The 144,179-nt window shown below is 39.7% G+C and overlaps 1 protein-coding gene, 1 long non-coding RNA gene and 1 pseudogene across 19 annotated transcripts; 1 reads left to right on the plus strand and 2 right to left on the minus strand.

The window, feature by feature from the left end:
* Window positions 1–9,856: 9,856 nt before the first annotated feature.
* Window positions 9,857–95,458, minus strand: Picalm (phosphatidylinositol binding clathrin assembly protein). 18 transcript variants are annotated; one of them, XM_048360856.1, is made up of 22 exons: window positions 94,916–95,147; window positions 69,151–69,293; window positions 64,446–64,521; window positions 62,769–62,871; window positions 57,093–57,186; window positions 54,349–54,460; window positions 52,800–52,906; window positions 50,508–50,549; window positions 47,641–47,726; window positions 45,332–45,455; window positions 44,939–45,075; window positions 44,111–44,214; window positions 37,917–38,066; window positions 31,298–31,405; window positions 29,024–29,140; window positions 28,899–28,932; window positions 28,634–28,733; window positions 25,666–25,689; window positions 24,194–24,253; window positions 22,543–22,647; window positions 12,480–12,582; window positions 9,857–11,223 (listed from the first exon to the last, which is right to left on the minus strand). In XM_048360856.1, the coding sequence occupies exons 1-21, from the start codon at window positions 95,043–95,045 to the stop codon at window positions 12,490–12,492; spliced, it is 2,049 nt and encodes a 682-aa protein (XP_048216813.1). In that variant the 5' UTR covers window positions 95,046–95,147; the 3' UTR covers window positions 9,857–11,223; window positions 12,480–12,489. The 18 variants fall into 18 exon arrangements, with proteins under 18 accessions (XP_048216813.1, XP_048216812.1, XP_048216814.1 ...); XM_048360855.1 differs by having other exon boundaries at window positions 29,024–29,155; XM_048360857.1 differs by having other exon boundaries at window positions 29,024–29,155; window positions 37,917–38,045; window positions 94,916–95,146.
* LOC125362171 lies at window positions 59,614–88,377 on the plus strand. The gene is made up of 3 exons (XR_007213031.1): window positions 59,614–60,075; window positions 71,406–71,413; window positions 88,363–88,377. It is a non-coding gene; the product is annotated as an uncharacterized LOC125362171 (long non-coding RNA).
* Window positions 95,459–110,191: 14,733 nt separating the features above from the next.
* On the minus strand, window positions 110,192–111,835 carry LOC125361985 (annotated as a pseudogene).
* Between the last annotated feature and the right edge of the window lie 32,344 nt (window positions 111,836–144,179).

The following is a 144,179-nucleotide window of genomic DNA, read 5'->3' on the forward strand; positions in this document are numbered from 1 at the left end:
AACATCACACGCTCCTTTGAAGGGTGCGTACACGTCACCCTCTACAAAAATCATGATGGTGACCCTCATCACTGATCTCTCAGCTTTCTTTTGGCACCCAGTTCATGAGATTCCTTTTCCCCCTAGCCTGACCATACACACCCAGTGATGTGCTGGCCGTCCACAGGCAGAACATTATTGGATGCATGAACTCTTTTATTATATTCTACCCTTCCAGAACAACTCTAATCCTTTTATGTCACAAGGGTCACCTTGATGAACTGCATCTATTGCTCTCTCTTGCTTGGAGTCCTAATAGGGCTTTGTCTTTTTCCCAGAGGCAAGGGTTCTGGCAGGAAACCAAAGGAAGAGAGATTTCGTTCTCCAACTCCTTTCTTCCCTGGCCATGTGGGTTAGCTTGGGTCTTGCAACCACAGGCTACACAGTTGTTGTGAGGCCCACCTAGAGCTGCTTAGTAGGTCTGGTAACTACTTTCCTGTTGTCCCTGGGAGTTGCTATTCCATGAGAGTTTCCACCACATTTAGTTTCCCTTAATCCTACCAATAACTTCCCATATATTTCCTTTGTTAAACCTCAAGTACCTGGTTTGAGTATACCTTTTGTCTCCTACTGGGAGACAAAGACTGGAGATAAAGATCTGGGAATTAACCCACTGGATTTAAAGCCAGGAAAGTTTAGACACTACCTAGAGGCTGAGTGTCACTAGAGGAAAAAAGCCAAGGATACACCTGGGATATGCTTTCTGTGAAAGTTGGGACCTGAAACCAAAAGGCATCATCACCAGAGACTTGAAAGAGAGATAGAGTAAGGAAAGTCTAAGGAAAATGCACATTACCCCTGGCTCAGCTCAATTCCTGACTGGTTTGAAATGTTTTGCTTCTAACACAATATAAAGATTGTAAATCTATCTTAGACACTATCTTCCTTTTGTATACCATTGCCAGCACATAAAACACATGAATATGTAAAAGATACAGGAAAATAAAACTAAGAAACTGAAGAAAAGCCAAATATAGGAGACCTACAGATGATCTATTTAGGTAGAAAATAGACTAGAACTTCAAAAAATACTATCAAAGGAAATCAAGGAGAAAATAAAAATATAGAGAGTTCCAACAGAATTAGACTTAATATGTTATATATAGTATGTATATTACATAATACACATATATATTATATATACACACATACATATATAATCTCAGCCAGAAGTGATGGAACATGCAGGCAGAAGAGACATAAAGTCAAGGCTAATCGTATTTCAGGAAACAACAAAACCAAAACTACCTTCAAATATCTTACATGTGAAAATATACAAAATGTGAAAAGAAGTCTTAAAAATTGGATGGGTTTACTGCTAGACTGGATACAGAAGCAACAAGGTGTAGTGAAATGAAGATAAGTTGTTACCCCCAAATAGTCAAACACAGTCCCAGAGTGAATATAGAAAGAACAGTGTGGTAACAACCACAATGGACTAAGCAGTGCAAAATAGACAGCACTAGCATACCAACAGAGGGGCTAGCAGAAAGAACCCAAATATTTTAAGACACACTGGATGAATTTTCCAAAACTCAACAAATCTCAACCACAACATCAAAGACAAAGCTAGGTGCTGGTGGCTCCCACCTGTATTCCTAGCTACTCAGGAGACTGAGAGCTGAGGATCAAGGCTAAAGCCAGCCCAGGCAGACAAATCAGAGACTCTACGGACAATGAACCAGCAGAATGCTGGACTAAAGGTGTGGCTCAAGTAGTAGAGTGCCAACCATGAGAAAGCGTAATAAAACCACAGGCCCCAAGTTCAAGCTTCAGTACCAGCACAAACATGCACACGTGCGCACACACACACCTCACATCGATACATTAATGTCAAGGAAAATATGGCAGTTCAAGAGGAGAAATAGTAACTTTCAAGGGAGCAACACTAAGGCTTCAAGGCAGATCTTTCAGCTGAAATTATGGAAGAAAGAAGGCAATGGAAAACTACCTGTGCAGTACTGAAAGGGTGGAAAAGAAGCCAAACTAGAATGTACACAGAAAAAAAATTATTTTATAAACAATAGGCAAACCTGAACTACAAAGTATTGAAAGGGGCTCCTGATTGAAACACGAGGAAGAAATGAAAGGCAGAAGGATCTGTAAACGATTTGAATGTTTAAACAACAATTAACATCGTGGAACTTAATACAAGGAGGCAAACCAACAAAAACAGCACAAAGGGGAGCTGAAAGGGGTTAGAATGTTTGAAAAACAGTAAAAATTCCAGTGTGTGATAATTTGAGAGCGTATAATTATAGGGTAGCCAATACAATAAAAAGCACGGGTCAAGTTACGAGATGACGAAGTTAAGTGGAATAGTAAAAGATGTGGTTTTCCCCCTGATCACCCTTTCTCAGCCTCTTGATTGCCGGGCTCGCGGGCGGGCACCGCCACGCCCGTCCATCACCAGTTCCGGTTTCAAAAGCGCCTGCTTTACATGTTCAGAACAGAAGGTAGAGGAGTTGAAGGAAGGAGTTGTACTCAATATGCCGGGCACGGTGACCCATGCTTGTAATGCCAGGACGTGGGAGGCTGAGGGGGGGGGTGGGCGTGGGAGCTCAGCCGGAGCTGCAAAGTGACACCCCGCACACGATCACAGAACAAGATGGCGCATTCCTAGCAGCAAGTACATTATGTGTACGTGGGGTATACACGCTCCAGTTAAAAGACAAAGTCCAGTGCTCACACACACACACACACACGCACACACACACGCACACACACACACAAAGACAAGAGCTATTTATAAAGCCCCCAACTGCAAAATAAGCCAGGGAGTCCTGGTACCAGCAGACCATCTGGTAGTCCAAGCAACAGTGGAAAGCCACCGTCCCCATCACCTTAAGTCCCCCATGGGGATTCGATCTGACAATGACCCCGCTCACAAGGCAGGCCAGCAGTGGAGCTGCACAGTTCCCCAGCTCTCAGTGCCATAACCCAGTGCCGTCGTGGCGTGGGCCCTGTTGTTGGAGACAGCGCAGGTGCAGAAGCCCGCAGCCGCCGTCGGAAGTGACTGGGCGAGGGGCGCTGAGGAGAGGGGGGCTGCGGAGCGGTGGGTAAAGCTTCCAATGCTACGCTTCATGGAAACAGAAAAAGCAATCTAAGAACTCGCTGGAGGGGAGCACAAGGTACCAAGTCACCCAAGAGAGCCAGGAAAAAGAACAATGCTGGAGGAATCACAACACTCGGTTTCAAATTATACTCCCAGCCACGGTAACAAAAACAGCGCATATGGCATTGGCATTAAAAAAATACGTAGACCAGTGAACTAAAATAGAGGATCCAGAAATAATCTCACGCAATCTCAGCCATGTGATTCTTGGCAGAGATGCCAGAAACATATGCTGCAGATAAGACAGTCTCTTCAGTAAAGGGTGCTGAGAAAACTGGATCACGCGGAGAACTACTGTAGAAAAATCAAAGTCTATAGCAACTCCAGATACTCAAAGACACAACTTTGAAATGACAACAGGGAAACAGGGAGAAAACGCAACACACTGGCATAGGCAAGGATTCCAAGTCCCAGAAATAATAATGAGAACAGACAAATGGATTGTGTCACATTCAAAAAAGTGTCTGCACAGCAAAGGAGACAAGTGTCTAGAATGGGAAGAAAGCTTTGTATCCATCGGACAGGGGGTTAATAACAAGAAAATATATGCCAAAATATTAAGCACCAAATGAGCAAAAACTTAAAAGAGAAAATACATTAACCAATAAATAAATGAACTGCCCAGACATTTCCCAAAAGATAAAAGTACAAATGGCCAATGAATACATGAAAAAATGTTCACCGTCTGTAGTTTTTTGGCCTCCCATGAAGTACACACAGAAGAGGAGACCGTCATACTAAGTGGAAATAAATCAGTCAGAAAGACAAAAGGTCACGTTTTCTCTTATATGTAGAATTTAAGCAAAAGAGAGGGTGGGAGGGAGAATTGGAGGGGGGATAGAGGGAGGGGAATATGAAAGTAAAGGGGACTATTGGAGAAGAGGAGGACAAGCGAGCGAGAGGGAGGGTAAGGAGGACAAGGGAGAAGAATGAGAGGAATGAGGGATGAGAATATGGTACACACACACACACACACACACACACACGAGGAAACCCATTTTGCATAGTTGATAAATACTAATGTGTTCGTGTGTGTGAATGAGCACTGGGGTTTAAGCTCAGGAACGAAAGCGCTGGTACTCGAGGCTAGCCTCTATGGTTTGAGCCACACCTCCACTTCAAGCTTCTTAGTGGTTAACTGGAAATAGAGGCTCACAGCCTTGCTCGCCTGGGCTGGCTTCCAATCTCGATCCTCAGATCTCTGCCGCCTAAGTAACTAGAACTGCAGACACGAGCTACCAGCTTCTAGCAAAGAAATTTTGTATGCCAGCATGGTGGGTGAATTCAGGGCCTGATGCTTTTGCACTCTACCATGCGAGCCAAAGCCTCAGGTGTTCATAGAAGCTCTGTACACTGGGGGGAACCATTCAGCCACCGCTTGCGGTGAGGTTGGCAGCTCTAGGATCCTGACCTCCTACTCGGGATCTGCTGGATGATGGTAAAGTGCAGACCCGTGTGTGTGTGTGTGTGTGTGTGTGTGTGTGTGTGTGTGTGTGTGTGTAGAAACAGGATTCACAGGCATATTTGCTTCTAAGCCCTAGAGTGAGGACACTGGAGCGATTCAGGGAATGGCAGGCTAGGGCATTTTTGTGGCAAGAAAGGGCTGTTTGTTAAGTCTTCTTGCTCCTTGCTAATCTCACTGGGCCCCAACAACAGTTCTCTGTATTTTTCTTGGAATAAACAGGCTTTTGCACTAAAGGCAAGGAAATATGCCCTCAAGCAACAGAGGCTTTCTAAATATTAGTGACTTTAACTTGAGTAAGTATTTCCACTTCCCACTCCTATTGCTTGGGGGGGGGGGGGGTCTGATTCCCAGAAGAAAGGCTACTTTTTTCACCATGATTTTTACACAGCTACGTGTTTGACCATGCTGTTCTTAATGGGGTAAGTGCGAAAAACCTTTCTGATTCTTAATGGAAAGCTTTTCAGATTTTTAGCCTAGCAAACGAGTTTTACAATGACTGCGAACTCAGATATTGTCACTGATTCTTACAAGGCTTTTTCAGCATCTCCTTCCTCCTAATCCTGTAGTGAACTTGCTGACCTCTAGCCTTCTTGAGTCAGCGCCATCTTTTTTGTAGTCTCAGCTATAAAAATATGCTAGCTCTGGCAACATTCTCCTAAGAGGAATGGAAATTTAACTGTTAGAATCCCCTCTACACAACTGGCCCAAGTACAGCGGGGCACTTCTACCTGAATGTTCTCAGACACCGAATCAAGGATTGCTCTAGTTCAAGTGCACTAATAACTTTGGACCTATGATACTCCTTGACTGTTACACTTGGTTTTCACATAGTTTTCTCCTAGGCACTTGAAAAAGGGTCTTATATATAAATGTCAATGAAGGATACAACTTTCAGCTGGATCTTAAAACCTAACTTACCCAGTCCTAATAGTTTGAATCTGCTTTTCATTCTAGAATGTTTCACCTTTCTTGTTCACTGAAATATTTCAACTGTTCATTCTAAGATTTCTCAGACCTTACATCATAGGGTCTTGAATCACTGATTAGGGAGGAAAATCCTCAAAATTTGCAATTCTAAACCAGAAACCAGTGGCTCATACATGTAATCCTAGCTCCTCAGGAGGCTGAGATCTAAAGATCACAACTTGAAGCGAGCTCAAAGAAAAGACCAAGACTAGCTCCAATTAATTGGCAAAAAGCTGTAGTGGAGGCATGGCTCAAGTGGTAGTGGGCCAACAATGGAAGCACCAGACTCAGTTAAAAGCCCTGGTACCAGAACCTAAAAAAACAAAACCAAACAATAAAAGGCCCCAAACCCCAAACCTGGCAAGTCTTTTAACAAAAATTGTATGAGTATAAAACTTACCTTCAAAACCCCCGTTTTCTGTCCCAATACATTCAGTTCATCCAAATAAAAGGTTTCTGGCTTCCTTTGTAGCCATACAACCAAGTTGTGCCCTATGGAATGCGGACAGTGGCGAGCTCTTCTCTTCCTTTCTCCATCTTGCTGCTTCCTGGGTGAGCAAGCAGCTCAGCCACGCAGGACCCAATGGGAAGCTGAGTGACACCTTCATACCGCGCACAGGGAAGGAACAAGTGATGGCAGCTGGTGAGAGGTGTTAAGTGCGGAACCAGATACCTAACACCCACTCAAAGTAGACACCCCAAACTTTGTGGAGCCAAGTGCCCATGAACTTCCACATACTCATGGAGGAAAATAAGCATCCATTTTATTTAGATAATTGTTAGTGTGTTTTGTTAAATACAACCAAAATGAATCCTAATAGAGGCTCAAAGTTCCACAAAGATGTTAACGTTTTTAATGATAAAATGTAGCCTTGTTGGACACTGGGTGGCTCAGGCCTGTAACTGTAGCTACGCAGGAGGCTGAGGTCTGAGGATTGTGGCTCAAAGCCAGCCTGGGCAAGAAAGTCCGTGAGAGACTCTCTGGAACTTAGCCACCTGAACACTGGACATGGGGCTAGTCCAGCTAGTTAGCAGAGCTAGCCAAGCGGCAGAGCACTAACCTTAAGCGAAAAGGCTCCAGGGCAGTGCTAGGCTGTGCGTTCAAGCCCCACAACAGGCAAACTGAAATGAGCAAACGTTGGGCATGGTGGCACAGGGCCTGCCCGCCCACGAGGGAAGCAGGGGAGCAACGCTGAGACAGCGAGCAAGGCCCAAGGCTGCTCCCCCACCCAAGGCCTGAGCTGGACGCCAAGCCTCTCTGGGCGCGTGGAAACCGTGTGCGGTCCCGGTGGGCGTGTGGGCCTGGTGGTCGCCTTTTCTCGGTACGCCGTGAAAGCCCACGGACATCCGGCCAGCTGTCTCCTCAGGCGGGGGCTGAAGGGGCGGGCGGCGCTGCCCGGGGACGCGGGGCTTCGGGTGGCACCGGCATGTGCCACCTGGGGTTGGGTTCTCTGCTCGGGAAGGCGGCGGGTGTGGACGGCGTGGGAGGAAGAAGGGCTTCCCGATGCCAAGGGGGCCCCGGCGGGCCCTCGCTCCAGCCGTCGCGGTCGTCCCAGGCGATGTCTAACGCTAGCCGCGCCTGGATGCTCGCTCCCAACACCGCGCAGTCGGGAGAGCCCGGATCGGAACACGGGCTGCGAAGCACACTCTTCCGTGGAACCGAAGCCTTCCGGGGACAGGCTGTCGTAAATCCCTCCTTCATTCGCCTTCCTCACACCCCCGAGGCAGGCTCCCCACGCACGCCCTTCGCCATGGCTGCTCCTCTCCCGGTGACAGAGGAACCTCAGTCTCCCCTCCTCCCCCAGCCGGAAGCGCTTCCTTGTCCCCGCGGACTGTCGGATCCACTCCTACCCCACCAGTCCTGCCCAGACAGGGGCATTCCCAAGCCTTCCGGACAGAGTGTTGCTGTTCATACAAAATGGGCCGCCCTTACACTCGCTTCAACCTGAGACAACTTCCACATACACACCCACAAAAGCACGTGTGACAAGTGCCATTCCACGTACTAGTATGCTGTAGGGTGGCTATGAGTTAGATCACAGGGGTTCCATCTCAAAGGCCAATCCCAGCACATGGAGCTCGAGGCGGTCAGAGGCTAGGCTGGGCTACACACGGTCTCAAGAGTAACAACCACCCCCCCCCCCCAACAAAAACAATTAGAAAGCAACTCAGCTGGGTGTTGGTTATGCACATCTGCAATCCCCACTACTTGAGAGATTGGGAAGATGCTGTTTTGAGCCCACCATAGCTAGCAGTGGAATGCAGTCTCAAGAAGGGGGAGGGGGGGGAGGGAAGGAGGGAGGGAGAAAACCCACCCTGAAGTCAGTTCAAGGTCAATGACCTAATCTGAGTCTGTTTTCTCAACCATCATACAAAAGGCATCAGCAAAGTGTCTTTTGCTTTATGAAAAGGTTGAAGTGGAAATAAGAACAGGTTGGCAACTCCTGCCTAAAACAATGAACGTAGGGAATCAGAAATGATGCCTTCAGCTGGCTGCTGGCGGCTCACCCCTGTAATCCTAGCTACTCAGGAGGCTGGGATCTGAGGACTGCTGTTCAAAGCCAGCCCGGGCAGGAAAGATGGTGAGACTCATCTCCAATAAACTACTCAAAAATGCCAGAAGAGGCACTGTGATTCAAGTGGTAGAGTGCTAGCAAAAAAAAGAAGAAAAAAAAGAAAAAGCGCTTGGCACCCAGGCCCAGAGTTCAAGCGGCAGGACTGGCAAAAATAAAGATAGATTGTGACATTACAGATTAAATGGACAGCAACCTGTAATCTCCATTTGACCTTTTAGGTTATTACCACAGATGGACTCTTTCTGCTGGCTACTAGCATTTTTTTGGCCAGCTGTTTCCTATTTGATCCCACTTAGTTTCCTGTATTTTCTGACCTCTTACAATTGCTTACATTTATATACCATTTAACCTCTTTGAAGCTGTATTTTATTATAGGGCTCCTCCCACTCCTTTTTCCTTCCCCAAACATGTCTTTTGGTGTTAGGAATGAAACACAGGGCCTCAGGCACTACTACTGAGCTCTGTGCTCAGCCCGCCCCTTTGCAAGTGCTCCCTAGCAAATATTTTAACACCTGTTAACTGGGCTTACGGTCCTATTCTGTTCCCGTTTTAGGTCCAATACCACAAGTTGTAACTGACTGTGCTTTCATAAGACAAAGGACTCTTGTCCCTTCACTTCTACTTTTGACACACTTGCGAAGCAAATCTTGCCCGAAATGGATTTTAAGTTCTGAATATCAGAAGTTGCCATAAAAGATTAGCTCCCGATGACAACTGATAGAAAAACCCAGCAATACTGGGCAGGTAGGTCATGCCTGGAATTCTAACAGGAGGTTGAGATCTGATGATCAGGGCTCACAGCCAGCCTGGGCAAGCAAAGTCTGTGAGATGTATCTCCAATAAACTACTAAAAAAGGCAGATGCGGGGATGTGGCTTGTGGAAGAGTGTCAGCCCTGAGCAGGACACCTGCCTGCTTGCTTCCTGATTTGGGCAGAATCCTCTTTTGATTTCTATCTGTAAAGCAGAATGTAGGTAACTGCTACCCAACCTTGTCCAAAAGATGTTTGGATTATAAAAGGGAGTAATTATGAAGCATTCAGAGGTATACTACCAAAAGAAGTAAAAAACCAAATCATAAACCTTAAAACAGTCCAAACACTGGAAGATACAAATTAAAATTTACATCAAGGAAGCTAACATAGAAAGTACAATGTTCAAGGTTATATGAAAATGGTTTAATGGTACTTTAACTTAAACCAGCAAAATTATTTTTTATAAAAAGTAAAAAAGACAGAGTGGTAAAATGAAACAAAGCACACTGGCTAAAGATTATATTTTTCTAATCATGGCAAATATTATTCAGCTATTTATCAATGCCAAACTTTAACTTTATCATGTACTCCAAATCCTCGTTTTGTGGGGCTGTTTGCTTTGGGACAGGATTTCTCATGGAACTCACGTCTCACTGCCTCCCAAGTAGAAATTTCATATGTACCAAAAGCTTTACACTTACCTTTATGAAGGCATCTGAACAGAAGGCAAAAAAAAAAAAACCCCATAACAATTATATAGTTCAGTTTGTCAGCAAGAGTCTAGAAAGTAACAAAACTCGCAAAGATAAATCTTTTTGGAAATTTAAATAAAGCAAATTTTACATTTTATTAAATCAGCAAATATAATCAGCTGGGTATAATTTTATTAGAAAAAATGATTAAAAAATGAAAAGAAAAAACAAAATGCACCTCAGACTAGAATACCATAACAAAAGTTTTGTGGAAGCTGCATTTTATTTGAAAATCCACCCATTTTGCTAACATACATTTTAATATTGTAAACAAAAATATAATCTGCAGAGACAATGCAACAAGTATGCTTAAACTCATGTACAGAATTGCTTTCCTACAATGAACTGTCCTCCTCGAGGTCCCTCTTAACCCAAGCGTATGATGTATTTACACAAAGCACCGATCAACAGTGCGGTTTAATTCTTCGGTAACTAAACTCTTGGCTAGACATTAACTTTAAAGATACTATTTCCCCTTATTTAAAAGGTACATGATCATAACATGGCACAAGCCAAATAAAAAGTTCAAGAATTTTGTTTCCCTCCCCTCCCCAATAATATCTCCTAGAGTTTTACTGAAAAGAAGGAAAGTCTTGAAGTGAAAGCAATTCCTCACATTCATTTTGGAAAGGCCCTAATGTCAAATGGAAAATAATGACATGCCAAGCACAAAGCAGTAAAGATCCTTCCCAATGCACTAATGCTGAATTTTCTATGTAGTGCTTTTCCTAGTCAGTGAACTGTTCCCTTGCAAAATCCCAGGCACAGAATTGACTATAAGGATTAATGCATTTATAATGCTTCCCTAAATCCCATAGAGACTGAGATTCTTAAAATATCCAGACCTATGGATTTGCCTTAAAATATTTAGTGCTCTGTATGTCAGCTGAAAAGCATTCTGAATCAGATTCATTCTTGTGGATAAAAATCAAACATACTGTGTACATCCATACTCATCTTCATAAGGAGGTTTGATACAATATTAATGTTACGTAAAACTGATAATCATAAATAAATACAAATACTTAAGGAATGTCTACTGCAAACTGAATATAAATTTTTAAAAGGAAATGTTAATTTCAGTTATGGTTTCGGTGTCGGTGAGGACTTGAGAAAACAAAGATAATGCATAATTAAGAATTATGATTTTGATCCCCCAATAAGTCCTGTTGAATACAGTAAAGGACATAGCTCTTCTCTCCAGGCAGCATTTCCAAGTACAAATTTCACACTTTCCAAATAAGGGCTTTTCTTGGTAGGTTACTGGTTATGGGTATTAATAGGAGTTGAAAGAACTGAAAGGTTAGTCACCAAAAAAGACGGATCTTAGTCTTAAATCATGGCAATTCTTGGCTTTATAAACTGTATTGATAACCTTCTCCTATAAACTAGTCCCAATTTCCTTCACGGGCTTTCACGGGGTTACTGTAGCATTCTAATGGAAGAAGAATTTAAGAGACAGCAGTTTAAATTTTGCTGGAAGTAAGGATTCGCCACTTGAGCACTTGTCTTTTTGGAATAACTCCATTCTCTTCCATCTAGTTACATAAATTGTATCTGGAAAAAAAAAAGTATGTGTTTAAGTTAATTCATTGTACTGCAGGGTGACTTCTCACAAATAAAAATGCCTTGTGGCCATGTAACTGGGCCAGAAGTGTTTAAATCATGCTTATCACAAACCCTGATTACAAAACCCGGTCAGTATTACCAGAATCTCACATGCCAAAACTTGGTATTTTGAAGCATTTAAGAAACTTTTGTAAAATAATTTTTTTATTATTGTCTTTAAGTAGTTGTCCTAGAGAGTTGCCATTTAACAAAGGAGTTTATGAACATACTTGTCTTGATCAATGCCAGAACTTTCAATACTTTGTGAAAGACTAAAAACCAACAGGTAACATGGGGATAAGTGAAGAAAGAACAATTCATTTATTCCACAAGAAGTTCAAAATATCTATTCGAAAACAGGAACATTCCATGTGAAATTTCATTTGGAAAAGCAAAATGCAAACTATTTCCATAGGATATAAAATTAGAGATAACGAAAGAAGAGTAATCTTAACGTGGACTAATTAATTCCTTTATTAACATAAATTAAAAATATGAAAGATCTATGAAGAAAAACTGTTCAGTTGGGAGTCACTCTACTATTCGCTCATGACTTCTCTTCAACTGCCTATCTAAAGATTAATTACTGAGCCAGATGTGTTAAAAAGCTTGCCAAATAAGAACAGTGCATACTCCCAAAGATCTAGAAGGCAAATTTGGGAGCTAGAGCATCAAGAAGAACAAATTATAGTGATTCTAGCAAACAAAGGCAGCACGGAGTATACACGGAAGCCTTCTAGCCAAAGGTCTTAAGTATCCATCTCCCTTAATGGAAAAGAAAAAAGCTTTCTTAAAATGTTAACTATTTTTAAACGAAAAGAAACACCTTTCTTTCCCAATCATGCTCTAATGCGGTGAGTAAAATTGGGGAGTGCTCTCCACATCTTTGAAGAATGACTCGCACATGGTTTTCAAGGGTGGTTATTTTCCCCATCCATCTGTTGTAAGCAGTGGATGCCATGCTTCTATGTGTAAGACGCTCCTGTAATTTCGCACTTCCATTTCTACCATACAAAAGCTATTTCTCCCTATGTCCTGGCTTAACCTGTTTTTAATTCTTCACCCAAAGAACAAAGGAGGAGGAGGAGAAGCAGAGGGCAAGCAGACTCCTTTAAGGACACAGAGAAGAATGAATGAATTTTGCTTAATAATGCCCAGTAATTTTCAAGTATTTAAGTCCCATATTCCCCAACAAGCAGCAATACCTAAAGTGATTTATAAGAAATCCTCCAAAGAGATCTCTGCAAAAGGATCCTTTCCTGAAGCTCTGTGAGGACTGTGACTGGAGGGGCTGGAGGCTGCCGACAGCTGGGGGAGAAGAGACAGAGAGAGGGAAAGAAAAAAGATCTCAGAATGACAGAACATGAAAGCAGAAAATGTAATGAAGGAGGAAGTGGTTTTAGTTTTGTCACCTTTAATAAATATAAAGGCGGCCTTTGCATAAATGGAATCATTAAAACGAACGTGTTATTACATGTCAAGTTTCTTCAAAGGCTTGTGTTTTTCAGAAAACAAATCTGTGTTTCTGAAACTCCAAAGGAAGTCTTTTATCCATAAAGGTCGCTATACGCTGACCCACGGTTAGACTTTCGGTATGAGGGTGGGGAAAGGGGTGGGAGAGTACAGGAGACAGAATGCATAATTTTTTTGGGGAAAAAAAAAAGGGTGAAAATGGCTTTCTGTGTCCAAGCTACTGGCTGACAGTTGTGCAAATTGACCTTAGTCCAGACCCCAAATAATCTAGGTTTAATTTTCTGTTCTTCCCTCTTCCTAAGGGTGTGGAGTCCTGTCTTTACTTCTCACGTCTCCTGTGGAGTCGCCTAACTGTCCGTGTGGACATGCAGAAGCGGCCGCACACACCGTGGGAGGAAAGGAACCCGGGCTCACTCGGTCTAAGCATCCACAGAGGGCTCCGGGCGCTTTCCTTCTGTTGCCTTTGAATGTCTGCTTAGGTTTCACAATCTTTGAGAGTATTCTCCCAAGGAAAAAGAGTTCCAAGGAACCAAGATATGTTGTGTGTGCGTGTGTGTGTGTATGTGGGTTTAAAATTCTGTGGCACTATGCTAACATGGATTTTTAAAACCTCACAAAAGCTATTTTATAGTTTGGAACAAACTTTTAACTTTTTCTCCCTCAGCACAGAATTATACATCATGCCAATATGAGATACGCTGTTTAGGGAGGTTCAATTGAACAGCATAGCAAAGTTTGACGAAGCAGGAACAGTTTCAAGTCATGCTCCCAACATACTAAGTCCCCTCCCCTCCCGAATCCTCTGCTGATGTAATCTCATTTTGCTATTATTTTTATTGACTTATTAGCTCCATGAGTTTCAGCAAATATCTTGCCACCCGTATAAGAAATATGTTATCCAGGATACTCAGATTAATACACAAGCTTAGAAATCACCACCAGTCACACTGGTGGTCAAGTCATATTCCTAACCCACATACTGTTTAACTACGTGCTCAAAGACAACAGGAAGAGACAATGAGAGACAACGGAACGCCATGGGCAGCTGAAGCTGAGGGCAGGGGAGCATGTGTCAGGGCTTCGAACGACATCCACGGAACAGAAGAAGCTGTAGCTCCCCTGGGGAAGACACTCTACACCCCATGTCCGCGCAAACACTGGCATTCAGAGGTAGGATGACTTGAATCACTCATTAGTCACCGCACTACAGAGAAGCCAACATTCACATTTATCTCCACCATGAACTCGGCTTCTCCGATGCAGTTTTTCTTTTTTACTCCAAGTTAAAACAATAATTTGGATGACAGATAGACTGCATCCAAAATGACAAGTTTGTATGAAGCCCGAGCTTTCCACAAGGACAGCAGCCTGTCAACCTGACAGCCTCCCAAAAGAGGCTTATGAAGAATATAGACAAAGAAAGCACTATTATTTTCCTAAGACATGAGCATGCTGCTACACAGTCCTGAGCAAAAAGTACTATTTTTAACTAAAACTACCAGCCTCTTAAACTTGTAAAAACAAATGTACTTGTCACATCTGTAAGTATTTAGCAAAACAAGAACATATTTGATGCCACGAATGAGAAAATGATACCTGCAGTAAGTTTCTTACCACATGGACAGAAAGTCCATGAAGCCACAGCTCAGGTGGCTGCTACACATACAGCCCCAGGACTGAGCTGTCAGGACTCAGCCCCCAGCCCCATCCACTCCACTCATGTTTGGCCAGTACCAAACATGAGCAGACACACTGATGAAAGCCAGCCAGCCGAGAGGAAGAAGGGAAGATGAGGAAATCACTGCTTGAGGAAAGCAAGATCAGATGGGATCCTGATGAATGAAGCGCTAGAAATTTTTTGGGGAGGTGGGAGAGGGGAGGGACTGGCATTAGGCCTTGAACTCAGGGGCCTCACACTTTTACTCAGCTTTTTTTGGCCAGTCCTGGGACTTGGAATCAGGGCCTGAGCACTGACCCTGGCTTCCTTTTACTCTACCATTTGAGTCACAGCACCACTTGTGGCCCTTTCTGGTTTTGTGGTGCTGAGGAATCGAACCCAGGGCTTCATGCATACAAGGCAAGCACTTTACTGCTAAGCCACGTTCCCAGCCCTTACTCAGCTTTTTTGTTCAGTGCTCTACACTAGAACTCTATTTCCACTTGTGGGTTTTTGCTGGGTAACTGAAAACAATCCAAAGGAATGAATTATCTTTAATTTATTGTTTATTCTCCTTTTTTTGAAATGAGGATACCAAATTCTCTGAGGGCAGACTCACTTTTGTATATAGTACAGTAAGTAGTTTAAGTGAAAAGTGAAATCTTTATTATAATATCATAGCTGTTACCTAAAAGCCTTGCTTGTTTCTTTAAATATTTCTTTGGGGAGTCATTAACCACCCCAAGAATACCTCAGAGCTTCTGGTCTTTTTTGTGATTGTTATCAAATCAAGTTAATCCCTTGAGCCACCTTATTTCTTACAGATATATTTTCTTATTTGGCAATTTGGTAAGACATTCCAAATAATGTGTTTTACATTACATCTCAGTTACTCTTTTAAGTTTTACATTGGTGCTTGACAGTGAAAAAGCAAATAATAATTCCATTTGACTATAAGCTCAGACTTTGTAATAGCTTAAATATAGGTAGGCTGTACTATAGCTTTGAGATTACAGCTCCCAATACATATTCCTTCTGCCACAATGAGCACTTGATTCCCACTAGAATATATCCCCAGCCCCAGTGTTCCATTTCTCTCCCACCAACTTTGCTTTCACGCTGGCTGTTTTTCTAAGGATATTTTAGCTAGGCACCGGTGGCTCACTCCTGTAATCCTAGCTACTCAGGAGGCTGAAATCTGAGAATCACAGTTTGAAGCCATCCCAGACAAGAAAATCTGTAAGACTCTTATTTCCACTAAAGTACGAACAAGTCAGGAAAGTAGTCTGGAGTTCCTCAAAAACCTCAACATAGATCTTCCCTACAACCCAGACATCCCACACCTGGGTATGTACCCAGAACAGCCCACACCAGGACCCTATGAAGACACCGGCACATCCATGTTCACTGCTGCACTGTGCACAATAGCACGTTATGGAAACAGCCTAGATGAGTGGATCCAAAAAATGTGATACCTATCTACACTAGAATTTTACACAGCTATCAGAAAGAATATTACATCATTTGCAGAGAAATGGATGGACTTAGAACAAATCATGTTTTCTTCTGAAAGCAACTATAATATGAAGTAACTCTTCCAATGAATGTTTGTGTCTTTTTTAGATATTATTTGAAGATCTTTGGGGATGGGGAAAGTTGTTATGCTTATCATGATCATGTTCTTTTCACTTCCTTGATGAAAAACTCACATTAACTGCCCGGTCTGCTTTTGCAAAAACAGTACGAAAACTGTAGTGTTGTGTTTGGATATTTAGTTTTAAAAATAAGCATAGAAAAAGTTTGTGGTATGGTGCATTCTTTATGGAGGACTAGCAGTTTTGCTTTCAGAGGATATGGCTAAAGATGCAAAGTGGTTGCTGGTATTTGTTTGCAGTAGCCAGTTCTAAGTAAGTCTGACATCAGTTAAGTGTCTGAAAGGGAACACTGGCTTGTGTTGTGGGTGCTTTTTACTCTTCTAAATAGGGACCTTGTTAGCTTAAGATATTAGAATAATTCAAGTCTTAGCAAAAAATGGCCTTTTTAATGATTTTTTTGTGTGTAAGAACGAATGGCCCATTCCTTTTAGGCTTAGTGATTTTTTTTTTAATTGGTGTGTTAATTGGGGGTGTTGGTAGTGCAGTTTCTGTCAGCTGATCTGTCCAGCTGGGTTTTTGTGAAGAATGCTTTTTGCTTTGCCAGCAAACAGTGTGTTGCGCTCATGAGAAAATTTACCCTGACAATTAGGGCTTAGTAGATGAGAAACTGGCTCTCTGGCTCTCTGTGTATCTATCTGAGTCAGTCAGTGGTGACAAAAATGTTGGCCATCCCTTCTTCTGACCGCTGCTGTTACTAAGATAGCAGGTAGAGAAAGCATGTGTTTCCAATCATTTTAGAAAGGTGACCATCTAGTCCTGTCCTAATACACAAAACCAGAAAGTGCCCTTAAAACCTTAGATGACTGAAATTTTACACTGTCTTCATAATGAAGATCAGTGTATGTCAAGAACACACAAATTGACTTTTCTGCCAGGCACCAGTGGCTCATGCCTGTAATCCTAGCTACTCAAAAGGGTATGATCTGAGGATCTACGTTCAAAGCCAGCCCAGGCAGGGAAAGTCCATGGGATTTACATCTCAAATTAATCACAAAAGGCTAGTAAGTAGAGCGGTGGCTTAAGTGGTAGAGTACTAGCCTTGAGCAAAAGAGCTCAGGGACAGTGCCCAGGCCCTAAGTTCAAGCCGTGGGACCAGCATCAAAAGAGGGGTGGGGGAGACTTTTCTAGTATCTCTTTAACTTCTTCCTATAAGTTAAATATAACGACAAATTCCTCCTGAGTTGAAAATAATAGGAAGAGCACTTTTTTTTTTTTTTTTGCCAGTCCTGGGGCTTGAACTCAGAGCCTGAGCGCTGTCCCTGGCTTCATTTTCCTCAAGGCTAGCACTCTGCCACTTGAGCCACAGCGCCACTTCCAGCCTTTTCTATATATGTGGTGCTGGGGAATCGAACCCAGGGCTTCATATATTTGAGGCGAGTACTCTTGCCACTAAGCCATATTCCCAGCTCTGGGAAGAGCATCTTTTTTTTTTTTTTTTTTGGCCAGTCCTGGGCCTTGGATTCAGGGCCTGAGCACTGTCCCTGGCTTCTTCCCGCTCAAGGCTAGCACTCTGCCACTTGAGCCACAGCGCCGCTTCTGGCCGTTTTCTGTATATGTGGTGCTGGGGAATCGAACCTAGGACCTCGTGTATCCGAGGCAGGCACTCTTGCCACTAGGCTATATCCCCAGCCCCCGGGAAGAGCATCTTTTAAACAAGGGAAAAATATATAGTACAGCCTTCAAGTCAGCAAGCACACATTAGAATCTGTACTAGTTTCCTAAGGCTGTCACAGAACAGAGAACAGTATCCCAAGCTGATTGTAATTGGCTATCACAGAATAATACCTAGAGCTGATGTTAATTGGCTGTCACAGAACAGTATCCCAAACTGATGTTAATTGGCTGTCCCTTCCAAAGGGAAGGTTGAGAACCATTAAATATTAAAGCAGGAGAAAAATCTAGCCTACTTCAAAGGTAAGTACTTTAACTTTTGTTTCTATTTTGTTTTCTGCCAGTCCTGGGGGCTTGAACTCTGAGCTGAACCATAGTGCCACTTCTGGCTTTTTCTATATATGTGGTGCTAAGGAATCAAACCCAGGGTTTCATGTATCCTAGGCATGCGCTCTACCACTAGGCCAATATTCCCAGCCCCCCTAATTTTTATAATATTAAAATATTCAATCATGAAATTAAAGCTGTATTTCTCAGGCGAGTCAGCTAAAATATAGTCTTACATTAACTAGCCAAAAAATCAAATCAGTTTTGAACATTACCATGAGTTTCTACAATTGTAACTATCACATAAAATGAGAGATAATAAGAGTATACAGATACATAATGAGAAAGGCTTCATGAAGATTCATTTGATAAATAATAGCTCTGAATGATTATGTGTCAAGCACTCTCCTAGATATGGGAGACATTGAGCTAAACGTGACACAAAAAAAATCTGCCTTCAGGATACTACCCAGTAAGTGGAGTCTTGTGAGACTGGGTGGACGAATGGCTAGAGAGATGTCAGGTAGTCATAAAGGCCCACAGTGAAAAAATAATAATAGAATTTCAGAACTCATAATGACTCAAAAGGAACAGAGGTGACCAAAAATTGGGACATAAATCCATGCTGTAAAAGACTAAAGATTTTTTTGGAAAGGACAAGTAGTAACAGAACTCTGCACTGGATACTTACTGAAAGTGATGGGAATTAAGTTAAATATTATGTTCACTCATTAGTACTTGAAGAAAAAGGGAGTATTCAAGAAGTAGATTTAAGAGGAAAGAAAGCCAAGTGGATGGCTTAAATGCTCAAAAATATTTAGATTCATCAGTTTAGATTTCTGAGTATGAAAGTAAGATACTAAAACACTACCTATAGAAGACAATTAGTGTCAACATAATGGATTACTTCAGACAAAAACCAGAAGACAAGGTAAGCTCTAAGTTGGCAAAGGCTACAGAATACAAGAAGAGATGATAATAGAAGAGGAACAATGAGTGGGACTTTTGAGATTAGTCAAATGAAAACAAGTTGGGGGAAGAAAGTAAGAGTCACATTTAAAAAGTTCGGCTGGGGCCCAGTGTGGTGGCTCCGGTCTGAACCTGCCTTCAGGGAGTCTGAGGTCAAGTGGATTGTGAACCATGAAAAACGGAGACCCTATTCAAAAAATAACAAAATACAAAGGGGGGTGGGGGGTTATGATTCAAGGGGTAGAGTGCTTGCCTGGGAAATCAAGAGGCCCACAGTTCAAAACCCTGGTACTACTAAAATAACAGCAGTGACAATGGTAACTGGGCATGGTGGTGCAGGTATGTAGTTCCGGCACTTAGGAGGCTGAGGCTGAGAATCTGTCTCAGGGAAAAAAGATTCTGACCTTTCAAGTGACCTTGCTTCCTTGAGCAACTTCACTACTGTTTAGTTTTTTCTTTCTTGAATTTCTGATTTGCTTCCTTCAGGTAGTTTATCAGTCAAGCACTTATGTTTTCACCTAGAAACCCATTACTCCAATAATCTCACATTCAATTCTCTTCTGGCATAAAGTAATTACAAACATAAGAACACTTATTAGGTGTTCAGTGAAAAGGTGATGGAGTTTTAGAAAGTAATAACATATAAAATCTAGGTTAAGAGGAGATGGATACTTGGGAGAACCCATATAAATTGGAATATTTACCAAAAAAAAAAAAAGAGGAGATGGATAAGGACTACAATTTTTTTAAACACTGATTTTTTTACCCTTTCACCCACCCCCACCCCCAACTGAAAGAAAAGCATATCCAATGTTTAAGCATGAAGGTATTATCCAAAATTGCAGGGGATGTTCTTGACAAATATGTAGCCCAAATGTAAAAGTGGGATTTGTAATCTAGACAAGACAACCCAAGGGATGTCAAGGGTGAGTCACTGCTGACAGAGACGTTAGGGCCACTACTGGGGTGGGCATGGCTTTGTTCCACACGAGTAAAGTATGGTAAAAATGAACAGCAGATTAGGGTCACCTGGGGATAAGCATTATTTTAAGTTGTAAAAGGCACTATCCAACCCTGATTTGTTATAACATTAGCCCACAAAACAAGATGTACACTGTGATGTACACATTAAGGAAAAATTTCTGCAGTCTAAGTACCTAATAAAGCTATAGCTTTCCAAACACACACATACACACTCACTCTTAAAATATACTTTGGTTCTTTTCACTTAGTTCTTTACATGCCTAAGAAAACAAAATTATTTATTTAAAATAAATGCTAATATATTAAAAGTAAAAGCTATAACAAAGGGAGGAAAAAACCTTTTAGGATATGATAAAACTAGTAATAGTATAACCTAAGCAAATGTCTCCATTAAAGGTAAGATAATTACTAAAATATATAAAAAGTCATCAAAATCTAGAATTTTCCTTTAACAAGTCAAGCCAACAGTTAGAACTACCTGGTAAAATACATGAAAGAAAATATCCATAATACATCACATAAAACAAATGCATAAAATGACATAAAAAGTTATAACTGCATACATCAATCACCCTGGCCCAAAGCTTTAAGAAATAGGACAGAAAAACAAATCCTAGTAATATGGACAAGAGGGGAAAAAAAGGCAGGAACTGGAGATACAGAGTACATGTTTAGGATGCATTAAGTCTAGTTTAATCCCAGCATTGAAAACCACTCCTCACTCTCCATACCACAAACAGGAAACAACTCTACCACCACAGGCAGTATGTGAGCAAATATATAAATAAATAATAGCAAACAGAATTTTTATTGGAACTCAATATACTGCAATTCCCAATTAACAGATAACAATTTGTCAAATATTTTCAATACTCAAAATGGCTAAATATAAAATATCTCGGGGCTGGGAATATGGCCTAGTGGTAAGAGTGCTTGCCTCGCATACATGAAGCCCTGGGTTCAATTCCTCAGTACCACATATACAGAAAAGGCCAGACATGGCACTGTGGCTCAAAAGGTAGAGTGTCGGCCTTGAGCAAAAAGAAGCCAGGGACAGTGCTCAGACCCTGAGGTTCAAGCCCTAGGACTGGCAAAAAATAAAAAATGAAATACAAAGAAAAAACTCAAACTGGATCAATGTAAGCTAATTTTAGCACCACAAGATGTATGTTATGGCAAACCTAATAGGTATATGCATCCAAGCCTACTACCAATATCTTCAAATAAGCAAGAAGAACATATGCCATTCCATTGGCAATGGAAACCATTTAAAGAAATGAGAGAGCATGGCCAACTGTTGGTAGCTCACACCTATAATGCTACTCAGAAGGCTGAGATCTAAGATCAAGTTCAAAGCTGGCCCAGGCAGAACGTCTGGAAGATTCTTAGCTACAATTTTATTACCCTCCGATAAGCTGGAAATAGAGCTGTGGCTCAAGTGGTAAATAAAGCCTTGAGCATAAAAGCTCAGCAACAGCAACCAGGCCCTGAGTTGAAGCCTCAGGACCAGCACAAAAACAAATCAACAAACAAACAGCATACTTTAACAAATATTGTATATAATGAATTATATCTACTGTTAAAACACCAAGAGCAGACCAAACATAGGATAAGCCACCCTTACCACTTCATAAAGGACTTATCCAATTTATGCCACCAAAGAAAGCAAAAAGCAAGAAAACTTTCTTCCCTTTTCAGAATAATAGGAACAATTTTTAGGAGGAAAAGATATCCAGGTTTCTCTAATATATACCAACTACAATGGGATAAATAAAAATAAATAAATAAAAAGGGTGAATAAATTCTCAGGAAGGAGAAGGAGCACAATAAATATCTTATGAGAAAAGGAAAGTCTCTCATAAAAAAAAAAAAAATTAATGACCTGCATGGGAATTCAAAGGTTTCTTCCCCAATCTGGGTTTGTTTTTTACTACAATCTTCAGTGCCAAAGGGTTACTGATAAAATCCAGAACATTTCAGACATTGGTCAAGAGTTTTTTTTACCAGCCTCTCAAGGGCATCACTATTGAAACACCAATTACATCAAAAGTTCATAATGGACAGAAAGAATGCCAAAATCACCAAGATAAAGTAGGTCCTAATAAGCCTTAGAAAAACGAGCCTATGGATCTCAGAAAAACGAGCCTATGGATCTACCAACTTTAAGTTATGAAAATTTTTCATCTTTGATATTTGTAATCTACTTGTCCTTTCCTTCTAAATAATCAACATTCTTTTTTTGCCAGTCCTGGGGCTTGAACTCAGGGCCTGAGCACTGTCCCTGGCTTCTTTTCGCTCAAGGCTAGCACTCTACCTCTTGAGCCACAGCTCCACTGCTGGCCTTTTCTATATATGTGGTGCTGAGGGATTAAACCTAGGGCTTCATGTATGCAAGGCAAGTACCCCTACCACTAGGCTGTATTCCAAGCCTTAAATAATCAACATTCTTAAAAACCTTTTATACGACAAATATAAAGAAAATTATATCCAGCACGAAGGGTAAAAATACAAATAGCGCAAGCAGGATTTTTAAGTGTTATGAAGTTCTTCCCACTCAAAAATATTACAAGATACATATATAGAATATAATACCTGTGCTCCTGATACAGGGCCAAAGGGGTTTGGTGGTCTCATGACAGGCTGGCTGTATATTAAGGTTGGTTGTGTCATTACAGGTACACTTCCCATTTGAGGAGGCTAGATAACAGAAGAATATCAAGTTAAGGTCTTCCTTAGTAAACAAGAAAGATATCTCTACCATTTTTTTTTAACTTGAAGGGCAAGTTATTTTGCACATAACTCATTCTAACTACACAATTTTAGAAAGTTTTACTATGTTCATTTAAAAAGGTAGTAAAGAAAGACAGGATTTTTCTATTTAGTGAATTTGGATCATTTAAACGTTAAGTAAATGCCCTTGTATGTCAGGCCACATTTCTATGTATTATGAAAGTAATCACAAATGAAGACAGGTTATTTGCTTGCCTTTTTATGAAGTTTATTTTTTACAGTTCTTAAATTTTATTTTAGAAAGAACCAAGATGGGCGTAAATTACATTCAAAAAATTAATTCACTTTTAAGTAAATGAAAAGTAGAATCTTCATAGGGGTTTAGGAGGCTAAGGTGGGAAGAATTAGAGTTTGATGTCAGCCTATGCTATGTAGCAAAACCCATCTCAAAGACTTGATTCCTTTTATTTTTTTAATAATGTATACACACACTACTATCTTATTTTGGTTATAATATAATGCTCTCCAATCTTCAGTTTCAAAACATTCTACTTAACCTTTCAAACAGACTACTACTTATATACAGAGCTTCATTTCAAGTTGATGGGCCATAACCACACTTCTTCTAATGTATAAAAGGAGCTAATTTCATACCATACACATGCATAGCACAGCCTCAACAATAAGGGACACAATGCTGCCTTCTACCAACATCCGTTTCTCAAAAATATACAAGTGAATTGAAGCTACAACTGACAATCTTTGTCTAAGTCTATACAGAATGGGTTATAGGGGTGACACAGACTATGTATTACAGTGAGTTTAAAGACTCTTTGTGCTTTAGCAATCTTTTCTATAGGAAAATCTCTCTGGACTGCACCAAACAAAATTTACCCTATACAATTAAAAAATGTTAATTACAGGTGGGCACTGGAGACTCACAGCTAATTCTAGCTATTCAGGAGGCTATGATCTGAGGATTGTAGTTCAAAAACACACTGGACAAGAAAGTCCACGAGATTATCTCCAATTAATCATCCAAAAGCTGTGGCTTAAGCGGTAGAGCCTTAGTAAGCAAAAAGGCTCAGGGACGGTGCCCAAACCCTGAGTTCAAGCCCCAAGACCAGCACTAAACAAATATTGGTTTCCTTCCTTTCTCATTGATATTTAATATAAAATCTGGAAAACAAAAACTTGGGGTTAACAAGCATTTAAATAAGATTTTAAGGTGGTGTGGGTCAGGTGGTAGAGTACTTGCCTAGCAAGCACAAAGCCGTGTTAAAATAAAATAATTTTTTTAAAATGTAGTCTGGAATAAAAAACAATATGCCTAGAAGAGTGAAGAGGGGAAAATACTCTAACAGTACTAAGTAATATCTACTATACAACAATTATTCCAGAAATACTTATAAAAGCTATGCCAGGGTTTCTATCACTTGTGTTAGGCACTAGACCTAGGAATGAACAGGGCACTGAATCCTTCTAGTTGAGCAGCGTCTGGAAATATACTTACGATTCCATATCCTATCATGCCTGTGGGTGTAGTAGCAGGATAGGCCATTACTGGGGGTGCCTAATATGGTGAAAGGAGAAACAAGGAAATGTAATTGGTGTTTATCCATTTGTTTCAAAGAACAGCTATAGTTCCACTAAAAGAAAAAGAATTGTTAAGACAGCTGTGATTGAGATTTTGATCAAAAATTGTCAATGCTCAGTGAAAAAGTGTCTTAAAAACTAGCAGAAAAGCAAAACTGTTAAAAAGAAAAAAAATCTTTAAACTTAGACACTACCGTGTTTTAAGATTTCAACGGCTTTAAAAATCTCTGCTAGAGCACCAAGCACCTGGTGGCCTTGTATGTGTGACGCTTTAGGTTTCACCCCTAGCATCTCACCTCAAAAAAGGTTCAAAAGCTGAAAAATATTAAAATGTCTAAAATTTAGTCATTCACTATTATAAAAAAGACAAGTTTATGTCTTAAGCATTAGAAGAAAAACTCTAAAGATTTCTAATCAACTAATAAATTGATCTTCAAAAAATAGTTTCTAAGGACCTCATCTACTGTTATTGAAGAACTCCAAAAAAGATTACAAGTAACTATTAAGTATGATTATCTCCGTAAAACACAGTTCTTAGAGTATGTATGTTAACTTTCTAATTTATTCCAAATATTACTAAAAATTATTCCTTTGGAGAAATAAACATTTTTAACTCAGTTTACATGTTAATGACTAAAAGAACCATTGACAGCTAAGATATTTAAGTTCCTCTACTATTTTCATGATCTGTAAATAAACAATTGGTAACAGACTTATTTTTTCATATAATGGCTGTCTTAACATTCCCTGTGTGTTTTTCTTATCATGAAGACTAAAACTGAATACAGGAGAAAGACCAATAACATTGCTGAAACATTAAAAAAACAAAAAAAAAAAAGGTGGGCCCAGGGAGTGGAATTATATGGCAATTTGAACATATGCATGAAGAAGTTAAATGAAGCATATTTTTTTTCAAAAGTAATACTAAAGTGAACAGCTAAAAGTTAGGGTTTGGGTAAGCATGAAGGGCTTATTGGTCTCTCCCTACTGAAAAATCAAGATCTTCAGAGCAGTGAGACAAACTGCCAAGTATAGCAGAAGCCTATAAGATTTACATGCAGTTGTTATCTTAAACATTATCACAATCAACATTTCCCTTCATTCAGAAGTCATCAAGTGCAGAGTGGCAGCACAAACACACAGACACCCAGCCATCTGGCAGCAAATGGCGGAATATTAAGCAAGAAAAGAAAAAACTGGTGTTTCCCATGCCATCATCAGAATCAATTCTGCGACACACCCATGAAATCAGTAGATGCTAGGAGGAATTTCTGGCACAGTGAAAATCTGAATGTGAAAACAATAGCTGAAAGGTTATGAGATTCTGCTGCAGCAGTGGTTAATAGCATGCCAATTTATTGCAAAAAAGGCTAGTTTTTGGTCACTTACGTATTGTGGAAAATGCATGCCATTCTGTTTTTCCCAGGGAGAACAATTACATAATGCAATAACATTGGATTAGAACAAGTACTTACACAACAAAATACACAGAGAGTATTTTAGTTAACATGTACATTCACTAATTACCTAAAAACCCCTTGCATCTCCAATATCTAATGAAAGGCTATCTTCAGCAAAACAGTATCAAGGTTGACAAGGGAAGCTGAGACTTTTACCTTATTTTTGTCTGTGTGAGTGTGTACATATATACATATATATACACACACACATGCACAATAGTTCACTGATGACAGAGGTCATTAAGACAACATTGAAGGGTACAGTCACTAGTGCAGAATTCAGCGCATCCCACAGAGAGGGCCGCATTCATTAGATGTCTACCACAGTAAAGACTTAAACAATGAACTACTGAAAAAAATTTGTAGCATAACATAGATTTTAATAAATTTCTAATTAATTTGTTTTAATTGTTAAACCTTGACAGTGTTTAAGGATTAATAAAAAGGTTAGAAATGTAAATAAACATCATAAGCAGCAGTTTATCTTAAATTGTGAATCACAACATTATTAGTTCCATATGTTAGCATTAAAAAGAAACTAAAACTCACAAATATTGAACAAACTCTCCATAAGAGACCACATATAATCCCACACACCCAATGGTATTGTAAGCATGCCTATGGAATTAGAACTGACAAATTCTGAATGGTTAACACTGCTGATTCTAGTGATCAATCCTAAAAGTCAAGTGCTATCTAAACACATAACATTTCAAACAGTTTTATACTGATTTAATATAACATAAGCAAATACTCACTGCATCTTAACACAAGGGTTAATATAAAAATATGTAGAAGGAAACTGGCTCAAAGTGGTAGCACTATCTTTGAACACAAAAAGCTCAGGATAGTGCCCAGGTTCTAAGTTCAAGCCCCAGGACTTACTGAAAGAGAATCATACAGTTTTATACTTAAAACAGGGCTAATGCTCTAACTTTCCAAAGAGAATATTACTTAAAAGATAAAGCTAAATGGTGTATATATGGCTATGTATACGCATGTAAAAAACAAAACTAAACTAAAAACACAAGGTTTTATTAGTGATGGCAGTGATGACTATCTGTAGGAAAATGTCACCTTAAAAAGGTGTCTAAAACTGGGAGCCAGTGGCCTGTGCCTATCATCATAGTTACTTAGAAGGCAAGGTATGAGGTTCATAATTTGAAGCCAGCCAGGGAATGTTAGTCACGGGGAATCTTATTTCCAATTAATCACCAAAAAGCTGGAAGTGGGGTTGTGGTTCAAGTGAGTACCATCCTTGAGCAAATAAAGCTTAAATTAAGATGGCACCTAGGCCCTGAGTTCATGCCTCAGGACCAGCAACCTCAACTCTACCCCACCCCCGCCAAGAAAAGTGGCTAAATTTCAGTGTTTTTTCATTTATTTTTAGATCAGCTCTATTTTTTAAAACTATATACATGATTCAAAATAAAGAGGACAATATCCCGGAAGGGATTTAATTTGCTCCATCAAAAACATCAAAATCTCTTTAACAGCCTGTGTAATCAAAGCCCACTGACCCACTGTTAGAAAACAGCATTTCAAAATTTTCAAGAATGAGATAGTCTTATTAGTTTGGGAAGGCAGCATCAGGCCAAGGAGAGGGAAATAATTACAAAGCTATTCTGGGCCTAACATGTCTTACAGTAATTTAAACATTACTAGAATCTCTTCAGTGTGAGGCGCTATTTAATATGTACTGAGGACTAACAGTTGAACCCCATTACTTGTGGATTCCCTACTTGCAAATCTATGTGCTAAAACTTATAACCTCAAAACCACTATTTATGGTTATTCATGCATATGTGCAGAGATACCGAAAAACTGAGCTGACAAATACTGCTCATTCCCTGCTAAGGTGCAACGAAGAGAAAGCTGGGGAGGAGAGAGGTATCACAGTGATTTGCAACAAGTTCTGGGGCCAGACAGTCCAGATTAAAATTCAAATGTAAAATAAAGAAAACAGAATCTAGTAGAATCAAGTTTTTAAGGACTTAAAGTTATAGTGTGTGAGATCTATGAATGTATGTGCATATTTTCCCTGTCAATGGTTCAGTGTTTACTAGTCCTATGGGACTTTAAATTAGTACTGTCAGAATAAAAATCAACTTATTAATACTAACAAGAACTAAGCAAATTGAGATTAAAAAAAATAATAATAATGGTGCCAGGTGCTGTTGGCTCATGCCTAAAATCCTGTCTACTCAGGATCCTGGCTGATATCTAAGGATCATGGTTCAAAGCCAGCCACCAGCACAGGAAAGTCCGTGAGTCTCCCTCCTGCCTCCAATAAACCCACTCAGAAAAAGCTGGAAGTGGACCATGGCTCAAGTGGTAGAGTGCTAGCCTTGAGCAAAAGAAGCCCAGGGACATATGCCAGGCCCAGAGTCCAAGCCATAGAGCCAGGCCCCCCGCAAAAAGGGGGGGGGGGAATGATATGAACAAAACTCAGATTTTATACAAGTAATACATTTAGAGCAACAATCTAGAGTAGTGATTGAGAGCACATGCTCCCAAGGGCCTGAGTTCTAAAACAGCATAATCACTTAAGAGCTCTGTGATGTGGGGCATACTTCTATTTCCTCATTTGTAAAATGGAGCGAATAATAGGTCCTGTGAGGATTATACCAAATAAGATCATATGTTATTTATTTAAATGATGCCAAAAGTAACACTCAGCACAATGTAACCTTTTAATACATGTTAGGTACTGAAATGTACCTGGAAATAGTCAACAACATAAAAAAAGAAAAAAGAAGAACTACTTATACTGCTAAAATTGACAACGGTCCTTCCATTTTGTGATTAGCTTACAAACATTTTTCAAGCTATACTTGAGTAGATATTCAGGTGTTAGTATCTATCAATTAGTATATAATTAGTATATATCAACTCACCATTGTTGCAGCATTCCAAGCAGTTGTTGGAGCAACCTTTGGTTGCCAGTTAGATCCTCCAGTTAACTTCTTTTCACCTGGCTGGCTCCAATTTACATCACTTTAAATAAACGTAAGTAAGGATATTAAAAGACACATTATAAAATTTTGCATATCTACCTAGTCTAAACAGAGCATTTATTATGGAGGTTTTATACTTTGTAGAGATAAAAGCCAAATCAACTTCAAAACAACACATAGGGAATAATATAAATGAAACACTTACTTCTTAGTAGTGGTTCCATTTCCAATGCCAAGATCTAGAAAAGGAGAAAAAAGAAAACATTTGAATACTAAACTCAATTTAATGAAACAACTTAAAGATGATCAAAGAATCCAAAGACTACTTACTTCCCACAAGGTTGGCTAAAGACGAATCCAAGTCATCAGACACCAATTTGTTAGGTGGAAGTTTGGCAACAGGAAGACTCTGATTCTGAGAGGCCACTGTCGGTTTGAGAAGTCCACCTAGTTCATCAAAACCTTAAAGTTACAAACAGACGAAATAGGATTTGTAAGGAACTTCACGGCGCTACCACTTTCTAAAAGAGGTACTTCCTTTTCTCCTTGTTTGTTTACTAGAAAAGTTCTGCCCCAAAAGCCAACAAAACAAAATCAGGGCATTAATAAAAAGGATAAGTGAACTGACTGAAAAAGCTGCTACTAAAGCTGCTTTGACAAGCCATTTGACAAAATTATCGTAATGGAAGAAAATGAAACGTAATTCTTCCCCCTGGCCTCAGAATACTCAGTTGTACCTAAAGCAATGTAAGTAGAAAACAGATATTTGTAACTTTGAAAAGTTTGAGAAACAGCACTTGTGTGACTATTTCATACTCTTCAAAGTACGAAGTATATAAACTACCCTAAATTATACCTAAGCAATAAAAGAACTAATTACATAAACTCATCTAGTTAAACAAAGGTACTTTTTGAAAATGGAAATTAAAATTTTAAGGTTCTACACCAAGGGGTAAATGATAAATGCAAATTCAACCTAGTAAACCCATTCAAGTACTCAATGTCATAATAAAATGTTACGAGTTCAAATAAAAAAAATAAGATTATAAAATTATTATAGTGCATAAAAAATAAGTTCTTGGGCTAGGAATGGCTAAAGTAATATAGTACCTAACAAGTACAAAGCCTTGAGTCTAAACCCCAGTATCACAAAAAGAATCCATACATATATACATGCACACACATTTAACACATACTTTTAAGTTTCTATCTTTTACAGATAACTAATCATATGTTACACAACTAATTATATGTTATACATATATGTTATATGTTATGAGGAAAAGAGGAAGCTCAGGGCTTCTAACTTGTAGGCAGGCGCTATACCAGTTGAGCTATAGCAACAGCCCTATTTATAAGCTAAAATTTAGCTACTAGCCAAAGTCAATAGCAGTCTCATAAGAACAGAATTATGGGGGCTGGGAATGTGGCTTAGTGGTAAAGTGCTGGCCTTGCATGCATGAAGCCCTTTGGTTCGATTCCTCAGTACCACAAAAACAAAACAAAAATCGGAAATGGAGCTGTGGCTCAAGTGGTAGAGCACTATCCTTGAGAACAAAGATGCTCAGGGACAGTGCCTGGGCCCTGAGTTCAAGTCCCAGAACAAGCAACAAACAAACAAACAAACACACATACCAGGATTATGCAGTCTAAAGTTTATAGAAACGTTGTAATATAATTTCAAATTACTGGAAGCACAAAATACAAACTTTTCTCTACAGTCAAAAAGTTATTTTAAGACAAATGAATAAGCACAATATAATAATAATCACTCTTAATAAAAGTTGCTGTACCCACAGATCTTGCATATTCTAGTTATGTACAGACTATCAAATAAGCCAAGGTACACATTTATATTTACCAGTTCAGAAGTAGCCAATTTCATACAAATTATTATTCATTTCAGTAAAGTGAAAGTTATGACTAAAAAGGGACAGCATTCTACAGTCATTAGCCACATAGCATTCTATTAAATGTTTTCTTACTTTGTTGTTGTACAAAATCTTTCCCAACTCTAAAATTGTCACCAAGAATACATCCTTGCCAGGTGCCAGGGGCTCACACCTGTTACCCTAGCTACTCAGGAGGCTAATATCTGAGGATTGCGGTTCAAACACAGTCTGTTACCCTGTGATGTCTAATTACAAAAAAAAAAAAAAAAAAAAGGTCAAGAGGGCTAGGAATGTGGCCTAGTAGTAGAGTGCTTACCTAGCATACATCAAGCCCTGGGTTCAATTCCTCAGCTCCGCATACACAGAAAAAAAGCTTGAAGTGGTGCTGTGGCTCAAGTGGTAGAGTGCTAGCCTTGAGCAAAAAGAAGCCAGGCACAGTGCTCAAGCCCTGAGTCCAAGCCCCAGGACTGGCCAAAAAAAAAAAAGGCCAAAAGCAGAGCAGAGGCTCAGGAATAGTATCTATGTTCTGAGTTCAAACCCCTGGACTGGAAGAAAAATAAGTCCTTGACATTCTAAGCTAGTCGTGTGAGGAAAAGGAGCCGATTTCATTAGCTACTTCAATTTAATCTACTCACAAATGCTAACAGTAGCTCTACCTGTCCTTGCACAGAATCTACACTATAGCACATTTCATAAAAAAAAAATTGCTTACCGCCAGAATCCACAATAACGTTTGTAGATTTATTTCCAAACACAGATTCAAAGTCAACATTAAGGCCAGTTGAAGGATGTGGCTGTGTAACTGGAGAAGGAGTGAATCCTGAAAAAACCCAAACGTAAAAAAGCTCAATTCTTTACTAACTAAATTCATAGATCTTTAATAATTGGTAACAGGTGGAAAGAGTAAATCCTCTAATAAAAAATTAATGCCATATTTTAATGGTGATTACATTTTTCCTAACAAAATCTACCTCCAAGAAAAATCATCTACCAAGAAAACAACGAACAACTGAATTACTGGTTTGCTTCACTATAAAAATAAAACTTTTGCTTATCTTTTAATTTAATTTTGTATGTTGTAATCTTGTATAAATCAACTCTAGGCTTTTCCATGAAGCAAAACATATATGCAACGCAAGTAAATCAAGTGGGAATAAAAATTAAGTATTTTGCAATACTTAAAAAAATATGAATCTTGGGCTGGGGATATGGCCCAGTGGCAAGAGTGCTTGCTTCATATACATGAACCCCTGGGTTCGATTCTCCAGCACCACATATACAGAAAACAGCCAAAAGGGGCGCTGTGACTCAAGTGGCAGAGTGCTAGACTTGAGCAAAAAGAAGCCAGGGACAGTGCTCAGGCCCTGAGTCCAAGCCCCAGGACTGGGAGGGAGGGAGGGAGGGAGGGAGGGAGGGAGGGAGGGAGGGAGGGAGACTGGAGATGTTTGGAAAGCCTGGGGGGTGGGGGGGCGTTGAAAAGTAGCCTGATGGGAATAAGGAGGAAGGCAAACGGCAATAAAAATAAAATAAAATATACCAAGTTAAAAAAAATATGAATCTTAACATTCTCAAGATGACAGTCCTCCTATCTACATTTTATCTTCTTTTTTCCCTTCTTTCCCTAGAGAGTTAATCAAAACCTATACAGTTTAAATTCACTGGAGAAGTAGTGGAATTCTAAAAGTTGCAATCCATTAATCTATGTCCACCTCTGTCCAATTGCTTTTAGAACAGTGAAACAAAAACTCCAAACCACCCTCTAATTTCCAAGAACAGGGCCAAGAAGTATGTAATCTAACATGCTAATTCACTTAAGTCTGATCTGAAACATCAACTCATAGGCAGGATGCACATTTTTTTCCCTTGTTATAATAGTTACAATGGCAAGCAAACACCAAGCTAAAGTCTTTGTGACCCGTTCTTCCTGGGCTAAAAAGCTTTTTCACATGTGAGGTTCTCAAATTCTCGAAGCTAAACCCCCCCCCCAAAAAAAACCAAAACAATAAAAACCACCTAAAACTATTAGGTTTGTCATATGACTATATACCTCTGCATCACCAGATAACTTCAGGTAAGTCCCAGTCTATCTAACCAAAAGAAGTTCTTTCACTTGGCAGAAGGTTATGCTAAATGGCTCACTAAGGTCTTTTTCATCTATTTCTGCTAAATCATCTTTCGTCAGAATTTCACTGTCAATTCTCAATGTAATCCGTGTGTGTGTGTGTGTGTGTGTGTGTGAAAAATGATAATATACTGTACTAGAAAAGACAGAGTTTAAAGAAAATTGTAAGAAGCAGATTTGGTGGGAAGTCCAAAAAAGGTCTTGGCACAAATATACAGTAGCCAGGAAACAAGGATTATTAACAGTAAACTGTAATTGTGAGTAAGCCAACCACTGTGGTTCAAGCCTGTACTCTTACCTGCCAAGGAAGCTGAGATCTGAGGATTGTCTTTTGAAGCTATTTTACACAGGAGAAGTCTAAGAAGCTCTTACCTCTCTTAATTGCCAAAAGAAGCAAAAGTGGAGCTGTTGCTCAAGTGGTAGAATACCAGCCTTCAGTGAAAAAGGTAAAGGACAGCACCCAGGCCCTGAGTTAAAGCCACAATAGTAGCACAAACAGATAAAAAATGACTAAGAGCAATAATTAACACTAAATATCAAAGTGGTAGGTGTCAGTGGGGTTACTTTATAAACGCAGCATTTTGGATCAAATAATGAATATTCTGTAGAGCTCTAAGGTACATTTTTAAAACTAATATACAAGTATGATATTGATCCAATCCTTTTTTTGTGTGCTGGTACTGGGGCTTAAACTCGGGGTCTGGGCTCTGGCTGTCCCTTAGCGTTTTTGGTCAAGGCTGGAATTCTACCACCTGAGTGACAGCTTCACTTTCAGCCTTTCTGGTGGTTAACTGGAGATGTTTCATACCTTCCTGCCTCTGCTGGCTTCAAGCCAATATCCTTAGATGCCTGCCTCCAGAGTAGCTAGGATTACAATGAACCACTAGTGTCTGGCTTTTTAAGTACTCTTAATTCAAAGATACTGCCTTTATAAAGAGACTACAAACATCATAAAAACAAAATAATTTCACACATAAATCTCTTAACCATCAAAAGTATTTGGAAGAGCAAATAAGGAAAAGCAAATACAGGAATTACATTCAGTAGGAAAAAAAATAGGTGTTAGCTGGACTTTGGTGGCACATCTGTAATCCCAGCCACTCAGGACATAGAAATCTGAAGATATAACAGTTTGAAGCCATCCAGTGTAGGAAACTTTGTAACTCTTGTTACACTCTAGAAAGCTGGAAGTGAAGCTGTGGCAAGTGGAAGAGTGCTAGCCTTGAACAACAACAACAAAAATCTCAGGGACAGTGGCCAGACTTGAGTTCAAGTCCCAGGACCAATACCAAAAGGAAAGAAAAAAAAAAGGAAGGGAGGGTGCTGGTGGCTCATGCCTGTAATCCTACTCAGGAGGCTGAGATCTAAGGATCTTGGTTCAAAGCCAGCCTGGGCAGGAAAGTCCCTGGGACTCTCATCTTCAATTAACTGCCTGAAACCCAGAAGTGGTACTGTGTCTCAAAGTGGTAGAGCACTAGCCTTCAGCAAAGAAGCTCAGAGACAGTGCTCAGGCCCTAGGTTTAGGCCCCATAACCAACAACAACAAAAAATACTTTGGTTCTCACAACTCCTTAAGCTAAGAGCCAATGTATCTACTCAAGATAAAGATTTATCTTGCTTATTTATGTGCCCATTCTACTATCAACATAGTGTAACAAGTATATAATATTTTCTTTAGCTGGGGCCCAGTCTGGTGGCTCACACCTGTAATTCTACCTACTCAGAAGGCCAAGATCTGAAGATCTAAGTTCAAATCCAGCCTGAATAGGAAAAGTCCATATGACTCTTATCACCAATCAATCACCAAAAAGCTGGAAGTGGAAGTGATGACTCAAGTGGTAAAGAACTAGATTTGAGCAAAAAAGCTCAGACCCCAAGTTTAAAACCACCCTCCCCCCCAAAAAAACATACATACTGATCTTCAAAGAATTCTGGAGATTATAATATTACTAACCTGAATCTTGTATCATACATGAAACAGCAACTTATAACCAGGCCAAATGCACCAAATTCTTACCTTTTCCTGCTATATATAGTATCTTAGGCTTTCTAAAATTTGATAACAGACTATTAGAGTCACTAGTTCCCATTTACCTGAACGGGGAGAAGGAAATGGTTTTCTCTTTTTCTAGTTCTCCCTTAATTTAATCCTGCTATACTAAAATCCCTGCAGAAAGAAAGAAAAAAAAAGAAGGAAGAAGCAAAGAAGGAAGGAAGGAATTCTACCATTTCTCGTAATACAAAAGAACTTCTATTTATTGAAAGACAGGAGATGTCTCCTAAGTCCTCAGAGGTAACAGTTGGTGAAACTAAAATATTACCTGAGGGCAGGGAATATGGCCTAGTGGCAAGAGTGCCTGCCTTATATACATGAAGCCCTGGGTTCAATTCCCCAGCACCACATATATAGAAAATGGCCAGAAGTGGCGCTGTGTCTCAAGTGGAAGAGTGCTAGCCTTGAGCAAAAAGAAGCCAGGGACAGTGCTCAGGCCCTGAGTCCAAGGCCCAGGACAAGCAAAAAAAAAGTACTACCTGAAAGTAGTTAGAAAAGACACAGATGCAAAGCATGTACTACCTCAAGTATGAATAACCTCTACATGGACAGGAGAAAAAGTGAAAGGAAATTTTAAATTAACTGCACTAGCAGATTGGCTATTGCAGAAGCAAGCAGTGTTATTTTCAAGGTAACAATCGTGCGTATGTGTTAAAAAGTCATATATGTAAACTTTATGACAATCTTGCAAGATCATCTCTTTCTAAATGATAAACACTTGCTTTGAAAAGCATACAGCTTACAAAGAACTGAAATTCGAACTCAAATTTGCTAGATTTCAAGCATATTTGTTCTCTCAAATGTACTTGCAATTCTACTTTAAAATATATTTAGCCATGTCTACTTCTTACTACCAGACATAACCTTAATTCTTCAGTTGTACTCTATACTTACAATTTTTTATTGTTACTATAAGGGTGATGTGCCAGGGGGTATGGGTACGTAAGTCAGGAAACGAGCACATTTCTTTCTGGACAATGTCACCCCTTCCCTCACCCTCTCCCAGCACATACACTTTCAATTCTAACTTAAACAAACAGGTATGTATTCACAAAACCAGCGTGTTTAAGGAAAGCAAAATCAGACATACTGTTCTCCATAAACAAATAGCCCTATCATTAGGAAAAGAAATACAAAGCAGTTGACTTTTTAGACAATACTAGACTTCTTCTAATGTCTAGCTTTACTAGTTTACACAGTCAATTTCATGGTATAAGGACTGCAACTGACTCTTTTGCCTTAAATCAGTGCTCTTATTTATAGCGTTAATGATGAACAAGCTGCATGATAAATTGAACATTTTATTATGACATAAATGTCTTCCTCTGGATATGTAGATACACAGCTGTTCTCTCGTATCCTGGATTAGTTCTGCAGGATAGGGCAGATAATCTTGTATTACAATCACAAGAAAGAATCACTTAAATCAATTACTGGATTTGGGGTATACATAGTTTGAACTATCAAACCAGTTATTAATAAAACTAGAATGTCTTACTTGGAACTTGCTCTAATGTCTTCTATACACTTGTTTTCTAGTTCCTTTCCTCTCATATCCCTTCCTTCCTTCCTTCCTTTCATGTTTATCTAAGAAGACTAGATGTGGTCACATGATCTCTTTAGGATATACAAAGAACATTCTGCATGTTGCTTTAAACAAAACTTAAATTCACTGGGTGCCAATGGCTCCCACCTCTAATCCTAGCTATCCAAGAGGCTGAAATCTGAGGATCTCAGTTGAAGCCAGACCAGGCAGGAAAATTCATAAAATTCTTATTTCCAATAAACTACTAAAAATGCTGAAAGTTGAAGCTGTAGCTCAAGTGGTAGAGCATTCTCCTTGAGTAAAAAAAAAGCTTGAGACAGCACTGAGTTCGAGCCCTAGGACATGTACCCAAAGAACAAAACAAAACAAAACAAACCCATACATTTATTTGTACTACCATAAGCTGTTTTTCTGAACTAAATAAAATCAGTTCTATATTTAAAAGATTTTTAAATTATTCTTTATTGTAAAGGTGATGTACAGAGAGCTTGCAGTTACCTAAATCAGTTGCAGTTATAGAAGTACCTTACTTTTTGAATAGTGTCACCTCTTCCTTTAGTTTTACATTTTCAAAAGAGGAGATAAGAGCAGAGTGTGGAGATGAAGACTCAACACTCATGGTCTTAAGTTCTAGGTCAACGTAGGCTACAAAGTGTCACTACTCTCAAACAAGGGAAGTGGGGATGCAATTACCATGTATTAAGAACATAGTGCAAGCATATTGTTTTGCTTAAATATACTAGAAATGTATACTTCCCTGTACAGTGCTGATGTACAACTCGGCCTTTTCATATTCCAGTGACAGGTAAGCCAAATTGCTTTTCTACTTCACTAAACTAGGACATATACTTTTTGTTTACCACAATGAAGTGAAACCTTTAAGAGTAGACAAAGTACTTAAGAGCATTAGACAATCTCAAGTTATAAAAAAAAAAAAAAAAGATTAAGATCACCACTAGGTATGACAGTCAATGTTTCATCCAAGCACAGAGGAAAAAATATAAGCACATACAAACATCTAAGTTTAAAAGGATGTCACTTTGTGTGTTTATGCATGTGTGCACACATGTGCAGGTACTAGGGGTTGAACTCAGGGCCTGGATACTGTTCTTGAGCTTTCTTGAAGACTAGTACTCTACTGCTTGAGCCACAGCTCCACTTCCATTTTTCCTTATTTTTTGATTCAGAGGCTAGTGTCTCATGAACTTTCCTGCCCTAGTTGGCTTTGAACCAAAGACACACAACCTCCTGAGTAGCTAGGATTACAGGCTGAGCCACCAGCACTGGGCTTAAGAATATTACTTTTTAATCGACTTTCTGAACTAATAAACAGGCCACCAAATACTAGACAACTAGAGTACATCAGATACTGAATAAAACACTAAAAAAGCTGAAACATTAATGGAAATTTTCTATCCTGAAACTATGTATTAAATAAAGAATACTAGTTATCAATTTAAAAATCTCACTACATGATTAATGCTATTTATTTCTACTGGATGCTCAAATACAAATTAATGTGCTACCTTAAAATCAATTAATGATGATATGTAAGAAATACTTAGGCAGTATAAATAGTAATTGGAAAAAAATGTTAAATGGTACTTTACCAACAAACATTTCATGAGTAGGTGTCCTAGTAGTAAAAGTGGATACATCTGAAGAAATGGGAAGGTGAACATCACCACTACTTTTGGTGAGGAAAGGGTTTAAGCTTGGAATGGCATCATCAACAGCATCTACAGTAGCAGAGAAAGGATCTGTGCAGTCCGAGTGAGTTACAGCAGTGAAGAAAGAAGTCAATAAATTAGTATGGTCATTAGTCAAAAGATGCAAAGTGAAAAGTAGTAGCTATATTATTGTTTATTCATTTTTAAGTGCAAATATGTCTAATCACAAGGATGGAAGAATTGCATTTAACATCTTTCAAAAGAAATTCTTAGAAGGGGAAAAACCATTTGTGTTCATTAACAACAGTAGCATGTTAAGGAGCGACTTTTATCTACAACATTCGAAAGCCAATGGTTAAAAAAGAGTAAGAAAGGAAAAACAACACCAAAACAAGATGTTTTTATGAAAGATCCACTCACCTTGTGCCCACCTTCCCTGAGCTAGATGGGAGTGTAATGACTGATAGCACAGCTGTGTTTACTCAACTAGAAAAATGTTCACTACAAGTAACCTTCAAAAAAGAGGGGTAACCTCAAATTAGAAGAGTGCATAGAGCTACCCCTCTACTTAGTTTCAAAGGTACTAAGTACAAAATAAAGACGATGGGAAGATTTAAGGATAGGCAAAGGGATTTTAGACATTTAAGAAGAGAGAGATGAAAGGCTATTCTTCAGCAAACTAGAAATGACAGGAGGTTGGTTAAGTTTTAGTCTCTAAGTGACTTTTCTGAAGAACAGCAAAAGTTACTCCCTATTATGAAATTATCATATGCTTTTGGTCAATGCCTACATATTGTACCCTGCACGTTATTTAAGATAATCTAATATTAAAAGCCATTTCTTGAGATTCAAAGTTAGCTGAATGCAGGAAGAATGGAAAAAATAAGAGCAGCAAAAACACAGCCTATTTTCTTTCTTTGTAACACAATCAAAAGATAGCCAGCCATTGTGGCACAAACCTGTAATTCTAGCACTTGGGAGGTAGAGGAAGCAGAGGAAGTCTAAGGCCAGCTGAGTTCACACAACGAGGTGCTTCTTTTTTTTTTTTGCTGGTCCTTGGGCTTTGAACTCAGGGCCTGGGCTCTGTCCTTGAGCTTAGTTTGTTCAAGGTAAGCCACAGTGCTATTTCCAAATGTTTTGAGCAGTTTATTGGAGATAAGAGTTTCATGGACATTCCCTTCCTGGGCTGGCTCTGAACCTCAATCCTCTTCAATAGCCAGGATTGCAGGTGTGGGCCACTGGTGCCTGGCTATAGTGAGTTTCTGAGACTTTGTCTCAAAAAACAAACAGCATCTTCAAACAAAAACAAAAACAGGGCTGGGAATGTGGCTTAGTGGTAGAGTGCTTGTCTAGCATGAATGAAACCCTGGGTTCAATTCCTCAGTACCCCATAAACAAAAAAGGCCAGAAGTGGCACTCAAGTGGTAGAGTGCTAGCCTTGAGCAAAAGAAGCTCAGGGAGAGTGCCTAGGCCCTGAATTCAAACCCCAGGACTGCCCCCCACCCCACTGCAAAAAAAAGAAAAGAAAGAAAGAAAGAAATTCAAGGAGGTACTTTTATACTTCCAACCAGCAGTCTCTTCTTGTCTAGTTCCTTCTATTTTTAACCAAGTACACTAGAGTACCATAGTGTTAGGCACAGTTGTACTTTCAAGACTGCTTAACTGAACAAAAAGAGTAGCAATTGCTCATTTACTATGCAATAGGCATGGGTCCCATAATGTTGACAAACTCAAAGCAAGTGCTCTCTAATCCCAAACACAACTGTTCGAAAATGAAAAGTATCAAAAAAAAAAGAGTCATGGGTTCAAGTACAGCTTTTGTTGTTGTTGTTTCCCTGGGACTAGAAACTGAACTTTGTAGCCTCAAACCCGCTGGGCTTGCTTGATCGTGGCTAGAGCTCTCTACCACTTGATCCACACCTCTAGCTTAGCATTTGCTGGTTAAATGGAGATGGAGTTTGAGGACCTGCCTGCCTAGTCTAGCTTTGAACCCTGATGCTACAGGCTTCGGTCACTTCAGTAACATTACAGAAATGAACCACAGGTGACTGGCTTTACAGTAATATTTTAAATAAAACTTTAACTTTTGTATCACAAGAACTTTTCTAGGAATTAAGCATTCCTATGGAACATCACATGAAAATAAAGTCCTATAAAATGATCATAATATGCTGATTATACTACTAAACCTCACAAAAGATTTTAGAATCTTTTCCTATTATCTATTACTACTAAATGGAATGAGAAAAAAGAAGCAGAAAACAGTGACTCAGAAATAAAGTGTGGAGAACAGAAATAAGAAATTGGGAACTGTTTTTAAGCTGTTAGAAAAATGTCTTGTTACCAACTCTAACTTCATGTGTAAGAAAGAAATGGCATTAGGTTAGAGTTCATTAGTGGGTTGAAAATATTCTTAGAATTGATAGTGGCAAGAAATTTAAAAATTTATATTTCATCTTATAACAAAAAAACCTATTCTAGTTATCCATGTCAAAAAAAAAAAAAAACCCAAGAAATAAAAGAAAAAAAAATGCCATGAGAATGAGCTGGAAAAAAAAAAAGATATAGCAGATCCCTTGGTTCTGGAAAAAAGACATTCAGGAATTATTGCTACTTGTCCGCTGTACTATTGACTGACACTATTTCATCCAAGTGACAGCCTTTTAATCACATCCTATTAAATGACAGCCTTGTGAAGAATACACAAATGCATGTGCAAAATGGACTTATTTATATCAATAAGATAATAAAAAGACCAGCTTCTAGCACATTACAAGACAGCTAATCAATATGTTAATCTATTAATAAATCTATTAATAAACGGAAACTCATCAAAATAGGGCAATGTCCTAAACATTCCACTAAAATTTACTAGACTGATAATCCTCTTAAACTTGTAAAAAAAAAACACCACAATTTTGTCCATGATTTTTATCATCAATATAAAACTTTATTTCATTCATATTTAATTTTGTCATTCAAGAGTTATGAAAGAATCCAAAAATAATTACAAGTATTAAAATATATGTCTTCAGTTTTAAATCAAATGACATCATTTAAACACATAAAACTGAATTTTTTCATGTTGTATTTCACTCCAGCTAAGAGTAAAGCAAATTTAAATTTAAAATGGTCTTACACTTAAATTTTGAAATCTTCCTTCAAATACTCAATAGTGGGACTGAACAACGAATAGTGTATACTTTCAGATCAGCTGTAACTAAGTTTTCAAGGTAATGAAAACCCAAGTCTTCTCATGAACCAGTATGTAACATCAAGGGCTCAGACTCCAAACAATTTCTTAAAGAAATTGAAAGTTCAAAAATAATACAATGAGAGGGACAGGAGAGCTTGTGTGTTTTCTCTCTGTCCTCTCCACTCCCTCTCCTTCTCTTACCCTCCTTCATTTTTAGAAAGAATATTAAATACCTTTTATATAAACACACAAAACCTTTCTTCCCTTAATATCTCATCACTAATCTATCTTTCACTAGGAATACATACCATCTCTTTGATGTTAACATAAGAACCAATACTAGGTCTGTTATTAACATCCACACCTAGTTAACAAAAGGAAAAGAAATGACAAGATTAAAGCCAGATGTCAGAGGCCTGTGCCTATAACCCTAGCTACTCAGAGGTTGAGATCTGATCCCAGTTCAAAGCCAATTGTGGCAGGAAATCCTATGAGACTCTTCTCTCCAGTGAACCACCAAAACAAAGAAGTGAGCGTGGCTCATGCACTAGCCTTGAGCAAAAAAAGTTCAGTGACAGCACCCAGTCTTTGAGTTCAAGTCACAAAACCAGCACACACACAAAATCCAAATACATCTAAAAAGAAAACGCCATATATTTAAAGTGTCTAGAGGCAAAGTTATTCTCAAAATTTACTGCTATAGGCTGAAGAAGCAGTTCAGCTATACAGCAAGTGACTAGCATATGCAAGGCTCTGGACTTGAACCCTAGCACTGAGAAACAAACACCAAAACCCAGTAACACCAAAACCAATTTACTGCCATGATGAAAACTTTTCCTATCTTATACTTCTTTAAGTCTAAATTTTAAAAATAAAATGCCGGCTGGGGATATAGCCTAGTGGCAAGAGTGCCTGCCTCAGATACACGAGGCCCTAGGTTCGATTCCCCAGCACCACATATACAGAAAACGGCCAGAAGCGGCGCTGTGGCTCAAGTGGCAGAGTGCTAGCCTTGAGCGGGAAGAAGCCAGGGACAGTGCTCAGGCCCTGAGTCCAAGGCCCAGGACTGGCCAAAAATAAAAAAATAAAAAAATAAAATGCCTATGAGTAGTGACTGAATTGTGAAGTATTAAAAGTTGGGCTGTGTGTTGCTAGTACACAGTCCTGAGTATAAAACCAAATACCCTCCTCAAAAATTATTTGCATCAAAAGTCTTAAAATACTGTTCACTTTGCTAGTCACTCACAGATATCCCTGAAATGATTACTAACTCAGAAGCCAAACACTTTTATATCAAACTTAGAAACTGCTTTCATTTTGCTGAAATTGAAGGGTCTTTTATTAACTTAAAAAAAAAAAAACACAATAGCTCAATTTCTATGGCCTCTTTCCCTACTGCGCTTGACTGGACTTGATTTGAACTTTTAATGGTCTCACTACTTATATATAGCAAAGCTAGATGTTAAGACTATGAAGGGGAATTTTATGAAAATAGCAAACAGCAAACTAACTCAATGGAGAAAAATAAGACACAAATATATTATAACATTGTATCTACATGAATACTGTTAGGGAATAATCTGTTCTAAGAACACAGAACATAAGTAATATAGACTGAAATTACTACTTAAAATTATTTTCCAACAGTAATGGTCTATTTGCTTTCATAGCAGTTCAACCAGTCTAAGAAGATGGAATTAACTAAACATGATATGCCCAATTAACAATTTTGTAGTTCTTTGAAATATATATACGTATATTACACAGAGAACATACACTTCATTGAGATTCTATATTACTTCCCTATAATTAAAAAAATCCTTAGTTCTAAAGAAAAGAAAAAAAATGCTTGACTTCACAGAGCTTATATTCCAGTAGGCATTAAAGAAGGCATGGGGGGGGGGGGGATCCAAAAACTAGCTGGGTGTCAATGGCTGAGAAGGATGAGATCTGAACATCATGGTTTGAAGCCAGCCCAAGCAGGAAAATCCATGAGACCCTTATCTCCAATAAACAACTAAAAAAGCCAGAAGCAAATGGCAAAATGGTAGGGCTAAGCTTGAGCAAAAGAAGTTTAGGGACAGCACCCAGACCCTGAGTTCAAGCCCCAGGACCAGCATGCGCGCACACACACACACACACACACACCATTCTTAATTCACACCATTAAATAAGGAAAAGTACTAGTTTGTATACTTTAAAACTTAATTGGAATAATTTATCTTTGCTTTGAGAGATAGGACTACCAATTCAAATATTACATGTGAGCCAAATTTTAAGGTATCTTGCCATTCTCTAGTATTTTTTTCTCAAATTTTGTTTTCCCTTCCAAGTGATGTTTTGGCAATGGTTACATAAAACAACACATATATACAAATAGAAGCTCTGAAACAAACCAAAAAAAATGATTGAAAAACTACATGCAAACACTATAAAAACTGACCTGGACTAGCACTTTGCTTCAAAGACGATGGTCCAAGGTCAAAGACCTTACAGGATCACTTTACAGTCAAAGATGCCAGAACATACTTCACTGCCTGATATAGTACTATCTGAGTATTACTAGAACTTTATCACATATTTACACAAATGGAAGCCTTTCCCGCCATAGGTAGAAATTTTCTATACCAAAGTAATAAGATTACCATTAATTTTCTAATAATGGAATTAAAATTCACATTAAAAGAATGAATTCATACTTATTAAAATGGTCTTCCCTGTTAAATTTATCTTCCTTAATCTTTATTTTGTAATTTAAACACAAATTCTAAAACTGCAAATTCTAAAACTTAGAAAATGTGGAGATAAAATTAAGTTCACTGCTACTTTAAAATTTCTCCAATTCTCAAGTATAACAAAAAACCATAGAAGTAAATCAAAACACATGTAACGGAAAGGTGCCTATATAACACCTAAAAAAGAATTTGCTAATGCTTACCTCCCCATGTACTTGCTACCTGAGAAGCAGTTGACATAGAATGTACAGATGGATGGAAGGTTGGCTGTTGCAAATCAAGCAGGTCATTTGGCAGCTTTGATGTGCTAAAAAAGTTTTGGAAATTTCTTTTAATTCACAAATTTTGCTACATTATCTGCCTCTCACATAAGAGAAGTGAAAATAATTTCAATTTCAAAAGAAGGAATAGTTTCAGCAAGATAACATCTGCATATCAACAGCATATTTCTGGATAAAAATATTCTAACACAGCATAGTCAACTTTTACAGGATTCAAGTAAAATATATTTTCTGGAAAGACTTAGTGACTTCCCAGAAAACTATTTATTTCCTTATACTAATTCCATTAAATCTAAAACAGTAAATTGGGCCATCATGCAGTTCTCAAATATGCAAAATGAACTATCACTTTATATTTAAACATTGTACCAATTATATCATTTGCTACCACCTCTACTGTAAGAATTTATTATTAACCCTAAAGCAATCTGCAAAACTTCTATTAAGACATTTATTTAAAAGCTATCAAAAAATGCGAAGCACCAATGGCTCATGCCTATAATCCTAGCTCCTCAAGAGACTGAGAACTGAGGATCATGGTTTAAAGGCAGAAAAGTCCCTTGCCTCGAGAGACTCTTGTTTCCAATTACCCACTCAAAAACCAGAAGTGGTTTTGTGGCTCAAGTGGTAGAGCACTAGTCTTGAGCACAAAGAGGCTCAGGGACCGTGCCCAGGCCCTGAGTTCAAGCCCCACAACCAACAAAATAAATAAGCAACTTATTAAAAAGTAACTTTAATCTCTCTCCATACCTGTTAGAAGAACTAGGGGTAGAAAATATGTCGATGGCTGGTGCAGTCATTAAACCCCCTGTTGAGGTGGACACAGGAGAGGCTGCAGTTGTTAAAGAGGTATGAGGTTTCTTTGCAAGTTCTTTTAGGCGCTGTTCCTGTTGAGAAAGGGAGATATAAGGAATCCAGAAACTAGTCTTATTTGTAAGGCCTCTGAAAAAAAGCATCTTCTAGTTTTGTTTCAGTAGCTAAAAGGCATTCTGTTACTCTTTTTACCAGTCATTATGTCAAGATGAAAACTCAAACTGAATTATCATTCTATTTAGTAACTACACGAAAAACTTAAGTCTGTGCAGAGGTCCCACTTACTTTATGATCACCTTACTTGTTTGTGAAGTAAATATATACACTTACCTTTAAAGCTTTTAAACGAGCCTGTTCTTCTTCTAATGCTGCTTGCTTTTCCCTTTCATCCACTTTGGTCAGAGATAGGCCAGTGCTTGCCAATGAGGAAACTGCATTGGAAAGTGTTGTGGCTCTAGGATAATTAGACAAAGAAAGGTAATTTTGGCTTTGTGTCAGTAACTTTACGTCCAACTCATAAAATGATCTGTCAACTCTGCCACCAATAGGCTGTAACTGCAAACTTAACTTCTGGACTCAAACTAGTACATTTCATATGAAATAATATATACATATATATATATATATATATTTTTTTTTTTGCAAGTCCTAGGGCTTGGATTCAAGGCCTAAGCACTGTCCCTGGCTTCTTTTTGCTCAGGCTAGCACTCTACCCCTTGAGCCACAGCACTACTCCCACCTTTTTGTGTTTATGTGGTGCTGAGGAATCGAACCCAGGGCTTCGTGCATATTAGACAAGCACTCTAGCCACTAAGCCATATTCCCAGCCCTCATATGAAATATTCTAATCAATGATGCAGATGATCATAGCAATTATAACACTGTTGACTGACACACACATTCACTGCAGGCTCACAAAAAATGGCCACATATTGCCTCCCCAAGCCCAGTGAAAGGGAACCAGTGCAATTGGGAAAGTGTCACTGGATTCCTAATCACAGGAATGGTCCACTGACGATTTACAGCGTGAGTGTTGGCACTGATACCACAAAAACACCCAAGCATGAGCACCAGTAAGAATTAATACATGCCTAGGTTTCTCCAACACAACTCTCCTGGGTTACTTGAAAAAGAAAAAAGGCAATACAGTAACAAGTCTACATGGCACCTCCTCCTTTCTATGAAAATCTGCTAAAAACGTAAAATTCCAGTATGAAATTAAAAATAAGTACTAAAACCTGCCAGTGTTTTGTTCTTTGGAAACTGTTAAGTTTGTGTTTTTATATGACAGGTCTCACTATGTAGCCCAAGCTGGCCTCAAACATGAAGTCTTCCTGCCCCAGCTTCCTGGAGTACTGGGATTACAGGTATGTATCACAATATCTACAGGGTTTAAATTTTTATTATTCAAGAAAATATTCCAGAAGGATTAAATTTTTTAAAAAAAATCAACAGAAGATTCTCAATGTACTTCATACAAATTCTTTCTTCATACTAATTAAAGGGAAATCTTCAGAAATAATCACAATTACTCATGTAATTATTAAACTTGACACAAATAGCAGGCACAAGATCAATAGAAGATGATTTGTGCTACTTCAATTTGCTAGGTTAACTGCAAAATTAGATCAATAGACTGTGGTTAAAATAGAACATATCATGGACTGGGAATGTGGCTTAGGGGTAGAGTGCTTGCCTAGCAAGCATGAAGCCCTGGGTTCAGTTCCTCAGTACCACAGTGGCACCACGACTGAAGTGGGTAGAGTGCTAGCCTTGAGCAAAAGAAGCTCAGGGACAGAACCCAGGCCCAAAGTTCAAGGCCCAGGACTGACCAAAAACAAACAAACAAACTAGTATCAGTAGTCAACCTCACAAACTGTCACGAGAAAGACTATAAGGAAGTGGCGATGTGGCTCAAGTGGGTAGAACACTACTAGCCTTGAGCTGAAGAGTTTAGGAACAGCACCCAGGCCCAGAGTTCAAGCCCCACAACGGACAAATAAAGAAAAAAAAAAAAAAAAAAAAGAAAAGAAAAGGACTATGAAATTTGATGATAGAAACCCTAAGTTGAGTCCTACCATTACAACATCATTGTGAAGAGTGAACAATCATTACAAAAAAACTGTGATTATAAAGTACCACATAAATCAATGCATTATCTCTTTATGGGAAAGCTGAACAATACAGAGAGAATTCTGAACCAAAGCATCATTGCTGTGATCTTAATAGATGTTGACACTTAAGAACTGTTCTAGGGCTGGGGATATGGCCTAGTGGCAAGAGTGCCTGCCTCGGATACACGAGGCCCTAGGTTCGATTCCCCAGCACCACATATACAGAAAACGGCCAGAAGCGGCGCTGTGGCTCAAGTGGCAGAGTGCTAGCCTTGAGCGGGAAGAAGCCAGGGACAGTGCTCAGGCCCTGAGTCCAAGGCCCAGGACTGGCAAAAAAAAAAAAAGAACTGTTCTAATAATTTACATGTATTAACCCATTTCATCCATAAGGCTGACACTATGATTAAACTCACCTTAAATCAAGGTACAGAGAAACTAACCAACTTGGAACTTGTGTTGGATTCTTACTGCTCCCTTACCAAAAAAGAAAAACCACACTGCCATTACCCTACATATAATTTGTACCTGCTTGCTGCTGTAGAATCTTTTATTTTCTTTCCTTCCAAGGAAGCTAAATGTTGTTCCAAAGCATCAAGAAGACTGCTGGGGGCCTGAAATTAAACATAAATACTGAAGATTTCATAATAATTAGGCCACTGGCCAAAGTAAGTCACATACTATCTAATTCTCACTTTGTTTTGCCACCATATACCAATAGCCTGCAAAAACTACTGGTTCTATTATTGTAAGCCCAAGAAGCAACAAAAATGTTACTGCCTCTCTGTTATCTAAAATATTTGGCATCAAGTCTTGTGGATGACTACTTTTTATATGTATAATGACCTATCTTAGAGATATGTCCCAAATCTAAACACAAATTCATCTGTTTCATGTATACCCCACCCACATTCTGAAATTAATTTTCATACAATGCTTATAGCATGTTTGTGCTCTGACTAATCTACCACATGAAGTCCAGTATAGAATTTTCCATTTCTTGTCACTCAAACGCTTCTAGATTTTGGAACATTTGAGGTTTCTGAGATCTGGATTAGGGATGTGCGACCTGTTTTAGAAGTCAAAACAATAACTGTACATTGAAAAGGGGCACAGGATTGAGGTGAGGGAATTAATCTAGGACTTGAATATAATGGGTACAGCAAGTTTTCTATTTGCTAAACCTCACTGAAACGGTTATTTTGCTCAAAGGTTTTTTAATTTTTTCTTTTCAACTGGAGACTAGTTTAAAACTCATGGGCTACAGGTCAAATGTCCCTTTAATATAAAGACTTACTGGCATGGAAATGGCAAACTTTTCAGTGTACAAAGAACTGTTTGTTCTTTTTTAAAAGAAGCAAATGCTTCAGTGACTTTTATTTACCCCAAATACTCGTGTGTGCATGTGTGTGTGCTCGGGGTCTGAGCACCATCCTTTAGCTTTTATGCTCAAGGCCAGTGCCCTATCACTTGAGTCAGAGCTGCACTTCTGATCTTTCGGTGGTTATTCAGAGATAAGAGTCTCTGGGCTTTCCTGCCAGCTAAGCTTTGAACTGCAATAGTCAGCTCAGAGTTCCAGGCATCGAGTCACTAGCACCCAGCGGCTTCCTTTTTTGGTTTTGCAGCACTGAAGACTAAACACACGGCCTCAAGCGTGAGGTACCACTTGAACCATACCTTCAGTACTTTTGTTTTGTTTTAAGTTTTATTTCTATAAGCACCTCTGTACTACTTCATTGAGAATCAGTAGGTTTAGTCTCTTTGGGAAGGCTTGGAGAATCTGTATCACATGTTTATCATTGGAATGCTAGGGCAGGAATCAGATGCAAACTCTTAAGACCATGTTCTTGTTTTTTTTTTTTTGTCGTTTTTTGTTTTTTGTTTTTTGGCCAGTCCTGGGGCTTGGACTCAGGGCCTGAGCACTGTCCCTGACTTCTTTTTGCTCAAGGCTAGTACTCTGCCACTTGAGCCACAGCGCCACTTCTGGCCATTTTCTGCATATGTGGTGCTGGGGAATTGAACCCAGGGCCTCATGTATATGAGACAAGCACTCTTGCCACTAGGCCATATCCCCAGCCCCCTTTTGTTTTGTTTTTAAATTTGCTTTTAACTTAATTTTTTAAACTTGCTTTACAGATAGGGCTTCTGTTAACTTTGTCGAGAATGGCTTTGAGTAACTTGGATTTCTGACACTCATCACTATGCCCATCCCTCAAATACCCCTTACGATGAGACATAGTTTCAGATTACAAAATCTAAACACATAAGACACACCATCTAATTTTTCTATTAATTATTATTTTAACAATTCCATTCACATGCTCAATCTCAAGCAAATCAACTTATCTCACATAGAACAACTATACTTAACTTATATATAACCCATAACTAGTTATAGTTTTGAGAGTAGCTTTGATATCAGAGGAAAGCATTCACAAGAAAATGCTATTAAAAAAACAAAAACAAAAACAAAAACCTGGGCTGGGTGCTGGTGGCTCATACTTACAATCCTAGCTTCTCAGCAGGCTAAGATCTAAGGTTCATGGCTGAAAGCCAACCCAGGAAAGAAAGTCTGTGAGAGTCTTATCTCGAATATATGTTCAAAAAGTTGGAAATGGAGCTACGGCTCAAGTGTTAAAGCATTAGCCATGAGCAAAAAAGCTCAGGGACAGTGCGCAGGTCCTAAGTTCAAGTCCCTCAACTGGCACATAGATAGACAGACAGACAGATAGACAGACAGACAGACAGACAGATAGATAGATAAAATAACCTAGAAGAGTTCCAAACAAGAGAAAAGAGAAGTAGCCTATTAAGGATAGATAAAATAATCTAGAAGAGTTCCAAAGAGATAAAAGAGAAGTAGCCTATTAAGGAGAAAACTGACATAAGTGTTATAATTCTACAGATGACAAAATGAAGCACATCAGAGAGCTATCTGACAGTAGCAAGGACCCCAAACTTAGTAGTAGTATCCTGAAGGTTGCTCGTTTATTCCTATTTAAGAGTCCCATCTCAGTCTAATATCCAAAAGGAAAGGTTTAAATAAATCCTGACTAAAACAATTCTCTACAGCTAGTAAAGTAAAATTTTTGTATATCATTCCCTAAGTTCAGCTCCCAAAGTTGCTTTTCCTCTGTCTAGTCACTGTTGTTGTTGTTTGGTTATGATGATGGGAGAGGAGAAAAAACTGGTACTGTACCAAGTAGGACCACCAATAGAAAAGCTGATTATTTAATGTATTATTTTATGTATTTTATGTACAATGGTACAACAGTTTTAAGCAATGTGTGAAAATATGTCAAGAAAAATTACTGATCTTGACACTATCGACTACATGTTACTCAACTTTGTGCTTCAATAAACAAAAGATACTGATATATTAATGGTATACTTACCTGTGAAAGATCTGGTATATCACCTCTGTCAATTCCAACTTGCTGTGAGAAGAAATATTGAATAAAGATATGTTATAAATAAAAAGGAAAATAATACATTGTAAATAGTTATAAAAAAATCAGGAAAATATTAGATCTCCAAGATATCACTATTTTCAGTGGTGTAGATATTAGATGGCTGTAATACAGTAACCGCTTAACTCAGGGCTTGGGTGCTGTCCCTGAGCCTTTATGTTGAAGGCTGGTGCTCTACCACTTGAGCCACAGTGCCATTTCCATCTACTTCTGAGTGGTTTGTTAAAGATAAGAATCTCACTGGCTTTTCTGCCCAGGGTTGGCTTTGAACAATGATCCTTAGATCTCAGACTTCTGAGTAGCTAGAATTACAGGTATGAGCCACCAGCACATGCTAGATTTTTTTTTTATCTGAACAAATACCAAATGATAACTAATCAGGATATCACTGTGTCAACAAAACAATCCCAATACATTTTTCATGATGTCCAAGCATTAACCAATCAATGTCCAGCAAAAACCAAAAGGGTAATTAATTCCTATTACACCAAACTGTACTGTCAATGGGTTATTCTTCATTTTATACCCACTCTTTTATTATATCAATCTCTCTAGTTCTCAGAACGATAACAGTAGAAAACACAAAAATTTAACCCATCCTAAGATATTAGAATAGTTTATCAGTGCCTGAGATCTGTTCCCTTGAAATATAGTTCAAGAAGCTTGGACTCTGGCCTTTACTCCAACAAATAAGATCTCCTAATGCACTGCAACTCCAAAGACAGTACCATAACAGAACTGTGAGAAATGTGAATTTCTTAAGTCATATGGCGCAGACTGTTTATCCTATTTGGGTCAACCCAGTAGTTTGGAGATAAAGAGGGCTTAAATTGTATGTTAGTAACTGTAGCTACCAAATACAAAGAACATAGGAGGCCAAGGGTAATGTCAATAAACAACCTTTCTGAGATAGAGTGAGTCTAGCTATGAAGACAAACCTGGCCTTGCCTGAAACCACAATCCTTTTCAGCATCCGGAGTACTGGTATATAATAAGCAGGAGCCACTGTATCTGGCTTAATAAGTTAAAATTTATTCAATTGTAACTGGAATCAAAGCATAAATCATACCTTATAGTTTTAGTATGTGACTGATCCTAAAGAAATGGAAAAGTAATCACTATTTTTTCCTTAAAAGATCTTTGAATCCAAAACAAATTTGCATGGGGCATCATAAAATAGCTATTAACAAGAATTTTCCCCCCAATATCTCATTATCCTGTTCTAACATTTTCATCTGCTACAGAATAAAGTATTACTACATATGAAATAAAAGCCTAAAGTCACTAACTTGCTAAAGAGTAGTAAGTTTGACACAAATGATCAAAATATCTTAGGGACACATTTCTTACAGTTAGGGATAGACAGTGTAGAAAAAGAAAACAAAAAATTTTAAGAGCTTGTCTCTCTGTTATTAAGAAGATAATGCTTGAAATAATTCCCACAACTGCCTTCTAATGATAAGTTCAGAAAATTATTTTTAAAGTCAATTTGCAAAATTACATCATCCAATAACTCATCTCTTCTTCCTCAGCTCTCTCTCTCTCCCCTTTTTCTCTTTCTCCACTCTCTCCTCTTTGTGCCAGTCCTCAGGTTTTGCTCAAAGCTAGTATCTACCACTTTAGCCACTGCTCCATTTCCAGCTTTTAGGTGGTTAATTGGAGATAAAAGTCTCACAGACTTTCCTGCCCCAGCTGCCTTCAAGCAGATCCTCATATCTCAGTCTCCTGAGAAGCTAGAATGTCAGGTATGAGCCACTGGCACCTTGTTCATGGTTCTGTTTTGTTGTTGTTTTTAAACCAATTATTAAGATACAAAATTTACTTCTGTAGGACAACAAAAACATTCTAAGAATGTGGCTCAGCTGCAGGTATCCCTGAAGAAAAGGAACTTGCACCGACACTAAATACTTACCACCATTACACTAAAATAAGCCTTCTAAAATGAATGTCCATTCCAAACATAAAAGCTTAAAGCCACTATATTAACATTCATCTTATTTTGTAGAGTAGGCAAACTATTTTTCAATATTCTGTAGTAACAATATTTATTCAGTATTATACCATTCTTACCATGCTACAGAATAGAGCATATTAGTATGGTTTGACATGTCCTTTACTATATTGAAAATTCACTTGGATAATCATTTCTTTAAAATCCATACACATGGACAAAAATAAAATTAAGTTTGGAGACACAAGACTTTAAAGACAACTTACCTCTGCAACTTTGAGAAACTCTGAGATTCTTGTCATCCTAGTCAAGAATTTCTTATAGATATCTAGACCTTCTTTGCACTGGTTCTTTTTCATATCAAAATATTTTTCTGCAAAAAGCAGAAAAATACTTTCAGTCACAACAAAATGGCACAAACAAGGAAGATTATTAATGGTTACAAAAATATTGCAATAGTTGTCTCAAAAGACATACAAAATATTTGCATTAACTTAATTTAGATATCTGAAGCAAATCAGAGGAGGTATTAAAAATAATAATTGCTTTGTTTCACAACACTCCTTCTCAATTTCCTTAAATATATACATATATTTGCACACAGAAACACATCATAATGGGGGAAAGAGGGTAGGAAGGCTGACAGAAGGGATGAGATTAATTGGAATACACTGTTAAATGTGTGGAAAGGTAACAATAAAATACCAGCAGAAAAAACAGCTCTCCCCCCAAAACCCACATGCATAAATACTTTACTCCTCCTGAAACAGCATCGTGCTGCAGGTATGGCTCAGCACTGAGTCCAAACTCCAATACGAACATCTATTTCATAGTATATATTCACTAAACACATTAGCCTGTCAATCGGACAAGCCTGTTCAAATGTTACTGGGAACACTCATTTAAATTCAGTATGTCAACACCAGCAAACTTTCGTTTATACCAGTCACAGGGTGGAGGACTATGCTTTCCACAACGTTAGAAAAAGACAACCCTTCATTTCTCATTAAACCCAATTTCCCAATCCTCAGAAACTAAAGGACAGCTAAATAAATGTGGTAGAGTGTACTAAAAAATAAGTATAAATGAATTAATTTCTAAGTGGGTAAAGTGGAGAGAAGAGGAAGACTGAATAAAAATACTTAACATCTGACACCTGATACTGCAGCACCTTTGTAGTTATTTTTCTACTCATGCAAATCCCATTAAAATAAATGAGTATTTTTATGTGACATTAACTTTACCTCAAATATCCTAAATCCACAACACCACAAAATTCCTAAAGTGGCTCAAAGCAAAAGTCACCCATAAAAATAAATGCTTAAGATGGGTTTAAAAGTAAACTTAAGGACAAGTGTACAATTCAGTAGTACAGTGTATGCTCAGTATTCAGGAAACCAACTCCCTAAAAAAATTAAATTTAGAAAAAAATAGCTGTACAAAGTTCATTATGGAATAAATTAAGGAAATAAGATGTTTTTCCTCTGAGGAAAAAATTTTAGGGTTTTTGCCCCACTAAGTCTTTGTAACAGAAGTCTGTTGCCTTACCCCAACTTAATTTTAAGAGATTATTGAAATAGGTAAGAAATTATTTATATCTGGAAGTATAAATTTCATCTGGCAGAGCATCCAAGTTATAAAGATGAGAATTTAATCACTTGCATATATAATCAGGCATAAAATTATTTCCATATAAGTTATGACAATAAATGAACATAATGACTTTTTTGACAGTTTTAACAACTTCAGTCAATATTACTTATGCATATGACACAGGTAAGAGAAAAAATGTAATTAGGTTACAGCAGAATTTACCCAACAAATTAATAATTCCTTCATTGTATGCTGCAAATAGTCTAATGGCATCTTTGAATAGGAGCATGAAGGCAGCATTTATTACCCCATTTGTAAGTTCATTGCTATTAACCTAGGAAGAAAAGGAAAGAAAACAGATTAGCTAATCTTACATTTCAAATGACACTGACAGAAGGATTTCTTTCCCTCCTATTCAAATATATAGGCATATTTTAATGTCTTTTAATATAAATTATATCTAAAATTTCTAATTTATGAATTTTACTTCTTGCAATAAGTTACCAGGCAAATATTGCAAAAATCTTACCATAAGTGTTCACTTACTCATATGAAAACCACAAACAATAATCAAATTTTTAAATATTCAGATTAGATCAGAATGATGTCATGAAGAGAAAAGTAATGTCATTTATCGTTTAACTTTTGAAATTTCTAGACTTTAGCTAGATAACAATTTTAAGTGCTTCCAAGAGCAAAGTGACGCCAACTTTAACTTTTTCTTTTTGGTAGGACTTGGGCTTATGCAGGGCCTTGTGCAATACAGCACGTTCTCTATGTTCCAGTCTAAAAGGTAGGTCCTTCCTAGATACAAGTTCATATTAACTCATAAAAGATTTACTGAACTGTTGTTTAGTCATTACATGACCCACTCCCATGACAAAAGCACTGAGCAAAGTTAGGCAGAAGACATATATTTTTTAAGTACACCTTTTCCCAATATTATTTCATAAGGTCACTGGGAGAATTAAATGACCATGATTAAAAAAAAAAAAGTCCAGGTATAGAAGCTGACACAACAAATGATTACAGAGATTATTTCTGTAATTTTTATAATTATGTTACAGCAAATAATAGCACTCATTTACCTACCAAACAAACTTAAGGGCTAGATATACATATAAGTGATAGAGTGCTGCTTGCCCAGCGTGCATGAGGATCTGAGTCCAATCACCAGCCACTTAAAAAAAGAAGAAGAAGAAGAAGTCGGGCCCAGTGAGTCATGCCTAGAATTCCAGTTATACAGGAGGCTGTCATTTGAGGACTGGATTGAAGCCAGCCCAGTCAGAAAAGTCCATGAGACTCTTATTTCCAATAAACTACTAAAAAGCCGGAAGTGGTGCTTTGGCTCAAGTCATAAAGCACTAGCCTTGAGCAAAAGAAGCTCAAGGACAGTACCCATGACCTGAGTTGAAGCCCCAGGACCAACACACAAGCACATGCACAAGCACACACGCACACAAAACAGAAGAAAAGAGAATGAGTAAAGCAAATTACTCTAAGTCTACTTTAGATAATATTTAGTACATGGAAATTATTTTAATTGTCTGCGCTCTTATCTTTGTAGCTGTTTGTATTTGTGAGCATGCCCCTGTGTCCTGTGGCTATGTGTACATATGTGTCTAAGGAGGATTCAACATAGGCTCAAAGCAGATAAAGGATAACAAGCTGGAAAAAAAAATAAGAATCTGTAGAATAGCTAATAGGTCTGATACCATCCCACAGCAAGAATCCTAGTAAGAAAGACAATTTACAAAACAACAAAAATATAGCTAAAAACATGCAAAGAGGCTTAACTTTACATACATATCAGATAAATTAAAATATAATAATTAAGTTATATTACTGGAATACTGTTTCTTAAACAACCCCTATCTGAAAGACAGCTTTTACTCACTGAAGATAGCCTGGCAAGACGGCACATGCATGTAATCACAGCATTTGCTGAGGTATAAGGATAGCTAGTTCAAGGCCAAACTGGGCTACACAGTAAGTCCCAGGCCAGCCCGGGCTTCACAGCAAGTCTTCCCTCCAAGAACCAAAAAACAAAAAGGCTGGCGCATGCCTGTAATCCCAGCTACTAAGAAAGCTGAGACCTGGAGTCAGAAAAGTCAATGCCAATCACCAATTTACCAGCAAAATGCCAGACTCAAGTAGTAGCTCACCAACAGAAGGCAAGAAGCCCCAAGTCCTAAAAGTTCAAGGCCCAGTACTGACATACACACAGAGAAAAAAAAAACAAAAAGACCAAGAAAGAAAACAAGCTCGTTGATCTACTGACAGTGGCAACATTTTTAAATGCATGTCAGCAATACTTACTACACTATCCTTTGAAACATCAATTTCTTTTCAGACAAAGCAACCACTACACAAACAGGTTACAAGGAAGGATAGACTTATCTTAGGCATAGTATTTAGTACTGATTTTTAAAAATCTTATTTTAAGAAAAGAACTAATTATTTATCAATAGGAGGACCCGGTAAATTGTTACAGTGAGGCATAACACAGACATTGAAATGAATAAGTAATTTTACATAGATACAATGGTTCATTAAGTGAAAAAAAAATACAGTAGGATCCTATGAATCTACTCAAACAAAATAATGCCTTGCGCTGTAGAAAAGGAATCTGAAGCTTTTTGTTTGTTTGTAAAGGACCAGGGACATTTGAAGCATTGGAGACCGCATGACCTCTACTGCTACTATTCAACTCTAACACAAAGCAACTGGGGACAGTTGGCAAACCACTGTTTTTATACTTCTGTAACAGTATTGTGACACTGAAATTTGAATTTCATATAATTTTTACCTGGCACAAAGTACGGTTACTTGTTCTTTAAATGATTTAAAAAGGGTAATACCATTCTTAGCTCAGCTACACAAAAACAGGAATTAAGCTTTAGTTTGATAACATCATTCTAGGCAATGAAATACAACATTCAATTACAAATGTATAAGCAACTTACATTAAAATCAAGAAGTGCATCCATTTGATTTTGGATAATTGGTACAGTTTTTAAGAGTTTTTCTGTGTTCATTGTTCTCATAACTCCATCAGCCCTATTTAAAAAAATAAAATAAGTGAATTTGCTACTAGGACTCATTTCTGGCCTTTACAAGAGAACAAAGTTATAATAAAATGTTACATATTTTTAAATCATTACTGAACTTAAAATATCAAACAAAAAAAGTACAAATAAAAGCAGGCAATACAATATAACCAATATCAATGTGTTCATTTAAAAATGAAAACAAGATAAAAAACATGAGACTTAAGAGCAAAAGTTTACTACATTATATAGGACAGTGTACTGTTCACAAAAAGAAACCACGATTCGCAACCAGTGTGTAAAACTCAATTTTACCAACTGTTTGTGTGTGCATGTGTGCATGCGCTTGTACTATGGCTGAAACGCAGGACCCGGGCGCTGTGCATTAAGTTTTTCGCTCGAAGCTGGTGTTCTACCTCCAGTCACAGCTCCACCGCTAGCATGTTGGTGGTTAACTGGAAACAAGAGTCTCACAGATCTTCCTGCCTGGGCTGGTATGAACCAATCTTCAAATCTCTGCCTCCCTGAGAAGCTAGGATTTCAGAACTGAGCCACCGGCGCCTAGCTACCTTTTTAAAAAAAAAAAAACAAATAAAAATATTTTGCCTCAAAAACCACTACACTATTACACATTATACATGGAATCAGAATTTGAATCCAACTTCCAAGCACTGTTTGCTCTGAAGTATTTTATCTATAAGCCAGGCATGGCAGCACATACCTGTAATCCTATTACTCTTAGCATTCAGTCTGAGGTATGAGAATCCAGTCTGAGGCCATCCTAGACAACTGAGACTTTCAAAAGGGCTGGCAATGAAACTCAGGTCAAATACTTGCCTTGGAGGTGCTAGACCTCAGGTTCTACTCCCAGCTCCAGGAAATAAAGTTTTATGTGCATATGTGTGTGAGTGTGTGTATATGATGTTATTCATAAATCAAAAATTTCCTTTTTCGCAGAAAGTAAAAAGAAAATGATTTTATTATAAAGTAAAGACAATCTTACCAAGCCAATCTAATCTAGCATTAAATAAATGATATTAAGAGTAGTATTGGGGGCTGGGGATATGGCCTAGTGGCAAGAGTGCTTGCCTCGTATACATGAGGCCCTGGGTTCGATTCCCCAGCACCACATATACAGAAAATGGCCAGAAGTGGCGCTGTGGCTCAAGTGGCAGAGTGCTAGCCTTGAGCAAGAAGAAGCCAGGGACAGTGCTCCGGCCCTGAGTCCAAGCCCCAGGACTGGAAAAAAAAAAAAAAAGAGTAGTATTGCCTGGTGCCAGTAGCTCATACCTGTAATCCTAGCTACACAGGAAGCTGAGATCTGAGGATCCTAGTTTAAAGCCAGCCCGGGCAGGAAAGTCTGTGAGACTCTTACTCTCCAATTAACTACTTAAAAAAAGCCAAAAGTAGAGTGAGTGATGCTCAAGTGGTAGTGCACCAGGCTTGAGCTCAGGGACAGCACCCAGGCCTTATGTACAAATCCCAGGACCAGCAAAAAAGGGGGGTGGGGGTGGGGGAAGTAGTTGTTTTTGGTGTGATTTGGTTTCTTGAGGTAGTGGCTGGCCTCGGAGTTACACAGTTAATCACCATCACTTCTAACTCTCCCTCTCTTTTAGTACTAAAATCCTTTTTTGACAATCTGGTCATTTCTTCATTACAGAAGTCTTGTTATGGTGGACTCGGCATCAAAAAAATGACCAATCCAACACCTGATTTCCAAGTCCCTTTATAACAGTCCCTAATCCTAGTCAGATCCTAACTTCACTGCCTCCCCACTGCCCTCCCCAACATTATCCCATCCCTACCCTACCCCACACCCATTATCCCGTCCTACTGCCGCCCCCTACCTACACACACACATTATCCCATCCCTACGCCTAAGCTCCCAAATAGGAGAAAGCGACAAAATCCTAACATCTTGTTCTATGACAGTAACCTTTTAAACTTTCAAATGCTTTGGCCAGCTATCACCATAGCAAAACAACAACAACAAACAAACAAAAAAAAACCCAACATATCAACACCACTACCCACACTGAGACAAAAAATTTCTCATTTTTACTTAGCCTAGAAATTCACGGATCATTGTTGTAAACACTTTCTTCAGAATCCTCTTGGTTCAAAATCCTCTCCCTTCAAAATACTCTTACACAGAATTTCCTATGTGTGCTCATACACACATTTTTATTCCTATTTGCTCAGCAAAGATTAGAGAGCCCCAAATGTTATTTTTGATAAGTTAGCTGGCTATAGTAGCAGTTTAACATTACTTTTATAAACATAAAAACTGAGCTTAAGGTAGGAGTTCAGAGCCAGCCTAGGCAATAGCAAGACCATTAAAAAAAAATAGTATTTACTTACAAGTCTTCTCTAAAACTTAAGTCTATGAAGTTCTTACTAAAATGCAACAAGTTTTAATTGCTGTCATGCTCTCAATTTGTAGTATTTTTCTATTTATATAATCTGATGCAAACATATGCACTTATGTATGTGAATAATTTCATTTCAATACTTTTTGGTTCCCATTCAGTTATGGTGTCTGACCCAAAATTTTGCCTAACCAAGGCCTATCCTCATAAAATTAAAAAGGTTGTTCTAAGGCTGAGCACAGTGAAGCATTCTATCATCCCAGCAAATTGGGGGGCAAAAACTGGGATCATGGTTTGAGGCTAGCCTAGGCAAATAGTAACCCTACTCAACAAAAGCCAGGAACAGTAATATATACCTGTAGTCCCAGTTATGCTGAAATCATAGGTAGGAACGTCAATGTGGACAAAAGTACAAGATCCTGTCTGAAAAATAACTAAAGCAAAAAGAAATGGGAGTTGTGGCTCAAAGCTGTCCATATTTGATATAGAAATGCATCAACTATTCTCAAGACTTGGCCCCTTCAAATCGGGTGGATGGGGTGAGAGTTCCTATTTCTATATTCTGGAATCTACAAATATCTTCAGGATGAGGATTACTGAACACACATTAAAGTTAAATATTACTATAAGCACAAGTGGAAAATAGTTTGATCACCTGATTAATTTGGAAAGGTGACATAAAACATTTGAATTCGGCTTTTTTTGTATAAGAAAGAAGTTACTTCTGTATCTGAACCTTTTGTTGTTGTTGTTGTTTGAGTTTAATAATTTAACTTTCAAGAGGACATATCAATTGCTCAGATCGTGGGGCTGTTTCAATATCAGGTCAGTTCAGAAAGGCATTTGCCCACAAGTAGTTCTGCAAATGTTGGACTTCTAAACAGGCCTCACAACTAAAGGGGCAATCCCTGTTCCTTCAGTGATGAAATTTCACCTGTGGTATTAGCCTAATCCTTGGAAAAAATCTGCACATCAGATATTATGAGGAACCAAAGTACTAGTCATGTATAATTCCCAGGATTACTTCCTGTACTAAAAATTGACTACATGGAAGATGCAGAAAAAAAAAAATCAATCTACCTTCTGCACTCAAAAGGAATCTTAAGTACAAAAGAAACAAAAAGAGAATGGAAGATCTTCAGAGAAAGACTATCATGTTTGTGGATTAGAAACAAGGTGTTTAAAATGGCACTACTCCCCAAACTCATGGAACTCATCCAATGCCTACTTTCAAACACCAGTTACTTTCTCTACAAAAACTAACATGCTGATCCTAAAACTCACATGGAATTGCAAAGGAGCAAAACAATCCTGAAAAAGCAGAACATGGTTGGAAGACTCACTTTCCCATTTCAAAACTCACTACCAAATAACAGTAATCAAGTTAGTGTGGTACTGGTATGAGGACAGACATACAGACCAATAGAACAAAAGAATCCAGAAATAAATCACATTTATGGGCAATTACTCTTTTCATAAAATGATGCTTGGGCAACAGGATAGACATATACAAAACAATGAATCTGGAGCTTTGTTTCCTAACATACCTCAAATTTTTCCAACACATTAAAAATCCTACACATAAGGGCTAAAACTAAAAATTTCTTAAAGCACAAAGTAAATTTTTGCAACACTGTTCTAAGCGATGTTCCTTAGATATAATATCAAAAGTACATGCAACCAAAGTAAAACAAAGAATAAATCAAATCGTTTTATTATTAAAAACTTTCGCTCTTCACAAAACATCATCATGAAAAAGATAAGCTACAGGAGGGGATAAAGTATTTGCAAATTAGATATGTCACTAAGTAGCCGGCATCTAGAATATACAATAGTTAATTCACACTTACATATGAGGGGGTAATCTCAAATGCCCAGTGAATGTATTAAAATTAAACCCTACACACAATAAAAAACCAGACATATGAGTAAAAATGCAGTAATGTATACCCTGTTCAAACACATGGTTCGTGCTCCAAGACAGAACAGGACAGCATGAGATTACATCAAACAACTCAGAACAGTATACAATTTAAAACTTATAAATTATTTCAAAACTTTTCCACTTAGTATTTCAGACCACAGAAAAGGGGGAAAGAATACTTTGTAAAAAAAAAAAAAAATTCTTGCAATTTAGCCAAGAAAAAAATTAACTTAATTTAAAAAAGAGCAAGAGATCTGAAAAAAATCATTCTTCCAAAGAAGATATACAAATGGCTAATAATGCTCACTATTATTACCCACTCCAACTGAACTCTAGTGCATTTCTGGTAGAAATGTAAAATGGTTTTAAATACTTTGAAAAACATTTTTTCAGCTCCCCCAAACTCTAAAATTAAGGTTAGCCTATCATCTAGCAATTCCACTCCTAGGTAAATGCAAGAGAAGTGGAAGGATATACCAAATTGTATACATTCGTGTGATAAAATTTCTCCTAATAGGCAAAAGCTACCTCACTCAATTGTTCAGATAAGAATATGATTTATATTCATACCATAACATATTGGCTATAAGAATGCACATATACCATAAGGGATAATATACACTATAATGGATACTTCAGTTTTAATACATTATGTTAAATGAAAGAAGTTAAACTCAAAACAGAACATTTGGTTCTGCTTAGATCAGTGTCACAATAGGCAAAGACTTGAAGCAGAAAGCAGTTTTATGATTGTTGGGTTCTGGAGGAAAAAAGGAATGGGAAATTACTAATAGGTAGGAGATGAACAAAATGTTCTGGAATTACATACATGAATAATCACCAAATTATAGACTTTAAGAGGGAGAATTTTACATTATACAAATTATATTTCAGTAAGGTTCTAAAAGTAAAAACTTTTAAATTCTCACTTCACAAAGCATCTGATACACTTCTTTCAAACAAAAATGAATTTCAAACCGAGCACCGGTGGCTCATACCTGTAATCCTAGCTACTCAGGGGCTGAAATCTGAAGATTGTGGTTCAAAACTAGCCCAAGCAGGAAAGTCTGTGAGACACTTACTTCCAATTAACCACCAGAAAACCAGAAGTGTTGCTGTGGCTCAAGTGGAAGAGCACTAGCCTTGAGCTGAAGAGCTCAAGGACAGCGCCCAGGACCAGAGTTCAAGCCCACGACCGACCAAAAAAAAAATTGTGTTTCACCTTTCAAAACAGGCTAAAACGCCATTAATTTGTAATGTACTTTGAATTAGATGTCAAAGCAAGCAAACATAACTCACCCTCTCTTCACTTTTGTGAAATCAAATGCAACTTGTCTGTATGAAACTGCTTTTTCATTTAGGTATCTACTGTATCGCCTAATAAATGTAGACATATCATATCCTGAAGAAACAGAAAGGTTTTCATAAATGATTAAAATCTCACTTTGCCTATGAGACAACTTTTATTCAATAGTTCATCTTGATATCCCAAGCCTACTAAGTGTTGTAAATTAGTAACTAAAAAAGAATTTCATATTATATTCAGCTTAAAACTTTTTTTTTCAAAGCAGATCTTAATGTGGCTTTAAAACTATTCCTCTTAAAATTTCACTAAAATATCTTCATTCTGCTTCTTAATCAACATTGAACCCAGGGCCTTGTACTTGTAAAGCAAGTACTCCACTACTTGAACTATGCCTCTAGTCCTTGCTTTTGTCTTTGTAAAGTAGAAGAAGCAAAAATGTACAGACTTACTGAGACAAGCAATCACTAAAGTATAAGGTGCTTTGGGGTTTTCTTTGTTGTTGTTTTCTTTAATTCCTGTCATTTTGTTGATTTTGTAATGTTTATTTCTTAATCCTCATTTTTTAAATCTACTGATATAGTGAGATTTAGCCTTTCCTATAGTTTTATGGTAGAACTTATCTTTCTGTTCTGTGTGATTCTTTTAAGTATCTTCTGAAGTGCTAGCTTAGTTCATGAATCCTCCTCAGTTGTTTATCATAGAAAGGTTTTACCAAATATGAAGGATAGTTGTGCTGCTTACAGTAATCTTCTGAAATAGGTTATTCCATGTTCTTCCTTGCTTTTAGTTTCTGCCTAATATAAAGACTTTATAAAGTTTCTGCATACACACCTTAGCTGATAGATTGGTATTATTCCTGTTAATCTATTTGTATCATTGTTTCCTGTAGGCTATGTGTTGTTCTAAGTACTTTACAGTTATTAAACCTCATGACAGCCCTCTTGGAAAGGGACTTTTTACAGATGCAGAGAGGTAAAGCAACTTATTAAAGTTCATACAACTGGGCTGGGAATATGGCCTAGTGGCAAGAGAGCTTGCCTCGTATACATAAAGCCCTGGGTTCAATTCCCCAGCACCACATATATAGAAAATGGCCAGAGGTGGCGCTGTGGCTCAAGTGGCAGAGTAAAAAGAAGCCAGGGACAGTGCTCAGGCCCTGAGTCCAAGCCCCAGGACTGGCAAAAAGAAAAAAAAAGTTCATACAACTGTGAGTGGTGAAGAAAAAATTCAAACCTAAACAGTTTATCCAACTAGAGGCATACTTCATATGGTAGAACACCAGTTTAATTGAGCAGGAGGTCCTGAGTTGAAATCCCAGGACCATTTAAGCAGAAAAATATATGTGTGTGTATACATACGCATGCATGCATGTGTGCGCGCACACACACACAGAGTACAAAAACCCAAACAGTCCAACTCTAGAATTCTCTCAACTAGCCTGTAATGCCTCTCCAATGTCAAGATGTTAGGTACAAAGCCAAAATCAACCATATTATTCAAACTAAAAGATTTGTTCCCCATTATAACCCTCACTAAAACAAAAAGAACTAAACAATAACATGCTAAGAGTTCAATTCTGCAATTATCTTTATATGGGGATACTCTTGACTTTCTGTACAACTATTTTTATATGGGATACTCTAGATTATTCTATAGTAAGTTGTCTTTACCTTGCAGTCCACTTTTATCCAAAAAATTGCTTAGGTTAAACAATGTGTTTCTTGAAGCCAAATACTGAATAAAACGCTGGAAAACAAATAAACATCAAATTAAGGTATTGCCATCTCACAAACTGACTGGAAAAGTAAGAGGGAAAATGATAATTAACATACGTTTATTTACTTTAAATTTATCATCTTCACTCTTTTTAATAAGTAGTTGACAAATCTAAAAATAATACACATTTATTAGTACATAAGAATACATTAAACCCTAATTCCCAAGTTATACTATTCATCAAGATAATATAAAGAAATAAGCATCCCAACCAGTAATTTTAGTTTTCCTATAGCATACTAGAACCATAGCTAATCATATTCAGATTGCATCTGTATTTTATTTATTTTGAGAAAGGGTCCTGTTATGTTGTTACACAATTGACCTTGACCTCCTGGGTTCAAGCGGTCACCTGTTTAGCCTCTCAAGTATCTGGGATTACAGACCACATCACTATGCCTATCTGGCACTTAATTTTATTTCTATTTTCAATTAATAAGAATATACTTATTATTTTCCAATGTGCATTTTAACTCAATTTTCCACAAGGAATTATCCATTTAGTAAATGTAAATCTCATTTGTTCATTTTTAAATGATGTTCTAGTATTCCAATGATTAAATATATCATTATGCATCTACTGCATTTCTGGCATTAAAGTTCTTTCCAATTTTTACTATGATTAACAATGGTGCACTGACATCTATTTTCACTTAGTCTCCAGCTAAAAATATTTAAAAAGTTTCTCAGGAGATATATATACATATATGTACAAATATATATATATGTATATATATATATATATATACGCACCCTTTTTAGCTGGACATTTGTAGCTCATGCTATAATCCTAGCTACTCAAGAGGCTGAGATCTGAGAACTGAGTTTCAAAGGCAGCCCAGGCAGAAAAGTCCACAAGATTTATCTCTTAATTAACAGCAAAAACTGGAAATCAAAGTGTGGCTCAATTGCTAGACTTGAGCAAAAAAAGCTAAGCAAGACCAAGTTCAAGTGCCAGCAGCAGCATGTATCTGCATACATATACAGAGTACACCTTTTACAAAATACACTGAAAATGCTTCCAATGGGCGTACTTACCATGAATATTACCATAACTTTCCTTTATAACCTCAGAACTGGTAACTAAAGAAATTCCTTTCAAATTTAGTTGTTAAAATTCCCTTTTTTAAAAAAAATATTTGTAGTGGCTTAGTATTTGCTTAACATCCCAATTCATTCTTGTTCACCTGATCTTACCCCAAATCAACAAGCCAGAATTCTGAAGAACTAGCAAATCAAAAACTCTCATTTCATCATATCCTGAAAGAATCGGCTTCAAAATATTAATTATGCTATGACAGTAACAGCATGAGGTTTTAAAACATAATTTTATTGTCACTATTAAGGTGTTGAACAAAGAGGTTACCACTTCACAATTCAGGTAATGTGTACATTTCTCTTTTGGACAATGCCACTCCTTCCTTTGATTTTTCCCAGTTCCTCCCTCTCTCATTGCTGCCCACAAATATGCAGAATACCGTGACTGCATTTGTTCACCCTACCTCCCTCCCTTTTGGTACCCCCTCCCTTGCTACTCCTAAGAAGCAGAAAAGGAAACACACACACACACCACCACCACCACCACCACCAATAACAACAACAACAGTATGGATTTTGCAGGCTTTGAGATCACATTTCTTAACTTTTGCTTACTAGTAATGAATGCAGAATGCAAATATTTTAACCTATCAGGCCATTTCAGCTACCTTTCTAGGGATAAGAAATCTAATTTTTCTTAATCCTTCCTACATTTATCATAGTATTTACCTACAAAAACACAGATTTATTCAAGTTGCGATCTATGTTTTCAGAGAAGATTACTGATATTCAAAATGGTACTAAATTGAGCACCATGCCACCAACCTAGCTATAGTAAGGCTTCATTGTATTCATTCTATATGATCTGAGATAAATTAGAATGAACCATCCAAAGTTTACTGTATTATTTTTTCTACTAGTTGGATATGTTTGAAATATTTACTGGCCCTATGCTCACCTCTTTTTGGAATTTCATCTACAAATCTTTCCACATTTTCATTTATTGCTTACAACTTATCATCTACATACTAAGGGATAAGCATAATACCGATGAGAAATCATGCTCACAAAAGTGACTGCCCAAGTGATTCATCTGGAAAGTACAAAATGGGATAGAAGTACCTATCCACCTAATTTAACATTATGACAAAATACCCACTCAGCCTCAACTTTTTGAGATTTTTCTCTGTATCCAGGTTTTTCCGCCTTAACACTAAAAATATACAGGACAAAAACTTCTTTGTTGCTTGGTACTGTCCTATGCATAATATTATGTTTAGAAACAGTCGTAGCTCCTACATACCAGAGACCAATTATTCCCATCCGGCTCTAACAACAAAAATTTCTTTGCTGCAGGGAATTACTTCCTTTCCCTGATCACTTTGAGAATTGCTGTTGCATGGTTTTTTTTGTTATATACCACAGCTAGTGCATACTCTCTTGCAAGCTAGTCACATGTGACAATGAGAAAAGTGTATAAAGTAGCATTAAAAAAAGAAGTATAGGGTTAATATTAGCTATTTATGGAAAATGAAATAGTAATTTATTTTTAAAAATACATCGAAGCCAGACACTGGTGGCTTAACACCTGTAATCCTAGCTTCTCAGGCGTCTGAAATCTGAGGATAAAGGTTCAAGGCCAGTCTGGGCAGAAGAAAATCCCTGAAACTCTAATCTTCAACTAACCACCAAAAAGCCAGAAGCAGAACTGTGGTTCAAATGGTAGAGCACCAGCCTTGAGCAAAAAAGCTAAGGGAAAGCACCTAGGCTCTGAGTTCAAGCCCTAGTACTGACACCAATAAAATTTAAACTAAAAAAATAAGCCCACTGTGCCAGGCATGGTGGTACACACCTGTAATCCCAGCAATCAGGAGCCTGAAGTAGGAAGATCACATGTCCAAGTGATAGCTTGTTCCCCCCCCCCAAAAAAAACCTAAAAATAAGCATACTAAAATGCTGTATTTCCTCTTCTGTCACCCAATTACACAGAATATCAATCAGTATCTCTTTTGCCTATCAACTTCTTCCTCCCAGTTATCACTTCACTTACAATTTCTGAAAGCTCTTTTCTTTGCCTATTTATGTGTTGCCTCTACTTGTGACTTTTTTCTTTTTATAAACTAAATTATAACAGAAAATTGTAAAAAAAAAAATTATAGACGCCTGAAGTTCTTCAAAACAAGATTTGCAATCATGATCTCAAGTAAGCCTATTAATGATAAAAATACATATTATAATTAGAATCAAAATAACTTTGAATTACAATTAAGTTAGTATACCCGAACACTTCAATTGGGCTCTATAAACTGTTTTAGTGAATTAGAAAAGAATTGAATAACACCTCCTAAACGTTGTTGCATCTAACTGAATTAGTAAGTCATATTCCAGGTAGCACTCCTAGGAATCATTTTTAAAAATGAAAAACTGCCAATTAACCCCTAAACATGGGCTGTAGCATAAATAATACAAAAAAAAAACCCTCAATTTTCAGCAAGTTATATAGTTAATAAAATAATGGAATATGGAATTATATAAAGATGATAACCAAATACTAATACCAATTATAGCAATGCTTATAACATCTAAACAAGGCAAATATATTTTTATCTAAATTATGATCATAGCTACTGAAAATACAAATGCTTTCAGAAAAGTACCAAAAGAAATTATATTCTTAGACAATAGTATGATTTCTTGGAATGATATAAATCACCAGTAAGTTCCTGCTTTAATTCTGAAATGCAATAATGCTGCATTGGCATTTGTCAGAGATTATTGTCTCATGACCTTAAAGGTAAAGGTAACAGGAAAATGCTAGATATCAGAAAGTCATTATATTCAGAAATCTAGTAACAATGGTTGAAGTCCCACCTAATTCCTATGGCAGCTATTCTGGACTGCATACTTTTTCATTTTATCTACTTTCATTCACGCATTCTTAGAAAGCTTTTTTTTAAACACCATTTCACAATAAGTACAGTAACTGAGAAAAAGTATGTATGGTGCTTAGCCAAAAATATTATAGAAAATAAAATGATTCTCTCCAAAGATAAAACTTCAACAACCTATCTATCTTGTTACCCTTTTGAGCAACAAAGGATTCAGCCATAACATAATAAAGAAATATTTTAATCAGTCCCTCTCAGCCAAATGTCATTATCAGTCTTTAACATCACAACCATGAACTAGGCGAAGTACTTCCAAAGACAACCTCATGGTATAAAACAGAAATGTGTTTGGAATCTAATTTTAAAAGGCAAGTGAATACAAATACATCACCTACAAACCAGGACTGCAAAGATCAGTGCCACCTACAGAACCCACATTTTGATTCTTGATCTCATTATTAAAATCCTCTGTGCTCTGGCCCAATTTCTATTTTTTAATTTACAGGCCACCTTTCCTCAAGTTTCAGGATATAAAATTATATTCCTGGCTAATCATCTGGCCCTTTTGATCTGTATTATTCAGTTGCCAAGTTACTGAAGTTTTGTTTGGAGAAAAGCAAATTGAACAATCAGACATCACACTAATATGCTTGCTAACAAAAACTGTTCTTACCTCATTTCCATATACCATCAAATGATGAGTTGTAATGAGAGATTTGAAGACCACCACCCAACTACTGTTAGTAGTTCTTTCAAATAGACTGTCTGCCAACTGTGGGATGTTCACATTCATCTCATTTGTGCACTGAATTAAGTCTGCAATAAAAAAAATTAAGATGATCAATTACTCTCATTTTAATTTATTGTTAATGTCAGATTTATATACAAACAGAAAAAAATCTAATAAAGAGGAGTAACAATGGACAGTTTGAAGAATTGGTTAAAACTCTTAGGGGCGCAACTGAGACCATTATGAACAAGTAGATACTTGATTGATACAGGACTGATCAATAATAACACAAAGAGAACTAAACTTCTTTATGGTGTAATTCACTGTCAAGAACTATAACCACTTTAAAAGGAATTGTTTCAAAGTCTTAAGGAACTTTTAGTTCTCTTACCAGTATTAATTTAGTCATCCCTTTAAAATGAATTTCTACCCTGGGCACTAGTGACTCATGTATGCAATCCTAACTACTTGGGAGGAGCCTGATAGTGTTAGGTTCAGGATTTGAGGCCAGCTGGGCAGGAAAAAATTTCTGAGACCTTTCTCAACAAAGAGGTGGATTGGTGGAATATGCCAGTTATACTAGCTACCAGGACGCCTAACACAAGTTGCACCCATGCAGAAAGCAAGAGCATAGCTCAAAAAACACAAAGCAAAAATCAGGGCTGAAGGTACGAATCCAATCCTGCTTAGCAATCAAGGCCCTGAGTTCAAAACCCAAGCATAACAAAAATAAAGAAGTAAAATTTTAACACAGAGAAGCATAAATAAGCTGAAAATGAATTACTTCCATGAAAATCTTCCCAAGAGTACTATATTTACACTAAAAGGAAAATTACAGAACATGGTCTATGATTGCATAAGATTGTAGTTGTTTATATAAAATAATTCTCATTTTTCCCCTCAATTCTATGGTGTTAACACAGATTACTAGTTGATATCTAGCTAATTATGGTAAAACAAAATGAATTAAGTTTTTACTGCATAAATTTCTAAGCCAGAAATGAGTTAGACACTATCATTTAAGTATTGCTGTGAACACTGCTAAAGCAATGTAAGTTCTAATCTTTTATTTCAAATTCAAAAGGACTACTATGTAACACAATGGTTTCACCCAAGTTGGGGAGAGAACAGCTAGAAATAGACAGACCTCAGATATTATCTAAAATATGCTTAACAGATAATCACTGACATATTCAATAAAGACAAAATATGATTCAATTTAAGGAAACAATAGGAAGTCCAAGCCATGAATCATTTTAACATATGTATCAAATATAATGAACAAACATCTTAATGAACAAACATCTAAGCTTAACTAGCATCAAGGAAAAAATGAGTTATTCATGACTCATAATTTTTCCACTTTGTCTTTAACTCTTAATGATCAGATAGAAATTTAATTTTAAAAATATTAGCATACATTAAGTGTACAAAGGAGTTTCCACTGTGTGTTCACATAGATGTGTATGTTCTTTGATCAAATTTACCTCATTTTATTATTTTCTTTACCCTTCTCCCTAAATGAGTTCAAAAGACCTAACTTGGCCTTGACTGCTAATAAGGAAGGGCAATATAATCAACATTACAGCTTACAATTTTCAAATGCTTGCTTTAGAAAGCCCAATTATTTGTAGAAACAAAGTATCATTTGTTCAATGTATTTAGATACAGAGCTACTCTGGCTAACACTGCTTAAAGAACAAAGCACAACAGAATGCCCACAAAATAGCAGAATGACCAAAGTCTTTTCGCAATTCAGACTACTTGCAACAAAAATTAAACTAATAAATTCAATTTGGGATTCCTGGTTCCGCTTCGGAAATTTAAAAAAAAAAAAAGCAAGTGGAATTTTATCACTGCCTTCTCTGAATTTCATACTGCCTTAACACTTGTCCTGTAGCACTGAACTTATCTTGCTTCAAATACAATAGGGTAAAGCCTATTTATGCCACTTTTTATGTAATCCAGGCTGGCCTCAAACTCTTAATACTCCTCCTTCTTCAGCCTCCCAAGTGTTGTGATTCCAGGTGTATGTCAACACAGTGAGCTCAAACTTGATTTCTTAATTATAATTAGTTTTAGTTTATGATAGGGTAAAACAGATTTTGTTGGGGAGCTAGTATCAGTGGCAGCGGATACCTAAATAGAGTAAGCGCAGATAAATATAGTCAAAGTACTCTATATGGAAAGTGATGGAGGGGATGAAGTTGATGTAGTATATTGTATTCATATGGAAATGTCACAGTGAAACCACCTTTTTGCAAATGTATGCTAACCAAAAAAAAAACCAAATACAAGGAAGAAAGGAGGAAAAGTAAAGTGAAAGGAAGGGAGGGAGGGAGGGAGAAAGGGAGGGAGACAGGCAGGCTGGTTTCCTGGGTATGGTGATTCACACAGGTAACTGGAGGAGGTGAAACATGAGTTAGGAGGAGGAAGGAAGAGGGTCTCAACTTGAAACCAGCCATGAGCAAAGGTAGCAACACTGTCTCTAAAATAGTAAAGTATAAAAGTTGGAAGACTGGCTCAAGTAGTAGAGTGTTTGTCTAACATGTATAAGGTTCTGACTTCAATCTGGTACTGTTCCACCCCTAAAAAAATCCAATAGTAAGTACTCTCTCATATTTGACTTTACATTCCTAGATTTTTCTCCTATATTCTTCTAAGAAACTATCTTGATGCACACTACCCCGCTTAAATGTAGCAACTACTTCCTTACAATGGCATCAAAAGTAATTGTGCTTAGACTCTTAGTTTTCAAAACTAACCCCCCCCCCACCAAAAAAACACCCTCTACTTCTGCATGTATTAATACACAGTCCATATCCCATCAGTGGCTATCCTAACCCTCCAGAAAAGCCTACTTCCCTCCCACAAGCTGTTTCAAAGACAAACCTCAGCTACTGTTTCGAGAAATATCTCTCTCCAAGACATTTGGGAAGGCCGTCACTGTGCCTAAGAGGTTTGGTAAACATTACTATCAAAGAGGAAAATAAATTGTTCTGCAATGCGCAATAATCAATACTCCGCAATTGAGACCATCAACAATGAAACACATTAATCTGACTCTTCTGTTAAATAAGTGATGTAGGGGTCTCACTCATCCCATATCACGAACCAGTCTCTAAATTAGCCTCCAAGTTCTCTACAACACAACACTACCACAGCTAAACCTACTTCACGCAGGGTGGAAACAACGCATCCCACAATTGTCAAAAATCCTTCTATCTTTAGCCTCCATTACAGAACCATTTTCCAATATGCTGTGATGGAACTTGCTCTCTCTTACCTGAATTTTCACATTCCCTGCTCACTCTTCAAGTGTATTTCTTTAGTGAATTCTTCTACTATACAGTTACTAAAACTGAAATATAACTACTTCAAATCTTTTTTTTTCCACTAGTCACCTTAAAAGGAGTCTGTAAACATTTTTATTATTCTTTATCACAGAAGTCAACTGCTAGGATTAGTCAAACAGAGCCTTACTTATGGATTTTAATATTCACATATATGGTACGTGTATACAAAAGACTATAGTTAGATATGTAGATGTGCACATACTGTACTATGTAAACTACAGAACGTGTATATATACTCTCACATTTCTATATTATTCCCTTCATGTGTTCTCCCCCTGAAGGTCTTTGCTTCAGCTACATCAACATCTTCCTTTGCAATTCCTCATGCCAAACACTGTAACCTCAGGTATGCCACACTGCTGTTCCTCTTGCCTAGAATATCCAGATATGTGGCCTGATCTTTCCTGAAATGTCTCGTTTATCAGATGAACTTCCCTGAGTAATTAAAATAACAAGTCCTTAAGAAACTCTTTTACTTCCAAACCATCCTTTTACTTAATGTACTACTTAATGTCTGTCTCTAAACTAGAAATTAGAGGGGGCAGAGTTCTATTTTCTTCTTTATTATATTGCCAACAGCTTAAAACAGTGCCTCACTTACAGTGGGTGACACATGTATTTTGAATAAACATTCATTTTAGTATGTATAAGACAGTAAGCATTTCAAGAAAGCATCTAAAATGTACTTCTTGTATGAACTAAATCAACATTCTACAGCTATTTGTATTCCCAAAAAGTTGAAAAAAATAAGTCCAAGCCCAACACATGTAAAAAGTTTCAAGTTAAAGGATATGTAACAAAAGTTTTCATTGCAATGCTTTTTATCAACTACAGTGTACTTTCAAATGACCACATATAAACAGAAGAATAATTCCAGAGGCTAAAAATAACACTTCGCTTATAGTGAGTAAAATGAAGAATTCGTGCTTAGGTTATAAAGCAGAGTAGAACAAATTCAAAACCAAAGTTATACTAATTCTGAAACATATTTTTCTTCATCGTCTCCGAACTCAGTCATTCTCTCCTTGCAGTAATTTTCCCTCTGCATAACATTTCTACTGTAAAAGTAACCCAATAATTCTTCTAACCACTCAGGAAGGAAAGGAAAATATTTTCCCCACCTCTGGCTAACTCAAAGCAAGCTGCTACAAATAAAAGTCTCGCAGATTAGAATCTCAATAGCCAATGTACTTCTCTCAATCCAAGAGGTATTTCTTAGAAAGCAAAATGGCTGTACAGTGAATAGCAGTTTCCTGGCAAAGTGAAAGGGAACAACACTGACCACACAAACAAAATGTTCTTTTATCATTTAATATATTTTTCCAACAGATGTCTAAAGTACAGAAAATATATTTAATAGCAAGAGTATACATAGGAGCTTGCTGATTCTATAACCAAATTGTTAAGAATGAGGGTATTAGATCATCAGATATCATTAGATATCAGATGAGTGCTGAATTACCTGGTCACTTATTCTTTCAATTAATTATTTAGAGACAGGGTTACTTTGAGTGGCTCAGGTTGGCTTCCAACTGGAAATCCTCCTACCACAGCCTCCAGAATGCTAAGACTTACAGGCATGCACCAACTTCATAATTTAAAACAAGTCCTAAGTTTTGAGCTATTAAAAACAACAGTGGGGATGGGGCATGACTGAAGTGGCAGAGCACCTGAGCAAGTGTGAGCTCTGACCTCAAGACCCTAGTGCTTCCAAAGAAAAGACAAGACAAGACGACGGGCAGCCAGAAAAATGACACAAACACAAAACAACACTGCTGTAATTCAGGGGAAATCATTGAAGTTAAAAATTAAGACAAGGTACCAGAAGATCTTATTAATGTTCTAACTATATTCCTAGAAGGCTACCAGCCTATTTCCCCAGGCTAAGTTCACCAACTTCAAAAACCTAAGGACATTTGGGGTAAGTGAAGCAAACCAGCCAGTGGCATGTGCCAATTATCTAGTTATAGCCAGCTGCAGGGGAAGAAGGGATCTGGGGGCAGCAGCAGGCACACCTGCCATCCCTAGTGATATGGAGAGGCACAAGCAGGAGAATCAGAGCCCAAGTCAGCCTAAACATAAAGCAAGGTCCCATCTAGAAACAACCAACTTGAAAAGGGGCTGGAGGCATGCAAGTGGTAGCTCTCTCTGGGCAGAGTTCAATTCCCAGCACCACCAAGCATAAGGAAACCAAGTAACAACTGTAAGGAAAAAAATCAGTCAGATACCACAAGTGAAAACACTATTTCCATTACTCAAGTCTCTGAAAAATAAATGGAATAAAATATGTAACAATTTATAAAAAGTAAAGACAATTCTACAATTTGATACAGTATGTTTTATTATTAGGTAATAAGCTTTTCATTCCTGTAGCTGAATAATCTTGCAAGAAGAGATTCCCACTGCCCTAAAAATATTCAACAGTATACTGCTGTTAAGTCTTGACAAAGTTTGTTGTCTAAACAGTGATTTTAAAAACAAAAAGACATGTTAACCTGGAAAGGACTCCATCGATGCTTAAGGTTTAGGTGCTTGTAAGTGCCAGAGACAAAAACATTTCTTAAAGTTTTAAAAAATTAACAAAGAGATATACATAACTCTAAGCACAGAAATTTCTTCAGAACATTTAAAAAGCAACAAAAAGAGTTTTATTGCAGAGACCAATATATGAGGCATTAACAGAAAACTCTTAGGACTAGGAGAATGGTTTGTGCTTCAGAAATAATTTATAAAATAAATCAAACTGCTTCACCTGGTATGGGAATGTGGCTTAGTGGTTGAGTGCTTACCTAGCATGCATGACACCCAAGGTTAGATTCCTCAGTACCACATACACAGAAAATGCCTGAAGTGGCGCTGTGGCTCAAGTGGTAGAGTGCTAGCCTTGAGCAAAAGAAGCTCAGGAGAGTGCTCAGGCCCTGAGGTCAAGACCCAGGATGGGCAAAAAAGAAAGAAAGAAAAGAAAATGCTTCACCTGAAAGAACTTATGTTGTTATATTACTAAAAGGAAATGTATAATGAATCAAATGAGTTATATCTAAGGAAACACCCACTATTTTAAAATCATATTATTTTTGCAATAATGTTTTAGTGTATATTTTAACTTAGGAATTTCAATATTATGACAATAATTGCTTCATCTATATCCTTAACATTTGCATATTTGAATAAACAAAACTTACTTGAAGATTTGGCACAGGAAAAAAACTGAAAGAACTGTATTAGCAACCTACAGAAAACAACTGATTTTTTTTTTTTTTTTTTTGGCCAGTCCTGGGCCTTGGACTCAGGGCCTGAGCACTGTCCCTGGCTTCTTCCCGCTCAAGGCTAGCACTCTGCCACTTGAGCCACAGCGCCGCTTCTGGCCGTTTTCTGTATATGTGGTGCTGGGGAATCGAACCTAGGGCCTCGCGAGGCAGGCACTCTTGCCACTAGGCTATATCCCCAGCCCCTGATTTTTAACATTTATATTATCCCATATTCCTGTCCTCACACTAACATGAAATAGTGTAAATTGTCTTAAAGCCCTGGGTGGTTTTACACACCTGTATTGTTAGCTGCCTGGGAGGAAGTGGAGGCAGGACTGTGGATTTAGGACAGGCAGAGCAGACTGTATCTCAAAAACAAAAGAACGAGGGTTGTGGCTGATAACTAATATTCATGAGGTCCTGGGTTCAATCAGTACTCCAGCGCCCCACCAAAAAATTAAAAAACAAAACAAACTTAAAATGGAAAGTATTTCAAGGCTAGGACATAAGAAGCATTTCAAAAATGGGAGTGGGAGGGATTATTCTGGTTGAAGAGGAAGGAGTGAACTGAAAAATGAATACTTAAGAAAGAATTCAGATGGAGTTAGGTATACAAAGCCAACTTCTAGGATAGTTCACATTCATATTTGTATAGACTGTAGCTTCTTAAAAAGTCAAAGTTGAACATAAGTCAAACTTACGAATTTTGGAAGGACAAAGTAAACTGTTTTAGTTTACAGCTATTATGCAATTGCTCTAAAATTTTAATCAACACACAAAGCACCATTTTCACATCAGCCCAATCCACTCTCACCCAGTAGTTTTCTATAAACATAAAAAGAAGAAAACATCTTCACCAAAAGCAAAAACTCAAGAAAATGTTCAGAAAAACCTAATTTTATAATACTCAAAATCCTGTCACTGACTTTGCAGTTCAAGTGAGAGTCCCTTCCTAGTTTCATTATCAAAATGTTTTTAACCTTATATGAGAGCATTATCAACATAAAATAATCTGAAAGCTTTGAACTTCTAGATAATATGGTAGAGTCTGCATTCTTACCACTAGATGGCATACTGAACAGTGAACAATAATAGGACTCTGCCAAGAAGAGTGCTGTTCAGTCTCATCTACAAAGCAGTTCCTTAATTTTGAGCTTATTTAGGATTCCATTTTAGCATGCTAACATGATTATTTCCAAAGCTAGAGACCTTCATCTCAGCCAAAATTACAAACAAGAATCTTAGGACTAAGGAAACAAATAAGCCCTAGCTGAATAATTATTTCTATACTAATTTTCAATTCGTCAGAAAATGCAAGATACTAAAAACAACAGAAAATACATCACTTAATGTAAGAATCGAAAATATTTATTTAAGCTGGATAAGGAAACAATAAAAGCATTACAATTCTCTAAAATAAGAAAAGTAATAGCTGTGCTAGTGGCTCATCCCTGTAATCCTAGCTACTCAGGAGGCTGAGATCTGAGGATCAAGGCTCGAATCCAGCCTGGGCAGAAACATCTATGAGACTCTTATCTCTAATTAACCACACACCAAAAAAGCCGTAGAGCACTAGCCTTGAGCAAAAGAACTCAGGGACAGCTCCCAGGCCCTGAGTTCAAGCCCCATGAAAAAAACAAAAAACAAGCAAGCAAGCTAGCAATCAAGGAAGATCCATCTAACAAACACAAGGTGTTTGCGTTCTCTTCTTTGCAGATTTGAAGTTTCAGAATCACAATCTCACCAGTCAAGAAAACATTAAATATCAGGTAATTTAAGAGCAAAGTTTATGTGCCAAAATAGATTTTGTATTAGTAAGAATCTGCTAGCAGCTATTATTAACCCAATTAGGAGTGTTATCAGGATTCTCATGACAGTCTACTACTATAATCGGAAACACAAAAACCCGACTTCCTAAGCAAAGTTAACTGAGTACTTCTCTTTCTTCCACTGAAACTGCAAATCACTCTAAGTCCCAAAAAGTTGAGGACAGGGCTGGGGATATGGCCTAGTGGCAAGAGTGCTTGCCTCGTATACTTGAAGCCCTGGGTTCGATTCCCCAGCACCACATATACAGAAAATTGCCAGAAGGGGCGCTGTGGCTCAAGTGGCAGAGTGCTAGCCTTGAGCAAAAAGAAGCCAGGGACAGTGCTCAGGCCCTGAGTCCAAGCCCCAGGACTGGCCAAAAAAAAAAAAAAAGGTGAGGACAGAAAAAATTTAATTCCAACAAGACAAGGAAAGGGAAACCAAAGTTTTGAGAGAATCTAAAGCAAATGTAGATTAAGAGTATTACAAAGGTAGGGGGAAAAAAATTACCTCAAGAGATTAAAGAAATTGGTACTAAACCTGAAGAAAAGTATACACTGGTTATGAATGATTAAGTGTGCTGGGTTGTTTTGAAGTCTTAGTTCATACCTGTTGACTCAGTGTAGAATTCCTTAAAAATGATCCCAATTTGAACTATAAATTATGTCACTGTAGTAAAGTGACCTAATAAAATTTTATATAGATAAGGAAATAATATACTACCACCAGGCGACCACAGTGGTGGCTTACTTCTATAATCCCAGCATTAAGGAGACAAGGCAAGAAGGCTACATAGGCCTTGTCTCCAAACTCATCCCCCCTGCAAAATTTAAAAATATTTAATGTGGCTCACACCTATAATCCTATCTACTCAGGAGGCTGATATACAGCCCAGACAGGAAAAGTCCATGAGACTTTTAGCTCCAATTAACCACCAAAGAACTGTTAGTAGAGATGTAGCTCAAGTGACAGAATATTTGTTTCGAGTAAAAAAAAAAAGTCAGGGACAGTGTCCAAGCCCTGAGCTCAAGCACCAGGACCAGCACATACCCAAAAGATGAAGGCAAATTCTCAAGACTCTTCTTTCTACTTTTATCTTGCACCATATATGGCAGTGTCTTGTGCTCATGTGATGGGTGTAAATATTTGTGGATTCTGATCTGAAACAAAAGGCTATTTCTTCATTTGTAAGATTGGGGTGGGGTGTGTGTGTGTGTGATTATTAGGCAAAAACTCCTTCCTGTAGCTAGGTTAGTATTGTTCACTAACAGCCATGCTTTTATCTTAAAGGTAAATAGGAACTCAAAATAATTTTTTCTGTCTAGTCAGGGAGAATAATGGTTGCATTTAGTTTCCCTGCCCATCTTTCACTCAGAAAACAGAAGTCCTTTTCCATGTCCCCAGAGTAATTAGAACAATGAGAATCTTTGAATCTTTATATTTACCTTGTAAATCTCAGTTAAGAACAAACAAAAATCCTGCTTACTCTATATATATCCACTGTATCATAAAACTGACCCAGCAGAGTCTTAGGAGGCAGGAATATGATGCATTGAACAAAGATCCTGCTGTCATGGAGTTTATGTAGTAGTAAATGAACAAATACATGCCAGATGGAGGAAATTGCTAAAGACTTCTGAGCAGTTAGAAAAAAATAGGAGAATGTGTTTGGAAGTTTGTATTTATACATAATAACCAGAAAGTGAGTCCCAGATAAAGAGACTTAAGAATTATGACAACAGTATGAGCATGTCACCAGTGGTCAAGAGTCTTTGGGCGCTGAACTGGTGTTCAACTATCACCTTCCACACAGCAGGGAACTGTGGTGTCATTTCATTCATTCTACATCTGTTTCTTCAGTCTTGCCAAACCAGTCACGTGAAACAGAATCTTCTCTAACTTTACAAAGCTTCTAGTTTTAGGCAGATGGTAGTAAAAAGTAGAAATCTCAATGTTCACCACACAATTCACAATCAAAACAACACGTGAAGTTAGGCGTGGTGGCACACAAATCTATAATCCTAGCTTCAGGAGGCTAGCAAAGGGGATGTGAAGTATTTTAGAGCAGCCTTGGTTACAAAGCAGAATGTGGACTCAAAAACGGGGAAAATGGGCTAAGAAAAGGGGGGAAATGACAGATGTAGCTAGAAACCAATCTACATGGCTTTTAGTTTTGAAATAATGCTATTTTAGTGCAATCACTATAAGCTAGTCAAGAAACTCCGTGAGATTCCCTTTCCAATTAACTAGGAGCAAAAAAAAAAAGCCTGACTGGAAGCATGGCTCAAATGGAAGTACTAGCTGGCCATGAGTTCAAGCCAGCATGCACACACAAATCAATTCAGTAGTAACTTTCAATGTAAGCCTTTAATTTCCATAAGAAATAATCACTATCATAATTCTACAAAAGGGAATAACCGCCAACACACAAAAAAACTCTATCTTCCCACATTTCATAATCATATTGCTGATTATATATGAAAAATAATTAAATAACTATATATTGAAATAATTTCATTTCCTCAAATATTGCTGTAGACATAAATAATAAAAATACTTTCTAACACAGAAATCTATCTTAAAAGATGTCAAAATTAAACTAAAGGTGCTACTTTTTGGTGACTGTTCTGGTGTTTGAACTCAGAGCCTGGACACTATCACTGACTGAACTGTTTTGCCAAAGCTAGCATGCTAGCATTTGACCATACCTCTACTTTTGCCTTTTTGGTAGTTTACTGTAGATAAGAGTCTCACGGATTTTCCTGACAGGACTGGCTTCAAATCATGATCTTCAGACCTCACCCTCCTGAGTAGCTAGAAGTATAAGCATGAGCTAGTGGTGTCTGGCAGATGTTTTCTTTTTTAAACATACCAGTAACTTGAAAGAAAAAAAATCTATCAATCTAAATATAAAAATGCAAACTCTATTGTTGACGTTATATGTAAAGACCTAGGTGAATTTCCTTTGGCGTATGCCACGTGGCTACTGTATATGTATATGTACACTGTATATGTATATGTATACTGTATATGTATATGTACACTGTGTATTGTATATATGACTACCTGATCTACGGAAGGGAAAGAAAAATGGTGTAAGATATCACAAGAAATGTACACACTGCCCTATTATGTAACTGTACCCCTTTTGCACAACACGTCAAAAAAATTTAATTAACAAATTTTAAAAAATAAATATAAAAATGCAAGCTTTGGCTATCAAAAAAGTATATTTGTTGATCTGAACTAAGAGTCCTCTGAGGTCTTTATGAAGGATAAACCTGCATAGGCTGTTGTGAGTTTAAAAAAAAAATAGAAAACCAGCCATAAATAAATGAATCAGGCAAGCATGAGGCCCTGAGTTCAAGTCCCATTACTAGCACAAAAAGAAAAGAAAGAGAGGGGGAGGGGAGAGGGAAGGGGAGCACTGCAGGAGAATGGAACTATTTAATTACAAGTACCACCTATGGCTTGGCAGGTATAGCCCAGCTGTCTGCTTAGGAAAGGGAGACAGAACAGGAGATCTTTCCTCTCTCATGGAACAAAGTCAACATGATGACCAAAGCAAAAAATAAGACAGAAGAAAACTCACACCTTCTGCTGAATATTTTTTCTCCTAAAACACACAAATCCATGCCAACTGCTCCTGCCAATGACCAGACTGTATACAGTTCAAATTGTTTTTCATGTCATGATAACAAACTAGTATGCATATGATGGAGAAGACCCAAAAGCTCAGAGCAATTGTTTCAGTCATAATTTCCAAAGCCAAGAACTAAAGGGCTAAAGAAGCACAAATACAGTGCCACAGAATAGCTGAGAACGGAAACAATTAGAAAACAGCGAATCCGAAAAATGGATTTTCCTCCAGTCATACAGGGCTAGGCCAGTACCTGTATTTCAATTAGGGGCTTTTCCTTCTTCAAGCCTTTGACCAATTTCCTCAAGAAGGGTACACAGTTGTTTCCAGATGCAACCTCACTTATAGAAAAGACTAGTTCTCTAATTTTCCTGACTATACCGTTCTCTATAAGTTCTCTTTGGGTTAAAATTCCTTAAAATTTTAGGTAGTGATGAAGAACCTTGAAATCAGGCAACCTGGAGGACTTTTAACCCAGAGAACTTTTAGAGAATGGTCCACACCTGTAATCTCAGCATCAGGGAAGTCTGAGGCCAGCCTGAGATACATATAATGAAACCCAAGCAGATGCTAAATATCACTATCATTAGTGAACTACAAGCCAAAATTGCATTGAGATATACTTCATACCCACTAGGATGACTTTAAAAAACAAAAAGGGCATTGATAATAACAAGTATTACTAAGAATATGGAGAAACAAAAGCTTCATACATTGCTAGTGGGGATGTAAAATATAAAAATAGTACAGCTACTATGGGAAGGTTTGGTAAAACTAAAAATTTACAACCCAGCAGTTACTGATAGGAATATACCTAAGAGAACTAAACTTGCTCACACACAAAAAAAAAGTGTACACAAATATTCACAGTACTGGTGTTCTCAGCCAAAAAGAAATGTGATCTATCCATATAGGAACACTACTCAGCTACAAAGAAAAGAATTGAGTACTATTACATGCTATAGCAAGGAAAAGCCTTAAAAAGATATCTAAGTTAACAACTCCAGAAATAGGCATATATTATAGGATTTTATTTTTAGGAATATCCCGAATAGTAAAATCTACAGACAAAGAAAAAAATAGATTCATAGTCGCACAAAGAGTAGAGAAAAGACTGGAAATGACTATTCACAGATAATGAATTTCTTTTTTAGGGAAAGGAAAATGTTGTAGATGATAGTTACACACCATGTTACGAATACAGTAAACTCCAATGAACTACATATACTTAGTAAGAATTCAGTTTTACATGAGCTATGCTTCAATTTACAGTTTGTAGTCAGGCATGGTGGTACCTATCTGCAATCCCAGAAATGAGGAGGATGAGGCAGAAAGATGATGAGTTTCTGGACAATTTGGATTACACAGTAAGACTGTCTCAAAAAAATAGTAAAAAAAAAAAAAAGTTTAAATTTTAAACACACACACAAGATATATGGTTGGGGCACATTGGCTCCTACACACAATCCCCTCCCCCCCTCCTATCACAGAAGTTGTGCTGGTGGTTTCATATAGGTTAACTGCTGTTTTAAATTATATAATACAAGGCACAAATCAAATTTTTGCAAATGAATCTTTTAAGTAAATCAAAAGGGCTCAACTATCTTCCCCAGAGGAAATTCCATCACTGCCTTTTTGATATTATGTTACATTTTTTATGTTAGGTGTTTTAAAATACAGTACACTTGTATTTAAACATCCCAAGATAGCTAATTCTAGTTCCAGCACATAAATGCGCAAGCGCACACACACACACACACACACACACACACACACACACACCTTATTCTCAGACCTCAGTCACATGAACTCAATTAGCAGTAGAAAGTAGAAAGTAGAGAGTAAGATATAGCAACTGAGTATCCTGTGTGAAGTCACCTGAAAAGTACACCTGCAATCTTTGGTGAGGGAAGCAGTTTGGAAAGCATGCCTAGCCATTATTTGTAAGAAATGCACTTGCATGACAGTATTAGGGCCCCTAGGATGATTCCAAGTAGTAAGTTAATGGTACAATACATGCACCTTCCTAGAATCACTGCTAGGATTTCAAGTGTTCAGAGAAAATTTTCAATGCTTTTCCATCAGCCCTCGGTATCAACTCAAGAGTCTAAATTTAGTGATCATACTTTCACTACCATCACTACATCCCAATTCTTGCTTCAGACTTCACAAGGCTTCCTTCTAAAGTAGTCACTTTTCTTTTACATTTTAATCATCTGTTAAGTGTACTTTATCCTTTTATACATCAAACATAAACCTGCCAGAGTCACACTCTGTGGAATGGCTGAAGGAAACACCTCTGCGAAACATCTCAAATCTGCTTCTAGTTCTCTGCTCATTTTTTCTTTTGGTGTCAGTACTGGGTCTTGCACTCAGGGCCTCACATTCTTGCTTAGATTTTTCCACTCAAAGCTGATGCTCCTACCTCCTGAGCCAGGCCTCCATTTGTGTACCTTTGTGCCGATTAACTGGAGAAAGGAGCCTGGCTTTGAACAACAATCATCAAATTTCAGTCTCCTCTAAATTGCTAGGGATTACAGTCATGATCCCCTCGTGCCAGGTTAAATTTTTGAAACTGCATTTCTTTCAAAAGCAAACACTTGAATATAGTGCTCAAATTGAGCTTTATAATGGAAACTTTTACTCTAACAATGTTTGCAAAACACTAGTCAATATCCAGAGAATTATGAAACAGATATGTCTTATCAATGTTGGTGACTGATTTCACGTGTGTGTATGGTGTGCGTGTGTGTCTGAGACAGGGACTCAAACTTGGTATGTGCTGTTTCCACCTACAAGTTAGTGCTCTACCACCTGAGCCACTCCTCCAACTCCTGATTTTGCATTTGAACATATACTAGCTAATTATGATTTACAACTAATATGACTGCTGGGAAAAATAATCTTAATATCTGCTGAAATATATCCCTACATTATTTCTAGAAATTGTTCATGGAGTGCCCTGAACTGTGAATGCACATTATGTATGCTCATTTATTACTTACTGAGCAAGACAAGGAGAGACAAGACAAAACACAAAACAAGCAAGTTCCTGTATTACAAGGAGAAAATAAACTGTGTGTGACACTAACCACAACTTAATGACATTAGAAATGCTATGAAGGTAATAATGTTGGATTGATAGACATGAGAAAAGTAGTAACATTTTAAAATGAGGCTACATTATAACATGAATGTCAATGAAGTCAATACAATTTAAAGGAAGTAGGAGGGCTAGCGGTGTACCTAAATGTTTGCCTAGAATGTGAAAGACACAAGCAGACACAAAAAAGTATGAGAAAAAAAAGAGTTGGGAGCAGAAAAGAAAAGGGAATAATCTATTTTGACAAAATAGCAGGGAAGATATGCTGTAGACAAGGGTAGTGTATGCAAGGGTGTACACTACTTTAACAGTAAGTAACTTATTCGCATAATGGGTACCTAACACCTGCCTAGTCTTCATCACGAAAAGGGATAGTGTTGGAAGAAATGGGAGGGAAAGAGGAATGTCAAATAGATCAAGAGTTCTGAGTTAAGGACAGATTTTATTAAGGCCTTTGGGAAATAAATTTTAGGTACTGCTGTTTAGTTTTTTATCTCAGTTTTCACTGTTCCAAGTAACATTCTACACTCCTTACAATCTACTTAACAATTCAATGACATAATCAAAAGATTATGCCACATCTTTTGCTGCCAATGGTTCTCTTCTAATGGTGAATCACTGTTAACTATCAAACTCAAGGCCAGGTATGGTGGCACATGCCGGAAATGTCAGCTACTAGAGAAGCAAAGGCAGGAGGATTCAAATGGAGGCCATCTCCACGAAGTTGAGATCCTACCTCAAAAGACAAATAGAAACAAAAGGGCTGGAGGTGTGACTCAAAGGAAGAAATCACACAGCACACCCAAGACTTTGAGGCTTCAGAAGATTTAAGTTAGGTCCGCTCTTCTTCAGTACAATTTCTGGTCTCAGAAAAAAACTCTTAAAAAATGGAAAGCCTATAAGGGAAATGCAAATCAAAACAACATTGAGATTCCATCTCACCCCAGCACAGAGAATTCGAACAATAAATGCTGGAGGGAGGGATATGGGGGGGAAGAACCCTATTACACTGTTTGTGAGAATGTCAACTGATACAACCACTCTGGAAGGCAGATTAGAGAGTCCTCAAAAAATTAAACACAGGGCTGGGGATATGGCCTAGTGGTAGAGTGCTTGCCTCATATACATGAGGTCCTGGGTTCAATTCCCCAGCACCACATATATGGAAAATGCCCAGAAGTGGCGCTGTGGCTCAAGTGGCAGAGTGCTAGCCTTGAGCAAAAAGAAGCCAGGGATGGTGCTCAGGCCCTGAGTCCAAGGCCCAGGACTGGCAAAAAAAAAAAAAAAAAAATTTAAACACAGAACTACTCTATGATCCAGCAACAAAACACCACTCTTGGGCATCTACCCAGAGCATTACAAGTCAGGATACAGTAAATACACTTACACATCAAAGTTCATTGCTACACTATTCACAATAACCAGCCAAATGCCTTACTATGGATGAAAGGGTGAAGAAAATGTGGTACATACATACAATGGAATTCTACTCATCCATTTACAAAGAATGGATGGACCTAGATGGACCTAGAACAAATCATGTTAAGTGAAGTAAGCCAGGCTCAGAGACAAATGGCACATGTTTTCTCTCATATGTGGAATCCAGATCTTAAATACAATCACTTGTGATAACACACACTGGGCTCAATGCCTTTACACTCAAATAAGTTGTTTAAAGCTGAGTGTACTTAGAGGACTCCACTGAGGAATTCAATGATCTCTTTATCAAACAAATACTAGGAAGTAGAAACATGTTTTGAGGGGTAAGGGGGCTAGGGCATAAGAATGGAGGAAGGGTGAACAAATGTAGTCATTTATATTCAATGTACTTACATAAAACATGGACTAACTTGAAGGGCTGGGATGCGAGAGAGAAAAATGGGGAACAACAAAAGAAGGAATGACACTAACCAAGAAACACTGACTTAAAGTATTGTAACCCCTTTGTATAATTACTTAATAAAAAAATAAAAAAATAAAAATAACTATTTACAACTATGAAAAAAACATAACACCTGAGAGCCTGACAGGTACCAGTGGCTCCTACCTATAGCCCTAGCTACTCAAGAGGCTGAGATCTGGAGGACTGATGTTCAAAGCTTTCCCCAGAGATTTCATCTCCAAAATAACCAGCAAAAAGTTGGGCTGGAGGCACTGATCAAGTGGCAGAGTACCAAAGAGCAAGCATATCAAGAAATCATGAGGCACTAAGTTCACAACTTGGTACCAACAACAACAATTTGAAGGCCCCCCAAAAAAGCTGTTTGTTACATGATTTTTCTGTATTTACTGTAGGAATTGAAAATGAGAAATTAATTTATTTATGTTAAAACAATTAACTGTTCCATAAAAAATTACTTTCTGAAAATACAAGAGTGGTATAATTTTACATTTCTTGCAAACTCCACTAACTGGCTTAATAAAAAACTGTTCAAGGGGCTGGGACTGTGCTTAGTGGTAGAGTGCTTGCCTAGTGCTTGCCTATGCATGAAGCCCTGGGTTTGATTCCTCAATACCACAAACACAGATAAAGCCAGAAGTGGCGCTGTGGCTCAAGGGGTAGAGTATTAGCCTTGAGCACAGAAAGGCTCAGGGACTGAGTTCAAGCCCCAGGACCAGCCAATACATTCGATCTGTTCCAGTTCCAGGATCACATATCACATAGGTGCTGGAAATCTCCAATGTGGAATGATAAAAACAAAAACGGAAAAGGCAAATTATATCTTAGTTCAAATACAATTTTGACCTCACAAACTTGCTGCAAGTCTTGCGACTCCTTGGAATCCCTGGATTGTACTTGAAGAACCGATGAGAGGTTTGGTCCAGTGGCTTACTATAGTCCCAGCTACTCTGGAGTTAGAGACCCAGAGGATAGCATGAGGTTGGCCCTGGGCAAAACTTGAGACTCTTCTTGTAGAAGCGCCAAGCACAAGATCCTGAATTCAAACCCCAACACTTCTTGTAATCCCAACATTCAGGACACTAAGGTATCAATTTTAGGCTAGCCTGGGCTATGCAACAAGTTCTAGGCCAGCCTGGGCTACATTAAGAACCTGTCTCAAAGAAACAAAACGCTGTTGAAGAAGTAAAGGCAATACAATGGAGCAAAGAAAAGTCCTCTATCTTTGGTACTGAACAAGTGAACATACACATTAAAAAAAAAACAAACCTCTGTATAGACCTTATACCTTTCACAAAACTTAAGATAGATCACAAAACTAAATGCAAAATACAAAACAATAAAGCTTCTGGAAGGCAACATAGGAGAAAATCTAGATGACCTTGCGTTTGGTCATTACTTTTAGACACAACACTGAAGGCATAATCCATGAAAGTGATAAACTACTTTTCACTGTAGTTTTTTTTTTTTTTTGGGGGGGGGCCAGTCCCTGGGGCCTGAGCACTGTCCCTGGCTTCTTTTTGCTCAAGGCTAGCACTCTACCTCTTGAGCTACAGTGCTACCTCCGGCTTTTTCCATGTATAGGGTGCTGAGGAATTGAACCCAGGGTTTCATGCATGCTAGACAAGCACTCTACCGCTAAGCCACATTCCTAGCCCCTGAAGTTAAGAAATTTCTGCTCTGTAAAAGACACTGTTAAGAGAACAAAAAGACAAACAACAGACTAGGAGAAAATATTTGCAAAAGCTATGTCTGATGAGGGACACTTATCCAAAATATAGGTACAACTCTTAAAATGCAACAACAAAAATGATTCTGACCACTAGAAAGGTTCAAAGGCCTTAACAAAAACCTCATTAAAGATAACTAGATAACAAGTAAGCACTGGAAAGAGCTCCACATCTTTTCATCCCATCACCAAGATAATGCAAACCAAGACCAAAATAACAGATACCAGTAAAACACCTCTATGAGAATGGCCAAAATCCAAAAATGACAATGCTGAAAGCTGGTGAGCCCTAGTTTGTGATGGGAATAAAATAATCATGCAGTAGCAGTGACAATGGAAGACAGTGTCCTGTAAAATCAAACATATTCTTGAGGGCTGGGAATATGGCCTAGTGGTAAAGTACCCGCCTTATATACGTGAAGCCCTGGGTTTGATTCCTCAGCACCACATATATAGAAAAAAAGCCGGAAGTGGCGTTGTGGCTCAAGCGGTAGAGTGCTCGCCTTGAGGAAAAAAAAAAAAAAAAAAGAAAGAAGCCAGGGACAGTACTCAGGCCCAGAGTTCAAGCCCCAGGACTGGCATGAAACAAAACAAAACAAACATATTCTTATAACACAAAAACCCATGTTGACAACAGCTTAACTTTTAACTGCCAAAACTAGGAAGCAACCAAAATGTCCTTTAGCAAGTAAATGGACAGATAAACTATGGTTCATCTAGTCAAAAGACTATTATCAGTGCCAAAAAGAAATGAGCGATTATGTCATGAAGTCATAGAGAAATCTTAACTCTCTATTGTATTACTAAGTTAAGAATCCAACCTGGAAAGGTCAAAACTATGAAGATAATAAAAAAGAGCAGTGGTTTCCAGGGGTCTGGGGAAGTACTGAGAATTTTTAGGACAATTAAATTATTAATATAATACTGTAATAGATATATGTCATACATTTGCCTACACCCATGGAATGTACAATACTTCAAGAGTGAATCCTAATGTGACCTATGGCCTCGGGGTGGTAATGATATGTCAATACAGGTCATCAGTTACATAACTGGTGTAAAAAGTCACATGGAGAAAACAGTACAGACTACAAGACCTGGGTTCAAATCTTCACTCACTTTTTCCTAGATGCATGACCTTGGGAGAGCAGAGTCTCCATCACTCAGCAGTTAAGAAGAATGAACTAGTTAATTAAGTATTCTGTATGTAAACATACAAAAGCATAAATTGCCAAAAACTAAAATTAACCTAGGCATAACCATAAAGAACATGTACACTGTTACCTACAAATGTAATTTGAGGGGGCTGGGGATATGGCCTAGTGGCAAGAGCACTTGCCTCATATACATGAAGCCCTGGGTTCAATTCCTCAGCACCACATATACAGAAAATGGCCAGAAGTGGCGCTGTGGCTCAAGTGGCAGAGTGCTAGCCTTGAGCAAAAAGAAGCCAGGGACAGTGCTCAGGCCCCGAGTCCAAGTCCAGGACTGGCCAAAAGAAAAAAAAATGTAATTTGAGAAATCCTTAACAATTGGTCAAAACTCTGAACTTCCTGGCTTAGATTCTTTTAAACTGGGCATTGTTGGTTGGGGGGGGGGGGGGGGCGGCTGGTAATGTGGCCTAGTGGTAGAGTGCTTGCCTTGCATATGAAGCACTCAACTGGGTTTGATTCCTCAGCATCACATAAAACAGAAAAAGCCAGAAGTGGCGCTGTGGCTCAAGTGGTAGAGTACTAGCCTTGAGCAAAAAGCCAGGGACAGTGCTCAGGCCCTGAGTTCAAGCCTCCGGAATAGCAAAGGGGGGGAGGGGGCGTGGTGCGGGAGAAGGAAAGCTAAGATATGAAAGGTCAACCCCAGTAAAAATGTTCTCTAGACTCCATCTCCAAAACTAACAAGCAAAAAGCAGGGCTGGAGAAAGGATTTCAAAACTCACTACATACACACACACACACACACACACACACACACACACACACATTCCCTTTTAAAATGAGTATCAGACAAATCTAACTGTGCAGAACTTTCCATAACAAAAGACAATATACAAAATGAACATACAAAATTCTAGAAGGTCAAATCCCAAACTGAATTCTCTAGAGAAATGTATAAGCAGTTCCACTAAGGACAGGGAGACAGAATACAAAGTAACGGAAATGCCAGTTTAGCCACCAAACTTTGAAAGCTTACAAAGCTTAACCAACAAGCTTTTACATTTATTTTTCTTACTTCTTTGATTCTTTAAACCCTTTGGAAACAGAGAAGTAAACAAAGGTGATTGTCTATACATTATGAGGTACTTTCACATACCTTTTCCCCATGAGTATAAAGTCCCAGACTCACCTCAAATTCGCGTTCTGAGTGCTTGGAATACAAACAGATGTGTACCACTATGCCATATTTAATGTGGCTTTCACATTAAATTTTCTAAATGATGACAGAGGTCAAAAATAAACCATTTCGCTGGGAGCTAGTGGCTCAAGGCCTGTAATCCTAGCTACTCAGGAGATTGAGATCTGAGGGTCACAGTTCAAAGCCAGCCCAGGCAGGAAAGCCCATGAGACTCCAAAAAGCTGGAAGTAGAGCTGTGGCTCAAGCGGTAAGAGCATCTTGGGTAAAAAAAACTCACAGAGTCCAAGCCCCAGGGTTGGCACCAAAAATGTGTATACTTAAATTATTTTATTTAAATTAACACAATTCTGGTGATTAGATTTTTATTTTATTTTATTTTAGGTTGTGGGGCTTGAACTCTGGGCCAGAGGGCTGTCCCTGAGTTCTTCAGCTCAAGGCCGGTGCTGTATCACTTGAGTCACAGCACCACTGCCAGTTTTCTGGTGGTTAACTGGAGATAAGAGTCTCACAGACTTTCCTGCCCGGACTGGCTTTGAACCACGACCCTCAGATCTCAACCTCCTGAGTAGGATTATAGGCCTGAGCCACTGGCGGCAGTGTGATTAGATTTTTTTCAAACAATGAGTGTAGTTTCAGAACAGCCAAGTATTTCAAACAAATGCTTTGAGAATCATATGAAAGAAACTACTCAAGTTAAATACAGTACTATACTTCTGCACTCTAGACTCAAACCACTTAGAAATTATCTATATATGACATATTATTAACATAAAAAGCATAAGGGCTCAACATATGATATTAAGCATTTCCTAAAATAAGCACACCAGTGTTGTGTAATTACTTTACCAAGATGTTTTACAATTCATCTTAACTACAAATACAACAGCTACAGAAATGTCTGTCAGTTCTAGGTAAAGTTTTTCTTACAGTACAAACTAAACTACAGTTGGCTCTCTGTTTCCATGGGATTCCACATCCTGGAATTCACCCAATCTCAGGTCAAAAATAATTTTTGGAAAGAAAACATGTGTCTGTACTGGACTTTCCTCTTGTCATTCCCTAAACAATACAACTATTTACATGCATTTACCCTGTATCAGATGTAAGCAATCTAGAGATGATATCAAGCATACAGGAGAAAGTACACAGTTTGTATGCAAACACTAAGTGTGGCACTTTATTTAAGGAACAGAGCAGCTATGGACTTAGCTATTTGGAGGTGGGGGTATTTTGTGCCAAACTAAAATCCTCCCAATACAAGGACTGCTACTCTTCTTGATTATGAATGATATTAGGGGCCTGAAACTGAACATAATCATGATTGTTCTTATGCAGCTTTCAAGTTTAATGACTCTTTTCGTGCCACTAAGGATAATAGTTAACACTTTTATCCCTAACAACTAGAAGCACAGAAAAAAGACCTTTCTTCCACAAGCATTTAATGTCGTATGAATTAAGCTATAATTCATGGATTATAGTCACTTCCTAATATGGAAAGTTCTTGGCAAGTACACAAAACCCACCTCCACAGTCGTAAGGGCTTACAAGGAAAATAACAGTCTTCAGCATGTTTTGTAAAATGCTGCCATTAAAAATAAATAAATAAAATTGTTTCTACTCAGTCTGAAGCAGTAGGCATTAGTTGTTGGAAACATGAATCTTTCACTATTAAAAAAGTTCCCAAGTGAGAAAAATACTACTTAAATGATACAGTTCTGCTTTAAAGCCTTTAATTCATAATGACAACAAGAACTGTTTGTGGAAGTCTTTTCCAATCTCTCAAAGCATGTGCAAACATGAGAAAGGAAAGGTTTGTAAACCGTTTTTATTGGTAAGACTGACTTACATTTGTTTGTTAGTGACAGTTTCAAGGGCATTTGAAACAGCAAAAGGGAAAATAGTATCACTGTTTTAGGATCTCATTGCAAAGAAATGGAGGCACTTTATTTACATAGTATTTTAAAATATTACCAGGTGATTCCAGCTCTACAAACAAGGAAAGCTGTAAACATGGCAGCAGTAGAAAAAAAAGAACTAAATATGAGATTATACCTAAACCCAGGGACCATGTGCAGTAGTGGCTATTACAAGAGAAAAGGCCATTAGCATAAATAAAAACTCTCCTAAGTTGACATGCTAAATTGAAACCCTTATGTACAACTACTTAAATTTTTAATAGAAAACAATGATAAAAACCACAAGCAAATAAATGTTCTCTAACCAACCTATCTGCTATGGTGTCTAGTAGTGTGTCTAAAACAACAAAAAAAAATCACACAGCTACATCTAAAGTAAAATATGCCTTTATAGACTTTTAGGAGGTAGTTACAAACATTTTTGAGTACAGGAAGAGTAAAATAGTTCCCTAATCACAAGTTATTTCTTCTTCCCCCTCCACACGAATAAGCAAAACTAAACTAACAAAACAAAAACCAGAATTAACACAATGTTAGCACAAACCAAGATTTGATCAAGAAAAATCAAGTAGTTTTCTGAAGGGATGTAAATAAGTAGGTACGTCTATGTGGGATATTAGATAAAAGAATTACTTATGGGGCGAGGAAGGTGGCTTAGTGGTAGCCTGTTTGCCTAGCATGCATGAAGCCCCGGGTTCATTCCTCAGTACCAAATACATAGAAAAGGCCGGAAGTGGCACTGTGGCTCAAGTGGAAGAGGGCTAGCCTTCAGCAAATGCAGCTCAGGGACAGTGCCCAGGTCCTGAGTTCAAGGCCCAGGACTGGCAAAAAAAAAAGATTTGCAACATAGTCGAGATGCAGTTAAAAGAATGTTCTGTTCATAAGTGTCACCCTATAAATATATTTTCTATCTAAACAAGCTAAAACTAATCATTAAAAAGCACCTTCCTGGTGGCTGGGAATATGGCCTAGTGGTATAGAGTGCTTGCCTCCTATACATGAAGTCCTGGGTGCGATTTCTCAACACCACATATATAGAAAAAGCCAGAAGGGGCGCTGTGGCTCAAGTGGTGGGGTGCTAGCCTTGAGCAAAAAAGAAGCTAGGGACAGTGCTCAGGCCCTGAGTTCAAACCCCAGGAATGGCAAAAAAAAAAAAAAAAGCACCTTGCTGGAGTGTCAGAAGCACACAAACAGTAATGACTTTCATAAGCCCTTTCCACAGAGAAGAAACAAATTACAAAGAATAATGGGCTTGTCTGCAGCAGTATTTGTTCTTATGGAACTTCATGAGCAAAGTATCTTGGAAGAAGAATATGCATTTGGTACTTTTTTTTTCAAGTATAAACCCCACAGCCAAAGCCCAAATGAAAAATCAGAACAGAATTCCTGTCTGTGAATTCCCTTTAAGGACATGCTCACTCTTGCTTCACAAGGTAAAGCAAACTAATTTTCATGTATGATGAAAGTCAGCCGGGCTAGCTAATGTGCCTTGTAGCCATTTAAAAAGAGAACTAACCACGGTGACTATTTTTTTTCCTTTAGTTTCAGGTCGGAGCTCCTTTGACTCAGGGCTAGGTGATCAGCTGAGCTTTGTACCCTGAGGTGAAGGAGTGTAAAGAAAAAGGAGGTGGTGGCTTACAGGTGGCTTTGCGGGTTTTGGGGAAAAAAAATATGAGGGGAGTTCGTTCTGTTAACTGTAGCAAGTTAGTGAATGGAGTAAGAATACATCAGGAAAACTCCCATTTCCCCCAAAAGTTGGTCGGCTTAAACGAAAGGATAGCCAAACAAGTCCCCAACGTTCTTCTGCCAATGTAATTTAACTGGATGATTGGTACTGTACTAAATCCATCTCGAATCCCAACCGTCTAGGTTTCGCCCTCAAGCTTCCAAGTTCAAACGGCCAGGGCAACTGACTCAAACTAGCAGGATCCGCTAAGTCCTTCTTCCCCGATCCTCCTATGAATTCCTCCGAAAACAGGGAGGGGGGCTGACACTCACAACTCACCCCCCAACACCTCCCCTCCAAAAAAAAAGGCCAGGACACCGGGTTAAATGCCAACGGAGAGAAACAAAAACGCTAACTTGCCCATCCCAGCCCCACACCGAGTCCGAGTGCTCCTGCGGCTCCCCAAGGTGGTGGGGGAGGGGAGGGAAAACCGGATAACGGGGATAAAACTGGGAAGAACGTGGGGCGAAGGAACTTGGCTGAAGGCGCTGGGGGGCGGGAGGGGGGGGGAGGGAGGTAAGTGAAGGAAGAAAGAACCGAGAGGGGAGGACGGTGATGGGAAGGAAACCGGAGCACCGAAGAGGAGGAGAGGAAGTGGGGACGACTTGAAGGGCCTGCGGCCTAAGAGGGATCTGGGTGCAAGCGAGGAAAACTGGACGTCTACGGAACCCCGAAAAAGGCTAAAGGGAAGACAATGGGGCGGCGAGTCCCAGAGGAGCGGGGCCCGGGACGGACGGACGGCGGGGCAGCGGGGGGGGGGGCGGAGGCTGCAGCAGCCCAGGGCTGTGGGGAGCGGGGGGGTCCCCCGCGGCCGCCCGGAGACCGGGGTTTGGGGGGTAGGGGGGGGGGGACCGAGGCCGTGAAGGCGGGTGCGAGGGAGGCCTCGCCCGGCCGCGGGGAGGCGGGGAGCGGCGGGCGCCGCGGGCCGCACTCACAGTCCAGGTGCTTCTTCTTGGGCCCCATGATCTCGTGGGTCGTGGCCTTGCATACTGTCTTGGACACGGCGGAGCCGGTGACACTGTGCTGGGCGGCGGTGATCCGGTCCGTCAGGCTCTGGCCCGACATCGCTGCGGCGGCTCCTCCGCCCCGCGTCCGCTCGGCAGCCGCCGGGGACCGGGACCCCAAGCGCCGGAGAGCCCCCGCCCCCCCTCCCCCGCGGGGCACCCCGACCCCACCGGCCTCCCCGCCCGCCCGCCCGCCCGCCCGCCGCCGGCCTGGGGCGGGGTCAGGGCCGCGCGCCGCCGCCGCTCGGTCCCGGAGCACCGGCCCGCGTCTCACGCCGCCACCCCCTCCCCGCCGACACGGGGTCCGACCCGTCGCCGGGCACGGCCAGGCTCCCCGCCCCCCCCCCGCCGCAGCTCAGCCCACCCCGCCTCCGGTCAGCTGGAGCCGGGCAGGGGAAAGAGGCACGGGAAGCCGCAGGAAAATGGCGGCGCCAGGCTCCTCCTCGGAGCTTTCCGGGCAGCCTCGGGTCACGTGACTCGGGCGCCGCCCCCTTCTCCCTGCTCCCGCCCCTTTTTCCCTCCGCTGGGCTCGGCGTGGGGTGGGGCGGGAGGCGGGGGGGGGGGGGGGAAGAGCGGGGCGGCGCCCGCGTCTCACGCGGAGGAACCCGCGGGGCGGGCGCAACAGGAGGCCCGCCCGGGGGCCGTGCGCGCCCGCCGCGTCACGTGACCCCGCTGCCAACAGGTCGCCTGGGGCTGGCGGGGGTCACAGAGGGGGGAGGAGGGAGGCGGGGCGGGACGGGGCGGGGCCCGGCGGCGGGGCGGGCGCGGCGGCGGGCCTCGCGTCCCCTGCCCTTCCCCCCCCCCCTTCCCGCTCCCTCCGGCTCCTCCGAGCGTCAGCCGACGGCGGGACCGCGGAGGTGCGGCTGCCGGGCGGCCGGGCGGGCGGCGTCGGGGCCCGCTCCCGGGGCTCCCCTCGCGGAGCCCGGCTCCGGCTCCGGCTCCGCCGCCTCTTCTCTCAGCCGACCCGCGGGCCTGTCTGCTCCTCGCCGTGTTTGCCCCAGAGGGGTTTTTGGGGGTTCCCCTTCCCCACTGTTTTCCTTGACGGGCTCGGCAATGTCGCCTGGCTTTGTTTATCTCTACCGTGCAAACTCGACGCGCTCCGCGTGGGGTGAGTGGGGACGGCGAGCCGCCCGCGTGCGCCCCGCGTCCCCCGCCGTGGGAGTGGGGACGCCCAGCCGCCCGCGTGCGCCCCGCGACCCCCCGCCGTGGGAGTGGGGACGCCCAGCCGCCCGCGTGCGCCCCGCGCCCCCCGCCGTGGGAGTGGGGACGCCCAGCCGCCCGCGTGCGCCCCGCGCCCCCCGCCGTGGGAGTGGGGACGCCCAGCCGGCCCCGCGCCCCCCGCCGTGTCCCCGCGCCCCCCGCCGTGGGAGTGGGGACGCCCAGCCGGCCCCGCGCCCCCCGCCGTGGGAGTGGGGACGCCCAGCCGCCCGCGTGCGCCCCGTGTCAAGTGCACAGGAAGCGCGCAGCGGCTCTGGAATGTGAGAGGGAAGTAGTGGGTGATGTCACCGCGACTGGCTGACCCTGCCCGCCAGGCTGACGGACGGACTGACGGCTGCGGGGATGGGAGGAGGCGAGGGAGGGGGAATGGAGAGCCCACCCCCACCCCCCAGGTCAGATTTCCATGGAAAGACATTGACGCTGCGCCCTAGGCATTTTTAGAGGAACCTTTATTTCTGGAGAATCTGTTGTCATCCTATCCAACTCTGTTAACACGGCCTTTTAAAATAGTAGGGCTGTACATTTAACCCGAGGTTAAAACACTTTAGGCCTCTGTGAATGTTAAGTTGCCATCACACTCATAGGAAATCTTGCTAGTTGCAAATGAAATGCTAACATACTCAGAAAATCTGTGTATGCCATCTGCCAGACGAACCCAAAATACTGTGCTTCAATCTGGTGACTCGGAATGCACAGCTAATAGATATTTAATATTTTATGTATCATGTCAGGAATTTTATAGTTCCAACCCCCCCCCCCACACACACACTCTACATACACACATACACAGTTTTTCCTCTACTGTGCCTGGTGAAATTCTGCAGCACCATTGCTTTTGCGAGGGACTTACAGTTCTTAAACCAGCAGGCTTCATCCTTGTCAAAGCAGCCTCAAATTTCACAAAACTCTAATGACTTCCTTCAGTGCATCTGCAACCCATTCGTAACTTGGTGCCCAGTTTGCTACCCTATCAGACAATGGAATTACCCACCATTGTGTATTTTCACGTATGGATTCACTGTTTGGGGTACTGGTGTCCATACCTGTGCTGAACCTGAGCCTCAATCTGAGGTTCAACACTAGCATAGTCTACCTGAAAAATTCTCCATATGGGAAGTGGAAAAGTTATTACTCAACACAGCTGGAAACATTTTATACACTTAGATATTGTAGGAAAGGACTCCACTGTTAACAAAGAGGTTCTTTCTAGTCATCTCCATGCAAATAGTTGTGGACATGTTCACCTTTTAACAAAATACCCTTTTAGCCAGCCATGTGCCTCAAGCCTATAATCCTAGCTACTCAGTAAGCTGAGTATCAGGATGCTCTGAGGATAGCAGTTCAAAGCCAGCCCAGGAAGAAAAGTTTTATTTCCAATTAACCAGCAAAAAGCTGAAGGGGGTGGGGGGGAGTCTCAAGCGATAGAATGAAGACCTTGATCAGAAAAGCTAAGGAATAGCACCCATGTCCTGAGTTGAAGCTCCAGTACCAGCATAAATAAATACATATAAATAAATAAAGTAGCTGCTTGTTAGATCATTATACTGTTTTCTGAGCTACATGTTATAAATGCCTGATGTGTAAACACTTAGCAATTATTGTAATGGTTTATATACAGTTTAGAACTGAAAAATAAAAAATAGAAGATAGGAGTTGGTTGTAAGGTCAAGAATCATTTGTCTACCTTAGCTTGTTTGCTTATGTTTTCTCTGTGTCCCAGTATAGAATTATCTTGTTCTAATAAAATTTTCCTCTGTCAATTCAAGAAGTATCTCTTCTTGAAATCCTGCATATTCATCCAACTGTGTATGAATAAAACTTCTCTTGTTCTCTTCCACCACCCTACACCTTTAATCCATAGGACCCTCTCCTTTGTTTTCTATTTCTGCTAGTGACCTCACCACCTGCAGAGAACCCCAAGTTAGAAACCTGCAAAGCATTCTGAGTTCTCTCTTACTTTCTTCATCTAGCCATCTAAGAAATCCTGTGGACCCTCTCTCTCTCTCTAACACTACTATTATTACCTTAGATCCAACCGTTCTCATCCCTTTGATTCCCAACTACTTTATGACTTTATAACTTATCTATCTCATGCTTCAACCCTGTAATTGAGGTCTTTCTTTTTTTCTTCTTTTTCGTGTATGTAAGCATGTGCACATATGCTAGGGAGGGGGAATGGACTCAAGGCTTGGACATTGTTTCTTTTTTGTTCAAGGCTAGTGTTCTGTCACTTGAACCACACTTCCACATCTGGCTTTTAGCTGGTTAATTGTAGATAAGCGTCTCAGGGACTTTTGTGCCCAGGCTGGCTTTGAACTGTAATCCTCAGATCTCAGCCCTCTGAGTAGCTAGGATTACAGGAGTAAGCCATGGGCGACAAGCTAATTGAGATCTTTCTCAATCTGAAGTAAGGTTATCCTCTTCTTTGCACTAAAATCTTTCACCATAGTCAGCTGGGTTCTCTTGCTTTTAAGCACATTCACTATGAACTCACCAATGAGGCTAAATCATTGATGAAGTTATTGCCTTCATGATCCACTTACTTCTCAAAAACATTACCATCTGGGGACAAAGCCTTCAACACATGAGCCTTTGGGGGGACCACTTTATATGCAGACATTGACAGTAGAGGAATTAGTATTAGATCTCAGGTCTATCTGACATCCATTTGGGCTTGCTTGAAGTCCTTGTGAAATTATTTCATAAACTTTTAAAACTTACAGAATTTCTGTATTGCCTTTAATACATACTGCTTTGCCGAGCATGGCTCCAAGGCAGAAATCAGGGCCAGGGCAATCTCCAGCTTCTCTCATATAACCTACACTTTGCTTTCTTTCAGACTCTTATGTTTGGAATATGAAATTCCCCACTCAGCCCCATGAAGCATATGTATTAAAGACTGGGTATCTGGCTGGTGGCACTAGCTTGGTAAAGTCTGGAAACTTCCAGAGATGGGGCTTCCCTGGAAGAAGTAGGTTAGTAGACTGGGCTTGTCTCTCTCTCTTTCTGTTTCCTGTCTGCCATGAGATGAGCAGACTCTTGCTTCCACTTGCTTCCATCACCATGATGTTCTGTCTCACCACAAGAGCAGAATCAATGGAGCCACAGACTAGGGATTGAAACCTCATGAACTAAAATAAATCCTTCCTCCTTTTGAGTTGTTGATGTCGAGCATTCTGTCACAGTAACTAGAAAGCTAACCTTCAGGGATATTATTTTTCAGTGTGACTTACAATGCTGTTCTGCCTTACCTTAGGCCCAGAATCAATGGAACCAAGGACTATGGACTGAAACCTATGAAAGGAGGAAAATCCTTCCTCCTTTTTGAGCTGTTGATGCCAAGAGTTCTATCACAGTGATAAGAAAGGAATATTAAATTTTCAATGTGCCTGGCTTACAATGTATTTAGGCTTTTTATAGCTTACAGAGATTATGCAAAAAGTAGTTGTTAACTACAATCCTTCCCTTAAAAGGGAAGATTATCAGAACTTGACCTTTAACTGTCATTACAACCTCTCTCTAACTATGGAGCAAAATAGAAATAGGTTGCAAGAGACATTAACCTGCTTGAGATCCAAGGACTGTAGCTGTAGCTCACTGTGAAATCATTTACCTAGAGTGGATAAGGCCCTGAGTTTCATTCCTAGTGCGAGAGGAGAAAAGTTATCTGGGATTCACTTTTTCAATAACCTAAAAGGCTAAATCAAGGAATGTGTAACATTGAACTAAAACAAAGATCTGAGGTTTAATGCTAGTGTCAAGATTAGGATATTAAATTATGACCAATAGGTATCAGTAAAATAGATTCATTCATGTGAGGCAATGGAAGAGCACTTGGTTTATAATCAGACACACTTATATCAGAACACAGGTCTGAAATCTGGACAAGTTATTCACTTCCCTCATACATAAAACAGGGTTAATAGTACATATCTCACAGACTTTTGTCAGAATTAAAATAATGTACACAAAAACTATTCTTTCATTATTTTCCTTGACATACAGTTGTCACACTATAAATAAGATCAGCAACAAATACTGGGCAAAAATACTCTGCTAGATTTAGGATTGAGATAAGTTAGACACAACAGAACTTATTAAGTATTATGATATAAGTATTGGGCCGAATATTATAATAGCAAAAATGACTTAATTCTTCTTGAATAGGTTGATGGAAGCTTCACAGGAGCATAGACAGTTAAGCTGAATCTTAAAGTGAAATCAAGATTTTTGAGGAAATCAGGGAGAAGCCATTTCAGGAAGACGAAACCACACATTCAAAAAAATAAACACTTGAGAGTTGAAACTTGTATGTGTCTAGAGCCTGGTGAACGTGTGTTTGGGAGAGTGAGATGTTAATCATTCAGCAGCTGTATATTATGGATAGTACTTTAGGCCCTGATGGCATATAACTGAACAATAAGAGTTCCCTACCTTCATGGCTCTTGTTTTCAAGAGATATATAATAATGAAGAAATAAATATAAAAGAAATAAACTTAAGGGACTGGGAAGATGGCCTAGTGGTAGAGTGCTTGCCTCCTATACATGAAGCCCTGGGTTTGATTCCTTAGCACCATATGTAGAGAAAAAGCCAGAAGTGGCACTGTAGTTCAAGTGGTAGAGTGCTAGCCTTGAGTAAAAAGAAGCCAGGGATAGTGCTCAGGTCCTGAGTTCAAGCCCCAGGACTGGCAAAAAAAAAAAAGAAGAAAGAAAGAAAAGAAATAAACTTAAGAGTGACATGAAGGGAAAAGAATCAAGAATGACAAGGAGGGCTGGGGATATAGCCTAGTGGCAAGAGTGCCTGCCTCGGATACACGAGGCCCTAGGTTCGGTTCCCCAGCACCACATATACAGAAAACAGCCAGAAGCGGCGCTGTGGCTCAAGTGGCGGAGTGCTAGCCTTGAGCAAAAGGAAGCCAGGGACAGTGCTCAGGCCCTGAGTCCAAGGCCCAGGACTGGCCAAAAAAAAAAAAAAAGAATGACAAGGAGAAAAGAATATAAAGTGGGAGATAAAGGAAAAACTTTCCAAGGAGGTGACTTGGACTAGAGTAGATAGTGGGGGTGCTGAAAGCATTGGGGGAAGATCATTTCACATAAAAGAAATGACTACCAGGACTCTTAGATAGAAACAAGATTAATTTGTTTACAGAATAGCAAGACGGCCAGTGTGGCCAGAGAGAGTGAAGAAGAAACAGAGGCTTAAGAGGTGACCTCAGACAGAGCTAGATTGTGCAGAGCCTTAAAGGCATGTTGAGAATTCTAGATAACATCCAGAGGTAGCTAGCCTATAAGAATAGAAGCTAGTCCAAGATACTTGGAACACGTTAAACACTGCATGAAGTAGGCTGCTTCCACCCAAGACCACTGGAACGAAATCTCTCCAGTGTCACATTCTTCTTTGGACACTTACCCTCTTGGTTTTGTATCTTTTTCTTCTTGGCTTTTTCACCCTCTTCTTCTGGATTGAAGTGCTTGGTTGTTAATAGACAACCTTGTCCTCAATATCTGTATCTGTTTTCTCAATATCTGTATTCTTTGTTCTTTTTTCTTTTATGCCAGTACTAGCACTTGAACTTGGGGTCTGGGCATTGTTCCTTAGGTTTTTCCACTAAAGACTAGTGTTCCACCACATGAGCTAGAGCTCTACTTCCATCTTTTTTAATTGGAGATAGAGTCTCACAGACTTTCCTGCTAGGGTCAGCTTCGAACTGCAATCCATAGATCTCGGCCTCCTGAGTAGTTAGGATTACAGGCATGAGCCACCAACACCCAACTACCATAACCTATATTCTTGATCATTACCAGAATCAATAATTCACATACTGATAAGGTTTAACAAAACCTACTCTGGTTAATGGGGAAAAAAGACACTGGTTTCAGGATCCAAATAAATTATGGTACACACTTTTGTTGTCTAGTTTTGAAAATCTAGGAATATAGCTTTGAAATGTCTTGAAAACTCTAATAATTTTTGTCAGTACCAGTCTACATTGCATTTACTAGCTATATGCTCTTCAGTCTTAAATGCTGCTAAAGAGCTCCAGTGACAGCCAGTCACACTGGAGGATTTACACACGACCAGCAACAAAAAGCAAAAAGGCTTGGTACTTCAGAGTGCAAAATGTCTGTGACAAACTTAATAGGAATTGCAACTTACTAAATAGCAATGCAGATCTAAATAGATGATGTATCAGAAAATAATGGTATTGCTTCCAAGTTGGGTTGAAAATTGTCCAAAAGAAATTAAGCAAAGTTAATCATTTGCACACTGAATCAACTGTATCATACCATGACTTGCAACAAAAATTATTGAAGCTCTTATTATCTTAAGACAAGCTTATGTAGACTCAGTTGCTACAAAATAAACTACAGATATACTAATTCAACTGTAACTTTGCACAGACTCATCCGAAACTTACCTAGTTTCCAAATTATAACCAATCCCTGCCTGAGATATATCCACTATAGACCTGCCCTATGATTAATACCAGGCCCCTCCTAAATCATGTAAATATCTTTTTCCTAACTCCCTCCTTTTGAGACAGTAAGATTTGGTTAATGTGATACTTCTATTTATAAAGAACTTTTTAAAAAACAAATGTTGACTTTTGTTTTCTTTTTTGAGACAAGTCGCTATCTCACTATGTTGTCCAGGCCTTCCTATGTCTGCCTCACAATGCCAGTTACAGGTGTGAAACACCACACCCGCTGCAACCAATTCAGATTTTTATATTCAACAGCTTTGCTCATGGCTTTTTTTTTGGGGGGGGGGGGTATGGAGTAGGCAGGCTAAATCATGTCCCCTTCTCTCTCCAAGATGTCAGGGACCTAATCCCCACGCTCTGTGGATTTCTTACCCTGTAAGGTAAAGGGATGTGATAGATGTGATGAAACTAAGGCTAAGGAAGTTGTCTTGGGTTATCTGAAAGAATCTAATGTGCACACAATGTCCTTAAAAGAGAAGGACAGGTGGTGAGAGAGAAGATAAGGCAGCGTGATAACAAAATTGGAGGTAAAGTCATTGGCCATAAGCCAAAGCTAGCCAGCCACCTGTAGAAGCTAGGAGAAATAAGAAATGACTTCATCTCTACAGTTCTTAGGAGAAACGAGCTCTGTCAGCACCTTGGTTTTAGTCCCATTCCGCTACTTTTAGATTTCTAACCTAAAAAAGAAGGTAAGTTCTAGTCCCCAAATCCAACAGTTGTGTTGTGTTAAATTACTACGTTCATTACAGAAGAAACAAGAAAGGTGTGGAAAGGGTAAGGGTTTGGCTATTTATTTATTTGGGTATTAGGGTTTGAACTGGGAGATTTTTCCCTTCCTAAGCAGGCAATCTTACTGCTAAGGCACACTTCCAGCCCTGAGTTGTACTAGTTATGTTTGAGATTGAGTCTTCTTTCCTACCTGATCTGCCTGTGAAGTGGATCCTGGTAGCCAAGAGAATGGGTACAAGCCATAACATTCAGCTCTTCCTTGAGAAGGGATCTTGTAAACTTTTCTGCCAGGCTGGTCTCAAACTTCAATCCTCCCAGTCTCAGCCTCCCAAGTAGAAAGGATTACAGGAGCAAGCCATCAGTACCCAACTCTAGGAATTTGGATTTTATTCAGAGTGAGATGAGAAGTTACTGAGTTTTAACAAAGGAACGGTACGATTTCTTTAAAAAATTTCTTTTAAAAAATAAAACTTTTTGTTTTTCTTAGTGCTGGGGCTTGAACTCATGGCCTTGTCCTTTCATTCAGCTTTCTTGCCTATACTTGGCACTCTACCACTTGAGTCCTGCCTCCACTACAACATTTTCCTGGTAAGTGTAGATGAATCTCTAGACTGTTTTGACCCAGATAGCTTCAAACTGTGATCCTCCAGGACTCAGCCTCCTAAATACCTAGTGTTACAGGCATAAGCCACTGGTGCCTGGCTTAAAAACAGTTTTAAAAGTATGGGTTTGCAAGACAATATGTTGGAAATTAACAGTACAACTTGGTGTGGAGGGAGGGATTGGAGGGGAAGGAAGGTAGGAGAAAAATGAGGGAGAGGTAACAAGTATGAAAAGAAATGTACTTACTACTTTATGTATGTAACTGTAACCCCTCTGGAAATCACCTTGACAACAAAATTAAATTTAAAAAAAAGAAGTATGTGTTTGTTGCTATGTGGAGAAAGAAATGTAAGCGAGGGTGGGAGGGAAAACAGGAAGAGCAATGATATAACAAATGAGAGTGGAAGTCATGGGTATTAAAATCCATAGCTTTTTGGATGTGGCTTGAGCACAGTATCCATAGAATTCACTGATGAATCAATGATAAAGCAAGGAAATTGCAAATAGTTGCTGAAGTAAAGAGACTATACAAGAATGACTCCTGCCTAGGGGGTTGGGCTGAACAAAAAAGGGTGAATGAAGAAAAAGGACAGATAAAGTTGGGAAGAAGATGGACCCAAGTCATGGAGGCCCTTGTATTACAGAGTATGCATATGGTCTGAAAGACAAGGGAGAAATACTGAAAGATTCTAAGTACAGATGTGGCATGGAAATCTGACTAATCCTTGTGGTATCTCTCAGTTGTTAAAATGGATTTAACTATTAAGTAAGGATGCACAGAGCCAGGCACTCATGATTCACACCTGTAACCCTAGCTATTCAGGAGACTGTGATCTGAGGACCACAGCTCAAAGCCAGCCCGCGCAGGAACGTCTGAGAGACTCCCATTTCCATTTACAAAAGCCAGAAGCGAAGCTGTGCCTCAACACCAGCCTTGAATGAAAAAGCTTAAGGACCAGCACTCAGGCCCTGAATTCAAACCCCAGTACAGGCGCGCGTGCGCACGGGTGCGCACAACCCCCTCCCCCCACCTCGCCCCCATTCACTGAATTAGAAACTGTTACTCTATCTCTTTCCTAATTCTTCTGCTACCCTTCTTCTGCTTTGGTTGTAGTTTAATCCAAGCATTGCTATGAGATAAGGTACAAAGAAAGTTCTACACAGCCAAGATTTACGTTTAATAGTTAACTGTTAGGGTTGATTCACAGTAAGCTGATAGAAGATTAGGAAACAAAATGCCATAAAAGTAGTTCTACCTGTTCATAACAGCCCAAGGGCAAGATCAAAAGAAAATTTAGCTGATGGGTAGAGAACCTTGTGACAAATGCCACTGGAGATAGAAAAAAAGTGGGTTCCTGGGGTTCTGATTAGGTGTCTGAATATATGTCATGATGCTTTCTGCCAAAAGAGAATCCTAGAGAAAGAAGTTGGGAAACTGTGTTCCTCTTGGATATCATTGGTGTTTTTTTTAAAACAAAAAGAAAAAAACCAGCCCAAACTCAGGGCTTCGTGCTTGAACTCAGCTAGGACTCTACCATTAGAGCCATACCTCCAGCCTGACCCTTTGCTGGTTAACTGTAGATACAGCCTCCCAGATTCTCCTGCCTGGGCTTGCTTTGAACCTCAGACTCTTTGAATCTCAGCCTGCTAGATATACTGATTTTTTTTTTTTAAGCAACAGGCTGTATTTTTTAAATTGAGTATAAAAATACAAACACTTTCCATATTGCTCTTGTTCCAACACATTGCACAGTGTCCCCTGTGGTGGACATCACGGGCTGCAGTTACAATCAGTGACACCTCACTAACACGTTATAGTTACCCAGCATGTGTACGTTCTACACGTTGTGACAAATATATGACACGTACTTACCATTAGAATATATAGAACAGTGTCATGGTCCCCAAATCCTCATTGTTCTGCCTACTCATCCCTTCCTTTGCCTCTTGACAACTACTAATTGTTGTTTTTTTTTTGTTTTGTTTTGTTTTGTTTTTGGCCAGTCCTGGGCCTTGGACTCAGGGCCCGAGCACCGTCCCTGGCTTCTTCCCGCTCAAGGCTAGCACTCTGCCACTGAGCCACAGCGCCACTTCTGGCCGTTTTCTGTATATGTGGTGCTGGGGAATTGAACCCAGGGCCTCTGGCTATATCCCCAGCCCTGTTTTTTTTTTTTTTTTAATTTTACCATTTCCATGGTTTTTCCTTTTCCAGAATATAGTAGTTGTGGAACTATATAGTATGTAGCCCTTTTCGGATTGGCTGCTCTCACTTAATATGCATTGAAGACTTTCCACATAAGCCAAGTGTGATGCTGCATGTGTACAATCCCTGCACTCAGGAGGGCTGCAGCAGGAAAATTGTAAGTTTGAGGTCAGCCTCGGCTACATAGTAAGACCTTGCCTCCAAAAGTTTCAAATAAGGGGCTAGGAATGTGGCTTAATGGTAGAGTGCTTGCCTAGCATGCATGAAGCCCTGGGTTCGATTCCTCAGCTCCACATAAACAGAAAAAGCCGCAAGTGAGGCTGTGGTTCAAGTGGTAGAGTGCTGGCCTTGAGCAATAAAAGAAGCCAGGGACAGTGCTCAGGCTCTGAGCTCAAGCCCCAGGACTTGAAAAAAAGTAAAAACAAACAAAAACAATTCACATTAAAAACTTTAAAAGATCGTTCTGTGTTCCATGTCTTTTCACGGCTTGATAGCTCTATTTTCTTTAAGGATCAAATAATATCTTATTATTTGGATATATAGCAGTTTATGTATCTATTCACCTATGGAAGAGCATCTTAGTTATGTCCAGTTTTTCAGAAATTATGAATAAAATTGCTATAAATAGTTGAATATATTTTAATTAGCGTCAGGCCACTTTTCTATAGCAGAATACCAAAGATGGAGTGATTAAAAGGAAAATGAGTTTTATTTACCTTTCATTTCTGACTGGGTGATTCTCTCTAGCAAGTTCTTTGTACTGCCTTGCCCTGCTTAAGGGCGCTGCAGAGGAGAGACGGGGCTGGAGGGCGGGATGGAGTGCTGGGCTCCTGTCGCGGGGCAGCTGTGAGGAAGGGTGGCCCCGATGGTCTGTGTGTGACTCGTGTTGAGCCGGGAGGATGGGGAGACACCGTGACGCGGTGTGTAGGAAGACAGTTGGTCCCGTGTGGTTTGAGCTGAGGGCCCTGCTCTGTCAGCAGTAGTTGCTTCAGCCTTCCTGCCAGCACCTCCCAAGCGAAGGGACAGCAGGTGGGTGGCCACGTCCTACACACAAGACTCACGCTGCCTGACCACGATGGGAGGCACAGAGCCCTGGGGAGGCCCCCATCTTCTTCTGCAGCTGGCGAAGCAGCTGAGTCCAGCACCACGTCGGCTGCCATCACGGACATAGCCACTGTGCGTTGACCTCAGAAGCAGGTGCTGTGCACAGCCCCGCCTCTAAGGATGGAAATGGGTGCACTGCTAATGGAGGGGGCTCTACAAGTGGAGGTGGGACTGAACCTTCAAGGAAAGCTAAGGTCTCCGAGAGCGTAGGTGCTGTCTGTCATAGGATATTATCTAATTCTAGGAAGGTTTTCTGTGAGGCATCCCCCAGTGGCTGCTTGGGGTGGGTGGGGGGGTGCTATAGGGAGTCTTCTCCTTGGCTGGGCACTGTGGCTCATGCCCATAATCCTAGCTACTCAGGAGGCTGAGATCAGAGGACCTCAGTTCCAAGCCAGCCTGGGCAGGAAGCTCTGTGAGACTCTTATCTCAAATAAACTACAGAGAAAAGCTGGAAGTTTTGCTGTGGCTCAAGGGGTAGAGTGCTCACGTTGAGCAAAAGGAAGCCAGGGACAGCGTCCAGGACCCGAGTTCAAGCCCCAGGACTGGGGGCGGGGGGCAGTGTCTCCTCCCATGAGTCTCCTCCCTCTCCCCAACATGCAAGTCTGTGCATGGGTGGGCAGTCTACATGGAAGCTCTCCTAGCAAGGGGCGTGGGAAGGAGAGAGCCCCCCTGCTCTGCTTCGTATCCAGCCGCACACAGCACCCTGCATTCCCTGCTTGCTAGGTGATCAGACAAGCCCACCACGGACCTGGCTGTCGGTGCACATGGTCTCCTCACCCAGCTGCAGGAGCCAGAGACCAAGGAGGCAGAAACGTCGTTTCTTACCTTTTCTGTGATCCTTGACAAGACATTTTGCCTTACATGGCCCCTTTGTCACCCCGTGTGTTCTTTCTCCTTCATTCTAATGTATGTGTCTTAGGGTGTTGTGAGGTTTCTGTATGCTTAAAAACACTGTGTTACCTCTGGAGCCCACTGGCTGGTGTCCACGTTAGCTAATTATAAATTCCGTGATGCAAGGATCAAAGGAAGTGATTGAATACACGCATTACTCTCAGAGTCAGAATTGAAGGTAGACGCAAACACATACTTGGACATGTGTTCAAAAGGAACTTTACTACATTAAATTTTTACCAAGATCTATAATCACATGATGGAGCTCAATAGCACATAAATCAATTTACCAGTTCTCACTTATACAAATACAAAGCACATTTCTAATTTAAGAAAAATAGCTTTGACAACTGAACTGTACCATGTGAAAACATATTGTAGGCTGTCTCAACAGTTTGGGATGGAATACCACAGGTTTTTTTTCTTTTTAGAACAAAACAAGTATTAGACTACCTGATGCAGAAGATAGCATGGTATAGATGGATAGTATGAATGACAAATAATAGAAATATACTTTATTTGGAATAAACAAAAATGCTTACATAGCTTTCATTTAGAAACATACTGTTGCTTGACTGTATTACAAAACAAAACAAAGGTGAAGCACAAACACCCCTCAGTTTTGATAATTATTTGGAGACAGGAAGGAAGACACTACTTGCTTTTTAAAAAAACTGACTTTCCAGGCTGGGGATATGGCCTAGTGGCAAGAGTGCTCGCCTCATATACAGGAGGTCCTAGGTTCAATTCCCCAGCACCACATATACAGAAAATGGCCAGAAGTGGTGCTGTGGCTCAAGTGGCAGAGTGCTAGCCTTGAGCAAAAACAAGCCAGGGACAGTGCTCAGGCCCTGAGTCCAAAGCCCAGGACTGGCCAAAAAACAAAACAAAAAACAACCTGACTTTCCCTTACGGTAAACAGTGTAAATGAATCTACCACTCCCAGTTGTCATATCATATCTATGTTGCCTGCATATTCTGAGATCATAAACATTCCTGCCAATATACCTGGGAAGGGCTGCTTATATTACAGTTACATGAGTTCTTGGCAGGTTGGACCAAGGAAGAGTAACATGGAACAAGTTTTACATCTATTTAGAAGAAAATACTAGTATTCCCTTAAATAACAGGTTACAATAGAAAGATACTGCCTGGAAGTTATCCTTTCACTTTGGTTCATTTTTAGTTTCTGTAGTTTACATAGTTGTGAGTTTTGTTTGCTTATATTATAATCCTGCCACAAAACCTTAAAGTACAAGATACCTATTATTCCTGCAACATCTGCATTTGTCAAGTTGCATACTCTATCCCATCCACAACATGTCAGCAGTTTGTGGAGAGGAAACAAAAATATAAATGGGCAGAACTTCCCTAAAAATGTAGATGTTCTAACTACAATGGTACTTAATGAGAAGACAATGCAAGAATGAAAAAGAAAAAAGCAAACGTTCAGGTGTAGGGAATGTGGTTTAAGTCTTTGGATTTAAAAATAAGATCTCTCAGAGAAGATGAGTATCATGAATTTCTAGAACATTTCCTCTGCCCCCCGCCCTCCAATAGACCTTTCAAGCCCCAATCTACACTTCTGCAAACTACATTTGTGAGATGCTATAGAGGATGATCAAAGCAGTCAGGGAGAATGATGAATGTGTCTTCCATTTAGCTAGTTTGTAGCATAGCCTCTTTAGCTGTTGGTGGATCAGTAAAAACCACTGGTACCAGAAGTGCTTTGAAAAACAGGGGCTAAAGCCAACAACAACAAAACCTACTGACCATATTTTCTGTTTAAATCAGTAACCAGAATTTATGGCTAGGGAAATTTTGTAAACGGTAAAATGACTCCAGGATAGATCTCTCCATTAAATGTAACAGAGAGGGGAAAAAAAGATTTACACTAATAGACAGAGTGAAAACAGAGAACTACAAGGTAGAGAACACACAAATCAAGACAATGCTATAGGTTCAACATTCCATGAGGCTAGAAAATCAGTTAACTTTGAAAGCCCTAGCAAAATATCACTCCTGTTTATAAATCACTTATTTATCATATGACCATGTTGAATCCTTTTCCTTCCACACACTGAAGAATCCTACAGTCAGCTTTTAAGCATTCTGTGTTTCTTTGCCAATCTTGTAGCTGAGTATCTTGTTCCAGTCGATTTTGGTGGGGGTAACTGGAAGCTGCGGCACAAGGCCTTGAATGTGGTATGATAGTTTTCACTAATTGCTGTCTGACACTCATTTTCTGCATTCTCTGTGATTTTAATAAAATCCTAGGCAATTTGGACTTCATTAGAAACACTTACTGAATCTTGTACATCTTTATGACTAACCAGCTGAACATTGCCATCTTCCTAATAGTGAACCTGAATCTTTAGCATTCCAACTACCTGGGCTGTAGGTGGTGTGACTGTGAACTTCCACTCTAATCTCCAATGACCATTCCAAAGGTTTTTAAAAAGGCTGAAACTGGTGGCTTTCAATACATGCAATGATAGTCTGTTGCCCATCTATAGTTTTAGCATATTCGGTACAGAAGCTGTTGGGATAATGATCTTTTACATAGGCTCTTAAAGCACTGTTACAGGATTCTCTCCAAGACTTCAAACCTCCATCGACTCCCTCTGGCTGGGGTCACTTGCTTCTTCCATAAGGGATCAAACTTAAAGGAAATTTTGTTCCTTAGATCTAAAAATCTGCTATTACCCAGGTCACCGTGCTCTGTTATTAGGACCTGATCTTCATCTCCTGTCTTCACAGGTGTGAACTGATCCATGTTATACTGGGCAAATGCATGTACTGCCCTTTCCCCAAGGAGATTGTCTTGCCTAAGTGGTAGCCGAACACCACTGACTACTTCATTAAACTCTCCTGGGGGTGCACGGGTGATGAATTTAGCAGCTATGTGTACCTTCTCCTCATCCAACACTCCATCCTCCAAGTTGTCTGTCTTAGGCTGCTCTAACACCTCAGTTCTATGCTATTGACTGTAATCTTCATTTGTTCTGTGACACACTGCCTCCCCAGGCATCATAAAAGATATTAAGAAAGAGTTTTCTAGCAAGAGGGTTTTCTATCTTGTATGACATCATATAACCTGGATCCTCAGTTCTTAACCTGTTGAGTAGCTGTGAGCACCAGCACAAGCCACCAGAGCTCAGCTTCTATATTATTTTTTTTCTTTAAAGGGAGAAAGTCTTGCTATGTTACTCAGGCAGCCCTGAACTCTTAGAATAAAGCAATCCAGGAGGCTTCACCTAACAATCCAGTGGGACTACAGGTATTTGTCACTAGATTTTATTAATATTACAGCAATATTTAACAATATTATATAAGCTTCAAAATGTTTTTAAATAAAATGATGCATATATAATTTACATATGTGTATCTATGTGTTTAATTACTTAAATATATTAATATAATATTACATTTTTATACCTATCATTTTACATAAATGTGTATTATGTGTGTGTATAATTCAAATAATGGTCTAAAATAAAACATAGAGCAATGACACATAGTGACTGGAAGGGAGATGATTTGGTTTGCAATTATGACTTGAGGTGACTTTCCATTGTTTTATGTTTCTTTACCTTCAGGGATGTTCCAAGATCCATCCATAAAGGGAAGGTTATGTCATAATTGGAAATCGTGCTGTTTTGTTGGTATGGGATTTGAGAGTCTCTGATATTTAGATGAGCTAGATAGTAAGGGAAGGATAGTGTGAGAAAGAAAGAAATCATTGTGAAGGTCTTCATTCTGTTTAGATCTTCTCACCTCTGACTGCCTTGAAATATGGACAAGGGGTAAGCTCTAAACCACCCCCACTAATCCTAGAATAGAGCCTCAGTTCACACCAGCTGCAGGAGACACAGAGTTTACCATTATTCTTCAGCCAAGTTAACTGCCTTATTTATACCCCATGTAAAGTTTTCAGCCAGAAAGAGAGTACATATACAATGGTGGTCCTTTATGATCATACCACCTAGCAATGTTGTAGCCTGCTCTGTTTCTCTAAGTATATACTATGATATCCATACTGTGGCACTGTTCTAAGAAGGTAGTCTCATTGTAACTGACATGACTATGTTTATCTATGTGTGTATATAGATATGTTCATTTGTACATGCATACTTCCTCCTGATATTTTTGTTGAAGCAACAAATGTGATGATGATAAGAGAATAAAAACAGAAGGGCAAGCAGGTGCATGTGGAAAAAAAGAGAACTCTGCTTCATAGTAACTGATCCAGTCTCCTGAGAACAAGAAGTCATTCATAAGAGAGAGGTTTTAGTCCACTCTTGAGGGAGCTGTCCCCATGACCCAAACACCTGTTGCTAGGCCCTACCTCCCAGCATTGTATAGAGGAAATAAATGTCAACATGAATTTTGAGAGGTCCTCAAGCCATAGTATACAATTTATGTTTCCCTACCCAGCAATGGTCATTCTAACAGATATATAGTAATTGTATGTATTAATAGCATATAGTGTGACATTTCAGTACACGAATACAATGCATGGTAATCATATCAGAGTAATTGGCAAACGTATCACTTTAGACATATATAATCTCTTTATGCTGGAAAAAAGTCATAATCTCCTCCATAGCCAGACATGATGGTAAACGTCATAATCCCAGCACTCAGTTTAATGCAGCAGGATGGCCAATAGGAGACCAGCCTGGGCTACGTAGTGAAATTCTGTGTCAAAATCAAAATATCCTCTAACTAGCTACTTTGAAATAGTCAACTAATTAATCGACATAAATATCCTACTGTGCAATATATAGCATTGGAGCGTGTGTGTGCATGCGCATGCGTGAATGTGCCATTAGGGGGGTTTGAACTCAAGGCATGGCAGCTCTCTTAGCTTCTTTGCTTAAGGCTGGTACTTGACCACTTGAGCCACAATTCCACTTTTGGCTTTTGGCTAACCTGCCTGGGTTGGCTTTGAACTTCAAGTCTCAGGGCTCAGCTTCCTGAATAGCTTGGATTACAGTCCTGAGTCACATGCTCCCAGCTTAGAACATTGGACCTTACGTTTCCTCTCTAACTACACCGTGTCCATCCCCATAGCAGACGGTAGCTGTCTGCTCTGGGAAGTGTGATTCTCTTTATCTGTCACTTCAATTTGGGGGCATGGTTTGCACTGTCATCTTACTTTTTTGATCGAGCTAAGACTTGTTGCTTTTTTCTCCCAGGTTTTCAGCTTTTTACTTCCTGTTTGGGTTAAGTAATGGGTTAAGAAAGGAATTCGTCCTAGATTGATTGATTTTTGAGTTGCTCTTGAGATACTAAAATGGAGCTGTCTGTGATAGTAAAGGATACTGATGTGGCTTTCAGTAAGCCAGAGAGTCAGGCAAAAAAAGTATGAGTATATAGAGCTAGGGGGTGTAACATGGCTCAAGTGGTAGAGAACTCACCTAGCAAGCATGAGGCTGAAGCCCCTATTCATCTAACAAACGAGGGAAGGATAAAGCATACAAGTAGTTGATGAAACTATAGTGTGTGAAGATTTATGGGTATGAACTAAAGACAGACCTAGGGGATTTCCAACACCAAAGGAGCACATACAATGTTGAACTGAACAAGCCCTGAATATGTTGTCACCCTCTGATAAAACGAACTTTTTCCTGGTACCCTCTTATTGCTCTCATACATCTATCAAAGTTCATTACCTTTTACTCTTTTACACCTACACCTCCCACGCCCCAATTAACTAAAGCAATTATGTTATATAATCTGCTCATCCTGGGGCATTTTTAAAGATGTAGACATGTTAACAGTTGAATAAAATATTTCAGACTATCTTTTAAATAAGGTTCTAGAAATTATTCAGTAAATGGTTTGCTTAAACATATTCCTTTCACACAAAGATATTTGTGTCTAATTGGCAATCCAGGGAAGTTTTTAGTACTAAATTCTAAACTTTCAAAAATAGAATTAAAAATTTAGATGCTGGAAGATTCCAGAAAACAGTAGCATTTCTACATTGGATAGAAAAAGCTAAAGGGACACATCTGCCAAACTTTATATTATAATGAAGTTACTTTGTACTGACATAGCTTTAGTTCATAGGCGAATGTTTGCATGGATTTATAATCAGATAAAAATAGGGCTGTTGTTTTCTCTATACCAATTAACATAGTTGACACGTGGCCAGATCTGCTCTGGACACAGCAGGGGTTTACGGTTCGTCCTGATTCTGTGGGAAATGAAAAATGCAAGACTTGGCACTAGAAAAAAATATGTGAGCCTAAAAAATGCTGTCAAATAGGGCAAGTCAAATTAAGTAGATTGATTTACTGAAAGGCAATCTATGCTTTCGAGAGAACAGAGGGACAGAAAATGCTCTGGAATAGTAATAAGCACCAGGAACCTTGAGTTAAACGGTTAATGCTATATGTTAATAAATAAACACATTTGATGGGGGATATTTTGCTAGAACTCAGTTAGGTATTCAATTTTCTTTATCATGAGTTTAAGAAAGGAACAGGTAAAGCATAAAAAATCTATAATTTTCAGCCCAGAGAGACTACTCAGATGCCATCTAGGCTAAGTCTTTGATTTACAGAGGAAGAATGTTGCTCTTTTTGTTACCTCACTCTTTTGCCTTCTGAGAAGTTTGCCACCTAGCCTTTGTCTCATGGATATAGTCTTTTTTTTTTTTTTTTTTTTTGGCCAGTCCTGGGACTTGAACTCAGGGCTTGAGTACTGTCCCTGGCTTCTTTTTTGCTCAAGGCTAGCACTCTGCCACTTGAGCCACAGCGCCACTTCTGGCCATTTTCTATATATGTGGTGCTGAGGAATTGAACGCAGGGCTGCCTGTATATGAGGCAAGTACTCTTGCCATTAGGCCATATTCCCAGCCCCTGTCTCATGGATATAAAACTAGAGGTACATCAAAACTACAATTTAAATAACCGGAGTGCTTGAAAATAGGTTATTCCAGTTCATTTAAAATTTCTGGCCAACAAGAGTCATAAAATCAAAGTATCTTTATATTTTAACTTTTGAAATGTTTACCTGAGATATCTTAACACAGAGTCTGACCTTTGTAAGTGGTAGGTTTTGAGAACATGAAAATCCTGATTCTTGAACTCAAAGCATAGAGTGCTGACCCTGAGAGTTTTTGCACAAGACTAGCACGCTATTCCTTGAGCCACAGCTTCACTTCCTGCTTTTGGGGGGTTAACTGGAGATAAGAGTCTCATGGACTTCTTGCCCAGGCTGGCTTCAAATCATGATTCTCAGATCTCAGCCTTCTGAGTCGCTAAGATTACTGATGTGAGCCAGTGACACCCAGAAATAGATGATTTTTTTGACAACAAAAATAGCACATTTCGTATGGCTCATCCTAAATCATGGAAGTAAACAGCTTGGGTATTTGAATATCTTACAGGAATGCAAGTTGATCACTGCGAGGAGCCTTTTATATTGCTCAGTGTTGCAGCTCCAAGTGTGGATGGCTCAGGAGACTAGAAAGAAAGTGTTTCAACTCCAGAAATATCCTGACATACACTGTGGAGATTAGCACTAGCCTGCCTCCAACATGTGTCTCAGTGATCCTCACTCATAAAACGTAGGCCTTTGTGGCCCCTTTCCACGATGAAAGGAGCGGCCTGTGCAACCAGTAGCACCCTGAGGAAGTAATGGTGGGTGGATGGGTGACTTCTGAGCATGGAATCACAAGCTACATTGCAGCTTCCACTTTCTGCTTGCTTGGCTCAGTCACCCTGACAGAAAGCCATGATGAGAACGCTCAAGCCATCTTTTGGAAAGGTCCACGTGGCAAGGAATGCAGGCTTCTGCCAACAGCCTGCCCTAACTTGCCAGCACTCGGAATGAGCCGTCTCGGAAGCAGCTCCTCCAGCACTGTAGTCACATCTGCGGAAACCCTGACCAACATTTCAGTGCAACCCCCTGAGACATTGTGAGCCAGAAACTACCCAGTTACGCTGTTCCTAAATCCCTGGTCTACAGCAACTGTGGGCTGCATTGTTGTTTGAGAAGCACTCAGCTTTGTGAGACTGTGTAGTACAGAACTTTAAATATATGTATTTTCTATACTTATACCTATACATTGTAAATTTATTTGTATATGACATCTATATTCATTACATGTATATAATAGTCATAAGATATTAATATAAATATGTCACTTATAATGATGTATAACATCGCTATTAATTACATATTATGTGAGTGATATATTTTATAGGTATAGGAATACATAGGACATATATGTATATGTATGTGTATGGATGGATAGATGTACACACACTAATGCATAGGGTATATACCAGTATGGGTTAGCTTCCTAGGGCTTCTGTAACACATTGCCACAGATTTGGTGACTTAAAACAATGAAAATTTCCTCTTATATTTCCACAGGCCAGAAGTACAAACTCAAGGTATCAACAGGGCCTCATGACTTCAGAGCCTCTCGCAGAAGATCTTCCTTTGTTGTTATTGTTGTTGTTTTGTGTTTTGCCAGTCCTGGGGCTTGAACTCAGGGCCTGGGCACTGTCCCTGGCTTCTTTTTGCTCAAGGCCAGCACTCTACCACTTGAACCACAGCGCCACTTCCAGCTTTTTTTCTATATATGTGGTGCTGAGGGATCAAACCCAGAGCTTCATGGATCCGAGGCGAGCACTTTACCACTAGGCCATATTCCCAGCCCCAGAAGATCTTTCTTTGCCTCTCCTATCCTGGAGTCGCAGGATGATTGCATGTTCACATGACATGATGTGCTGGAGATCAAAGCCAAGGCCTCACTTGCTTCGTGAGCGCCCTGCCACTAAACTGTACTCCCAGCCCTAGGTCTTTAATTACATATGCAAAGACTCCTTTTCCAAATAAAGTCCCATTTACAGGCTCTGGGATGTGGACATGTCTCTTGAGGGGCATACCATTCAGCTCTCGACGCCCTATATACGTGTGTGTATGTGTATATGTGTTGCTGGACTTTTCTATGTTGCTTCAAGGTGTCTTGAAGGCAAAATAATAGTGACTACTGATAAAGATCTGATGAAGAGTGCTCTAGTGAATTTAATTAGCCTCGCTGTAGTCTGTCTGTCTGTCTGTCTGTCTGTCTGTCTGTCTCTCTCTCTCTCTCTCTCTCTCTCTCTCTCTCTGAGATGGGGGCATCTTGCTGTGTTGCCCAAGTTGGCGTCAGGCTCCTGCTTCACACTCTCGAGTGGCTGGGACTATAAGCAGATCAGCACATTCCACCAGGCCTGGCTGCCTATTTTTCTTTTCGGGTGCCAGATTTGAAGCTTGAACTCAGCGCCTGGGTGCTGCTCCTGAACTTTTGTGTTCAAGACTAGCACCCTACCACTTGTGCCACCATCCCACTTCCGGGTTTGGGGTGGCTAATTGGAGGCAGGAGCCTTACAAACCTTTCTGCGTGAGCTGGCTTGGAACGGTGATCCCGAGGTCTCCGTCTCCTGAGGGGCTAGGATGACAAGCGTCGGCCTCCAACACCTCCTAGCTCATCCTATGGTTTCCCTGTGGCTTTAGCAAGGCCCTTTGCTCGTTTGGCCTTTCTTAGCCGAGAGGCCCTTTCCCGTAGTGTCCTTCCTTCCACACACAGAAACACCCATGAGAATAGAGCTCCAGGCCTCTCTCACACTCACCCCCCTCCCCCAGGGGAGGAGGAGGGGCTCACCTGATAGACGGGTGCAGAACAAAGGGACTAGCATGCTTGAGAAGCCTAAGAGTCATGTACAGTGAATGAGCCACATCTTCCAGCTTAGTATTTTGCCACTAATACAACCACATCTTTTTCCTCTTTGGCAGTTTGCATTCCAGGGCATCACGATTGCTGGGCAGGTTCTGAACTGCTGCCTCCTGCTTCCAAGTCTTTTTTGCACTGATGATGTTTTCGATAGTCTCACTTCCCGCCTGAGCACGCGCTTGGGCTGTGATCTGCCTGGCTAGACGTCCCATCGGAATGAGGGGAATAGGGGTGCCCTGGAGCGCCTCTTGGTGGGAAAGGGTTCTTGCAAACGTTGCTATCCAGGCTGGCCTTGAATCGTGATCACAATCACAACACTCCAAGTAGCTAGCTAGGGTTACAGGTGTGAGCAACTGGCTACCTGGTTCGAATATCTGTCTCTCAGCGGATTACAAAGACAAGCAGAAGCAAAGGGCATTATTTAATAACACACTTAATTCCCTCATCAGAACACTTAACAAAATATATTAAATGTACTTTTCCTTTCTCTTCCTTACAGATCATTTTCTCAGGAATTATTCTTTTTTGCATAGATTTCCGAATGCTGCCCAGTTTTATTGGTTGAGATAGGTTTTGCAAACTTTTTGTCTGACCTTACACTGTGATCCAATCTCCATCTCCAAGCAGCTAGGATTACAGGCATCATCAACCTTATGTCCATTTGCTTTTTTTTTTTTTTTTAATTTTGGAGGTACTGGGATTGAATTTAAGGCTTCATGCTTGCTCAGCTTGCCTATTTCATTGATGTTCTACCACTGGGACAACACCACCAGCCCTACTTTTTGCTAGTTATTTTGGGGACAGACTCGTGGGTTTTCTGTCCAGGCTGATGGTGAGCCATGATTTTCTGGTTCTCAGTCTACGAAGAATCTGGGATTACAGGCAAGAATCACAGGAGCCTAGCTATATGTGTGTGTGTGTGTGTGTGTGTGTGTGTGTGTGTGTGTGTGTGTGTGCATGTATTTTTAGTATGAGATCTTGTTATGTTGCCCAAGCTGGTCTGGACTATTAGGCTCAAGCTGTCTTTCTGCTTCAATTGTCTGAGTAGCTGACACTACAAACCCGCACCCACACCCAGCAAAATCAAACAATGATAACAATGCACTTTAGTAAACAGTTACGTGAATGGGGGTTCTGCCTTATTCTGGAACTCGGAAGAGTTTGAAAAGTGAAACTATGGATCCCATGACGCTACCCTAGCTTGTGACCCTTCTTCATTTATGAGGCTGCTGATCCAATTATGTTCCTTAAAACAGGCTAAAATACTGATTAGGCCCAAGAGTTTGTTTTGGTAGACAGCTGTACATAAATTACTCGAAAAGCTCCTTCCTAACATTTGTGATGGTGAATCAGATAGGACATAAAGTCCCACATATTGTATATCTAGATATTTAAAGGTCATATATCAAGCTGTCAAACTTAGGGAAGGTATGTTCTACCCCTCTATCTTGGCAAGTTTTCTTTTCAGCTTTGTCTTTGTTTTCCACATTTTCCATCTCTAATTCATCTTTAACATACTCATTTTCAATACTGTCGAAGATTTTTTAAAAACGCATTGTACTGAAAATGTTCAAATGTATTAGGCCAGGCACTAGTGGCTCAGACACGTAATCCTATCTTCTTAGGACAGAAGATAGAATTGAGACTCTGGCCCAGCCTGAGTAGAAAAGTCTGTGACATTCCATCTCTATGGAGAAAAACCAGATGAGGTTGTGCAGATTGCACAATAATCTTCGCAACTAGGGGAAGTCTGAAGTAGGCAGATTACGGTTCAAGTGCATTCCTGCGCAGGAAGGGAGACCCTATGCTAAATATAGCCAATGCAAAACAAGGCTGGAGGTGTGACTCAGAGGTAAAGTGCCAGCTAAGCAAACTCAAAGCCCAGAGATTGAAATAGTACAAAAACTAAATAATTAATCAAATAAATAAATACTAAAGTACTCCGCACTTAGAAGGCAAAGGCAGAAGAATCATAGCTTGAGGCCCTCCTTGGTTTCTGTGTCTGTCTAGATACCGTTCCCTTTTCATTGAAGAACAAAAGACAAGTGATAGAAAGAAGTATTTCTCTGGGATCTGAAAACACTAGAATGGATGACACAGAACACATTGTCAGTGCTGAAAGCCCAATAAGAGTTTGTCTTCCAGTTCTACAGGTGCCTGTCCCTGTGTTATTTAGAAAATTCACTTTTAGTATTTTGATTTGTGGGGCCTTCCAAGACCAGGTGACCTTGCCCCAGGTAGCAGGGTTATACCAAAAGCTGATAACAGAAAGGCAGAAAAGTTCTTTCTATTCTCATGTATGATTCATGGATTAAATAATATCATTATGTGTGGTGATACAGCACAATAGAATTCTTACTTTAGAGAATAATACTTCAATTCACATCTCAGATTTGCCACTTGGTGTGTAACCTTGGATGGGTTACTTAACCTATTGTTGCCTCAGTTTCCTTATAGGTAAAATGGGGTTAATAATAATGATAATTACCTTGAAAGCTGGGTATGATGCTTTAAAACACCTGTCTTACAGAGTAAAGAACCACGGAACTGTAGTCAGATCAAAACAGTTCTGTATAAGCTCTTACATGCAGCCACTGAAGCGCTGTGGAACCCTAACTCGCTCTTGGAAATAGCACAACAATTAATAATAATTATAATAATTTCAGCCGGCTTTTGAATGCCTTCTGTGTGCCAAGCGTAGCATTTGCATTATTTCATTTAATTCTCAGCCTTGAAAGGTAGGCATTATTCTCCATTCTCAGAGGATGGAGCTGAAATTAAAGGAGGCTCAGTAATCTTCTCAAAGGCACAGATAGTCATCAACAGAGTTGAGCTTTAATGGATGTTTTCTGAGTCCTCAGCCTGTGCTCCCTTCCTGTGATTCTTGGTGGACCAACCACGTCTATTAATAATAAATTCCTGGTTCTAAGATCGCAGAGTACAATGATACTATTATTTGTAAGGACGAACAATATCAGGAAATTGTCATCACTAACTTGTGCTCCCTAAGGGCAGAGGTGGTTTCAAGCATTCATCCAACCAGTGATGACTAATGCAGACCCAACCACATGCTAGAAAAAAATTGAAAAATATTCTATCTACAAGAAATAATTCACACCTGTAATCCTAGACAGTTAGAGGGTAGAAATGGGGAGTATTACAGTTCAAGTCCAGCTTAGACAAAAGTTAGTGAGACCCTATCTCAGTCAATGTTGCCTGTCATCCAAAAACTATCAGCAGGATTGAAATCTAGACTGCATGTGAAAAAGAACTAAAATAAAAAAGGGCTAGGGGCGTAGCTCCAGTGGTAGAGCGCATGGCCCGCCTCACAAGTGAAAGGCTCAGGGTTCAAAACTCAGTACCATCAAAAACAACTCACCGGGGCTGGGGATATAGCCTAGTGGCAAGAGTGCCTGCCTCGGATACACGAGGCCCTAGGTTCGATTCCCCAGCACCACATATACAGAAAACGGCCAGAAGCGGCGCTGTGGCTCAAGTGGCAGAGTGCTAGCCTTGAGCGGGAAGAAGCCAGGGACAGTGCTCAGGCCCTGAGTCCAAGGCCCAGGACTGGCCAAAAAAAAAAAAAAAAAAAAACAACTCACCCATTTTATGAATTTATGCCCTAAAAAGGATTTACTGAAGAAAAAAATGAAGAGCAAAATAGATGGAGGCATTACTCACACAGTAGAGAATCTGCCTAACAAACACAAAGACCTAAGTGGAAATCCTAGGGAAGGGGAAAACAAGAAAGAATGAAAGGGGGAGAGGGAAAGAGAAAAAGGTTATGCTCTTGACCCTGGACATCATACTTCCCCATGTACAAGAGAGAGAAATGAGTTTGAATCTTAAAGCATGATTCTTTTTGATTTTCTGTCTTTCTCACTCAACGCTGGTGCTCTACCACTTGAGCCACAGTTACACTTCCAGCTTTTTGGTGGTACATTGGAAATAAGTGTCTCACCGACTTTCCTGGCCTGGCTAGCTTTGGCCTATGATCTTCAGATCTTAGCCTTCTGAGTAGCTAGGATTACAGGTGTGAGCCAGGGGTGTCTGGCTACCCACAGATTTTTTAAGCAGCAAGAGTAAAACTTGACAAAACCGAAAGGTAGTTTTTCTCATGATCTAACAAGATAATTTTACCTTCACCATTAGCTAATTGATATTGCTAAAATAGCACAGGGAGGAATGTTCTCAAAAGTTCCCCCAATGGGAACAGTATGCATGATTCACACTGTGAGCAATGACAGCAGAGCAGGACTCTGGGGAAATGTACACAATTGCCAAATCATATCGCTGGGAATCGAGATGTGCATGACTCTTCTACCCACTCTCAACTCATGTCTCCAAGAGATGTTGACACATTAATTTGGCATGTCTTTAGTCTGCAGTATGTTGGAGCACAAAGAAAACTAGCTTCACGGTCACAAGACTTGAGTTCTAATCAAGGCTGGGAGAGCTATGCTTTTACAATTGCCACTGAATGTTGACTGGGGTCACGTTCCTCACTATAATTTGGAGTTAATTAAAAATCAACACTGGTTGCGCTACAAATCTGTTGAGATATGTATATGCCAGTGGAGTTTTTGTCTGTTTGGTTTTTTGGTGTGAGTACTCGGGCTTGAACTCAGGACCTCATGCTCTCCTTTGGTTTCTTGGCTCAAAGCTGGCTTCTTCTACTTGAGGCATGGCTTCATTCCTAGCTATTTGCTAGTTATTCGAAGATAAAGAGTCCCTGGGATTTGGCTGCCTGGGCTGGCTTCATCTGGGATCCTCAGATCTCAGCTTTCTGAGTAGCTGGAATTACAGAGGTGACTCACGGGTGCTAGGCTAGGCCTAGTGTTTTGCAAATTCAAAAAGTTTATTCTATTGCCATCGGTTTTCCCACCAAAGCCTTCAGCTCTGTTTGTGGCATTTCTTTTTCATGAATATTTTATTTTGAAAATTAAGAGCCAATTTAAGACATCATCCAGTGGCTTCTGTCAAGAGCAAATCATTTGCTACTTAGGGGGCGAAGAGCTGAAGATCCTGACATGAAACCAGCCCAAGCCAGCTCTTGGGGTTTTTCTTGTTGTTGTTGTTTGTTTGTTTTGCCCGTCTGGGGCTTGAATTCAGGGCCTGAGCACTGTCCCTGGCTTCTTTTTGCTCAAGGCTAGCACTCTGCCACTTGAGCCACAGCACCACTTTCAGCTTTTTCTATATATGTGGTGCTGAGGAATCGAACCCAGGGCTTCATGTATACAAGGCGAGCACTTTACCACTAGGCCATATTCCCAGCCCCCCAAGCCAGCTCTTATCTCCAACTAACCACCAAAAAGTTAGAAATGGTGCTGTGGCTCAGGTGGTAGAGGGCCATCCTCATGCAAAAAAAAAAGCTCAGAGATAGTGCCCAGGCCCTAAGTTCAAGCCCCAGTACACACATGCATGCACACATGCGCGTGCGCACACACACACACACAGAGCAGATTACGTAACCTCTTCAGCCTCATTATAAATGAGGATCTAGATGAAATTATTGAGAAGCACAGAATTTTTAATAAAGGTACACAGAAGACAGGGCTTGCTTTTAGTTGCTGCCGGAATGAGAACTCAGAGCCCATCTAATTAGATTTCTGACCCCATGTCAGGCAGCCTTCGAGGCCTCTCCCAACAAACCTCAGGGCCTGCCCATTCGAACCTCCTATAACTCCTATAATTAATATGAAGATTTCAGCCCTGTTGTATTTCCAGTTTTCTTTCAGCAAGATTCAGGCTGCCACAAGGAATAAGGAAAAGCTATGGTGTTAGCTAGATGGTGGTCCTGACCTCCCCCAGGATTTCAAATGCCAGGGAGCTCATCGTTCATTGTCTGAATCATTCTGAACCCTTCAGAGTCAACAGACAAATGTGTTGAGATGGAGCCAATTCAGTCTAATCAGATAGGCACCATGTCCCCAAGACAGAAGATAACCCCTAAGAAGCCTTGTGAGGTACCTCAATAGCTCTTATCAAGAAGAGAATTCTGCACAAAACGATATAGGTAAATATTGAATGGGCAAGTCTCCAAATTGTTCTCTAGCCACACTGCAGGCTCTTTGATACCCCTTTCAGTAAGGAGGACTCAGAGCTGAAAAAGTCACTGATCATAAAGCATTTCTCAACGGCCCAAACAAGAGAGATCACTGAGGGAAGCTGACTTCAGAATACACACATCAAATCACCACAGGGGATCAGAGCTGGAAATGATGTCAGAGAACAACCAGTCTCTTTCACAAGCCAGAAGTCTAGAAAGATTGAGAACTGCCCCAAATTAGGAAGTCATTAGGCTCTCATTAACTAAACATGAGCTGAGTGCTAGCTATTGTCAGGAGGTAGAGATAGGAAGGGAAATTGATCCGGGTTCAAGAAGTGGAAGGAAACAAGTAAGTCAACAGCTGCAGTTAAAATATGGCAGATCAAATTCTGTGTCCAGGTTCTTAAGCCGGTGTCTGTGTCACTACTTCAGTAGCACCTCAAATTAAAAAGACAAAAATTCATAGAAAGGATTCTGGTCAAGGTACACAAAAATATGTGTTGATGCCAATTAACCTCAGGTCTTTGGTGTACACAGATCTGGTCTGTATTTCTTGAGGACTTAGGAATTCTAAAGAGGACTTGATCACTTTTTCTTTCGTTTTAGTGAACCTAGCCCCTTGAAGCCCTAGTTAGACTAGGGCCATACGACTAAGTTACACCTCTACTTTTCACTGGTTATTTTTGTAGGACCAGGTCTTTCTTACTCCCACCTTGGCATTTTTCTTCTTTTAGGCATCCTGTTGTTGGTGGGATGACACACACATGCCAGTATCTACCCCGTGTCCACCTCCCCTGCCCTGGGGACAGTCTTGTGGACTTTTCAGCCCTGGCTGGCCAGGCACCACAATTTCAGCCTCCCTGTGCCTAGTTGTAGGTTGAGCAGAGATTCTCATAAATCTTTCTACCATGATCCTCCTGTTTACTCTGTCAAGTAGATAGGATTATAGGTGTAAGCCAGGACTTCTGGCTATCAGACTCTTATTTTTTCTTTCTTTCTTTGTTGCTGGTCTTGGGCCTTGAACTCAGGGCCTGGGAGCTGTCCTTGAGCTTTTGTGCTCAAGGCTAGCACTCTACTACTTGAGCCACAGCTCCATTTCCAGCTTTTTGTGGAGATAAGAAGCTCATGGACCTTCCTGCCCCAGGCTGGCCTCAAACTATGATCCTCAGATCTCAGCCTCCTAAGTAGCTTGGCGTATAGGCGTGAGCCACCAGTGCCCAGCCAGACTCTATTAGTGAGATTTTTTTCCCCCAACAGTATTCAGAAAGACTTATAAAGAACACCATAGAAATCATGAATGGAAAAGTTCTACAAAGAACAATAAATAACCAGCATCATCTTTGTTCTAACTTGGAGAAGTCACCATTAAAGCCAAAGTCATGAAAAATTCCATTACCTACTGGCATACTTTCCAACCTACTTAAGTAAGAAAAAAAGATTTTAATTAGCTGTCTGTTTAGGTTTATTTTTATTTTTTAGTATATAAAATACTGAAGAAATAAACAAATATTTCAAAGATCTATACTGTCATCTGGAAAAGGCAAAACCAAACCAAACCAAATGCCTAACAAAAACCTATGGCTACACATACAAAAACCTCATTTCTTCATGACTGGAAATATTTTAACATGATTTTTTAAAGCCTTTCTGAACTACAATGTGGTTTACAACTATAATGAAATAAAATCAGCATATATATCTAACACAAAAACTAGGAAATCAACATCCCCCAAATCAATCCTTATTTATGATTAAAATAAAACAAACCCAAAAACCAAGTCTAGCATTGCTAGATGTCAGATTAGGCTACTTCACAAGAAATGCAGTGGGTAACTGTTCACTCATTAAGTAAACACATATTGACTAGCTTCTGTGTGATACGAGGGGCTATGTAGAATACCAAGACATAGAGTAAGATTTCTCAAAGTACTGTTGAGAACCGGCCTGCGTCAGTCATCTGTGGGTTTCTAGACTCTAGTCTCGACACACCACATTGGTTATAGTTCTGGGTTGAAAGCAAGGGCAATCAAGTGGGATCCTTCAGGAAACGAAGCAACTCACTGGAAGGACATCCGAATTAAGCCAAGTTTGGGCCAAGAAAACTTCAGAAGAACCACAACAGAAATCATACAGCACAATGACTTTTTTAAAAAATGTGGTTTGCATTGTGGCACTGTCACAGTCCTTACTTACAGCCTTGCCATTGCATCGTGACTCAAGGGCGGCTCCTAAGGCAAGGCCCAGGAGATGCTTCCTAGGATTTATGCACAAAGGTAGATTGTCAGAAGGGAGACGAGGATGAAGACGGCAACATTGCAGCAAATGCCTGGGAAATAAAAATCTCTGTGTTACAGGGTAGAAATGCCCAAGATTGTATCTCAGGAAAATTTTAGAAGTGATGAAAGAAAAGAACAGGATTGAAACTAATGTATTTCAGCTTCTCAAAAAGATTATTGAATAGACATAGTAGCATAGTATATTTTTAAACAAGCCCAAGAAGAACTGATGTAAAGGGTATTACCTATCCCCTGCTCTAGAGATTGCCATCAAAATAGAAAGCAGCACAATCTTACTCATGAAGCTGAAGAATAATGTTAAGGTCCTGAGCAGATGTTTCCTCTAGACATTGTCCCAGATTTAACCCCTTGTCATTATCCATCCATTCAGCTTTTTTTTTTTTTCCAGTTGTGGGGCTTGAACTCGGGGTCTGAGCACTGTCCTTGAGCGATTTCACTCAGGGCTAGCACTCTACCACTTTGAGCCACAGCACCACTTTCAGGTTTTGGGTGGTTGATTGGAAATATGAATCTCACAGACTTTCCTGCCTCCGATCTCAGCCTCCTGAGTAGCTAGGATGACAGGCTTGAGCCCCTAGCACCCAGCAAAAGTGCTATATAACACTGTCTTGCTTCAGACTCACAATTCTTTGCCTCAACCTAATCAGTACTGGGATTGCATGCGTGCACCACGGTGCCCTGCTCAGAAGTGATCATCCACAGAAGAAGAGAGCTTAGATTTATAGTGACAATTATAATAGACTATAAATGTATACCCACATTTTTATGCTAAGAATTACATTTGCATAAGCGCAAATTTGGAAGACTACATACCGTGAAAAGAAAAAGAATCACAATGCAAGAAATGCATGGCAGTTCAATAGATTATATAAAAAGTAAAAGCAGCCAAACTTTATTCAAACTCGTGTGTCCTTTCTATATTTTCTGGTTTTTTCCAATATGGGATAAAACAAGCAAACATAACTCATTGGGAGTAGAAGTGGTCATTATTAGTGATTATTAGTGGCAGTGTTTCAACTCTCTGGTATTTTTGGACATTCAGAAACCACATACTAAATTTTCAATATATAATTTTTTTATCAGTGTCACTGACAGTAACATCCTATAATATCAAATAAAGAGAAATGGTCACCAAAAAGGTCTTAGTGCACACTTAACTAATGTATTATTTATTGCATTTACTCATGGCAACTAATATTTGGAAACTCACATGCTCATTTTATCTTAGGAACTGTGGTATATGAAAAGATGCAGAAGGGTACTAGAGAATACGAAGCAACACATATGAAAGCATCATATATAATGGCATAATCTAGATCCTAGGTCATGTCTAACCATTGGCTTCATCTTTCTCATATGTACTCATCTCAAATTAACTTCAATGAATGAGAGCGGGAAAGACGATTGGACTGGGTGCCAGTGGCTGGTATCTGTAATACTTGCTCTTCAGGAGGCTGAGATGTGAGGATTGTAGTTAAAAGCCAGGCCAGGCAGAAAAGTTTATAAGATTTCATCTCCAATTAATCGGCAAAGTACTAGAGCAAAGGCATGGCTTAAGCGGTACAGTGCCAGCTGTAGGCAGAAAAAGAAAGCATGAGACCCTGAGTTCAAGCCCTAATACCAGCACCAAAAAACAAACCACAAAGTGGCAATCAACTTATGGTGTTGTGCTGACCTGCAATAGACATAAACATAACAAATAGAAGCCTCGAGGCTGGGAATGTGGCTTAGTGGTAGAGTGCTTGTCTAGCATGCATGAAACCCTGAGTTTGATTCCTCAGAACCACATAAACAGAAAAAGCTGAAGTGGCGCTGTGGCTCGAGTGGTAGAGTGCTAGCCATGAGAAAAGAAGCTCAGGGACAGTGCCCAGGCCCTGAGTTCAAGCCCCATGAGTGGAAACGAGTAAAATTTAAAAAAATTCTCATAGGAAACTTTGAAACCAGTATCAACCACTGTGTGGTAGTTTTGGCCAAGACAAACCAATAATTGCTTGGCTTTTTTTTTTCCCAGTGTTGGGGCTTGAACTCAGGTCCTGAGCACTGTCCCTGGCTTCTTTTGCTTAAGGCTAGCACTCTACCACTTGAGCCACAGTGCCACTTCTGGCTTTTTCTGTTTGTATAGTGCTGAGGAATTGAACCCAGGGCTTCATGCATGCTAGGCAAACACTCTACCATATTCCCAGGCCACTTGGCTTTTTTTTGATTAACAAAACCTGTATCTCCTGGTCATCCATGCCTGCCATTCTTCCAGCTGATCACAGAGCTCAGCAGCAAAGTGGAAAGCAAGTGAAACAACAGAAGTTAGCAGTGCACAGGGACAGTAGTCAGTTCCTAGTAGGAGCTCAGTAGAGTGTCTTGTTAAATACCCATTCATTTGGAAAGAGAAGCAGGTGTTCTAACCTTTAATCTACCCTTTCGCTTCATTTTCTCACTTCTCTGAGTCCCTACCACATAGAACACATGGAGAGAATCAACATGTACCTTTTGTCCTAGAATGAAACATTAAAATGCCTCTCTAGATGCCTTAAAAACACAGAGGAACGGAAATGCATTGCAAAATATAACTTAAAATGTGCTTTAAACTATAATTCTAGCTAAGAAAGAGAAGAGGGAAGAAAACAATGAAAGAAAAGAAGGAAGGAAAGCCATTTAGTCATGCAAAAAAGGAATTCTTGTGTTGCCTTTGAAATTAAAAAGCTATAAAAGGTTTCAATGCCATAAATCAGGTTTTGAGTACAATGCATCTCTTTCCATCATTCTTCCCCATTTTTTCACCATTCCATCCCTACCCTCAAGTTGTGTAGTAAAACTTTTTTATACAATTTACACTGAGTATAATGACTGCATCTGCTTTTTTTTTTTTTTTGCCAGTCCTGGGGCTTGAACTCAGGGCCTGAGCACTGTCCCTGGCTTCTTATTGCTCAAGGCTAGCACTCTGCCACTTGAGCCACAGGGCCTCTTCTAGCTTTTCCTGTGTATGAGGTGCTGAGAAATTGAACCCAGGGCTTCATGCATGCAAGGTAAGCACTCTATCACTAAGACAGATTCCCAGTCCTGCATTTGCTTTTGTACATAGTGTTTCAAGCTTTGTTTCCATGAACCTTAGAGAGATTTGCTAAGAGTATTAACATGAAGCTAGCTGGTTAACTCACAAGTCACATCTTGTAAGTGTAAACCATGATTACTATAATTATTGAGTTAATAATTATTATAATAAACATTTATGTACACTATATATTACCAAAGTGTTTTATAATATCCTTGGCTCTTTTTCTGCTGATACTCAGTTAAACCTCAAAGAAGTTCTTATTCACTAATGAGAATGAAATTTGATTTTTTGTGGGCTTTACTAAAAAAGAAAAAGAAAGAAAAGACAAATGCATTAAAATTTTAAAGATGTAAATTTTAACTAAAATATTCAACTAGATAATTAAACTAGGAACATGATGAAGCTGAACACATTACATGTTAAATTATTAAAATAATATCATTTTAATATAGCCAAAATCTATGATTAAACACAATAGTCTCAGTGTGTCCACAATTTTCTAATGATATTTTGACACTTGTTAAAAATATAGTTTCTTAAGGGAAAGGGGGAGGGGGGAGGGAGGAAATGAGGGAGAAGGTAACAAACAGTATAAGAAATGTATCCAATGCCTAACATATGAAACTGTAACCCCTCTGTATATCAGTCTGACAATAAAAATTAAAAAAATATATATATATATAGTTTCTTCATTCCCAAGCCTTGGAATTTCTGACTCATCAGGTCTGGGCTAAGACCAGGGAAATGGTATTTTTAGGCAATCACATAAGAAATTCTTCTTATTAAGGAACTTTAGGAAACAGTAGTTTCCAACTCCTGGATAGTAAAAACTTGGAAGATATAAATTTTACTTGTGAAATGTACCTTCCAGCAGCTGGGCTCAAGACTTTCCTTTTGTTCTTTCTAACATCCTGTAACATTCCAAGACAGACAGTGTTGCAGTTTCCAAGAATCCAAGTCTGAAAAGTTAAATAACTAGACTAAGAGAAAATTTGAATAATGAGATCAAGACCACAAAGGCAGTTCTTGGCACTGCGGATAAGGACTAATCAGTGTACTGTGTATTTTCTTTGTATAATGACAAATCTTGCATCTCAGAAAAAAAGAGGAAAAGGCAAGAAGGAAGCAGAATTTCAGCAAGTGTAGTCCAGCTTTACATAAAGATTGTTCGGTAGGGTAAATCATTAAATACACCTTAATATTTTTCCAGTTGAAACATAAAATTGATTTTCAAAAAGAGTCATGTAGAAGTCCTAGAGGGACCAAAGAGTTGATGGTCACAAAGTAGATGAAAGTCATAGTTTCTCTGTTACTCTTGAGGTAAGTGTTATTTTGCTTGGGAAAAAAGAAAACATTTTGGTTGAGAAAGCAAGAGAAAAAAGTAATTGGTCCCAAAAGGATTCAATGTATTATTTTTTCAAAGTTGTCAATTCAGACTTGAAACAGATTATTCTTTTCTGGTAGATACCACCCTTAGTCTTGATTGAAGGACACTAACACAAAAAGCAATATACTGTGTCTGTTCAGCCTCTTCTTCCCCGGGGTTGAGAAGGAGGAAAAGCAAGCCTAATGATCAGAATCAAGTTGTCTACACAACACAAGAAAAATTCTAACTTTTGCAGAGAAGTCAAGAGGAATTGAAATAGTATTTAGTGAAAGCCCAAGCTTTAATGTTACCTTAAGAGACCCTGGGAACAAGACCTTCAGGCCTTTGATGAAGAAAAAGGACAGCATTTATAATAAGAAATAGAGACTGCCAGGCTCATGTGACTCAGGCCTGTCATCCTAGCTACTCAGGAGGCTGAGATCCGAGGATCACAGTTTGAAGCCAGCCTGGATAAGAAAGTCCGTGACACTTATCTCCAACAAACTACTCAGAAAAGGCTGGAAGTGGCACTGTGGTTCAAGTTGATAGAGCCACTAGCCTTGAGCAAAAGAAGCTGAGGGACAGCTCCCAGGCCCTGGCTTCACCCCAGAACCTGCAAAAAAAGAAAGAAGGGAAGGAAGGAAGGAAGGAAGGAAGGAAGGAAGGAAGGAAGGAAGGAAGGAAGGAAGGAAGGAAGGAAGGAAGGAAGGAGAGGGAGGGAGGGAAAGAAAGAGGGGGAACAAAAGAAAGAAAAAAGAAAGAGAAAGGAAGGAAGGAAGGAAGGAAGAAAGAAAAAGGAAAAAAGAAAGGAAGGAAGGAAGAAGAAAGAGAGAAAGAGAAAGAAAGAAGGTAAGTGAGACTATTGGGATAGACGTGGGGGAGGTGATAATGATGGAAAGGGTGACATTGATCAAGATGCATTGTACCCATAAACTGAAATGTTGAATTGCAACTCCTTTGTAAGGCTACTTAAGTATAATTAAAATGAAAAGTGTCAGCAAGCCTATGTTGAAATTGGTGGCCCTATCCCTTAAGTTTATAGTGTTAGTTTGAATGTAAACAATGGGGAATTTCTTTCACTTTCGTTAGAACAGGATGTGGTTGCTTCCTTGGGCTTCAAAAAATTCTACTTTTGGGCTGGGATGGAGCTCAGTGGCAAAGCGCTTGCCTAGCAAGTGCAACATCCTGGGTTCGATCCCCAGTACCAAAAAAGAAAAGACAAGAAAATACAGTTTAAAAAAACCCAACCAAAAACTTCTACTCTCTTGGTTTCTTTTGATCAATATATCTTTATGATTTTCACGTTGATACCCACAGGAATAGCAGTCCTAGAGAAAGACTAGTGTGTGGCCTGCGATTTATAGTTTAAAGGACATCACAATTGATAATGAACTTAACGCAAGGGAGACTAATCAGACCAACCAAAAGACAATTACAGGAATGAGCTTGTTAATAAGAATCAGATAGGCTGAACGAGCCTCATGTAAACAAGATCAAAAGCTATGCTATCCCAATTCTTATGTAGGTGGAAATTAGTGAGAAGTTAATCTGAATTTTTTTTTACAATATCCTAGAGGAGTTATTTAAACATTTTGGGGGAGATGATTTTCAATCCCTTTCCTGGCACACTTGGCCTGACTCTTCACCCTTAAGTACTCACGTGGAGGTCTGCCCGCCAGCCTGACTGCGCAGACTGCTCTCTGCTCTGCGAGGTGTCTGGGTGCCCAATTGCTTCTTTTTGGTTATTGCTACAGACAGCATAGAGAAAAGATTGCTTTTGTGGGTTGACTTGACTCTAGTGAAATAATAGTTTTGACCCATATCCATGGGTTCCTTGTCATGAGTAACAAACCACAAGAAATGAGTTAGAAAAAAAAATTGTACTGAATGATTTACTGATCTTCTGTTGTCATTTCTCCCCAAACAAAACAATAAAGCAACTATTTGCATAGTGCTTCCATTATAGCAAGTACGATAAATGATCAAGGCTAGAGCTCTACCACTTGAGCCACAGCTCCACTTCCAGCTTTTTGGTAGTTAATGGAAGGTAAGAGTCTTGTGCATAGGTTTTCCTGCCTGGGCTGGCTTCAAACCATGATCTGTAGATCTCCGCCTCTTTTTTTTTTGGCCAGTCCTGGGGCTTGGACTGAGGGCCTGAGCACTGTCCCTGGCTTCTTTTTGCTCAAGGCTAGCACTCTGCCACTTGAGCCACAGCGCCACTTCTGGCCATTTTCTGTATATGTGGTGCTGGGGAATCGAACCCAGGGCTTCATGTATATGAGGCAGGCACTCTTGCCAGTAGGCCATATCCCCAGCCCACGAGATCTCCGCCTCTTGAATAGCTAGGATTACGCAATAAGCCAGTGGCACCCAGAAAGGTAAATTGCTTTTCCTTCTGACAGAATTATTTTTCTGGGGGTTTGTGTCTTGGTCTTGTACCTACAAGAAAAGAAAAACTAATTATTTTTCTGATGCCATTTGGTCTTAGTAGACAAAATATTCCCCCAACAAAACCTTTGTGCCTTTCTCCTGTGTCAAGGTCCCTTGAACTCAGGGCCTTTGGATTGCTACCATCTCTACCTGTCATGGTTTGGCCACATAGCTCGTAGTTGTGGCCTCAAAATTCACATGTCAGCTCAGCTATTCCTTTTTCAAGAGGAGCCTTCTTCTCCTGTCCCTAAACATTTTATATTTGATTAGCTTTTATAAATTAAAGGCATCCATTGTTAGAGTTTTAAATAAAAATAAGTAGGAAAACAATTAAACACTCCCTCTAGTCACTCTTGTCACTTTGTTTTATTCTCTTTGTTAAAGTCGTCATCTTACATTTTTCTTTTTTGGGTGGTACTAGGATTTGAACTCAGGGCCTCATACTTGCTAGGCAGGTGCTTTACCACTTGAGACACACCTCTAGTTTCAAATTATTTTTATATGCTTATTTGCACTCTAGTGAGGGCTACATGAGAGAGGGATTGTTTCAATGACCCCATTTCTGCCATTCTGGCTAGTGTATCCCAGCCCCTACGAGGTCTTTTGTACATTGTTGACTCTCAGTAAGTATTTGTTAAATGAGTAGAATTCAATCAAGAGACAATCGGTGTCCTTTTAGCTGAGAATAGTTACATGCATTCACTTGAAATGAGTGATTTAATTAAATATTGTGCTCAATTTGAAGTTTGCTTATGTATTAAGGCTACTCTTGCCAGTGCCCATGCATATAATATAAATATGAATTTTTCAACATTCATAGAGAACGTATCAAAATGCCAAATAGCCTAGTATCTACATGATTCCAGCATGACAGTGGTGAGGTTTCACAGCAGCGCACTTAGAGAAGCACGATCAATGTCGATTGGGATGGGAAAGCGGATACCTGCCTTTGGCTTTCTAGGCAGTGGGAAGCTGGGTAGATTTGCTGACGCCGCAGGTGCAGCCAGCCTAAGAGAATACAACAGGATGCTCTACAGCACAGCAACCGCGGAACACCGAGAGGAAGGGACAGTCGCCTTCGAGACGCCCAAGTATGATACACGATACACACACGGGCATGAGAAAGTTGTTAGGCCAAGGGGTTCTGAATTAGAACTTTGAAAAGCAATAGCTCTCGTTGAATGCTTTTGCTATGCCAGGCCATTTTCTAGAATCCTTCCAGAAACTTTTAGGTAGGTGTACTTTCTCATCTTCAGAATGAGTAAGATAACAATCAGGAGATTACATGACTTGTCAAAACCATACAGTTATGCAAAAAAAAAAAAAAAAGCAGAGCAATGATTTAACCTAGATTTTTCAAACCCCAAAGCTACCATTCCTTACCACGTATGTCATACACTGTCTTCTTTTTTTTTTTTTCCTGTCATTTGTAACTTGGTCTCATGCTTGCGAGACTTTTGCTCTCCCACTAGAGACACAACGCCAGCACTATTTTTCAATGGTTGTTGTTGGGGTTTTGTTTTGCCAGTCCTGGGCCTTGAACTCAGGGCCTGAGCACTGTCCCTGGCTTCTTTTTACTCAAGGCTAGCACTCTGCCACCTGAGCCACAGCGCCACTTCTGGTCGTTTTCTGTATATGTGGTGCTGGGGAATCGAACCCAGGGCTTCATGTATACGAGTCAAGCACTCTTGCCACTGGGCCAGATCCCCAGCCCTCAATGGTTGTTTTTGACATGGGATCTTGCTTCCCGTCTGGACGCATGCCTGAGCCCTGACCCACCCACTGCGTCCCGCTTCCTGGGGGAGAAATGGAGTCTCTCAGGCCTTTTCTGCCTGAGCCAGCCTCAGATGGCAGTCTTCCCATCTCAGCCTCTCAAGTGGCAAGGATTACAGGCACCAGCCGCAGGTGCTGCCTCCCACTGCCTTCTTGAGTACGGCTGTTCTTGCTTTCCTTCTGCGATGCCCGGCCCCTATTTTAGAGCTTGGCACAGCCTTCTCATGGAATAATGCCTAGCTGGACAGCAAATACCTCTACTGTTCGTAGAAGGGCAACTTAAGGGAAATGTCCAAGCCAAACTGCAGCCAAGGCTTGCTGACTGAGCAGTTTCCAAGCCTCGTGCTCATGCCTCCCCGCCCCCCCCCCCAACATTTTCATTCTCAGCATCTATCTGCAGCCCGCTGTTACTTCTGTTCACTGTGGAAAGCCTCTTGCAGATACTGACCGAGGCCTTTGTTACAGGACTCACCCTCCACAGGAAAAGCTGGTACTTCTCTCCCAGACACTCCTGGTAGAAACCGTGCTGGGGAGCACCACCATGCAGCACGGTGGCATTGATTATGAAGTAGTTGCACAAAGGGGTCATCATTCCCTAAGTGATGGGATGAATACAGGGCTCATTGAAGCATTGTTGAATGGAGAAGGAAATAAAGTCATAACAATGGACAAGTGAGGCTGACCAAAGGGCTACCGAGATAAAGAAGCATGAGCTGGCGGGATGCCGCTAGCTCGCACCTGTAATCCTCGCTCTTCAAGAGGGATTGGAGCTCCAAGCCAGCCTAGGAAGAAAAGCCTGTGACATTCTTATATGTTTAACCAGCAAAGCAATGGAAGTGGATGTGCGGCTCGAGTGGTAGAGTGCCAGCCTGAGGGGAAAGAGGAAGCCAAGGGAGAGCCCAAGGCCCTGAGTTCAGGCCCCAGTACCAACATGAGCGGGGCGGGCAGGAAGAAATGATGCCTTCATACTGAGCGAAAATAACTTCTTCCAGCCAGGAGATGCAGAGCTAATGAGAACAGTGTTAAGGTTTGGATCCAGGTTCTTGCATTTACCCATTCCATGTGCCCCGGCAAACTGGTTTCCCTCTCCAAGCTTCAAAATAGGACTCATGCTGTATTTTTAGGTTATTTCTCACTTGAAAATTGAGGTAACATCATGGCAGATGGTTCTTATAAGTTTAAATGAGAAAGCTCAGGTAAGTGAGTGTCTTGCATTTAGTAAGCACTCAATAAATAATAGCAATTATTATTGGGGCTTAACTTTGTGCAGGTGGGAACCATAGCTGTGTCCTTATTATTACAGTCATGCTATAGGTCTAATTCTCCCATTTATTTCCATTTCTTTTTTTTTTTTTTTTTTTTGGCAAGTCCTGGGGCTTGGACTCAGGGCCTGAGCACTGTCCCTGGCTTCTTCTTGCTCAAGGCTAGCACTCTGCCACTTGAGCCACAGCGCCACTTCTGGCCATTTTCTGTATATGTGGTGCTGGGGAATCGAACCTAGGGCCTCATGTATACGAGGCAAGCACTCTTGCCACTAGGCCATATCCCCAGCCCCTATTTCCATTTCTTGATTTGCACAAATTCGTTGTCTAAGAGGGGTCTCTTTGTATATGTTTCACACATGTAAACATTGTACATGCCACATATTTTAACAGTGCATCCCAATCAACTTTAATTCTTCCATTTAAATGAAACCATGATGTTTTCTTGGTTTCATTTATTTACTCTGTTACTGGCCCACATCCTGTGTATAGACTTGGCTTTCAATGCATAGAAAAGGTGAAGCCCAAGTGTGATAGAGAACACTTCTCCTCATAGGCAAGCTGCCAAAGAATGGCTCAACCCTTATCACTACTCTGAGTCATTCTGACAATAACCTTGGAGAAGGGTGGGGTGGATGGAAGATACTGCTAATAACCGAACCCATTGGTTTAGTCTTCTGCAGTTTACAAAACACCCTCACGAGAAAAAGTTTATTTGTTTTCTTTTTTTTTTTATCACTATATTAATGAATTTTGGGTGATTTTTAAAAAATTTTAAGTAATTGTGCAAAGGTGTTATTCAACAAATCAGTTTATGGATGTAATGCATCTTGATCTCTATCACCACTTTCATCATTCTTTTTTTTCTTTTATTTTTTTGTCAGTCATGAGGCTTGAACTCTGGGCCTGGGCACGGTCTCTGAGCTCTTCAGCTCAAGGCTAGCGCTCTACCACTTGAGCCACAGTGCCATTTCTGGTTTTCTGGTAGTTAATTGGAGATAAGAGCCTCACAGACTTTCCTGCCTGGGCTGGTTTTGAACCATGATCCTCAGATCTTAGCCTTCTGAATAGCTAGGATTACAGGCATCAGCTATTGGCACCTGGCTCTTTTTCTTTTCTTTATTTTCCTTTTTTGTGCTGATAATGTGACTTGAACTTAGGACCTAAGAGCTGTCCCTTAGCTTCTTTATTCAAGGCCAGGGCTCCACTTGTGGCTTTTTGGTGGTTAATTAGAATCTCCAGGACTTTCCTGCCTCCTCAGCAGTTAGGATGACATTTTTTTTTTCCTTTTTATCCTGGGATTGGAGCTTGAACCCAGGGCCTAGCACTCTCCCTTGACTTTTTCCAGTAACTCTTGCTTAACTTTTTCTTTTCTTTTTTGGCCAGTCCTGGGTCTTGGACTCAGGGCCTGAGCACTGTCCCCAGCTTCTTTTTGCTCAAGGCTAGCACTCTGCCACTTGAGCCACAGCGCCACTTCTGGCCATTTTTTTCTGTATATGTGATGCTGGGGAATTGAACCCAGGGCCTCATGTATACGAGGCAAGCACTCTTGCCACTAGGCCATATTCCCAGCCCCTTGCTTAACTTTTTCAATGATGACCGGTGCTTGCTCTACCACTTGAGCCATTCCTACAGTTCCTGGGTTTTGCTGGTTAATTGAAGATAACAGTCTCAATGATTTGTCTCTCGGGGCTGGCTCCAAAACTTGTTTCTCAGATCTCAGCCTCCTGAGTAGTGAGGATTGTAGCCGCGAGCTATGAACACCCAGCAACATTTTTGTTTTTATGGAAACAGGAAAGACTTGAGAGAAACGAAGTAACTCAATGAAAGTGGTAGGTAATTGGTTGAAGAGCAGGGTTCCACCATCCACTCCTCTGATTGCAAGTTAAAATACTCCCCCATGAATTTGGGAATTACATTCAGGGACTCACTTATGCTAAACAGGACTCTAACACTGAGCCAGTTCACTACAGGGCATTTATCTACACAGGATTCTCTAGCGGATCTGAACCACTGCGATACTAGCAAGCTAGTTGCAGCCAGTCACAAAAACAGTGGATTTAAGACCAGAAAGAAGCTTTTGGACTACCAGTATTTCAGGTTTTAGGCTGTGACTCAGGAGGTGGATAGAAGGAGGAGGGAGGCAAGCAAGATGGAGTGTCTACAACTCAGATCTCATGAGTTCAATTACAATCTTAAGCTCCTTGAACAAACATTTAAAACATTAGGATTTCATTTAAAATGGAAAGGAAAGTTGGAAAGGCATAATAAGTCCATTGTCTCATTTCTCCAGAAAAGGTATTGACGTCCAGGAAGGTTAGATAAGCCTATCCAAATCTCTTTACAAGCTAGGGGCAAAGTTAAGACCGGTGCTGAGTCTTCATCGCTTGTGTATTTGATAAGCATGTCATAAATGTCCTCATTCTCTAAAACTTTTCCTTTGATTACTTCCAACAGTGACAGTCCAATCCTGGGGGAGGGAATGAGCCTTTGCCTTAGTTGTCCCTGATGATTCACAAAGTAGCCTCGAGCTGGCCAGTCCATCTCTGGATTCTCAGCTTGCCCCCAGGTAAAGTGGGGGAGGGGGAGGGGTAATTCTTGCCTAGGCAGCTCTAGTGGGGCTGTGGTCAGAAATGGAAAAGAAATGTGTGAGTCTTATCTATCAAGGTCACGTCTCATGTCTTTTTATTTACAATTTCATGTCTTTATTTACAAATGCCTACCAAGAGTGTCAGGGTGTCATTTCTGGGCTAGGTACCAGTGGCTCACTCCTGTAATCTTTGCTACCCAGGAGGCTGAGATCTGAGGATAGCAGTTTGAAGCCTGCCCAGCTGGGTAGAGCTATTGCTCAAGTGGTAGAGAACCAGCCTTGAGAGAAAAAGCTAAGGGATAGCACTCAGGCACTGAGTTCAAGCTCCAGAACCAGCACAGAGAGAGAGAGAGAGAGAGAGAGAGAGAGAGAGAGAGAAACACGAACCATTCCTTCTAAGCTGATCTCTGCATTTTACCCACTCGTTTATTTGTAATTCCTCATTAGGAGGGTAATGAGGTTTGTAATCATGCTTTATGAAATCATGCTTTATGATGATGTGTAGTCATGTGACATGACCATACTTTTAAGAAAAAAATCTCAAAAACCTTTTAGCATACTGGCTTTCAGATAAGACTGCATTTCTAACCCCAGAGCCATACCCACAGCCTTTTTTGCTTTCATTTATTTTTCAGATAGGGTCAGGTAATTTTGCCTGGAAACCAGCCTGAAGAGCATAGCTAGGATTACAGGCATGAATCACTACACCCAACTGACTTTGTGATTTTTTTTTTTACTCCCTGCGTTAGGAAAGTAAGCTTTTTCTTTGGTTAGTCATGGGGCTTGAACGCTGGGCCTGGGCGCTATCCCTGAGTTCTTCAGCTCGAGACTAGTGCTCTACCACTTGAGCCACAGTGGCACTTCTTGTTTTCTGGTGATTAATTGGAGATAAAAGTTTCATGGACTTTCCTGCCCAGGCTGGCTTTGAACCACGATCCTCTTCTCGTTGGATGTCAGTCTCCTGAGTAGCTAGGATTACAGGCGTGAGCCACCTGTGCCTGGCTAGGAAAGTAAGCCTTTTGGGGTGAAATGCCTTTTATTCTAGAAAAGTTGTAGAGACAGCTATCACAAAGAGAGTTCTAGCCAACCTGAGCTGCTTAGAACCAGATGAGATCTCAAGACTTTTGTACAAGTTAGAGAGTCTGGAACTCTTCCACCAAACTGGCAATTTGTTTCCTCTTTCAAAAAGGAATGTAGGAAACTATTATCACAGCTCTACTTCTGGCTGTTTGGTTGTTAATTAGAGATAAGCATCTCACAACTTTCCTGTCCAGGCTGGCTTTGAACCTTGATACTCAGATCACAGCCTCCTAAGTGGCCAGGATTACAGGTGTGAGCCATTGGTGCCCATGTTTAGGCACTGCTGTTTCAAATGTGTCAGACACCACAATTATTCACAATGTGTGTTTCAACTAGATCCTTCCCATGTATCACCAACACTGCTTGGAAAGATAAAATATTCAGGGAAAAGAGAGATGCTATTTTAATTTACACTGATCTCCATGAAGAAAATAAATTGTGATACTGAGCAAGGCAGAATTAGAACTAGTGAGGAAGGTGCTTTCTTGCTTGGCATTGATATAGAGCAAAAAACACTTGTGTATTTTTAATGAGGTTTATTTTAAAATACTTAAGTAAGGAATTAGAAAGGGCTTTACCAAACTTGCACTCTGGGTTTCCCAAATCTCCAACTGCTTATGTTGGAGGTCAGCATTTCTATGCTTACCCTTGATGTTATTTTTCAAAATCTAGGCCTAGCTTCCATTATGCAGACAGCCCAGTCACAGAAGCCAACTAGCATTAGAAGAGGGCTGTGTTTACTAATGGAGGTCTGGCTAGAAACACTTTGGGCAGAATCCTGGCAGGGGCTTGACACCCAGTAATGATACGCAACAGGGCTGCATAACTATGCTCACTTGTATTAAGTCTACCCCAAACTGTCATGTTTTGCAATGGAACCAGAAACAAGAAACCTTCCAAGCCTTGTGATTTTTCCTACAGCATGCATTACATCAGATCTGGTTCAGACACCCCCCTACAGCTTTGCCTCAGCTATCATTTTGTGTGTGTGTGTGTGTGTGTGTGTGTGTGTGTGTGTGTGTGTGTGTGTGTGTGTTTTCTTTAAAAATCACTTCACAAAGTACAGCGGCTATCTCTCTGTTTTGCAGAATATTTAGGGACATGAAAATAGTATATACCACACGTGAACCTTCTCAGGCTACGAGAGATTTAAAAAAAAAAACAACTATCAAACATTTCCTTGGAAACAGCACCTACTTTCCTTGCACATATATTAACATATCCTTAAAGTACAAGGACATTCGAGGTAAGCTGCACCCTAGAAAAGCAATTGCCAGTTATGCATTTTCATTTTCTTTTCTACCTGTAGCTGAGACTAAAAGCATCAGCAATTATTCATCAGTAAAGAAGAAGGAAAATGACTTTCATTTGGGCTACCTGGATGTTTTCATTCTTCTGGGACGGAGTCATTTCTGCCTATTAAAAGAGTCAGGTTCCAAACTTAGATATGTGGAAAATCATTTGGTTTTTAATAGAATTCTAGTCATGCACATAGCTTTAGAAAATGATAATTAGTAAGGTGCTAGGCAAGAAAACTGAATAACAGCAAGCCTTTAAAATGGAAACCCTGAGAAGAAAGGAATAGCTATTATTATTATATTAGTATTCCTCGGTATTAAAGATGTCAAGATAGTGTCATCAGATTTCTTTCCTTCTGCCTAGTTCCTAGAACTCTGAAGAGTCTTTATTTTATTTGCTGAAATGGGATGCTGTGTCAAAGTTTAGAAGTGAACCATGAAATGAGGACACTAAAGAAGTATTAATTTTTGGCAATTGCTATTAAATAACATCTTTATTCCACATTGATCATGTAAGCATAGTGCTTGTCAAATTTTCTAAAGATTTGACAATTTTAGCAATATTGAGCATTATCTGAAACAAAATATTACAGCTATTTCCAGTGGATTTGACCTTGGATCTGAGGGTTATTTTTTAAAGCAGGAATCTCTCTACCTACCTGCCTCTTTTTTATTTATCCCTCGAATCCTTCCTTCAGACATCTTGAGGTCTTTGGATAGTCCTGATCTCTACGGTGACATTGCAGTGGAAAGATTTCAGCAAGCAGTGTGCTGCTATGCTTACACAGTGGTGTTCAAACAAAGAGATGTATTTGTGAGGCAAGACGCTATTCTCCTCAGGATGGTTGTGCCTCAATGACTGATGCAGAGGTAGTCCAAGATGATCTCTGCTGGGCTTGGTGACTCACATGTGTAATCCCAGTATTAAGAGGATCAAGAGGTTGAGGACAGCCTGGTTACATAGTGAGACCACGTCAATAGTGAGACCACGTCACGCGCGCACACACACACAAAGCTCATGCCTTTAATCTTTAACATTTTCAAAGTTAATATGCACCCTTTACTTTTTTAACACTGTCAATGTTAATATAACCTTTTTAATATTTAACATCTTCAAAGTTAATATAAACCCCATTAATGCTTCTCAGCTGATCAAACACAGGCACGATCACGATGAACTATTTGAATCAGTAGTTTTTCCAGTCAGTAGCCAGTACATTTTATTTTGATATGATACAATGATAACTAAGAGCATTTGGGGTATACAAAGTGCTAGCACCTTTAATCATGCAGTGGAGACCCTCTTTGGATCACACTGCTCCATGGCTGATACTTCTTTCCTAGCTGCCTCTGCCCGCTCAGGCCTCTTCCTTGCCACTGCTGGTCTCGTTTCTTGCTTCCTTTCTTCTTTCCAGGCCTGGTTGACACAAGCTGCCATGTACAATAGACTTTACTAAACCTTCTGCTTCCCTAGTGCTGTCACAGACGAGATAACTGAAACAACCAAAATGTATTGCTTCACAGGAGGCTGTCTAACCTGGTAAGCCTTTCTATAGTTTAATTCATCACACTAAGCCTTGAAGATAACACATGGGAGACACAACATAGGGGGGGAAAGCACTTAAAAGAAATGGTGTCATTATCATGTATTCGACCCATTACCATGTTGGGGGGTTTTCTCCCTCTTTTCAGCAGCTCATGTATCTCCATGAAAGGAAATCTGGCAGTGTGCCTCCATTTCTCTCTGTGATCCTTAATATGATGTGTCAGCTTGATTGGATCTTGGAGTTCCCAGATGTTTGGTCAAGCCTTATTATTATTGTAGGTGTCTCTGTGAGGATGTTTTTGGGTAAGATTGACAGTAGATTCGATACAGCATATCATTTCCCACTATAGAGCTGAGCCTTACTCCATCAACTCAAGTTCTGAGTAGAGTAAAAGGTCAGCCATTCCTGAGTTTGAGAATCTTCTGCTTGACAGGCTCTGATCTGGAACGTTAGTTCTTCTTGGCTCCTCAGTAGTTTCTAGCTTGAGAACTCAAACAAGCATTCCAAATATGAAGGTTTGGGACTTGCCAGCCTTCATGATCTCCTTCCCCACCCCACCCCCTGCCCTTCTCCCAACTCCTCAAGACTAGGTCCCACCTACCAGAGAAAAATCACAAACGCCTTGCAATCACAATCTATCAGCCTCACAGACTGCTTAGTTATTTTACCAAACACAGTGCTCAACTCTGTGTGAAGTCCCTACATCTGAATTATGCCTTTGGATTTTAGTCATCTTTGTAACTTAGAGACCACTCCTATTTATCTCTGTGAGAATAAAGCAATAGCATTAGCCCAAAGATAATTCCAGCTACGAATGCACTCATGGGTTGAAAATTTCTGAGGTCCAAATTCAAAGCACTCTGCTACATGCCACAGACTTTGCTTAAATTCTTTGCATCCTTTTCAAATCATTAAGAACAATCTTAAATTCTGCTCACATAGTTTTATCTATCGCTTTCCCCTCAGCTAGACAGTTCCTTTACCAATTGTATTTTATAGTGCAATATTGTATATATGTGTGATTTTGTAAAGAATTAGTCTAAGATTCTCCATCAACTCTTTCCCCTTAAATTTTAAACAGAGCAAAGGAGGGGGCAAATCAGTCTTGAAAGGGTATCTCTAAATTCAATGAGGCTAGCTCAGTCCCTGACTCTCCCTTGGGCTTGGCTCTTACCTTTACTTTGGGCACTTTTCCAGATTCTGTCACATCACCTACCACCCCTCCCCCCAAGGCTGTGTAGTTCTCCTTTAAAAATTTCAGTGTGGACAAAAATATTTTCCTTTGGCAAATCTGGCAACACTGAGACAGGCTGGTATTTTCAAGAACAGCTTTACTAAACAGGAGGGAAAACAGAGAAGAAATAATTACAGAAAACATACATAGTATAAAAATAGACACGTTTCCAACTGCAGGTTTCTGCTTCTAAAATCCTTTATTTAAAGCAGAAAAAAAAAACTTTACTGGGCACTAAGTTCCTTCC

This window comes from Perognathus longimembris, chromosome 13 (genome assembly GCF_023159225.1).
Source record: "Perognathus longimembris pacificus isolate PPM17 chromosome 13, ASM2315922v1, whole genome shotgun sequence".
Lineage (NCBI taxonomy): Eukaryota > Metazoa > Chordata > Mammalia > Rodentia > Heteromyidae > Perognathus > Perognathus longimembris.

What these genes read in the sequence shown, in the direction of transcription:
- Picalm (XM_048360855.1), bottom strand. Translation starts at nt 95,045, where the DNA reads ATGTCGGGCCAGAGCCTGACGGACCGGATCACCGCCGCCCAGCACAGT. An exon ending in CGTTATTGTGGATTCTGGCG is followed by an intron (nt 29,156 to 31,297) that starts GTAAGCAATTTT and finishes TGTAACTTTAAG; the next exon opens with GTTTTGATGAACTAGGTGGA. An exon ending in GCATGATAGGATATGGAATC is followed by an intron (nt 22,648 to 24,193) that starts GTAAGTATATTT and finishes TCTGTTATCTAG; the next exon opens with CCTCCTCAAATGGGAAGTGT.